Here is a 130,291-nt window from a genome sequence, read left to right on the forward strand (position 1 = left end):
TGGTACACTAAGGACATGTTCTCCACTAATGGAGCAGCAGGGATTATCCGTGATATGAATCTTGATTTGTTGCATAGTGAAAGCAGATGCACTCGCATGCGCGCACACGCAAACACAAACACACATTGTTTTAAGTGCAGGGCTGAGTGGAATTCAGTGTGAGAACAAACATAATGCCCCTTGACACAAAGCTCCAGAGCAGCTTTTCTTTAATACAACAAGACAATATTTCAGGCCTAGTGGGGTTTCAGAGAGACTATCTGGTGAAGATTCACCAGGGTAAAACACTGTCTACTTCTATTAAATAAAATATAGTGCAGGTTCTGTTTGCTCCCATGCTGCATTCCCGGCAAAGGACTCCACGCGGGCGACTTTATTTAGAGGACAGACTGAAATATGATCCCTCAGTTAAGATAACAAGATGACGGTAACTATTCTGATTTTATTTTGTCTGCAATGTCAGAAAGAAGTATGCGTACACGCAGATGTGAAATGTTCCAGACACTATTAAAAGATGCTGTCACTAAATATTCCCACTTAATAGTTTAACATGTACTTACAGAGCCAGAGAAAGATTCTTCCAGGCTCCCAAGAAAAAGTCTGGAAATAAAGAAAACATATCTCACAATCCTGAGTCTGCTATAAAAAAAAAAAACTGTTTATGAGACTCTGGCTAGGAAAATGTGTCACAGCTTACCGCACATTATTCATACTTGTTGGTTTATTGATCTTAAAAGGAATGCCATACTCTGTGAGTCCTTTTTAGCCAAAAATGACATTTGGGTCTTTGGAAGCCTAGCTCTACTGTGCATCGTTATATGTTTGAAGATGTTACCCCCATTTTCAGCTATAAACAATTCATTAAAACAACACGTGAATGTTTTCATCAAATTCTGGCATGGCATGTGTAATGTGAAAGGAGCCGCTTTACAACCTGTAATCTTAGTTCTCCCCAGTTTAACTACTTTCAGGAAACCAGCTGTTCCCAGATGTAAAGCAGAGAGCTAAACAGAAAGCAAAAGAGCAAGAGATTGAAGACATCAGGCATCAGGTCCTGAGTGTATTCATTCCAACATTAACAATGATTATGACTCATCCCTTTGCCCCATTGTCACTGAAGTAAATACTTAACACATTTTTCACAAGCCACAAATATTGTGAAATATAATGTTTCAGACAGACAATTCAGGAGAACGTATGTGTGTTGTCTCTCGCAAGACCAGGCAACACAGCTAAGCTAACATCAACTTATCTTTGAGAACACCTCCGAAAACTCATTTTTGTAAAGTTAAATATGGCTGTTTACTGTGTAAATATGTATTGTTAGCCAAATAAAATATAAATGCACATATACCTACCAACACGACCTTCACTACAATTTCAAATGAGGCTGCCCCCACTTAGAAGCCCAGAGTTGTATACCATTTCCATTTGTGCAGCTAGCTAGTGAAGATAGCATAGCGAGCTATACCCCCAGTAATATTAGCTGGTGAAAACTAAAACAGATTTACAAAAAAGGGTGAGTCAGGACTCCAAGTTAATGGTTATGCTGCATAGGCAGCTGCTAACACAATAGCCATAACATCAATCATTAATTTAGCTAATGTTAGCAAATGTATATAGCTGTTGTTGTGTAGCCCTACGTAGCAATTATGCTAACTTTTTGACCCTTTTTCACCCTTGCTGTGGTGCACTTTGGTTTAACATGTGACAGATACATGTTTCAGTGATATTATCATAACAAACAAGAAAAATCACCGTGGGCTCTGCTTTAAATGCTACTTGTGGCCACAATGGCCGCTGTTCACCAACATTTACATTAGCTGTTTCTCAATACCAAGTATTCCAAGTTTGGACCTTTGGGTAAGTAGTTCAGACTTGGGAGGTTGACTCGGGAGTCCACACTCCGGAGGATGGGAAGACACAGTATGGCCTTTAATGTTGAATGCATTCTGGGATACCTGACTGTCCAAAGTCCACACTAGTCACCTCCAATGCATCCTCAATAAAATGAGCAGAGCAACTTACATCCGGGCATTTGGACCGTACTTGGCGAGATGCGGACTATTGAATTGGAACAGTACTCGGTCTGCCAGAACACAAGTACAGAGAAGAAGGCAGACTGAGAAACGGCTATAGTCTCACTTCAAAGCTGAAGTAGGTAACCGTTGTAAAGCTACGGCTTCATATTTGCTGAAACTGTCACCCTCTCATGACAGCACTACATGAGACAGACAATCTGCACACAAAAAATCATGCGAACTCAGATCAAACTGTCAAACTACGCACACAGAGCTGATCAAATATGAATCAAGACTATGTTAATGTACAGATAACATATTTTAGTGTACTGTTTTGCTGTAAAATGTGAATGTTTGTCGGAAACTGTCTGCGGGTGGGCGGTGCTTGGTTTTGGCTTGATTTCGTTTGGTTGGCTTGGTTTTTGGTTGCTGGTTTGAGTCCCTGTGTGGACCATGAATGGACCATGAATGGAGTGTGGACTGGTGACTGGAGAGGTGCCAGTTCATCTGGCTGCTCAGGGCGCCGGTCACTGGCAGCCCCCTCGCTCTAACATCTCTCCATTAATTGCATGTATATAGGTCCTGTCTGAGCATGTGTGTGTATTTCAGGCCTGTGTGTGTAACATGAAAAAATAATAGAGTGAAAATTGAATTTCCCCATTCGCGGGACTAATAAAGGAATTCTTCTTCTTCATCATCTGCCAGGCATCTATAGCTACAAATGCGTTTCGCAGTCCATTCCAATACTGACCTGAGGATTAACATTTCCAAAAGGAACATTCAGTAATGTAAGGGAAGTGGTTATTTTCACATGTAGGACCTACTTCAGACAGACTTCATACTAATAATGAGCACATTTCAATGCAAATGGAGTAGGCCAATAAAGGTATGCAACTAATTTTCTTTGTTGACTATTTGTCTTTTCTTTACCTTGTCATTTTGACGTCTCAGTGACCCTTTTTTTTTCATGTTATTATGTTATTTTAAAATAAAACTCTTACAATAATCATTTTTAATTGTAATCTTTTACAGTCTTTATTATGAGGAGCTGCGATTCTGCTTTTTGGCAAAATCATTTATCCTCGTCTACTTCAACTTCAGGCACCAATTTCCATCATTTATCTGAATGCCTTCAGATAAAGTAGTGTGTAGATGGTTGATTTGATATCTCTATCCTCCCTGTATGATTATTATTGCATTATGGAAGCGGAGTCAAACCAGGGCTTAAGGGATTAAGGATAGACTCACGACTCCAACCCAAGCAAAAAAGTTTACAGTTGCACAATGGTTAAATGATCTTTGAACTCTGACCCCTCTTATCCAGGATTAAAACAAAGTCAAGTGGTTCACACAAAATGGACCAAGAAAGGCAAAATATACTGTAACACCAAGAGCTTTTTTTTTTTTTTACAGGATTTAGTATCAACTAAGACCCAGATTTATGTTCGGTGCTTCGATATGGAGGCAGTGACAAAGAGAAGCAGACCTCTGACCTCCTTAGCCTGAGAAGCATTTTCAAGGAACTTACATTTTAATAAGTTGCGCTATTTAAAAAAAAGATGGACATTTGAGTTTAAATAGGTTTATATTGCACTTACTACTACCTGTCTGTAAAACATCTGTGCAGATTACTGTACTTTTAGCTGTACCGTAACAGCATTTCAGGTTCTAGCTTCTTCTAGTTCTAGTTTTCTCTGGCTTTTTGGTTTTGAATTATTGGTTAGAAAAAACATTGTGGAATTGAAATGTTTGAAATTACATTTTATATACCCAACAGTTGATTGATTAATTTAAAAAATAATTTATAATAAAAAATAATTGCTAGCTAGTGGACCAAGAATAGACCCCTGTGGCACCCCATTACTGTCAGCAACAGGGCTTGATAGACTTAGACTTGTCTTTATTGGTCCCTTTGGGATGAACTCCCGCAAGGAAAATTAATTTCCAGGAGTTTACAAAAGCACAAAGGAGATAGAGAAAATACAATAATAAGATATACAATAAACTCTTAGCTAAATATAGAAGGTAAACAATAGACAGTGAAAAAAATAAACTCTTAGTATATAAAGTAGAGATAAGAATACAGGTAAAATAAGTTCACGGAAAATAAAAATCAGATAAGTTGAATGTAGAGAAACATGTAAGATAAAATATATATGACTGTATATGACAGACATTAGCAACGTCGCTAGTGCTAATCATTCCTTATTGTTCATTGTTATAATGTTAAAGGGCTAGTAAGCCAATAAACTTATCTGAAAAGAGATGAAAATTAATCTTCACATCACAATGTGGGGATCGATGATGGTTCTACATCTACAGAATAATATCCACACACTAAACGTGACCACATTTCAGTATCAAATCCTTTCCCACTATGCACATTATAATACTTCCTGCTCACTTTCTATAAACTGGTAGACACAGCAGTCAGTGAGGATCAGATGACAGCTACGCTACTCCAGTTACTGAGGTTTTACATCCCACCTCGCCTTCAGTATAACACAACAGGTCATCTGATAGGGCCAGAGGATAGTAACGCAACGTAGTAACAATCCGGTCAACCAACAGTGAAAACAGAGTATCGCATGCACAGGTATCTTTAAGGTGAATGCATGGAAATCAGATGTAAATTCTTGGTTAATAGCTTCATCTCCATATTCTGGAAATATGAGTCCAGCTGGGTTTTACACCAGGTAACACCCACTTTATGTTAAATGATCTGACTTTAATATTCTTAGGGTTATAAAGATTAAAATAACAAATCAGTTAATACCAGGAAAAGCCTCAGAGTCGGTTACACTGCGCTGCCCGCTGATTTGGAGCTAAAGGAAGGATTAAATCTTTATGTCTTCAGGATGGAAAGCAAGAGTGGAAGCTCTGAGATCATCCCGGGCCATGTAGTTTGGCTTGTTTGACTCGGGGCTTCGCCTGCGGTGTTCTTTAAACAGACCAGACAGACGGGGTTGCCATCTGCTCTCCCGACCGGTTCTCAGCCACCTCCTCCTCTTCTAATGAAACAAAATACTGTCTCGGATTTTTCACATTCATCACAGCTGGCTGCAGCATTATACCCTGGTTTAAAGGGAGCCGTAAAACACGGTCAAAGATGGAACCGCGGTGCTATTGGAAAGGGAGGTCATGTGTTGAGAAATTGCAGGGCTGCACAAGTCTTTCACACGCTTGAAAAATCTCATTTACCATATGGCTTTATAGAGAAAGGATCCCATCAAATCTATACATTGGATGGGAATAGACATAGGCTTTTAATTCATTCATTCATTCATCTTCAACCGCTTATCCCGGGGTCGGGGTCGCGGGGGGCTGGAGCCGATCCCAGCTGACATCGGGCGTGAGGCGGGGTACACCCTGAACAGGACGCCAGTCTATCGCAGGGCACATAGAGACGAACAGAGACAGACAACCATTCACACCTACGGTGATTTAGAGTCATCAATGAACCTAACACGTGCATGTCTTTGGACTGTGGGAGGAAACCGGAGAACCCGAAGAAGACCCACACAGACACAGGGAGAACATGCAAACTTCACACAGAAAGGCCCAGGCCGGGATGCGGACCTGGAACCTTCTCGCTGTGAGGCGACAGTAATATCCACTATAGTGCCAAATCATAACAAAAGTTTTAATAGGGTTTCCAAAGCAAGGTTTAGGGGTCCCTGTATGATCTCATGTTGGTCTCTAGCAAAACCGAAAAAGAATACAATTAAATTCTTCTGGTATAGGTTTTACTGCCCCATCTCCAAATATACTGTGGAGAGTAAAGGTTAATCCTTTGAGAATAGCTCATCTCATCTCATCTTCATCCGCTTATCCGGGGTCAGGTCGTGGGGGCAGCAGCTTTAGCAGGGGACCTCAAACTTCCCTTTCCCGGGCCACATTAACCAGCTCTAACTGGGGGATCCCGAGGCGTTCCCAGGCCAGTGTGGAGATCTAATCTCTCCACCTGGTCCTGGGTCTTCCCCGAGGCCTCCTCCCAGCTGGACGTGCCTGGAACACCTCCCTAGAGAGGCACCCAGGGGGCATCCTTACTAGATGCCAGAACCACCTCCACTGGCTCCTTTCAACGCTAAGGAGCAGTGGCTCTACTCCGAGTTCCTCACGGATGCTGAACTTCTTACCCTATCTCTAAGGGAGACTCCAGCCCCCCTTCCGCTTGTACCCGCTTTGATAATATCTAAAATAAAATATGCTATTATCAGGCTGTTTGGGCATTAATGTTGAAATGGGCCGTATGCTCTTCACACAGCTACTCTGCTTTCATTCCAGCATCCAATGCCTGTATTCTGTTGTCAATGCCAAGTCTGCCATCTGGTGTTCACCCGCTTGAAACACACCAGAGGATTAATACAATAAAGGTGATGTCATTCTTTCAGAAAATAGAAACGCTGAAGGTATAAATGTGGTTGTCTTGAAATTTTAGAAATTCAATATATATTTAATTGAATCAGGATGCTTTAATTGATGGTGATTTTCAACAACAACTCTATTATGAAGACATTATTGTTGGTAACATCTGCCTCACTCTCCTATAGGCAATTTTAACAGCACAAATTTTGACTTGTCATAGAAGGAAAACATGTGTAATTAAACCGGCATGGCTGAGTGTCCCGGTAAGCCGCGACAGTGAGCCAGGACCCTGAACACTGAAGCAGCTGGATCAGATTCAGCCGTCACTAAACTGCGCTTTCCTACTGCCACGTGCCAAAAATGATTCTTAAAAATAAACTACAAGCAGAAAAAAAAGACAAAAAATGAAACATTTAATCCCCCCAAATCCATGTTTGTACAGTTTTGTTTGGTTTTACATCCAGCTTGAGTGTCAAAATGTTCCCCGAGCGGTGCCAACAGGATGACAATGAATCATTCATGTGTTAATTACAGCAGAACGGGAATAACATGAGCTGAAATATGCATGGAAGTCTCAGTGACAGATACAGGTGGGGAAAATACTCTTGCCGAGTGAGTAAGTAATGTGCTTTCTGTATTTGGGGGAGTAAACAGAATTTTTAGATGAATAAAGTTGTATTTACGACTCCCAAGAAGAAAAGCGTTGGCGGCTACGGCATTTGTCGGCCATCTCTCCCTGCCATCGTTCTGGTAAGGACTGTCTGATCTGTACGTTAGAATAAGCATCCTAGAAATCTTTAATATCTATTTTAACTACAACAAGTCCTGTATTATTCATTTTCATAACGCCAATCCTGTGGTTTTGGTGTAAAAAGATATACAGCAGATATAGATATATAATTTAGACTTCCATTTTTTCCACTGGAGGAAAGAAAGTCCCTCAACGCTTCTCTCTCTCACACACACACACACGGACAGACACACACACACACACACACACACACACACACACACACACACACACACACACACACACACACACACACACACACACACACACACACACACACACACACACACACACACACACACACACACACGTGTCACGGAGCAGCTAGACAGCTGAGCCATTTATCTGTGTCTCTGGGGAAACAATTACACCCCACCAGGCAGCCGAATCGGACAGGGGCTGGGAATTAATGATGGGCTCATGACTCAAGCTGAAGCAAAACTTGAGAGTGAAAGGATGGTGTCACCGAACAAGACCCCGCTGGGTTGTTGACACCACGGTAAATTACATTAATTGCTCCCTGACTCACTTCATTTCAGGTCTTGTGAAACAATAAGCATGGTATTCAAGTAGTAAGGATATTCAAACAGCACAGCAACATTGTATGTCAAAATAAAGTGCATTGACAACATATATCACACCACAGAGCCCTCATGTGCAAATATATATATTCCTTTATTTGCAGCATGTGTACAACTTATTATCAAGTATACAGCCGTCTTACAAGGATTAAGAGGCGAAATCAAACCAAAAAAATGACAATAAATAAATAAAAAGAGCTGTGGACACTGTGGCAGGTGCAGCACGCATGATTCAACTAAATAATTGAAATAACCTGCCACTTGATTTAGAATTAACAGCAGATAACACCGACGCCTGCAGCCACAAATACACTTTACAGCAACGCAGAGCTGCACAATATAGTGGACATACATGCACACGGCACCACGTTGCCTAGCAACATTGGCGTTCTCTCCTGAGTTAAAACCACCAAAGCGAGAGTGTGGTTGTGTCTCCAGTCTGAAGGACACTGTGCGACATGTTGAGCCGAATGAGTCACACCACAAACAGCGGAAAGTCCTCCCTCCTCACTGATGGTATGAAGTTCCTAAGTCAACCCAGAAGTCACCAATGCAGGATCCACCATGAGCATTTTTCAGCACGTAGCATGTTAGCTAGACCCAGCATGTTAGCTAGACCCAGCATGCACCGGCTGGTCTGCAAAAGTGGGCGTGTTTAATTTAGGTCACTTGTTCACGTGGTGGTGATTAAACGAGGAAGGTGCAACCTTTTTTTGCTGCAATAATTCTAATGTACAGTTAGACACCAGGCAAAAACTGAATTTTGAGACTTTTTGGGCTATTTTGTGTAGTGTAATTCCAGGGTATTTGCATTCCATGGTCTTTTTCGTCATGAATATTCATCAAATAAGCCCTCGAGACAATTGTCTTCGTTGACCATCTATTAATCCCGGAGATTCGCTAGCAGCCAGACATGGCTAACACTGAGTAGCTAGGGGCGGAGCACAAAACCATCCAAAACAGCTTTTTTAAACCACTTATACTGCTCAAAATAACACCAGACCTCCGCAGTGGCATGATACGAGTCCCTAAACATAAAACAAAGCACCAACAACATAGTTAGAGAACCCGGAGTTTATGAAAAAAAGATTGTTTTACAACGCTCAAAGCTTTAGCAGCCGACAACGTCCATAATCTACTTGCATGCATTGCCTCTCAGTATGGATGGAGTTGGCTGCTAAGGCTTGTAACGTTGTAAAACAGTCTTTTTTTAAATAACATTCCAGTTATTGCAATATTAGTGGTTAAAAAAGCAGTTTTGTCCGCCCTGAGCTACTCAGTGTTAGCCAAGTCTGGCTGTTAGCGACTGTTCAAGATTTCTCTGTTAATAGGTGATCTATGAAAAAAACTGTCCAGCTAGCTTATTTGATGAATATTCATGCAGAAAAAAAAACCCCGGGATGCAAATACGTCGGGATTGCACTTTAATACGTCTTTTTTTCAGACTATTGGAAAGAAAACGTTCAAAACTACACATTTAGGTGTTTATTTTGCTACACTTTGTCTATTTGTGTCTGAATTTTGCTCCAACCTCTCCCAGCAGGAGTGTTCATTAAATTACAAGCATGCCCCTGTCCCCTGTCCCCTGTCCCCTGTCCCCTGTCAAAGCAGCACATTTCTCGCACTTTATCAGTAGTCATTAACACAATCCTACCAGTAGATTTGTCTATGTTGACGCTGTAGTTAGACTTACTCTAAAACAGTTTACAACTTAGCTGATAATCCGCGGTGCACCTTCAGGTAGAGATCCCTTTCTGTTGCCGTCCATTTTTGCCCTGTCAAAGTTTTTTTGGGGGTGGGAGTTTTTCCTGATACCATATATATATATAAATAGTAAATAAGTAAATACATCTATCTATGGAGGGTCAAAGGACAGGATGTCATATGCTGTAGCTGTACAGATTGTAAAGCCCCTTGAGAGTTTGGACTTTAAATGACTTGGTTTCATTTAACGGCTATTCTACTTTGCAGAATAAGACTTTATATACTCAATATTTGACTTTCTTACTCACATTATACAAAAAATGGACCAACGACAGCATTAAAAAGCTGCTTACATGTTACACATTATATTTCTCACATAATTGCTCTGTTCTTTTACTTTTTAAGGATCTTTGTACGTCTTCCACCCCTGGTAGGGCTTCGGAATACGCCTCACTAATTTCATACTATAAGTTTTTAAGTCACTGTAAACTCATCGAGCAGCTACAAACGACACACACTGGGGGTCCCTTTAAGGGAGTAACAGGAGATTATTACAGGGATTGTTTTGTCTGGTAGCTCTTTAACACAGCAACAAAAGTATGTTCTGATCTTATTACAGGCTAATGTGCGTAAAGATGAAGTATTAAGAGCCCTACTCACAGTCACATGTACAGTTTGCAGTGTCCTCCAGTGACCTGAGAGTCACATCAGCACTGACTTTGATAGGAGAGAATCTCCATTAGGGTGTTATTTATACATGTTTCCCATCTCATAATAAGGAAGACAATTGATGCTTCTTATAATAGATATAATAGCCTGGTCGAAACATAACCATGTGCCTGGTCGCCAGTTATTTTAATGTTTAATATTTGTACCTATTGTTCAATTTTCCACACACACTGTTCTTTCCCTGGCTGTGAAAAAGCAGACCTCTTCTAGCTCTCCCCATCATGCTTCAGCATTAGGAGCTGCCACATCCCAGCCCCCACCTCCCCGCAACCCCTCTAGCTGCCTCTCCGCCCTCCCCGCCTCGCTCTCCCCCTCGTGGCCCGTTGCCATGGAAGCTGATTGGAAGGATCACTCTGGCTATACAGCACATTGCCACTCCATCCTTTGCCAGGAGAAAACAAGGCGATTCACAGTTCCAAAACCACCAGCACCCCCCCAAAAAAAGCCCTTCTCGAACAGCAGGAGAAGCTCAGGTGTTAGTTATCGATTCATATATTTGGTACCTTTGTTAAGCACATTTTGAATCTGCGGCTTTTCTGCCCCGACGTCAGAAAATGTATTCAAACACTTTTTTATGATGTGACGCGCTTTTTGCCCTTATTGTGAAGGACGTTTTACGCTATGCTCCAGTGGTTACATCCAACAGCAAACAGCGCCCTGACAGCTTCACTACTTTTGTAATTATCTTTTCAACTAATAAACAAAGAGAGGTGAATAACCAGCCGCGGCAGAGCTTAATGCAGTGCGATTATGTTCCGTCTGACATGTTTCAAACAACCGTACGCTGGACATTTATCACAATATAACAACTAGGTTTATTATGGATATTTCCCAAAGCCAGACGCCCGGCAATGCACCAATTATCAGTACAATTTGAACATTAATGCTTCCATTTTAGTTGGTCGCAAAGCTGTGAAACCAAAAGATCTCAGATGTTTTTTGTGAGTCCATATTGTTCCCCATTTCCTCTGTGCCGCAATCGGGAAAAAAAAAAAAGAGAAAAAGCCAACGTCTTCCTGACAGATGAATCACTTAAACACACACACACAAACACACTCTCTCTGTACAGACCAGACAAACTCAAGGTTGAGGCTTTTAGTAGCCTTATTTCTCATATTTTCCAACCAAACACGACTATAATGGGAAGATGGAACATTCAGGGTCTAGCATTGCTATAGCAACAATGTTAAGGGGCTCGTGGGTGGGGGTTGGTTGTTTAATCACATAAAAGAAATGTTGTTTACATTGATAGTATTCTTCCCAAGCACAATGCGTCGGCTAATTAACGAGGCAGTTTTTAGGGATTTAGATTGGGGTTTGTTTGAAACCAAAGCTCCAAAGATAAAAAAAATTAATCGATTAATTGTCAACTATTAAATTAATCGACTGAGTAGTTTTCAAGAGAAAAACAGTCCAAATTCTCTGATTACAGCTTCTTAAATGTGAACATTTTCTGTTTTTTCTTTCCTGTTCTGTGACAGAAAACTGCACATCTCTAAGTTGAGAACCAAAACATTTGAGGACGTCGTCGTGTTGCGCTTTGAAAAACACACTTTTATTTCATAATTTTCTAGAACAAACCACTAATCTGGTGATTGAGAAATGAATCAAGAGATTATTTGACTATGAAAATTACCATTAGTTACAAGCCTAGAGTCTAACAAAGCAAATTATTTCTGCAAAGACCAGAATCTTTAATTATTTATTCTATTTCTCTTTCTTTACAATGGGAGTGCCACATATTGGACTTATTTCAATACTGATACCAGTACTGGAAAACTGGTATACTGCCTACAATGCTGGCATCGGTATCAAGTCTATGCACTGATCCAATGCCACATTTAAAGTCGTTTTTGCATGTGTGTCAAATGAGATATAATAAAGCGAAGCCACTTTCATTCTCTTTATAATAATCTATATAATTCATTTATTTTTTATGCACAGGTATTAGATCGGCACTGTTGGTGGATATTACAATTTCCTGAACAAAACCCCCAGAGACTATTGTGCAATTAAAATGCAGGCACCGTTGTCATATCCTGGAAAACCTGTCAACTACATTGTACTGGAAAATGCCTTTCTTATGGCCAGGCTCCTCAGGCTCTCTGTGACACGGTGCACTCTTTACAGGCCTTTGGACCGTCCACTTGTTATACAGCTGCAGGAAACCGCAAAGAATCGTATGAAAAAAAAACTTCCTTTGGCCATGCACCCTTTCCTATACAAGGAGCAAACATATGTAAAGCACTGCCTGCTGAAATAAAAAGACCATCATTGTCAACATTTAAGTTAAACTGAAGGAAATGTGTGTGTGTATGTTTGTTTGGGGGGGAGGGGGTACAGAAGGTAAGTATGCATGCAGTGTGTATGTATATGTGTTAACACTGGAGATCAGACTTAGACAGCAGTAACCATTGTGTCATTAGAGAAGATTTCACCAATGTTTTTTTTTATAGGATACAAAAATGAACAGGAAGTGTAGAGGCCACAGCTTTGAATGACTAGAAAAATCCTTGGCAACAAAGTAATGTCTAAGACACCCACTATAGTTAGTGAAGTGTTAGCGCACGACGAGACACCAAACAGGAGAAAAACAAACCTAAAAGCTTGTTTCACACCAAGTTCATGTGAACCTCCTTCGGCAACATGCAATACCTTCACTGCAATTGTCTTCATGTAAGACAATGCCCCCTGTCACACTGCAAAACAGGTGAAGCAGTTCCTTGAAGATAAGAATATTGAAACAATGAAATGACCAGCCCAGAGTCCAGATCTAAACCCCATAGAGAATCTCTGGGAAATCCTTGAACACAAAGTAATGTCTAAGAAACCCACTTTAGTTAGTGAACTGATGTCAGAACGGACCAAGATCAAACCAGAGCAGTGTGAGCATTTCTCTTCTGACACTGTGGTTACTGTTCTTTAAGTTTGCTCGAATAGAAATGGAATAAAACAAGTTTTTTTTTATCATTTGTTCTCTAATTTTGATCTCCAGTGTATATGCATATAAACTATATGAGTGCTTTCTAGGGCTGGGCATTGGAAAATAGCAGTAGCAACAACTGTTCAATTGTTGTATAGTTCTCTATGTATTATGTATCCGTCCCTATCAAATAAACACAAAATTAACTTTATGGAGATGATCAAAATGGTTTTATGTAGGTTATACAGCATTGTTTGTTGATTGTCTCCACTATCAATTTAAATTTCAAATGAGCTTTATGGAACTTAAAAGAAGAAGGAGAACAAAGAAAAAAAGCTTTACATTGGCTTTATAAATACCCTGCAAAAGTAAAATGTGAGAAATGAAATATTGTTGGGGGATAACTCCTCCCCACCACCGCCCCACCCCTCCCCCTTGATGTCAGGTAGAGAAATTCACTCCACTCATTAGTCTTTGTTGTTATTGTAGGAAATATCGCCTATATATGTGTGCCAACAATTCTCCTGAAGACTGTGGAAAAGAGGCATTCCGTACTTTCCACCCCCCTCCCATCACACCCACCCCCGCATCCCCTACACCCCCCTTTCTCCCTGGGATCTCAAAAGGCTTGCTTCACCTCAGTCAAGCTCCAGTGCTCCAGCCGGCAGCAGCATCGAGCTAACAAGTCTTTGTGAGGGGAGAGAGAGAGAGAGAGAGAGAGAGAGAGAGATAGAGAGAGAGAAAAAGAGAGAGAGGTAAGGGGGTTCCTGGGTGCAGAACAGGAGGGAATCAGACAGTGAGAGACCTGACAGTGTGAGCATAGGATGAGGGTGCAGAGGGAGAACGTATAAGATAGTGACAGAGGCAGAGGTGTACAGTGTTGCAAAATAGTACCAGAGGAAAGAGAGAGAGAGAGAGAGAGAGAGAGAGAGAGAGAGAGAGAGAGAGAGAGAGAGAGAGAGAGAGACAGAGAGCGAGAGAGAGAGAGAGAGAAAGCAAGCATCATGGCAGCGCTCACTGCATCATCACGACACATGGGGATGTTTGGCTGCTGCCTGAGAACAGTGTGATGCAGAGGAGAGAGTCGAGGACTTCCTGGAAACCGAAGGCAAGCCGAGGAAACAGGTCAGTGACGGTCAGACACGCTCACAGAAAAGCCTTTCTGCACGCGGCAAGACACTGAAGAACGGAATTTGTCAATAAGAATTCCCCTGTAAGGGTTTGGGATGTGGACATGAGGAGTGGGAGGTTGCACACAGATGCAAACATGTGAGCATGCTTGCATCTGTGTGTGTGTGTGTGTGTGTCTGTGCTTGTGTGTGTGTGTGTGTGTGTGCAGATCTGATGCTCTACATGGCACCGGTTAAGAGAGCTCGACCAGGAACGTTTAGGTTAAAGAGGCATGGGAGGCAAAGGAAACCCCTCCTGGATCCAAGTAAAACTGCAACACCCTCTGTGACATCAAATGCATAGAGAGCTGTTACGTAGTATAATGTGTCCAGTGTCTCCTCTGCTACAATTCTTTCTGGTTAACCTTTATTTTGTTCCTCCTGAAAACCAATGAGCTCGAGTTTAGGACTGAATACCAGGGAGGCTAAGGAGAAAGGGAAGGAATAAAAAGGTAAGATAGCAAAAAAAGAGTGGAAATGAAGTAAAGGACGTTGCAAAAAGGGATAATTGTATTGCAGTAGGTAGTGAAAGAGAGGAGACAAAGCAAGAGGAAAAGCTTGGCCCAGCATTCAGCTCTGCTGCATATGATGTAATCCTCGACCATCCCAAGCAGACAGCTCAACAGTTGTTAAAAAATGTATATTTAAGCATCAGCAAGGTGATGAGGGCTAAAGACACACTTCCCGTTATCGGCCGTGCTTTTGAAGCGCAGGAGAGAACTCGCAATGTGCGCTAATCAGCTCGTTATCAGAAGTTTAAGTGTACTTTCAATTTTCCACCGAAGCAACCAATACAAAATATCAGTTCATCCGAAAAAATCTTAACGAGCGCAACACTTCGTTTGACATGAATCGTTCTCGACCTTTGAAGCGTCGCAAAGATTGCCACGGTAGCCTAACAGCACATAATGGTGTGGTGCGGAGTTATTACGTAAAGCATCCTAAAATAATCCAGATTTCCTACAAAATACATGTTTGACACTCCGTACGTAACAGTTCAAATAGAGTATTCCAAAATTTAAAGATGTAATCCGTAAGATTTTCATCTAGTTAATTGTCATTTAAGTTCGTATCCATCAAAGACTTAAAACAATGGTGAGTGATCGTGTGACCCACTAATGAACGCACTTGTAGTTCAGAATTGCAATTTGTGCGTCTGTGGCGACAAGTAATTCACTTCCTTTCAGCTGCCTGCTTTGCATTAATGCAATGCAAGCTCGATAAAAAGGGTTCCTGAGCATAAAAGGGTACTTTAGAATATTGTAAAAAGAAATCACAATGCCACCTGGTAGCACTTGAAGTATTCCTTTCTAGAAATCCTTTGTGTCACCACATTCTCTCTAAATAAGACACATTAGGTACGCTTTTGCTGTTGATAATATGTGGAAATGCTGATTAAAATGGCAGAGGACAGAATAAATCAAGTTTATATGTGGAGTAAATTCCACAGTTTATCATGTGCTAGATAGTTTAACTTAATCTTTATGGAGGCCACCCATCTACGTGATTTATTTGTCTTTTAATGTAGTGCTACGTAATTCCATTAAAAAAGCCCAGTATGCTCTGATTGGTCGGCTGGCCTGCTCTGCTGTAATGAGTCAGTCATTTCGTAAGCGTGTCGGAAAGTTACGCCCCTTACCCTTATGCGTAACTATGAGGGTACAGCTGTGCACTGTTACTGATGACACAATAGTAAACATGAAAATGCCATTTGAAGCGTTAAAGGCAGTTAAACAGAGGTGCTAGCTGAGGGAGACACAACTGCGGACAAAACTGTTTTCCGTAGAATATTGTTTTTTTGACATAGAGCACCATTTACATGCACAAAAAAAACTATATAACATACTAAAGGACAGGAAAATAGGGCCTCTTTAAACTGAGCTTTTATCCAATTCATATATGAAAAAAAAACCTTCAATAATAATTTTTGAAGGTGACATTGACATTCCTTTGGCCAACATGTTCGTAAATAGTTATCTATTTAAACATCCAGCAGTTAAGATGCAACATTAGTCAGCTGGAGAAGCTCTAGCTCTACGCCGATGACATGCAATTGTATATTACCAAGTGTTTGGTATTGTTTCTTTCCACCTGTTAAAGTTAAATATTTACATGTTTTGAGCTAAATTCACCCATGAACTTTAGCCTTTTTCTTTGTGTAGGTGCGGCCAGTGGGAGGAGCCACATGATGAGTGGGATCCTAAAGAGAAAGCTTGAGGAGGGCCCGTCCTCTTACCTGTCACTGCAGCGGTCTGATGATGAAGTTTCCTGTAGTGACAGCGGCAACAGCAGTGATAGCCTCAACCATCCCGTCCCCTCTGGGCTGCTGGACAGTAAGATCACATTACCACACTGCTTCGCTCAGCAGCGCCGTCCAGTATGTTCTGGTACAATGGGAAGCATTGTAAACACTTGAAGTCTTATGTGAACAGCAATTTAACAATGACCCCGAGATGGAGGTACTGTTTAAAATTGGGCAGAATCAAGTAAACTAGAAAGAGAAGGTGCAACCACTGTGTGTCAGAAAAGCAAAACATGGTTACCGCAGGGATGATTTGAGGATTTTTATCTAAACCTATAGACATTCTACACTATGACAATATGCACCAGCCATGTAATAAATCAAAAAGTCAGTCTTTCCACCTACAGATTTAGTCGCCCTACAGCAAATGTTCCATCAGGGCTGAGAGAGTAGAGAGTAAAGAGAAGAAAGAGTAAAAGAGTAGAAAATATCATCCTAATTTAACAGCAACAGGGATACCAATGAGAATACATTTTCACCTGCTTTCTTATTTTCATACATTATTCAACACCATTTTATTAGAATAAAAGTAATGACATGGCTTTCTGCCTTACTACTACTGAAGTGGAAACACCTTCTCACAACACCTGAGGTGTCCCCCAAGGATCTATTTTGGGACCACTTTAGTTGTCTTTCTCGTTATGTTCCAGTTCCACACTCATGACGTGCAGTTTTATAACATCGACAGACCAAGTGACACAGCATATATCTGTCAGAAATTAATACCTGTCCAATTTAATAGTATAAGTCACTCTGTACACTTCCATCTGTCTCCATCTCAGCCACTCTGCAGCAGCAATCAAAACGACTACGGGGCCGCAACGTTCACTTTGAAAGCGTGACGGTCTACTACTTCAATCGTCGGCAGGGTTTCACCAGTGTGCCCACACAGGGTGGCAGCACCTTGGGGATGTCACCACGTCACAGCGGGATGAAGCGCTTCACCCTCAGGGAGTTTGCCATGGAGCAGAAACAGAGTCACCAGAACATGCTGAGGGATCACCTCAAAGAAGAGAAACTCAATGCCATCAAACTCAAAGTCAGTGTGACAGTTGTATTATTTAATATCAAAATGGTTGTTACTAATGAGCCTATGTCTTAAAGTAAGTAAAAGCATTGATAGTATAACTTATGTAGCCAATCTTCAGCTGAACGTGTTCTTCACATATTTGTCCTGAGGGTCTAAATTTATGTGTAGGCGTATATTTATGGTTCGATCTTAATTGAACTAACTTTTTCTGTCCTCCAGCTGACTAAGAATGGCACAGTGTCATCCGTGGAGGCGGATACCCTGACGCTGGATGACATCTCCGAAGATGACCTGGATGTGGACAACACCGAGGTGGATGATTACTTCTTCCTCCAGCCTCTGACTACCAGGCGACGTCGCACCCTTCTCCGTGCCTCGGGGGTCCGACGCATCGACGTGGACGAGAAGCACGAGCTGCGTGCCCTTCGCATATCCCGAGAGGAGTGTGGGTGCCGCTGTCGGGGGATATGTGACCCAGAGACCTGTGCTTGCAGCCTGGCCGGCATTAAGTGCCAGGTAAATGGAACTGTGGTGAGGCCCATCTATAATACTAAAGTGTTGTTCATGTCTGTCTGTGAAGTAGAACTTCAAACTGACATTAAAAATAGTTTTTGCCGATCACTCAAATCAGTTTATATATAGCTTTGGAGTTAAAAAAAATAAATTAAGTTTTACTCATTGAGTGCTGCAGGGATGACGTAATCTTCTAGGCCGACATGGAGGTTAGCATTGCAATGGGTTCCCTGAACCAAAAGTCAATGTTATGTTTCAGTTGGATTATTGCATGATGTATGATTTTTGTAGGGAAAATGCAGCTGGTAATTTGGTAGCTGGTAAACTTGTAATTGGTCATTTGTTTGGTAAATTTTCTGTGTGGGCAAACATGGAGAGTAGTTTGAAATATCACTTAGTTACTACACTACTACAACCGTGACCCCTAACCCCTTACCCCACTATGTTCAAAATACATGAAACCAGAATAAGCCCCCTTTTTGCATGGATAACATTTTGGATATTGTAATGATATTGTTCGTCAAACTGAAAATGTCCCCGGTTCTCAGAAATCTGGTCACCTTAAACTTGACAGCGCTATTGATCCTGCTAAATTTAGCGGTTTAGGTAACAGATGTGTAATGTGCTAACGGTACATGTGTGATGCTATATGGGCTTGGAGAAATACGTCTCGTATCAACATGGGTAAGGTACCGTACAAGGGCGATAGCAAGCTTCACTCTGAATTTACAGCGTGTCTCATATTTTAACACAAATAGTTTAATTCCCAAAAAATGTAAAAATCCAGCCGCAGTTTCATTACAGTCTATATTTCCTTACGCACACAAAAAAATCTGATCTATGGAACATTCTATTTTACATTAAAGCGTTCAGGAATATGGAAAGAAGTGCAGTCCATTTCCCAAAGGGCCTTGTGGGTGTAGTGCCCTCCCCTTGACAGCTTCTGTGCACGCCACAGGTAATCTTCTTTTTGCCCTCAGGTGGACCGCATGTCCTTCCCTTGTGGCTGCACCAAAGACGGCTGCAGCAACAACACGGGACGCCTGGAGTTCAACCCAGTCCGGGTGCGCACCCACTTCCTGCACACCATCATGAAGCTGGAGCTGGAGAAGAGTCGCGAGGAGCAGCTGCAGCAGCAGCAGCAGCAGCAGCAGCAGCCGGAGCAGCAGCTTGTAACCAACGGCAACGGTTACCATGGCGACTCCTCCTTGGTCCAGCAGCAGCAGCAGCAGCAGCCGCCGAACCTGCAGTTTCCATTGATGAGTGCCACGCCGCACATTCCCATCATGCACCTCCAGAACACAGCAAACACAGATTCACATTTAGATGAAGAGGAAGAAGAGGAGGAAGAGGAGGATGAGGAGGAAGAAGATGAAGAGGACGATGAGGCTTATGAGGAAGATGAGGACGGCAGCAGCGTTTGCAGCGGGCTGTCGGATTGCAGCACGCACAGCTTAGACACAATCGACCCCGAGGAAGAAGAAGACGAAGAGGACGAGGAGGATGAAGAAGACGATAATGATGACTATGAGGAAGATGATGACGAGGAGGAAGATTGGGATTGCTCGTCGCGTGGAACGGGTCCTCCGCCCTACTCCGTTCCTCTTCCCTCTGTGCTGAGTTACTCTAATAACACGCTCATGAGCCTCGGTAACCCCTTCCACAACCCTCCCTCCATGCAGCATTATCAAATGGACAGCTCTGTAAATGACACTCCTGGTTTTCTCAGAGAAAACGTCACAGTCGCCCCCACACTACCCACAGTAGAGGCCGCATTAGAGTCAGAAATAAACCTAGAACTCCGCCGCCAAACCGAGCAGCAGAGCATTCCCTGCCATTTCCCCAAGCTCACAGAACCCCTGACGCTCCAAACTTCCTCACACGTAAACACCCGTGAGAGTAACGCCTCCGCCGGCGAACAGCCGCTCTCGACAGACCTCCAGAACAATCCAGACCCCCATGACTCACAGACTGAGGCTTCGGCTGGGGAGGACGTAATGGAGCCGAGAAAGGAGCAGGCAGGACTGCAAAAGCAAGGGAACGCCGATCTAATCAGAGACACGCCACGCTCGGAGAGTACCTGATGGTTCGAACGCGTTAGACAGGGATCAGTTAATATCTGGAAATCTTTATTCAAGAATTGTGACTTCAGTTTGATTTATTCTTGATAAGTGCACTTGCGAAGAGAGAATGAGTCACAGATTTTGACACTGACGGATCAGAGGTGATCATATTTTAACTCACTTTGTCTCTTTCTAAGATCGTTGGTTTAGTTAAAAGACTATTAAACTATAAAAAAAAGTGTTCCTGTATGTTACTTGTAACTATATGGAGTATAATTTATGCCCTCTTATAAAGTCGGATCACTACAGCATGTTTCCTGGTTGTGACTGGCATCTATGACGAATCAACATTTGGAGATGCTTGTATTGTTTTCTCTATTTCCCATTGTGCTGGCGTCTCATCGTTGCTGCTAATCGTTCTTAAATGCCTGTCTGTATAGCATGTGTTCAGTTTACCTAAGGTGTTTCAAGGCTTAACACAAACTGTAAAATGATACAAGGCAAGGCACCGGCATATATATGAATTACTGCCAACACATAAATCTGTTTTAATACATACTAAAGTGTTTTTGTTCCTTTTTGTGCTCACATTTTAGCCTCCTTTATTGGTTCAGACTCGAATGTCTCACTAACTATTGGATGGTTTGCTGTGACATTTTGTACAGACATTCATGTTCCCCACAGGACACATTTTGATAACTTTGGACATCTCTTTAAGCAGATATGAATATTTTCATATTACAAATGGATCTCTTGATAGTTGAGCCACTAGAGATGAATCCAATTAACGGTTATTACCCGTTCCCCTCAGTTCTAGTGTCTTGTCAGGTCATTGTTTTGGGTTTTACAGCCCACAACTTTGCGGTTTTGGTTCAGTTCTTACGCTCTTATAACTTAGTTTTTGGCTAGCAGCTAAAAACTGAAAACGGCAGGCAGTTGTTGTCCATTAAAAAAAACCCTGAACATGCAACTGTACACTACAGGTCCTTCGGCAAACGACAACGTTAGCACCTAACTGGTGAACGTAGCGGAGCACTTAGCAGCTAGAGAGCCAGATATTTCTCTCAGGAGTTGGTGCACACCAAAACAGAGCTTAAAAGGAGAACAACATCATTTTGGACTTACAGTTATCAGGCGGACAGAAACGCAACTCTAACAGAATACCACGGTTGCTCCGTGTTTGCTGGATGTGTAAAAAAGGCACCTTAGCTTATGTGTTAGCCGTATTAACTTTAACTATGATGCTATGTCAGTATTGTGTTTCCAAATACCCCCCAAAAATCAGTAGCACCTAGGGCCACCAGGTCCAAGTTATACTTTACGACCAAATGCCTACAGAACTAATTACATTCCCATCGACCGCAGCTGTTTGAAGTGCTAGCTAGCTAATGTGACACGCTAAATTGAGATAGTGAACATTAGCATAAGTGTGTTACCATTGCAATTGTGAGAATGTTGGCATTAGCATTTAGCTCAAGGCCTGGATACATTACAGGCCCAATAGTAGGTGAAGTGAAGTGAACAATCGTGTCTAATTTCTGCCAAAAAAGTACATCTACAAATCTAGACCAAACATTTATCCGTGCATGTTATTTATCATTTTACAGTCGTGTTAACAATGTGATAGTCCTGCCCTTTTTGTCTGATTTCAGATAAGTTAAGGCTTGTTAGAGTAATTAACTTTGTCTCTCAATACTGCCAAAGCTGGGGTCCAAACATACGTCATGTTTTTTTAAAGCCACAGTACATCTCCATGTAAAGTGTGAGTGTGAATAAAACCTTTTTACCATCCATCTCAGTTTGAATGTGGTCAGTGCGTTGTTTTGGTGGTTATAAATGAGTTGAAGTAAAGTTTATTTCCTGTAATCCTTCAAAATAAAACACCAACATATAATATGGTGATGATGAAACAATCATCTCTCGAGCAGACAAAACCCACAACCACTGAGTATTCTGTCTTTCCACCAGCAGATGGCATCTGGTGCTCAACAACCGGCTTCATGTCGCTCGCCTCTGACGTCCCCTGACAAGAGGGGGTTAACCCATCTTCTCTCTGACGTCAGTAAATTGTTGATGTTTCCACCCTCAAGACAATCAGAAAATGGTTTTGCTCTAAACATGTGTCCTCTGTCGGCAAACAAACATTATTCAAATCCCCCCCCCCTCACTAAAAACTCAATATTCACATAAGTCAGGATGCATTCTGACATCACACCTGTGGATTCCCAGTTATCTAAGTGCTGTCCCATTCCTATTTACACACTCAACCAGTGCTCCCAGTTTGAATTTGTTGCACCTTGCAGCCTCTGGAGAGCACTGCTGAGTCAACAACACTGTCTTTGGGTGAGGCAGAGAACACACAGGGGCAAGAGGGGCTTCCTGTTGTGTGTTCTCACCTTATTGGCCGGCCTATTCATGTACAGAAACATGTTCATGGCTCATGGCACGACCACAAAACTGCAACGGGCGCTGGGCAGAGAGTGGACGCGGCGATGCTCCAACGATGACGCGCACGTGTACTGTACACTGTGAGCCGCACAGTGGATTTCAGTGGGAACACAAGGTCATAACTTGGCCGCTCCCTTTTTCTTATATAATCAAAAGGTGCGTGTCCACTGTGTCGGGGGGGTTGGCTGCTTGCTTTTAGCCTGCAAGGTATTGTGGGTAAGCAAGCTCAGAGACGCTGCTGATCAATCACAGGCAGAGGAGCTGTAATGATAGGTTGCCAGGCAACAGGAAGAGAGAGAAGCAAAGCGTTTGTAGGGGGCTGCGGGGCGGGGGTAGTCTCAGTTTTTCACCTCCGTCTCCTTCACGTCTATCCCTACAACACCTTCTCCTTCACCCTGTACGCGTCTGTCTGGCTCTTGTGGTTGGCGGTACTTGATCCTGCATAATGTGGACACTAAACGCTGGGTGACTGCGACGTGTGACATGAAGTGTTGTCTTCAGCAAACACAAAATATTCTCAATACGGAGTATGTTGTTTGAAATGCACCTTTAAAAGGACACAGTTTGTTCCTTTAGCAAATTGTAATATTCACGTGCTGCTCACTCAGATGGTCACATACGGGCTTATGAAAGACAGGAGATGGGCCTGAAAGCTCCAGAAGAAACCGCAAGAAAGAAATCTAGCAAGCAGACCTTGAGTTAAGATTTTTATTTTGTAACCCCGACTGTTTCCGAGGTCATGAGTAAAAGTTGAAGCTCAACCTTCGCTTATGAGTTTTAAACCCATCTGTGGATGATTTATGTTTTAAAACGCACTGAAAGATTTGTCAATGTGTGTACTCACACCGCAGGGGAGACCGGACCCTTGTAGCCGTGACTATAGGGGACGTGTCACCAGTCAGACGCCGTTCGCTGGTATTAGCCCTATCTGACGGATCTGGTCTGCCGCAGCTTTCGGTCTTTTCGTGGTGGTTTTACTTGGTGATCGCCAACGAAGTGCAAGTAAAATGAATTTACACTCTTCAAAGAATCTACAAGTGAAATTTCATATCTGTACATGAGCATTAACACGTCAAATGAGCAAACGAAAGTGATGTTGAGGAGAGGAAGCAGTCAAAACATTTGGGCGACGCTCAGCCTGAGTGGCTCAGGTGGTGGTTTACATTAAAAATGTAAATTAAGAAGCTGTAAATTTGTAAATTGCGAATGTAAATTACATTTGGAGCTGTTAAAGCATGTCATTTTATTGTGAAGGACTGAAGTTTGGTCCCGGATGTTTTGACAACGTTAGTGTCAATGTGGACGACCAGCAGCTCTCAGTGTTTACTGCGAGGAGATTGCGGTGTCCGACTAGGGCCGAGAGGAGCACGCGGCTAATTTACCGGTGTTAGCGTCTTTTTGACGACTCACACAAAGATAAATGAGGCCGTTAAAATGATATTTGGTAACAAAGATAAGAAGTTAGACTTTAGTTTTACACCATCTAATTAACTAAAAACATTACACCATCCTTTATATTTGTAGGTGAAACAGAAAGTTTGATTGAATTTAGCTAAAAACTGACCGACTTGTGACACAGCTACGCTAGCTTACTTTATCAGCTACATTAGCACTAGCAACTTGCATGAAAGATATCTACATGGACACATAATCAACCTGATTTAAGTTTCATGAATTTAAGTACAAAGCAGGCGACACTATCACAAAAATAAATGACGTAATAATTACTTTCTCACCTCGAAATTATATTTTGCCTTACAAGTTCAACTGCTCCTCACATGGAACCCTTTTCCACTTTCTTCAGAGTCCTTGTTTGAGTGCTACACAGCCGATCAGGTGGTTCCTAACTTGTTTCTGAATGTGCAAATTAAAAGTGTTACAACCAACCCCGGTCTCCCCTACATCCTTACATGCCAGTAGATATTACAGACATGTTACGTAAGAGATAACGTAGAGCAAGACGGTCATTATTGCAAATGATACAACAAAGTATTCAACAAAGCTCAATAGACATTTTATATCGATATTTTGTTTCAAATGATTGATTTATTTAGTAAGTAGCCAAGTAATAAGAGGGATAATGTAGAGTGAGTCGGTCATTACTGCGAATTAAAGTACTTTAGGTTCATTCAAGACCTGCCTACATTACCCAGCCGCAGTGTAATTTGCAGTAATGACTGGCTGGCTCTAAATTTGGTCTAAAATTCCTTACGTATCAATCATTCATCAAGTTGTGGACCAATTAATACATTAATAAGCACTTAAAAGTCCACATTTTTTCCTATTATCACATTAAAATGATTAAAAAAACATTTAAATCTGCTTCTAAATGCTCAAATAGCGTTAGATTAAATAAAGTTTGGTACATTTCAGGGTGTTTTGCTCTTACAATTTCACATATTTTTGTTTTTTTTGTATATTTATACTTAAAATTTAAGTTTTTTTTCATTACACACACGAAAAAAACACACAAAATCCCCCATCCACCGAGTTCAGTTCAGCGCTGGGAATTTCAGCTGCCTGTTTTCAATAAATTATCCTTAGACAGGAATCAGAGCATCATCTCAGCAGCTAAGCGTCTGTTGAAAGTCGTTGAATATGCCGAGCATCTCACCTCCCAATAAAAATGCCTCCTGCGTGCGAAATATGCTTCCCAAAGTTTTATTTTGGAAATCTAGATTCTGCGTTTTGTTGCCACATCTTTGGTTATAACAAAAAAAAAAAGTCACTTGTCACATTTTGCAAATGTACACATAGTTAGGCGTAACATGTACTTGAACCACATGACTGATCCGGTTCGATCAGAGTTCATACTTCAGGTTCAGATCGCAGACCAAAGAGCGGATGTCTGTCCCAGAGAAAACCCTTTTGAAGCATCGAACAAAGAAAAAGCCGGGGAATGAAATGGAGAAAATAATCAAGCCTTTACAAAAAAATATGTCTTTTATTCTTTTGGCTTTGAAATGATATTACCATATGAGCGGACAGTAGTCACTTCTTGCATGCAGTTCACTAAAACACTACAAGCGCAATGAGAGATGGCTACTGATTGCTTCATGGTTTCTATCTACAGATATGGGGACCATACACGTGTTTCGTCATGTGTTACAGTGCAGAAAGGAACAAAAAAAAAAAACGAGTTCTAGAAAAGATGGAAATCAAATCCAAAGACTGGAAAAATGCACTCATATCTACAGTAAAAATGTTATTTATAATCGGTGGACCGTAAGCAACCTGCAGACCCCGGTTGCACACAAACACACTCGCTCACATGAAGAGATAAATGCTTACATTCTCCCTTTCTTACAAATATACACATTGACACACACACACACACTTACATGTATGACCGCCACACGTGGTATTACATAGCAGTGGGGATAAAAAGTGCTCTTACATCAAATGTAAGTGTGATGCATACTGTGGGCTATATTATTTACAAATCAAACCACTACATTAAAACCACTCAATTCTCAATCTTAACCAAGAACTACATGAATGTCATACAAACGTTAGTGATATTATAACCTTTAAATGTGATATATTGTCGTGTTCTAGCTTGACAGCGGTTAGAAAGACATTTTCTTTTTAGTATATTTCTTTACAAAGAGCTCAGGGAGGATTGAAAACAAATGTGTCGGCGGAGACTGCAATACAACAGCAGATGAATGAGAAGATATGAGCGTCACCTTAAAGGAATAGTTTAGACATTTTGGGATTTGGCTTTTTTCCATGTCTGCGTTTTAGCTAGCTGTGGCGCTACAGCCGGGATTAGCTTGTTTTTAGTCTGCGACTGGGAGCAGGGGGGGAAGTTTAGACAACATGAAACATGGCCAATGCTAGCTGACATGAATGAAACAACTTGAACTTGCCTAATTAAAAAACCATATCCCAGAACCACCTGAGAAGGCCTCATTGGAAACTGGTTGGGAAAAGGCTTTTAAAAAACATAACTGGCAGGTGACTGGGTGATCTGTCTATCAAAACCTCGCCGAAGTCAACGAGGAGAAGAGAAAAAAACACGTTTTCCATCGAGAAAAGCCTTCAGCGGTGATAAACTCTCAAGTTCTATGGCAGCATCTAAGCTTAACTCTTTGGGAGCGGCCATTGTTGTTTTGAACATGATGTTGCGTCTTGCGTCTTCGTCAGCGCACCCCCCCTCCCCCATTAGCCGGTGTACTTCTATCGCGAGAATTCAGCTTCTGTGCAAGGTAAGTAAGATAACCCAGGTGACTTGTTGTGATTCCTGTTAGCAACTTCTTCTGCTCTGTTTACTGGTGCATAACAGCCATGTGTAGCCTATAGCGCATCCTTCTGCCAAAAGTAAGCTAACCTCTTTGGGAGCGGCCATTGTTGTTTTGAACATGATGTCGCCTCTTGGTCGTCGTCATCACCATCTACCTAGCCTAGTTTTTTCCGCTCCGAACCAGTTGATGGAAACACAGCTAGCGAGGAAGCATGTGTCGTTTTTTTAATGTTTGCAATTTCACCTCTACATTTCCTGCTATAAGCCACAATGTCTATATATATATATATATATATTTATATTAGACTCCCTGAAAAAATTATATATTTCAGTTTGTGTATGGATTAAAGAAACAAGTTAGCTAGATAGAATCTGGTAGGCTAGTGGTTTCCCCGTGCTTCCAGTCTTTAAGCTAAGTTAAGCTAAGGTCTGTATCTGTACACAGTATCAGCAATCCTGCAGCACAACCTATGGATGATACATGTATTAGACCCCCTGAACAAAAATTATATTTCAGTTTGTACATGGATTAAAGAAACTAGTTAGCTAGTTAGATTCCCTTAGGCTAGTGTTTCCCCCTTAGCCTATAGTTTCCCCCTAGCCCCGTGAGCCCATCCTGATCTGCGAGCTCCATTGTATTTTACTCGCAGATCAGTCTGGTAACGTGCGATGGAGAAAATCTGGAGCCATTTGCCAAGCGAACGTCCAATCAGCGTTGGTTTTGAGGTCGGGTTTAAGAGTGACGGAACGAGAAGCGAATGTTCAATGTTAACAACATGGCGGCTTCCCGCGGATGAGATGAGCGCTGCTATGGAGCATGTCAGCTTTGCCTCGACGCTCTGTTAGTACGTCAATACTTCGTTGATCTGATAGGTTGGTTTGACCCGTCTATCACCAACATATGGTGATGGTTTATCCAATCAGCAACCAGCATTTTTGCTCCTTCCAAAAGATCTCTGAACAAGAGTTCCCAGATGGATCTGCAGAGCAAATGGGAATCAATTTATCTGGCAGAGTCAGGTTGTTTCCCCCTGCTTCCAGTCTTTATGCTAAGTTAAGCTAACGTGACAGATATGAGTGCGGTATGAATCTTCCCTTCTAAAAAAAAGTGACTATGAATATGTCCCAAAACGTCTCACGATTTCTTTAAATGTGTCCCATCCCTTGCATACATTCAGCTTCTCTCGATTCAGACACTTGTGTTCTCTATTGAAACGGGGAGATGGCAGTCCAGATAGACGCACAATACAGATTTCAACAATCACTGATGACACACCAGTGGATATACAATGTGTTTGTCCGTCGCACTGTAGTTTCAGATGGTCGTTGTCGATCCCAGCATTGACTTCGTCTGCCCTCGGTGATTTTACAACAGTGAAAGCAGTGGGAACATTCTCACAACAATAATAACGCACAAAAAAAAGTAGAAAACATTCTTTCTGATAAAAAAAAGAAACCTTGTAACCAAAGAATGACAAAAACTAAATGCAGAGTACTTGTTAAGTGATACGGCGATTGTTAAATTCAAGACACTGGATTTATAGTAGTAGCAGCAGCACTAGCTACAGACAACTCAACAGTACACTCAAGTGTGTCAGATAGTAACAACAACCAATAGGAAAATCACAAGCGTGTTGCAGAGAGGCTTTTTTTCTGTGATCCGCTCGATCTCTGGCAAAGTCTGCTGGATCATTTGTTTCCACATTACCCCTCTGAGAAGACCCCATATATTCACATATGACATAACCACACTCTTGTTTTAGGCCTGCCTGTCATAGCGTACCTCATCTCTTAACAATCAACACACAAGCGTAAATCTATCTACCCCCCCTTAGAAGCTGTAAACAAATTTCCCCCTTATGTCTCTGATGCATTATTATGTTTTGTTCCTCTTGAAAAAAGTCTATTTCTTTCGGTCTTTCCCTTTGTTGTCTTTTTCCCTGTTTTCTCTCTCGTATTTGTCCTTGTCTGATTTCGTGACACTGTTGTAGGAGGGCGGCGAGGCAGTGGAGGGGGTCATGTCCGTTTTTTCCGAGGTGGAGTTTTCGGTGAACTTGCAGATGACCATAACGTCCTTGTCAGGGTCGCGGATGCCCTCCTTCAGCTTCTCCTTGTAGAGGGCCGAGGCCTTCTTCATGGCCAGGCGGATCATGTAGCGGCGGAAGGCTCTCTGGATGATGACGGCCGCCATGTCCTCCTGTTTGCGCCGGAGGGTGGTGGTGATGGGCTCGTAAGACACCTTGGAGGGGTTGGAGGCCATGAATCGCTCCTCCATCTGCCCGCGCAACACGTCCATCTCGCCGCTTTCGCCCAACACTCGCTTGGTGAACGCGAACAGGATGTCGAGGCAGTGGATACGCTCGCCGCTTACCATCGGCAGGTCCATGGAGATGAGCTGGATCATATTGGGCTTGGCCATGCGCAGCGGCGGATCGAGAGCGTCCGCAAAGTCAGAGAGCTTGCTGTATTCCATGAACTGAGTGGCGCCGGGATCGAAGCGCTCCCACACCTCGTAGAACATCTCAAAGTCATCCTCGCTGAGCGGCTCGGCGCTCTCCTCCGTGGCCACGCTGAAGTTCTCCAGGATGACGGCGATGTACATGTTGACCACGATGAGGAAGCAGATGATGATGTAGCTGACGAAGAAGAAGATGCCCACCGATGGGTTGCCGCAGTTGCCTCTGTAGTTGTTGCCCGGGTGCTCCATCTGGCTGTCGCAGTCGGGCTCCCTCTTGTTCAGTATGGGCGCCAGAAGGCCGTCCCACCCGCCTGAGGTGGTGATCTGAAACAAACAGATCATGCTGTTCCCGAAGGTCTCGAAATTGAACATGTCGTCGATTCCAGCCTCCCGCTTAACATAGGCAAAGTTGGACATGCCAAAGATGGCGTAGATGAACATGACGAGGAAAAGCAGGAGGCCGATGTTGAATAAGGCGGGGAGTGACATCATCAAGGCAAAGAGTAGCGTCCGGATGCCTTTGGCACCTTTGATAAGGCGGAGGATGCGGCCTATCCTGGCCAGACGGATCACTCGGAACAACGTCGGGGACACAAAGTACTTCTCGATAACTTCAGATAAAAACATTCCTGCAAAAGAAAATTTAAAAAATTAACATTTAGCGCGCCATTTTACCCAGAACCCCCTGGGAAAGCTGAGGCACCTTTAACATCTCCTTACCTACAATGGACAGGATCACCACCACAAAGTCAAATATATTCCAACCAATGGTGAAGTAATAGTGACGCAGAGAGATCATCTTAAGCACACACTCCCCGGTGAAGAGCATGATGAAGACCAGGTTGATCCAGTAGAGGATTTTGTCCATGTCTGGCGTCTGGTCGTCCGTCTCCACCATCATGGTCACCATGTTAAGGCAGATGAGGATCATGATCACGATGTCGAAGGCCTGCTTTGTGATGCAGTCGAACACGCAGCCTTGAAACGCATTCTGAAGGCAGAGGACAAGGAAGGACAGGGGACAGCAGTCATTGCACACTCTTAGTTTATTAGTAAGAACCGAGGTCTGAATAGAATAGAATTGAATGGTCTTTGGTGTCATTGTAAACGACAATACAATCCCTTAAAAGCGCAGAAATAATTTAACATTAAAAGCATCAAATAGAAAAGACTTGACCTTTAAAAGTCACACACACACGCACACAGACGCACACACACGCGCACACACGCGCACACACACACACACACACACACACACACACACACACACACACACACACACACACAAGTAGCTTAAGGAGACAAAAGAAAAAACAGTAGATTGCAGAGACCCTGAGCATCATGTACAATCATAGGTAAAGGTATTTGCGGTGTTAAGCCTAAAGAGTCTTACTGTTGGCCTGGGGATAGGTTTCTGGGGTTTCTTGGAGCCCAGCTTCTTCATGGCATTGTAGTATTTCTTCTGCTCTTCGGTCATGAAGATGTCCTGACCTCCAAAGTAAAGGGAGGACAACGCAGCTTGGTTATAACCACATAGAAGAATATCTTTTTACAGGTTTCAAAGCAATGTAAACTTAAGAGCAATACACCAGATTTCGGACATATTATAGACGTAAAACAATCGTTAGTTGCAGCTCTTAGCATGACACGGAGCCTGATGTCATATATGATTTACAACCCTAAATCCGATCAAGTTGGGACATTGTATAACATGTAAATAACAACAGAATACAATGATGTGCGAATCCCGTTCAACCTTTAATCAACCGGATACACTCCAAAGACAGGATATTTAATGTTCAAGCTGATGAACTTTATTGTTTTCTTGGTAATATTCACTCATTTTGAATTTGATGCCTGGTATAAAAGGACCATCCCTGAAAGGCTCATTCTCACAAGGATGGGGTGAGGTTCACCACTTTGTGAACTACTGTGTGAGCACAAATGGGTGGTGTTGTGGAAATGGATCCTTCAATAAAGATCAACAAACAGGATCGGCTTTTTCTCCGTGGTTTATTTTGCCAAAGCATTTTCCTCTGCAGACAAAAATACGTTCACCCCTGCATCCTCACAAAGTTAGAGACTAGCAGGAATGACGATGAGCCAAAACTCGCACAGTCTTTTAGGGAGAGGGACAGGACGCGAATAGCCTTGGTGGGGTGACGTCTTTAGACCAAACAAAAACATGCCTCAGACATTTTGAACCTCTCTCATCACAAGGTCTCTAACACAGGGTGCAGATGCACAAATACGCCATTATATCATCATGAGTTAGTTATTTGCATTATCCATTAAGAAGTTGAGACAGAGGAGACACTGAACTGTGTCTGACCTGACAAAACTATGATTATTCATTACACATATCCCAAATTCCCGCAACAGTGGCTTGTAGTAAAAGAGCGCAAAATATGACAAAAGGGGACCCCAGATTGTTGAGCGACTGAAGTCGTACATCGAATTCCCCCGACAAAGCTTCAACAATTGGTGTCCTCAGTTCCCAAATGCTTAGTGGAGGGGGAAAGTAGAGGTGATGTGACACAGAGGTAATCATGCCTCTGTCCCAGCTTTTTTTGGAACCTGTTACAGGCATCCAATTAAAAATCAGTGAATTTTTGCATTAAGAAAAAAAAAAAAGTTTATCAGTTTGAGCCTTAAATATCTTGTCTTTGAAGTGTATTCAATTGAATATAAGATGAAAAGGATTCTGCATTTCTGTTTTTATTTACGTTTCACACAACGTTCCAACTTCATCGGAACTGGGTTTGTACAAAGAGGGCAGAGGTCCAAATTATGAACTGGTACCTGGTACCACTGGCTACTGAGGAAGGCAGATTCAGAGTACAGGGATTAGATAGATAGATAGATAACTTTATTTATCCCCGAAGGGAAATAAGGTCATCGTAGCAGCGGTACAGAGCAATCAGAAGTACTAAAAATAAGATAAAATATGAACAACAATAAAATAAAATAAAATCAAAGTACAGTATCTCCGATAAACACTATATTACAATATGCTATGTGGATTTTAGGATGCAAGAGAGAGAAAGGTGCATTTCAGTGATAGGTCACTTTGAGTAGTGTGAGGAGTAATCTTTATTTTTATTTTGTCATCCTTGTGTTATTGAAGAGTCCGATGTTAAAGGGGACATATTATGCTCATTTTCATACTTGCTTATTTTGGGTTTTGACAAGAATTTGTTTACATGCTTTAATGTTCATAAACCAGTATATGTCTCACCCTGTCAGTCTGAATATACCTGTATTCGCCCTCTGTCTGAAACGCTTTTTCACTTGTTCTGGGGATATTCTTAGAAAATGTGTGGTGCTGAAGATAGAGGAAACTGTATTCTTCATAATAGGACACTTCTGTTGCGTAACATTTTGTATTAAGGGAACTGTGGGGAACAGAAAACAGGTGTGCTTCTCCTGCACTGAAGTTGAGTTTGGTTCTCTGACTCAATAAAACACATAAAGCTTGTCTGAGAACAAAACCAGCAAAATCATCACATCACATTATTGTTATTCTTTGATTACATGATCATACAGTACATCCCTATATTCACTCTGCATTGGAGAAATGTATCATGATTAAAAACTCTTGAAATTTAGGTTCAATGTATTTAGTTTTATGTGTAGCGAATAGTCTTTGGTTGCATCTGCACTACATACATACATACATACGTACTATTGTTCAACATACTTTTGTATAAATAAACAGTAGTATGTATCTTTTTAGATGCACGGAGCTGTTCCGAGTCACTTCCTGAGAGCCGTTACCATGGTAACCCATACAAACTGCAGCTCTACCAACAAGCGGTAAGCAGCAAGTCCAACAGTGGCAGGTGACACAATCACATTAAATAATTTTAATATGTAGAAATGTAAATTGAAGTGTTATCGGGTCACTATCTGTTGCAGCTGCAGGGGATTTATCGAATAATCAATCAGTTGTTAATTATTCAATTAATCGGCAACTATGATTATCGCTCACTTGATAATCAATGAATCAGTTGGAGTCGTTTTTTACAGAAAAAAACAAGTTAAAAAATTCCCTGATTCCAGCATCTTTAATGTAAAATGACAAAACAAGACATTTTCGGACGTCATCTTGGCTCTCTGATCCACATTTCTCACCATTTTCTGACACAATATAAACCAAACAACTTAGCGATTCATTGAGAAAATAAGTGACGGATTTATCGACGATGAAAACCGTCTGCATTGCATTATGGGATGCTTACACTGGCGTGGTGGCCAGTGTGGAATACTGTAATATTTGACCTGGAACAGATTTGGGACACATTAAAATAAATCTCACACACTGTTTAAGCGTAACAGTATGGGGGATTCAGAAGCTCTGCATCAAGATTAGATCTAAACGAAGTTCGAGGCTCTTCTAAATTATTTCCAAAAATATCCAAATTCCAGCCAACACACTCATTATGCTCTCACTAATCAAAGCAAGTCCTCACGCTATGATGCATGCGGCACGCCTCGCACTCTCAGTGCTGCTCGCTGAGTGCATGATGCGTGTCTGGAGGGAGGACTGGTGTCAACGCTGAACAACCATCTGTGCGACGCCGCGGCTGTGGGGCTGCCCAACCTCACCAAACTGATACGCGGTGTCTCAGTCAAGTCAGAGCTGCCAGCATGCAGCAAACACAGTGCAACCCCCTCCTACTTGCAAGTGCTTGGTTGAATGGAGAGTGCGTTTGTGTGTGTTTCTCAGTGACTCATGCGCCCTCAGTAACCCTTGGCAGCGGCAGGTCCTCACCGTGCTGCAGATAATCATTATTCCGTAGCTCTGCTCTTTCTTTGACACAGCTGTGGGGCTGCTTTGGCTAAATCGGGGTTTCTTTGTATCCAGGCTATGCATGCGGTTGACAGTGTGGCACAGGACTTTACCTATTGGTGTTCCCTTGCAAGTGGAATAACAACGCAGCGCAGAACCAAAGCTGCGAGTGTCAACATTAATAAGAGCTAAAGGGGTGGACCAACCACCCGGGATTGTCTCGGATTTCATCTTTACTTTGAAATATTATTACATCGACACCAACCAAATAAAATGTGACTGTTATTTTCCCTTTTCCGATGTTTCACCATCATACACAGCTTTGGTAGACAGGTACGCTCTACTCCTGACTGTTGGATAACCAGTATTTTGTAAACTGCATATTAACTAAATACTGGTTATGGAGGAGATGATATAGAAAGGCAATACTTAGCATTTTGCACGTGATTCCCATTCCAAACATCTGCGTTTCTGATAGCTACTAAATGCAACTTATCTTTTTCTTCTGCTGGTTGAAGTTGTCGATGATGACACCAATGAACAGGTTGAGGGTGAAGAAGGAGCCGAAGATGATGAAGATGACAAAGTAGAGGTACATGTACAAGTTCACTTCATATTCAGGCTGGTCTTCCACCTAGACACACGAGACAGGACGAATGAAAAATGTAAGTGGCTTTAATAAGTTGTGTGTCATCCCCGTTGACTTACAACTGACAAATCCCTCCGTTAAGCACCAAGGGACTTACGTCTCGAGAGTCCACGGCTGCGTACATGATGTCCATCCAACCCTTAAATGTTGCCTAAGAGCAGATGAAAGAAGAGTCAATGTGTCAGTCTGGATGGTGGGGGTGGGGGATCATCTCAAACAACCATCCTCACAACCTTCATCATCAGTTGAGCTTTTTTGCTCAGCTTTCATTTAGAGTAGTGAGAGGTTTCTTTTGCTAGCTCATCATGGCATGACCGAGATGTTATTCGCTTCAGGAACGCCCTTGTTGTTGGCGAGTTTGGGTCAACGTTTAGGTGTCGCTATTACATTATTACCGTAACTTTGTCTGCTCGGGGATGGAACAGAATCACCTCACATAATACATAACACTCATTACATCACAAGGTGTATTCTACGCTCATAAAAGGCACTTTTATACTTTTATCCTTATATAACAGTGAGCATGCAAGAAAAGATTCCATATCCCCCATGGAGAGAAGACACTTAGCCCACAGAGTATGTATATACTGTATATTTATATGTGTGTGTGTGTGTGTGTGTGTGTGTGTGTGAGAGTGTGAGAGTGCAATTCAAAATATTCTCTGGTACACAGCGTCTCAAATGTGATGATTTGCAGTCATTCCTGTCATATATGACAGTAAATTGAATACGTTTTTCGTATTGTCGTTCGAGTTCGACAATTAAGCAAACCGATTTTTTTCACTTTATTTATATTTTATGCAAGATCGGTGTTTGATATGGATGTTCATGAATATAGTTTTGTGCTGATCATTGACTAACTGAGGATTTTTCGCTATTCTTTAACATTTCATAGACTAAACGCTTAATCCAGAAAATAAACAGTGGATTCATCGACAATAACCATTAGTGGTCTAATGTGTAGATCTTTAGCTGTTGTAATAGTATTTCTTTGCTCTTTTTTCTTATTATTTTAATCGTATCTATATATTACGCAACATCAGTATTTCATATAGCTGTTTATGAATATAGATTTTGCATTGATGATCTGATGTTTTGCTGTCTGTGGAAGACTATTAGGGCCACATGTGAAAAACATATTTGCGTCCTGAGTTTAACGTCTTATAAAGTCAGAATTCTCACTTTAATCTCAGAAAATACTTTACTTTTTTCTTCTTTTTTGTGCCTCTAATCGTCTTCTGTAACCCTCTGCCGTGTTAAATTGTACATTTAAACACCATTCACAAAGTGGCATCAGTGATTAGGTGCGGTCGGCTGCATGCTAAACTGGCAGCAGGTCATAAATACTTGTACATGTGCATATTTTGACATTTTCGTCTTCGTAATGCCGCCTGTGCCATGGAAACTCACCACTTGCAACAGAGCCAGATAGCCGGCCCCAACATTGTCAAAGTTGATTTTGACGTTCTTCCAGCGAGCGCTGTCGTTGACCAAGTTCAGGCAGTCGCTCTTGTTGTTGACGACGTCGATGGGGAGGATCTCATCCGTGGTGGTGTTGACGCAGTAATAGTACTTCCCCGCAAACAGGTTGACGCCCATGATGCTGAAGATGAGCCAGAAGATGAGGCAGACCAACAGCACGTTCATGATGGAGGGGATGGCCCCCAGCAGCGCGTTCACCACAACCTGGAGAGGTGGAAGCACACGCATGGACTCAGCGCTCTAATGACGGTCAAACGGAGGTCTCTGCTTGCCAAAATAGAGGCTGTATGATTTGTGATAAGTGGCCATTACAATCATCTAATCACTTAACTGTTCTTAAATAAGACACCTGATTTGATTGAGCCGTAAAGCTACGGTTTTCAGAACAACAGCCAAGGCTGATCTACAAATACATGGTGTACTTATATCATTCAAAGCTGTATTTAATATGTAACGTCTGCACACATGCCATACGTATCTACAAAGATCATTTATCAACATGACAGTTGGAAAAAGGTGAAAGGTGAAAAAGTTAACATTTGAAAGGCAAAATAGCAAAACAGAAAAAAACCTTAGAGAGGCGGGATGAAGTCACAACATTTTGTTTGACTGTAAATGAAAAAAAAGACACAACAAAGAAAAAAATTACAGGTCAAAGGCACCACACGAGCAGAAAAACAGCTGTATACAATAATCCATTGACACAATGTGAAGAAAGGCATGCAGATAGAAGTACAGTGTTGAACCGCAAGGAAAAGATAACTCTACAGAAGTCAGAGTAAAGACGTTAGCAGGTAATAAGCAAGCAGTGTTACAGTCAGCCCCCCCCTAACAAGCTAAACCCATTTAACAAACATCAAACCCAGAAGAAACTAAAAATTGAAATATAAATTATGTTGTTTTTTTCAGCAGTCCTGGGCAGAACACAATAATTAGGGGTTACGTGTCCCTGTTATTCCAAGATGTCCGTACCCTCATGCCCTCAAACCGAGACAGTGCCCTCAGAGGCCGGAGGGCTCGCAGCGTCCTCAGAGATTTGATGGCAGTGAGCTCAGAGTAGCCCAGAGCATTGGCTACGAGGCTGACCAGGGACACCTGAGAGACCACGAGGACAGAGACGTGCAGGGTAAAAGGTGAGAAATCAGAATGAATGATGAGTCTGCACATAATTAAAAAGATGATAAAGAATTTAAAGTCTTGAATACATGAATAACAGAAGTATCTCCAAAAAAACTTTCTCAAAGAACTTAAGATAAAGCGATGTGACAATGAACGCGTCAGTGTATTCATATCTATGATAACCATTAAAGGAATAGTTTGACATTTTGGGCACTTGCTTTCTTGCTTAGAGTTAGAGGAAATAGAAGATAGCACTCTGGTTTAGGGAACTAACTTCTTGTTTACCTCTTGAAAAAATGTCTTACACTCTTAAGGACAGGCAGGAGGCATTGCAAAATGTATGCGGCCGTTTCATCAATTATACGATGGACAATGATTTGGGGCACCTGATGGACGGGCCTGGAACCTGCATGTCCCAGTTTCCTCTTCTCCTACTTTCTGGACTATATGTTACTGTATCTTCTGTGGACTGTGATTATGTGCCTACATTGGGGAAGCCCCCAGACCGCCATGTTTTCGTTTCATCTTGTTGGTACGGTTGTATGGAGCAGGTGTGTATACTGTTGAAAATGTGTTTGTACACTTCTGTACCATTTACACACTACTCTGCTCTTATTTGTTCTTGTATTGGTCTTTTATAAAAATGAAATTCCAATAAAGATATTGTTGAAAAAAAGAAGATAGCACTCATGTCTGTACACTACTAATGAAGGAAAGTAACTTAGCATAGTAAAAGGTATAAAAACATGGGGAAACAGCTAGCAGAGTCCCGTCCAAAGCTTAAAACGACACCACCAACACCTCTGAAGCTCACTAATCCTTTTTGGAAGAAAACAGGTTTTTGGTCTTCATAGATCATTTCCTTGTAAATTTTCCTATGAAGCTGCAGTCAGCCAGTCTGGATGTTCGAGGGCACTTAGCCAGATTTTGAAAGTTTACCACTCTCACGCCCCTTCCCCTCCCCCACTACCACCAAGCTCCATCTTGTGCTCGTCAGTGCGTGTGCAATTGCTAAGGTCATTTAGCGTATGTGTAGCTCGGCGTACATAACCTGTCATACTCCTTTGATGACACTTGTCTCTTTGGAATATAATTATTATTACACAGAATAGGGCTTAGCTAATTGCATCCTAGCACCATCTCCATAATTAGCACAGATATATAGTGTTGTTATAAATCTTCTAATTTAACTCGCAGCAAGAAAGTGTTTCCTCAAAATATCAAACTATTTCTTAAAGTCTTAATTAATTAATTACATTTTATGTTTTAAGTTTGTTATGGACAACGTGCAACATCCTAAACAAGTAGATACAACACAATACAGTGCACAATAAAATACAAACACTCTATAGGTAGACACAAAAGGGTCTCAAAAGGTATAACGTTCTACACAAAAACACACACAGAAAAGTACACAATATAAAATGCACTTAAATGAGAACCGACTTGTGTTGACTTAATGGCAGATTGAAAGCTTTATTTGAATATACATACGTCTACAATGAGGAAGTCGAGCCAGCACCAGGCATTGGTGAAATACTTGACGAAGCCGTATGCCACCCACTTCAACAGCATTTCCAGGATGAATATGTAAGTGAAGACCTTGTCCGCGAACTCCAGCACTGTTTTGATGGTCCGCCGCTGCTCGATGTAAATGTCCTCAAATGCCTGCACACAATGGAATAGATAGTAAAGATTGTTGTTGGAAACATGAGGTGTGAATTAGGTTTTCTTGCTGCGATGTGATGGTGCTAACTGCTTTTCCGCTCAATGTTTTTAATCGCAAAAGATGTCAGAAAAATCATTTTGAGTCACAAAGGGAGGAAAATGTTCACACGCACAAAAACACCCACTCACCAGTGCTCCACTGCTGAGCAAGATCATGAATATGATGAAGGATTCAAACCAGTTGTGCTCCACTATGATAAAGCAGGTTTTCCTGAGTGTCCACCAGCTCTTAAAATAGTTGTCCTCCTCGTTAATCTGGCAGCACTGGAACCTGCTCACACAACCTGGCGGCATGGGGAAGAAATGTGGGGAGAGAGGCGTAAGAAATAACCACAGGAATGAGTATGGAGTTGATTAAAGGTGCATGATTAAACCAAAATAAACCTCATCTTCTTCCCTCAGATAGGGATAGGGACTTGCAGTTTCAGAATTGCACTGGAGTTGTGTCAGAATAAATGTCATGTTACATTGCAAACCCAGACAAATCCCGCAGACTGCTTTTCTTTCTGTCCTACTGAGCATTTGTATCCGCTGTCACTCAGCAGCAAGTATAAACACACTGGTGCGAATGCGATGTACTCTGCGTCTTGAAATGTGCTATGGAAAGTATTTCAACTCCCACCTTTCTCGCTCTGTCCCACTTTCCCCCTACCCCTCATCCTCACATCCCTCTCACCCTCTGTGAAGCAGGCTTCTGGTTCCAGTGACTCCTCTGGCTCCAGCTCTACTGAATCCACCCCATCTCCTGGTGGGGGGATATCGACTGTGCTCCCCTCTGATGAGCTCAGAGGCCGGGGCTCTGTGTCGAGCTTCTGTATGGACGAGGAAGGAGATGAGAGTACAAAGTCACAAAGCGGTGCCAAGGAGGTTACGTGGTTACAGGAGCCGACCTTCTGAGCTGGTTATCATTGTGATTCTCCGTTCACATGTACTCCAGTGCCACAACTATTTACCTTGGTGTGGAGACTAGGTACTGTAGCTCAGAGTTGGGCTCTTTAAAGTCATAAAATCATCATCACATGCAGCATCGATCAAATGTACCTACAGGCTTTGATATTAGTTTTATCTGATAGCTCAAATCGGATTATGTGGCAACACATAGCATGGGGAGGTTGGCATTACGGGAATGCACTGTGGGTACGTTTGATGTGACCTCAGTTCGAGGAAGAGTGCATGCAGTATTCCAGTGCATTATCAATCCAAGCCTGAAATAGTACCAAGCAGAACGTGTGCTGATGTATTTTCATGTCCACTGAAAAATGACCCCTTATCAATTTGTCTAGAATTCATCCCATTTCTTCTATGAATAATAATTTCCCCACCCTCAACGCTAGAATCCACCCGCAGAGGGACTGCTGAACATTTTCCTGAGTGACATGAAAACACGTTATTTCCATTCCTTCAAAAGCAGTGTACAAGCTTCTTCTGTTTGTGTTGAAGTAGACGGATAACCACATTAGCTTACCAGCAAAAACCAGTACTGTGCACTGTTTATAAGACAGCATGTGGTCTGGCGCTTTTTAAAACGTGTTGGATTAGCACCCATGCGTACCCAGAAAACATACAGGACTAAGTGTGGTAGTCAACGATTTTCCTCCTTCTTCTCAGCAAATATGCAACACATGTAAGTGTTACTGCTGTTGTAAAGTTCATTTTTAATCTCTTCCTTGCTAACTCTGAATTTTTTGAGCCCTGGCAACACTCCCCTAAAAATCCTGAAATGCAGGGATATTTATCTGTGCATGAATGTACATTACAACATCATCTGTATATAGTGAAACTTTTTGGTGTTGTGAGGCTTCCTGTCTGTTTTTCTTTGGGCAAACATGGTGTTATGTGGCCTCATGTCTGATCTCTCTGGCATGTGAAGTACTGGAACATGTCATCCTAGACAGTGCAGCAGCTCTGATTGCCGTGGGACCCAGCTAATACGGCATGGGAATGATGGAAGCATGCTGCTCACAAGTGCATCGTTTTCTGGAGGGGTGTTTCTCTTTCTCTTCTTCATCAAGAGATCCATTTTATCTCTTCTGGGCATTTTTCATGAGGCATTTAGACTGGACGCGATGGCTGCGATTAAATTGCAAGGAACACCAGTATTGCGTCGCATGATCATATTTGCATCATCGCTTCAATTGTGTCATCTGTGAGTTTGGAGTGTTGATGCAAACCCGCCTATATAACAACAATTTCTCCCACCATTTTCTCTGAGGCAGCTAGCTAGCAGCCTTGACCTTGCCTCGGAACAGTCGAATTGCTCGTTGGTGGTTGCTCATTGGTGGGTTGCGCTTTGACAAAACAACTCCTGAGGTGGTCTCCAAGACTGCAGCTAAACCCTATTATACGGTTGTGTTGTGCTATAAATTCAAAGTTATGCTAGTGCCAACTAGGGAGAATCTCAACACTGATTGGCTGTCACGATACAGCATCACGCAGATTCACCTGAAAAGTTCAATATTTTTAACTTGCGTGATGAGGCGTTGGATGCAACATCGCATGTATCGCGTTGTATCGCGTCAGATTCACGTCACTTAAAATTGCGTGTAATCACGTCTGTATATGGACTTTGTACGTAATCCATTGGGTCCAGTCTGAAGGCAGCTTTATTCTTAACCTGACATGCTTTTTTTTTGGTAGATTTTGTTGGGGAGTTTTACTATATTTGTACCAGTTGGGGGACGAGATAGATGCAGTGGAACGAAAGTTGATAACACAGGCATGGAAGCACAAAGAACAGGGCTGAGTAAGTCACAATAATGTGAACATGTACCATCTCTGGTAGGGTTCACTGTAATTTGGGATGGAGTTTCTTCAATTTTATATTTGTGGAGGATAAGAACTTTGTCATCAACTACCACGTGTTATCGTTTTTGCCACCCTGCAAAAATCAGCGTTGATTCATTTGCGTTTCAAAATGATCTTATTGTAAATAATTCTCTAAAGAATCTTTCATCATTCCACTATTATTTGAGGGTGACAGAAAACAAGGATGTACAAGTATTTCATGAGTGTATGCACGGGCTATGAACCAGACAAATTAATTTTGTCAAACTACAGCAAAATTAATTCCTCCATTCCATCCCTGAGCTCATTCTCTTCCTCCTCTCTTCCTTTATTCTCAAGCTAACGAGTGCTGGATGCCAATCAAGTCCCAAAACCAAGTCAAAACCAAGCAATGAAATAAAAGCAAAGATCATGTTGGATGGGTTTGTCTATCAATCGGAAAATAAGGTGGTGTTGGTCATTCCTAATGGTTTGTATCTGCAATACAGCCTGATGCTTGGAGATAAATTATGAAGGGGATGGGGGTAGGGGTAGGGGGTTAAAGGGGAAAAGATTACAGCATTGAGTGTGCTGCTGTATTGGGATGGAGGGGAGGGGGGGTGTAAAGCAAAGAGGGTGGGGTGGGGGACGGAGGGCAGACCAGGCAAAGAACGAAAAACGGGCAATCCATTGAAGGTATGAGAAAAATATGTTGTTTGTCTGTAAATGGCATAGGCAGTCCTCATGGTTATGGTACAATAAAGTGGTCTTACAATTCTCCTCTCACTGAAAACCTTGAGAGCGTCTGTGACACAGCTGCAATAACAAACGGGGGGGTTAAAGAAAGTAAGTCAAACACACCAAAAGCCAGCATACAACCTCAAGTCTGCTTTCACTGGTCAGCCACAGGAACACGTTAGCCGCCACACAAAGCATACACCAGTGGGTTCTTATACGGACGCTTTACACTCATCTCACGCAACAACCTCACACCAAATGTTCACTGTGTAACTCGAAATGCATAAATAAATATTTCCAATCTCGGATTTGATCAGACTTTAAGACACAGTGGTTAAGAAATGTTGAAATATTTTTTTTAATTGGTGCTTCATTATCACTTTATAAAGCCATGGTTACAGGGTGTTAAGGGTGGCATGAGAGACAACTGCCTGGTCCATATATGGAAACATCGGGTGCCATGGCTAGAAATAGTCTCCTGGGTTGTTTTAAATCGCAGGGAGTTGGCACCACACATCACCAGGGTGCACAGTCCCAATACTCTGTCAGCCTGGCAACACTTGACAGCAATCCTGGCATTTGCTCTGTCGATTTAGGCAATGAATAACAAAATAAGCAAGAAATCCTATTGCTGATCATGTATTTAGTTTTGTTCAAATTGTAGTTTACCACATGCACACATTCTCATGTTCCTTCACCTAGAGCGTGAAGCAATATATTAAGCAGTCTCTCTAGCGTTGTGTAGAATAGTGAACTGTATTTGCTGGCAAGTCAACTACAGAAATATCTAGAGAGTGAACCTGCTACATCGGTCAAAAGCGAGTTTGAGTCATTTATTGGTCACAGCTTTTTGGCAACAGAAGTAAAAACTTAGCATGATTCATGTACAAGTGACTCAGCAGGTAAACTTGCTTAACTTTTGGAACATTTTCTGTAAAAGGCCATCTCATTGCAGATCTTGAAATTCATACATATCAAGAGATTTGACTCAGGAGATTGTGTGACTGAGGGATTTACTACAAACAGACGTGAGCTTCCGATCAAAAGTATTTTATCTTACCTCTTTGCTGCCCTCCACATCTGACGAGTCGCTGCTGAAATCTTCTGTGTTTAAGTTCTCAAAGTCCGACTCGCCCACAGCGATGGGCACTGTGACTGTCAAGCAGGGGTTGTGAATAAATGACATGTAGTCACATTCCTCCACTGGGTACTTCCCTGTAGTGTCCCCACCAACCCCCACCCCGACTAGCAGCCCTCCTCCTGGCCGTCCATTGCCCTCCATCACGTACACCCCACTGGGGTCTTTGGTGATCTCCACTGAAGTGTGGTTGGAGATGCAGTTGCCCTTGCCATTGCTGTGCATTTCATCCAGTGATTTGCTCTCCTCGGCCAGACCGGAGCCCTTACCGCCCCCGCTAAAGCAGAGGCTCTGGAGCACTGTGGATTTGACAAACGCGATGCCTCGCTGGATCCGGCCCACAGCTATCTGCAGGTTGTTCATCTCACTGTCCTCGTCAGTTGCTGCCAGGTTGTCAGCACTGAATGAGCTCAGGAGGAGAGCCAAGAACAGGTTTAAAACCTGGGGAAAAGCAGACATCAGGCAGGGAAAGTGAATTCCACTTTGTTAAGGAATATTTCATTTCCCTAGACAGTTTGTGTAGTTAATGGTCAGTCCCTCTTTGTTATAGTGGAGAGCTATAATTACAGGACTTTCTTTAGATTACTGCTGTGGTCAGTTATCTGCCCTAAACTCTCTGAGAAACACGCCAAGGCCATTGTTTCTCTTAGCGTCTGCAATCTCACTCTCTGGCAGGTTGCAGACACAGCTGTAGAGTTAGATGATGGCGCTCACCATCACAACAAATTCCTCCCTAACACAATTGACCTTTTTACTTGCACCAATACAACAAAATATTCAAAAGCATCAAATGTATAGCAAACTGCTGCTATAATCTTGTTTTTTATCCGGATTATATGAAGGAAATAAAGAGGAAGAACCCCATACCACCAGGTTTCCAATGACCATGACCATCATGAAGACTATCAGGCACATGCTCTGTCCAGCAACCTCCATGCAGTCCCACATGGTCTCGATCCACTCTCCGCACAGCACCCGGAATACGATGAGGAAGGAGTGGAAGAAGTCGTGCATGTGCCAGCGGGGCAGCTGACAGTCATCGGAAATCTTACACACGCACTCCTTGTAGCTCTTCCCAAACAGCTGCATGCCCACCACGGCGAAGATGAAGACGATGATGGCCAGCACCAGAGTCAAGTTCCCCAGAGCGCCCACTGAGTTCCCGATGATCTTGATCAGCATGTTCAAAGTGGGCCACGATTTGGCCAGTTTGAAGACCCTCAGCTGTTTTAAAAAAAGAAAATTGAAGGCCCCGTGTGATTTTTCTAGATCGTTTATAGATAATTAACACTCAAGAGAGGATATATGTTTTGGATTCGGATGTAAAGAGGGATACAATTCTAAAAAATACACATTTCCTAAAAGGTCAAAGTATTGCTTGAAAGTGATAATCCGTAAGAATTGAGATAGCTTGTTTCTAGTGACCTCTTTGGCAGTAAGATGTAACTGCAGGTGAACCTGTTTTTCAGAGGCCTACATTCACATTCACTATGTGTGATGACTTTTTTTTCATATTTTTGCTCTTTTGTAAACGTTATTATAACATTCACCTCTCTACTTCCAGTCCATCCCTCTTAAAATCCACACACACGTTCCTATTACACTTTTGCTCCTACTACAAGCCTGACTCAGAAGTTGGAAGTTCCACATTTCCGATTATAAGTGAACGCAGAGTATCCAGCCGTGACAAGTTCCACCGGCAGACCAACCGCTGTCGGTAACGTCATACATACGTCAACATGGCGGCATATTTGCATTTAGGGAGGGAATGTTGCCACAGACACGCAGATTGGCATACTCAGCAAAAAAAGCAAACACAAGCGCTTTCATTAGTGGGTCATATGATCAATCACCATTGTTTTAACTCGCTCTCTGAAAGATAGTAGCTTAAAAGACAGTTCACTAGATGGAAATCTTACGGATTATAGCTTTAAAAGCAGCAAAGTTGGAGGATATTGTAAACTTGTCTCTTCCATCACATATTTATTGTATTAATTCTATGTGAGTATGTGTTTAATCTCAATGTGTCAAAGCAACAGTCATCAGGTGGACAAAAAAAACAAAACAAAAGAACCCCCGCTGTTCCCCGAAGGCCACAACAACTCTCAGTGGGCCCTTTCATGTTCTGCACAAAAGCTCTCATTACATCATTACCTCATTAATATCATGCATGTTACTGAGGGAGCCAATGTGTCCTGAACCTAGAAGTGCAGGTACATCTTAACTTTTCTCATCTAAGGGGCCAATTAAATCCTGTAACACAGCTTTTGTAACACGATATCACTGCGCCGGTGCTCTTACCAGTCTGAAGGAGCGGAGCACAGACAGGCCTTCTACCTTAGACAAGCCGAGCTCCATCAGACTCAGACTAACAATGATGCCATCGAAGATGTTCCAACCCTCCTGGAAGTAGTAGTAGGGATCCAGAGCGATGATCTTAAAGCACATCTCTGCTGTGAAGATGCCCGTGAACACCTAATAGGGTTAAAAAAAAAAATCAAATATTACACCTGAATCTGCATCATATATTATACAGTTAGAAAGCATGTCATGCGATACTTGCCAGGTTTCCAACTGAGAGTACGTTATTGAATTCTGTAGTCATGGGGTAATGCTCCATGGCCATGAAAAGGGTGTTGAGGACGATGCAAATTGTGATGGCCAGATCCACAAACGGGTCCATGACCACGGTGCTGACGACGTCCTTGATTTTCAGCCACGTGGGGCAGCAATCCCAGATCAGAGAGGTGTTGGCGAATCTATACCAGCACGGGGGGCATTTCTGTCTGGACTCTTCAAGCTCTGAAAAATGACAAACGACAACAGTTTATTATAATTGAATGCAATTACATGTATTTGTATAAGAGTGATCCTTTCTGCTGTTCTTCTAGTTTTCTCAAAAAACTTTTTTTTTTAGCCAGCATGAAGACAATATGAGGAGAAAGCCAAAAATATATGGCCAGATCCTGACCTTCCATGGTGTTGGTGAGGATGCTGGCCACACTCATGGCCCTCTGCCTGCCCCCTGGTTCATCCAAATAATCCATGGAGGGCTGGAGGAAACCGGACCGGCGTTTCTTGAGCTCTGTATCTGTAGTTGTCCCCTGGAAAAACATTGATAATAATAAAAAAAACAGATTCAGGCAAAGATATTTGAGCAATTTTAAGTAGAAAAGATATGTATAGAAAACAAGTCAAACAGGAGTTGAGCTTAATGGAACAAGGGAAAATCTATATGCTCCTGGTTTTGTCTTATAACTTGTTTTGACTCGTTTGCCTGATTAGACATGCTGTCTCATTTATAAAACTGTGCGTAGAATCCTTTCCCAAAACATTGTGTTTGCACATGAATGTGCTGCGCAAGTTATAAAACGGTTCGGTGCACATCTGCACCCAATCTTTCCTTTACAAATACAGATAAATCACCACCTATGATGAATTGTGCGCGGATGATCTCTGCCCAGTGTCATTCCACTTTTCCTCCCACTATCCACCTTAAATGACATATGCTAAATAGCTCATGAATATGGACGCTATCTTAATGAGGACGTTAGATTGACTGACGTGAGGAAAATGACACAGGAGAAGGCGGAAAAAGCAAGGTGCTCTGAGAAGGAAAGTTGCTTTATGGAGGCTGAGCACAAAAGGTGTTGTTTGGAAGCCTCAGTAGAGGCATTTCAAATAAATATAAACAAAGCGAGCAGGACGTTGCAAAATGTAATCGATCTGTGAATCCCATCAACCCGACCGTTATTATTTGTGAGAAAGTTTAGCTCGTATTTATATGATATTAAATATCGGAGGGCTATTTAAAAACAGGAATTATATGGCAGGCTTTAATGTGTTTATGGAATATATTTGAAGTAAGAAAAGAAATAAAGGACGATCAAAAGGACACACCTGCCGATGTATGCAGTTCTAAAATTTGATTAAACACGTTATTAAAAACATGATAAGTAATTCAAACTGCATCTTAACTGCATGCCAACAATGTAGGCCTTTATTAGTACAGCCTATCCACAGTGTGACAGCAGTGTAAAAGGCGTTTGTACGTTTGCCACCGCACATTTTTCCGCACGTTTCTGCCTGTCTTCGCAAGGTTTTTGTACGCAGCAGGCTTTATAAATGAGGCCCTGGTCTGACGTCTGAGTGGGCACGCACAAACTGCATTTGAGTGACATCTGTCTGACCCTCTGATTAGTTTGGTTGCATCTTTTAGGCTGTGGGACGTTAAACCTTTATCATTATCATTAATTCTTGAAGCTCCACCCAACTTCAACCTGCACAGAGGTCTAATGAATCAGAATAAGTGGAAAGAGCTTTGGCTGTGCGTGACCTTTAAATGAGCACATATATTATTAATTTATCAAGAACATGAGAACAAAGGGATGAGAATAAAAGGAACTAAGGGGTGTAAGATTGAAGTCGCTCAATGGGAAAATAAAGCGTGAAACAAACAGTCACGTCACCTCAGGTAGAAGAAGACCTACAGGGGAGGTTGTCACAGACGTTCCTCCGACCAGTGACACCACGCCGTTGCAGTCTACAGCGCAGTGCATCTTGCCGTTGGCGGGCAGCACGATCCGCGGCGCCCCGAGGCTTGTCTGGCTGACGGCGCTGCAGCGGCGCTCGAGGCGGCGCGGCAGGAACAGGGAGCCCCGGCGGCTGTCGCTCTCCTCGAAGGTGCTGTGCTCGTCGTCTGCGAAGTCGTTCTCTGAGCCCATGTCACGCGCCCGGCCGCGGAAGCTGAACAGGCTGGCGCGGCTGTTCCTCCGGGGTGAGAAGAGGGATCCCCGGATACTGAGGAGAGACTGATAGAGAGCGAGAGAGGGATAGAGAGAAAGATAAAGGGAAATGGAGTTAGAGGATGCTGTGGAAGACTTGGAGGAAAGAGGAGAGAAACCAAAATGACGGGTCCTGGGAGGTCCTGTGAAATGAAGGTATGTAGACGGATGAGGCAGGAAGGAATCAGGTTGTAACAACCGGGAAAACATTGACAAAATATAGGTCAATGTAGCTTAAGTTGTATTTTGATTTGGGCTTTTTTAAAAGGAATAGTTTCGCTTATTTGCCTTCCTTGCCTGGAGACGGATGAAAAGATTGATATCACACAAGCCGCAGCCTCCTTATTTTAGCATAAAAACTAGGAGCAAGGGGGGTCAGCTATTCTGTCTGGGTCTTAGGGCAACAAACTCTACTTTGAGTCCGGCTGGCTGATTCCCCCTGATCCCAGTCTTTATACCAACTAAGCTCCAACTTCATAGCAAAAACTGCATTTCAGAGGCTGTGGCTGGTTCAGATTTCAAACTGTTCTAAAGCTGGAGCGACCTCACTGTATAAAATGAGCTGCTATAAAGTGACCTCTAGGATGATTGCAGCCATATGAAAATTTACAACCACCAACTAGAGGCGTAGGGCGATTCAGAGGATGGATGGCTCTCCTAGGTATATTAACAATACGGGGGTTACTGAGTAGTTTACACAACAGAAGTGCTTTTTTACAGAAATCTTCAAATGTCAAAAGTTTCGGACACTAACACTATGAATTTTTCTATTGTGTTCCTCTAGGTCTTGGTGTCTTAGGGCGCACTCACACTGTCGTTCTGTACCGGGCCAAAACCGTTTTTTCAGCTAAAGCCTACTACCTTTAAGCAGTGTGAGTGCACCCGCTCCGCGCATAACAGCCGACAGCGGTCCGTCCACGGCCCGCTTGAAAGAGGTGGGCTTTAGCGGAGCCGTTTGCACATGTACGAGCACGAGCGTGCGCACGTGTACGAGCACGAGCACGAGGCCTACGGCGGTAGCGTTATGTCCGCCTGTTCGGACATAGTAAATAGAAGGACGGACCATGCGCGGAAATTTAACAACAACAACAATGGCGGTGAAAGGTTCACGTTGATGTGATGCGGAGGTGGAGTGTTTACTGCAGATTTGGTCGATGAAAAGATTCAAAAACAGTCGACAAGACGCACAAAAACTCCGAGGTCTGTGGAAAGATTTGGAAACAAAGCCACACACACGCGATCAATGCGTATGGACAGCAAGAAGTATTGGCCGAGGCCCTGGCAGTGTGAGTACAAACGGGGCTGGGGCGGGGGGACAAGTACCCTAAAGCCCGGGTCGCGGTGGTGGGGGACAGTGTGAGTGCGCCCTTAAAGTGATATTTTGGAGGGATCTTTGACAATAATGAATACTGGAAAGCTGTTTAATGAAGCGTATCAACCCAAAAAATTGCTGCAAATATCAAGGAGACATAGGTGGGCATGAGAATATTCTCATCATGTTCTACGCCCTTATGTACTTTCACAATATATTGTAGTTAATAAAGTAATTGATTAATTCATCTTTTATTTCTGATTTATGACTAGAACAACTTGAAAGTGCTGAGTCACATCTCAAATTCCACTTTCAGATGATATATACAACTTCTATGGGTATCTACTGTTGGCCTTATAACTGCAGGGGGCAGGGGGGTACGATGTTGAGCAGGTGATTGCATGATGTGGCATATTTGACATGTTGTGTATCATTTATCAGGTAACACTCTCTCCCGAAATATTTACCTGGTTGGGTGAGGAGCATCTCTTCTCATAGGAAAGCCTGTTGGCATCAATGGAGAAGCGGAAGCTGGTTCTCTTGATGCTGTCCTCAGACTCGGACTTGCGGAACTTGTCGCGGACCCCCCTCTCCTCCTCCTCCTCCCTCTGCTTCCTCTTCTTGCGCCTGTTGCGTCGCTCCTTGGCGCTCTTTGAGCTGAGCTTAGACGTCCCCGAGGAGGACTCGGAGGTGGGGCACCCTCTCCCGCTGTACTCTCCGTTCTCCGTGGCTGCTGCTGCCGCGGCAACCTGCCGGCCAATGGGAACACAAACACAGTTGTCATGGCGACCCAGTGTCTGTCTCAAAGGCTCTCGTGGACTGGAGCGGAGGAGAGCCTGGCAGCTGAGAGCAGCAGCAGCAACATGAAGAACCAAATAAGCCTCAGACACCTTCTAAAAATGGACGCCTGGATGTGTTTAATGCGTAGAAAACGTTTCCAAATTCCTGCATTTATAACACCCATCGAGAAAACAAAAAAACTGTGTGGATGCCGGGTTAAGTAATAGCCGTTTTGTTTTATCAACAAGTAGGAAATTCTACTCTTAGAAGCCAAGCAACAATGATCAAATCACTGTTAGCACAAACAACACCAGAGGCGGAGGACTTCAGAAATGTGCCATGTTACCTTATCCATATATCCCGTAGTTAGGCACTCAAATAATACAGTATACCACTAGTGCTTCCGATTTTATCTTTGTTCTAATGGAGAGAGATTCCTCTGTGTGCCACAAAATGTACAGCACCATAAGGACAGGCTAGGGATTTAGTAGTGTCTGTCATGGTAACGACTGCATCTCAACAACAACATTGTGAACGCACTCAAGCCTCATTAGACGGTCCTTAAACGGTCTTGGAATTGTCTAAATTGGATATGCTTGGAAAGCGGAGTCTCTTGTAGATTCCACGAGTCCGGTTTCATTCATTTGTGATGTTGTTAGTCCTCAAAGTAGCCATTTTATTGTAGTGAGAGCATTTTTGAAGCTTGAGCTCACTGTATAAAGCGAGTTGCAGTGACCTCTAGGTTAATCACAGCCTCATGAAACCTTATAACCGCAAACTAGAGACCTAGGGCGTTCAGAGGATAGATGGCTTTCCTAGGTGTATTTACAATAAGGGGGGGGTTCCTAAACAGTTTCCAGTACAGGAGTGCTCGCCATCAAATCACCAAATCCCAGTATGGATTTTTCCACGGTGTTCCTCAAGGTCTGGGTGTCTTAATGTGGTATTTTAGAAGGATTTTGACCATTTTTATCCATTAACGAGTTGTAAAAAAAATGGTTAAATTCAATACCAAATCCATGAAAGAAATGGTGTCAACCCAAAAATTGCTGCAACAATTTGTGAGCATGAGGATGGCCTTCATATATTTAAATCTTAATGTACTAAACCAACTACAACACCTTGACACAGTGCGGAGCTTGAAGAGGATTTATACCACTTCCATGTGGTAACTAATGTTGACCCGCCCTCGACACTCTTAAAAAGGGCTTACACTGTGAGTATTTTAGCATTTACTAGATATCTACAAGGCATTTTTAGATGACAGAAGACATGATTGATTTTTACCGCAAGTATTTTCAAGTACTGGTTACTTAAGTGGTATTTGAGAGGATGGAGGATTTGTCCTTTGTTCGTGGCGGTTGTGACAATAATTTCTTATAGGTGTGCCTTCGGCTGTATTTAGAGTAAGTGCTCTGTACTTATAGAGTACAAACAGGAGCACAGTGTAACCTTCATAATCACGCCCATCCCCTTGTTACCCTGTACTTATAGGAGGGAGAGAGAGAGAGAGAGAGAGAGAGAGAGAGAGAGAGAGGGGTAAATCCCTGGAGGGTGGATGCAGCTTGCCTGCCGAAGGTAAACTACACTTTAGATATCTAGTCTATACTAAAATACCATTAGTATAAGTCATTTCTCATAGCTGATAATAATCACGATTGTTATTCCCTTGTACCTACTTTGAAGTACCAGTAGGAACCGGCAAGTACTTCTATGAACTGATTCAAACGACAATATTCCACAGTAAGTGCTGGGTAATTACACCATTAGTCACAGGCTGTATTATAAAGTGTTACCCAGCTGTTTACTTTTAGCTAATTGTTTCAATTGCTCATCCAATGCGTTCAGCCGCGCGTTACTTATGCAGCCCGGACAGAAATAGACTGTCTGGCTTTGTCGTCACACAATAACTGGATGATTCAATATTCATTATCCAGCGTTCCACTCTCGCTCTATGTTCAGCTGGTCATTTCTCGAGCCCTGAGGGAGCAGCAGAGCGGTGTCACTCATCCAGGATCAGCGGATCCCTGGGTCGCCCAGGTCCACATTGGTTTTGGCAGCTGGCACAAGACTTTAAACCCAAGAAACAACAGTCTTCCCACTTTCATACTACTCCCCGCCAGAGTTCCTAAATCCTCCCTGTTACTCAAGCATTTTAAAACGTGAATTTCTCATTGGGGCTTTTTTCATGATGACTTATTAGGGCCAAGTATGAAAAAAAAAAAAATATATAAATATGTATATTTATTACGGACCGTAAAGTTGCAGATTCATGAGAATCGCAGTAGTAAATCTATGAGAAAGAAGTCACAGATTCATGAGATTCAAAGTTGAAAAAATTGTGTTTTCATTTATACTCTATTTTTCTCATAAATCTGACTTTTTTTCTCGTAGATTTGCTAGTTTTTAATTTGGTAAATATGCGACTTTTTTCTTGTAGATTTGCTAGTTTTTAATCTCCTAAATCTGCAATTTTTTTCTTGTAGATTTGCTAGTTTTTAATCTCGTAAATCTGTGACTTTTTTCTCGTAGAATTGCTTATTTTAATCTTGTTAATCTGTGACTTTTTTCTCGTAGATTTGCTAGTTTTTAATCTCCTTAATCTGCAATTTCTTTCTTGTAGAATTGCTCCTTTTAATCTCGTCAATCTGTGACTTTTTTCTCATAGATTTGTTACTTTTTAGTCTCGTAAATCTGGGACTTTTTTCTTGTAGATTGGCTACTTTCTCATCTCTTATCTCATCTTCAGCCTCTTATCCGGGGTCGGGTCGCGGGGGCAGCAGCTTTAGCAGGGGACCCCAAACTTCCCTTTCCTGGGCCACATTAACCAGCTCTAACTGGGGGATCCTGAGGCGTTCCCAGGCCAGTGTGGAGATCTAATCTCTCCACCTGGTCCTGGGTCTTCCCTGAGGCCTCCTCCCAGCTGGACTTGCCTGGAACACCTCCCTAGGGAGGCGCCCATTTGCAACTTTTTTCCTTGAAATATTACCCCGACCCCCCAGGTTTGTAATTTTCTTTTTCTTCATACTTGGCCCTAATACTCCGTTGTAGTTTTTCCACTAACAAATAATTGCAAAATAAAATGTTTGATAAAATGACTCAGATAAAACACAAAGAGAGATCTCCATTCTAAGTTGAATTTGAACAGAAAAGGATGAATGTCCTGCCTGTGCCTCCTCCTGCTGTCTCTTCAGCTGCTCCAGCATGGCCTGGAACTCCTCCTCCTTCTGCTGAGCCTCCTCGATGGTCGCCTGGTTCTGCTCTTCATAAGCCATGGCCACCACGGCCAAGATCAGGTTGACCAGGTAAAAGGAGCCCAGGAAGATCACCAGCACGAAGAAGATCATGTAGGGTTTTCCTGCTGCGCGCAAAGTCTGATGGACAACAGACAGAATGTCTTAAAAAAACGTTCTATGCATGAGAGTAAAAGGACGACATAGATGGATTTGTTGTTGTCTGAAGTAACACAATATTCTTTATAGTGTTCAGTTGGAGATAGAAAGATAATACCATATATATACCCATGGGACGGGTCAATTCTACTTTAATGATCAGAAATGAGTTCTACCAACCTGTTGATAGAGGTTTTCCCAGTAGTCCTGGGTCATGAGTCGGAACAGGGAGAGGAACGCCCAGCTGAAGGAGTCGAAGCTGGTGTAGTCGTAGTCTGGATTACGACCAGCTTTGATACATGAAAAGCCCTCTGGACAAAGCCTGTCAGGACACACAGGTGTTATAAACAACGCATGCATTAGAGGTGCCATGCTCAGTATTTTAAACCCCCAACATAGCCTCCTCGCACTCCTGCCATCAGGCAAACGCTAAAGGAGTATGAAGTCCCAGACTACAAGGTTGGCAAACAGGCCATTCACAGGGAATGCACACTGCACTTTCCCAGCAGCCTAACAATGAAGTTTGGATCCATTACTTGGAATATTTTGTGTTATTCTATTTGTAGAGCTGGAATATTTATTCATCAAGTCACACGACTGTCTTTTATTCTTTCATTTAACCGTGCATTGGAGGATGACCAGATAAGAATTTCCTTGTGCGGTGTAACATCTGATTTACTGTACGGTGTACGGTGTACGACGATAAATGAATCTGGAATCTCGAACATAGAAATATTCCTAGAATTACCATAAAAAATTTTATTCTTTACTGCCAAATGTACCTCTGTTTTTTGAGGTTTTTTTGCATGACTAACATATAATGGCAATACATTTTTCTTGTAGATTAGCTAGTTTTTAATCTCCTAAATCTGCAATTTTTTTCTCGTAGAATTGCTCCTTTTTATCTCGTAAATCTGTGACTTTTTTCTCATAGATTTGTTACTTTTTAATCTCCTAAATCTGTGACTTTTTCCTCATAGATTTGTTACTTTTTAATCTCCTAAATCTGTGACTTTTTTCTCATAGATTTGTTACTTTTTAATCTCCTAAATCTGTGATTTTTTTCTCGTAAAATGCTCTTTTTAATCTCGTAAATCTGCAACTTTTTTCTCGTAGATTTGCTACTTTTTCATCTCTCATCTCATCTCATTTTCAACCTCTTATCCAGGGTCGGGTCGTGGGGGCGGCAGCTCTAGCAGGGGACCCCAAACTTCCCTTTCCCAGGCCACATTAACCAGCTCTAACTGGGGGATCCCAAGGTGTTCCCAGGCCTAGGCGTTCCCTTATTCTTAATCTTATTCTTTACTGCCAAATGTACCTCTGTTTTTTGAGGTTTTTTTTGCATGACTAACAGATAATGGCAGATTATTCTCACTTTTTTAAAAGTATAATTCAGCAAAGTTTTGACGGTTTGCATGAAAGTTTAATCGATACATTAAAAAAAAGAATATATAGCATTAAAATAAGACTTACGTGCAATACTAAAGTTAGAAGTTGAATTTATAGTTGATGTTGAATGTTCAAATACAGCACTTGTGGTTCCTCTTGACCCAAGGCTCCAGTATATATGAACATTTAACATTATGTGACACACACATCTATTATGAAAATTCCTGTTGAATGAGACTTGACTCCTGGGACAAAACTGGAGACAAACACTGGAATAATTGATCGAATAAATAAATACTGGGACTTCCTACTTGTTAAAGAAGCTGTTAATTTTGCCTTGACTAGATATGAACCTTCCTTGAACAGTGGTTTAATAGTTTCTAAGGAACAGAAGTCGTTTCCATAATATTTGGACATTTATTTTGACAAATCTTGGAACTGGAGTGACTCTAAATGGATTACATGTCAACTTAAAGCAATGCTTACCTTTCTAACATTTCTCACAGCGCTTTCCTCCAAAGTCCCACCCTCTTCCCCCTGCCTGACCTCTGACACTCGCCACGTGCGGTGAGAGAGAAATGCTGCGCTCCAGTGCCACGAGAAGTCCGAAGTCTCGGACCTCCAACTAGGCAAAGTGCACTGGAATGCCTGTCAAAGTGGAACCTCCTACAACAGAATTCGAGGGAGATCGACCTACCCTGAATTCGCTGGTAGGAGGTTCCACTTTGACAGGCATTTCAGTGCACGTTTCCTAGTTGGAGGTCCGAAACTTCGGGCTTCCCATGGCACTGGATGAGCAGCGCAAGTGAAACGGAGCAACAGATGACAGGCAGGAAGCTCTTTATTCGGGCCGAATAAAATGATTGGTCAGACAATTCTCATATATCAGAAATATATGAGAATTTAATATTTTTGAGTTTCATCACCTGGTGGATTTCTTTTACATTTTAGTGTGCCATCCGCTTATTAGGAGCATTTTACGATTACAAAAGAAAAGTGTAAAATTGCGAGAAAGGTAAGAACTGCTTTAAATCGTCAACAATAACAAAGGAAGGAGTTTCAACATTTGCCATAACACTTTGAATTGAAATGCAGCCATAGTTAACCAGCAGTTTAGATTCTAATAACGTCTCAACACAGTGGCGAGTGTCGACACTAATTGTGTATGCTCAGCTTTGTGATGCATCTAATTGGCCATATAAATAAAACATGTCAAGCCTTACCCAGCGCCACTGCCATTCCCACAGAGCAGAGCATCCCTACGGCCAGGGAGGTAATAATAATTACCTAGAGGAGAGAGGAGACAGAGGGACGGTCAGCCAGAGCAACATCACAGGAGTGAAGAATACAAGGAAACAGAAAAGATCGATGGGGGAGCGGGAACACCCTGCACCCACATGCACCCTGTGGGGTTCTCTTCATTTTTTGTGTGTGGAGTACATTGGCTCGGAGACAGAGAGGAAGGTGGTGATTTGTCTGTTTTCACACCAAACTGCATTAGTCATCCTTTTCGTGTGTGTGAGTGCACATAAGCACGTGTGACTTTTGAAGCAGTCACGTCCACTCCGTCCTCATCTACCGAATATATCACAAAATCACAATCGCATCAGACTTTTTTTTTAAGGGGCAAACGTCACTGCCGCAATACAGACGTCAGGCTTTACTGTATAACGTCTATGCAATTTTAATCAGCTCTGTCTGTCTCTTCTCATTCTCCTCGATGCTCTGGCATCAGCTTGTCACGTAGCTGGTGCACGTCTCCTCGATAGCCTGCTGGCGGTCAGTGACTCACCCTCCTCTAGCACTTTAGGCGGCTCATGCCACACAGATGGGCTATGGGAGAATGATGAAGGGTAGTGGGGGGAGGGGGTTGAAAGTAGAGGGTTTTATTGTCGTGGCGATTATCCGCCACATTTGTTGTATTCTCCCAGCAGCCCTTGTTAGAGAGCGCGGCCCCTGCTCCCAGCCATTTACTGTCACTTCTTATCATGGCAGCAGGCCAGTGTGCCTGACCTCCACCACGAACCGCTTCCACCACCACCCTGACCCACCTCTGCATATGAAGTAGCCAGTATCTGACTTGGGCCGTCTGTGGCGGAAACTAGCTTGACCCCAGTTAACGCCTATACGCGCCTGGCAGACATGTAACAGCGCTTTCACGCGGCGGCCTCACTCTGGCTTACTCTCATCGCTGATGTACTCCGTCCAGTTGAAGGAGTTCTCCGTGGCGTTCTGCGCTAACATGGTGTTGATTTCTGACAGGGTGTTGTTGAAAAGCACTGAGTCGCCGGCCGTGATGTTGCTGCTGTTGGTGGCGTTGCTTAGGAGTGGCACGCGCACGCACTTCTGCCTCAGGTTGCCCATGAAGAGCTGCAGGCCGATGAGGGCGAAGACGCTGAGGCAGAACACCGTGAGGATCATGACGTCCGATAGCTTTTTTACCGACTGGATCAGTGCGCCGACGATGGTCTTCAAGCCTAAATGGGAGAGGGGGGTAAGGGGGCGGGAGGGGGACATTGCACAATGATTACTGACTGCTAATTACAGCCTCAAGCTTGTATAGAGAAGAAGCTGCTAATAAGAGCTCACAGTAGCAAGCAGCCAGGGGGATCTGCAGTAGAGGTTCCTGTATGAACTGTTTGCTGTCATACAGGAGCCAGGCTGACACAGATCACTGCTCATCATGGATAAACCAATAAAGAAGGATGTGTTTCTCATGGCCATTGTAGAGCTCTGCAGGGATGACGTACTTTAGTAGGCCCGACCTGGATGTTAGCATCGCCCGGGTTTCCCTCGTTATGAAGTCCATTGGATCTCTGATTATTGCAAGTTTTGCGGCGGACAAAAGATAGTTACACGTTTGGTTCCTTCACAAAATTGAACACAACTGTTAACTAAAGTAAAAAGCTTAAGTAAATCTACTGCCCACTAGCTTCTGACTGATTTCACGGCGTGACGATGTTTGTAGTCTCATTTAACCACTTAGCTACCGCCCTTTCAAAGATGCGTACAAGCTTCAAATATCACATGCTGTACTAGCTTGTGTTAACCACAGACCTTATTTAAGGCGTCTTATAAAACCCTATACAAAAAACACGAGGGAACCGTAAGTGCAAAAATGCAAATTCACTTCCGGGTTCGAGGACTCATTCCTGCAGCACTCTACAGTGGTATGGTATTGGGCTCTGGGGAACTGATTATGTGTCATTGTATTCTACACTGTATATCTGTGATGTTGTTTTTTTTAATGCGGTCGCAAAGACCAGCGCACAGTAATGCGCACTAGGTCGATAAAGCAGATCTGAGGGCACATGTTTTTTTTCCATATAGACACAGCGTTATGCAAAACAAAGGTTGAGTGAAATGGTAAATATATTGGAGTGTAATTGTGGTGATGAGTCACATTAGTGGTCTCATACATAAAAGGCTCTGGTGCATAATTCTCATGAAACCACAACTATCAATCTTCATGCTGTGGTTTTAGTGCTGATTAAAGATACAGTGTGTTAATTAGTGCAGTTTTAAAAAAGGGGGGCTACTTGGCTAGCTGTCTCCAGTCCCTAAAGCATGGGTGTCAAACTGATCCAGTAAAGGGCCGTGACACCCATGCTCCAAAGTAAGCTAAGCTAATCACCCGCTGGCTCTAGAGTTTTATCAATAATCTCATGTAACTCTCGACGATAAAGCCAGTTGGCCTATTTCCCAAAAGGTCAAACCTGACCTGGTCTGCGGATGTCTAGTCTCAACATTTAAGACCCATTTTTCACCAAAACTCCCACCTTTGCTGCATGTGCAATGTGTTTTGCGTATAAATAGCTTATTGTATAAATACCGTATTTATAAGTGAAAAGCACAATGCATTTCCGGTTCAGGAAAATACCACCATGTGCTTGCGCCACTTGTACTAGCCTTTGCCCTGCGTGCCACATAAATAGAGCTCAACATGTTTAAAGTGGCTACCAATGTAATGGTGACAGCTAGAATATGTCATGTACGTTGTGGAATTGGATGATCTTCTTCATACAAGGGAGCAAACACATGACCTTGATGTTAGTATGTGACGTGAACAGTGTTAATGTTTAAAATGCCATCACCAGCTTATCACCATATCACAATTTCTCCAAAAACACACGCAACATTGAACAGGACATGCACAGGAAAAACAAGGAAAGGAGGAATCCTACACACACAAGTGCTTGCCACCAGAAAATCGGCTTTTGCAATGTCTCATGCAGAAAGGTACAAAGAAAATAAATAGTACACAAAATCTACTCGTAAGTCTCCCAAGGCAAGAATAGATTTCAACCAAAAAGAATTCTGCCTTAAAGGATGTATCTAAAAGCTAAGAATTCTGTCAATCTGTGCAGATTGGAGCCAGATTCCAGCTTTTACTGGCCTTGGGACGAAGGCAGCATGAGGGACGGCGAAAGGTGTCATCAGGCTTAGCTACAGTGAGATGAGCTGAGAAGGGGGCGGGTGCTTGGATGTTAGCGAAATGCCAGTTAGCTGTTAGCATTTCATTAACACTATGGGCCCTGATGGCTCTCTCACCTGGGATGACTGATATAGTTTTCAAGGCTCGCAGAACCCTGAAGGTTCGCAGTGCTGAGACATTGCCCAGGTCCACAAACTCTGTGACATATCTGTAAGGGAAGGAAGGGGAGGGGGAGGAGGAAGAGGGATGGGGAGGAAGTTGGGATTTCGGGAAAAGGTGTGGGACACGCGCGCACGCACACACGAGAATCAGGCACCCACACACATGGCGTGACAAGACAAAAGGAGGGGGACGGGAAGGGGAGGGGGAGAGGAGGGAACGGCAAACGGTCACGCACAGAGGACAAATGGCAGGAGTGCTGGCAGCAGGCGCGGGCAGCCTTACCTGGGATTACCGAGATCGTTTTCAAAGCTCGCAAAACTCTGAACGTGCGCAGAGCTGAAACATTGCCTAGGTTTACAAACTCTGTTATATACCTGCAGGATCAAATGCACAGTTACCAAACAGCAATACACAGTCACAAACCAATCACACGTGCACTACATCCGGGACATGAATAAAACAGTTACTATACGATGAAGCTACTAGCTATCGTTCACACTGTAACTTAAAGCAATTCTTACCGTTCTTTTTATGTGTCAGTTAGAGCTCCTCCCCTGACACGCGCGTTGGGAGAGAAACGCTGCATTCAAGTGCCATGGGAAGTCCGAAGTTTCAGACCTCCGACAAGGCAATTCAGGGGAGATCGACCTGAATTCGCTAGTAGGAGGTTCCACTTTGACAGGCATTCCAGTGCACTTTGCCGAATTGGAGGTCTGAAACTTCGGACTTCCCATGGAACTTGAACGCAGCATGAGCAGCCCAAGTTAAACAGAGCGACGGATGACAGGCAGGAAGCTCGGCAAATCATTTTATTCGGACCAAGAAAATGATTGTTCAGACTTTTATCAGAAATATATGAGAATTGGATATTTTGGAGTTTTAACACCTGATGGATTTCTTTTACATTTAAGTGTGTCATACGTTTATTAGGAGCATTTTAAGATTACAAAAGAAAAGTGTAAAAATGCCAGAAGGGTAAGAATTGCTTTAATGCTGAAAGCTTTATTTCATAGTTTCAAGACAAGTAGGTGAAGTCATTGAGGCGTGGGACAAAGATGGGCCAAAATACTCTCACTCTGGGGGCTCACATCTATTATAAGTAGTGTTCATTTTGTCAGCTATCTTTTGAAATTTAGTCTTAGTCCCGTGTCAAATATTTAACAAATTATTTCTCATAATCTGTCCACTGCATCTTAGATTATTATGGGTTTACATTTGCACTACAATTAGTCCGCTTACTTATACATTTTATTCTTTTAGGTGTCTTTTAAATTGTATTTCTATATCACTGCTTTGATGTATCTGTGTGTAATACTGCTTTTACACTGCAATTTCCCAGCTAGGGATCAATAAAGTATTTTTATTCTATTCCATTCTAGATGTCATTTTTAGTTTTCATCATTAATCGGTCAAACTCATTGTATTTTTTGTTAATTAAGTTTTAGTGGAAAAGAACACTATAATACCATAATGTGTGAACTCCTGTGTAAATTGTTTTGTCGTCGACTATGGGAAAGGAGCCTTTAGCCTAGTTTATGCAGTGGCTGCTGAGGAGGAATTGTTTTGGGAAATCTGGAGATAACTACCTGTGTTTTTCTAAATATGTAACCATGACAACGGTTTCTCTCTCACCTGACTGTAAAAAGACTTGGTTCATGAAGACCTCAGAAAACGCTGAGAGACACTGATGAAGGGCACTCTCTGTTCTCTTCTTGTTCAAGGATAAATGTCATTTTATTATGACTTGAAATTGATTCCGGACTTTTTAGTTGACGTAATGTCTGGGCATCTGAGGCAATCTAATATCTTGGTAAAAACTATTATAGTATAGTGCTCAATTCACATTCTAGTCTTTTTTCAGTCACCAGATTGTATTATATATATTATAAAGCAAGTCATGTAATCAAAAACACGAAAAATAGCTAAAATAAAATAACATGGGTTTAAATACAGGACTAAAGTTACAGTGCCATGGAAGAAATTTAAAATGATTTGATTTACTAAAAGGCAGCGTCAAAAATGAACATTTCCAGCCTTGATTTAAAAGAACTGAGAGTTGCAGCGGACCTGCAGTTTTCTGGGAGTTTGTTCCAGGTGTGTGGTGCATAAAAACTAAACACTGCTTCACCATGTTTAGTTGGGACTCTGGGGACAGAGAGCAGAACTGTCCCAGACGACCTGAGGTCTGGATGGCTCATAAGGCAACAAGTTATGACAAAGAGCCCAAAGAAGGAGAGCGCAAAGATCTACCTGGCTATTGAAAGTGCGAATGAACTGGCTCTGCAGAAAGCCTAAACAGAGATTACGCGGTTAATCAAGGAAGAGCTCATCAGATTACAAAATTCCTACCAGCCGACGAGCAAAGGCCGGTACAAAGTGTTGTAGAGGAGGAACGAGAGCTCGCTGGGGGAGTTTCCATCTCTCAACAGTCCCCCGTCATTTCTACACTGTCTTCAAAGTGGTTGAAGAATATTTTAGTCTATCTTTTTAATACCTTTCAGATGGGTATCCATTCAGTCCACTCTTCATAAAACAACAGTGGTACTTAAACATTTTTTCCAAGACAGGAAGTCAGTGTAAAGACCTCTCAATTAGCTGAAGCTGTCAATTATTGTTTTAGGAAGTCTGCTGAATATAAATGATATTATGATGAATTAGTGATTATTAGATACATGGACAGATGTCCGTCCTCCACAGAGCTGGGTCTGTTTGACGTTCCTGTCTGTTATAGTGAAGGTTTACGTTGCCACCGTACTCTACAGGGGAATTGTTGGGTCTATGTAAATCATAAATAAGTCATAGAGTGTGGTCTTTACCTACTCTGTAAAGTGTCCTGAGATAACTTTTGTTGTGATTTGGCACTATGAATAAAACTAATTTGAATTGAATTGAATAACATTTCAGTCAATGTAGATTAGCCCAAACCAATCGTTTTGTTATTTCAATCAAACTTATCTTGCGTAAGATTTTATCTAATTATTATCGGATGAAACACTCGTGATGAAGAACGCAGCTTTGCAGTTACCCCGACCAACAGATTTCGTCACAGTTTTCATTAACAAAACGAACGCTAATTATAACAGAGCAGAGTTGAGAATTCTGGCCATGATTTCAAAAACTAAATTGCGGATCATAACGCCCCTCTTCTCTGTTCTCCCGCTCACATTCAGTGCGCTGCTGTGCTGATTAGCATTAAAAGCATTTGGCCTCTTAATCCACGCCGGATCCCGTTAAGCTCATCCTAACAGGACTTGTCGGAATACTTACGCCATGAGGATAACACTGAAATCCAGCCAGTTCCACGGGTCCCGCAGGAAAGTGAACTTCCCCACACAGAAGCCCCTGGCCAGGATCTTTATGAGGGACTCGAAGGTGTAGATCCCTGTGAATGTGTACCTGGGAAAGTGAGAGTGAGGAAGTGTGGAGGAGGAAAAGGCACGCAGAGAGAAAAAAATGACGTCGGTGGTTAACAGCTTTGTACCGCAGAGGTAAAGTGACAGGCTCGACCATTTTCTTGATGGGATTCTTGATTATTCCTTTAATTTAGATGCAGTGTGTACTGATCTGGTCCTCTTTTATCAAATATGGCTTCAATCTTCTGAAGCCTTTGTTTTTTCACTCCGGTAGAGTCACTTTATGTTTCAGCTAGCCATGCTCTATTTTGTTATTGTCAGGATACGTTTGGTTACTTAGAAATTCCATCAATTTATGTCTCAGTAGTACTATACGTGTTCTACGACACCTATCATGGAAAAGGAAGTATTATAGAGGTGTGTTCACATTATTACATTCCTTCTAAATAGTTTTCAGATATTTAAAATGTATATTTTTTTGTGTGCTTTTATCACAAGACAAATATACTGTATGTGCATGGATCTATAATATTTTTTTGTCATAGTTCCAGATGCTTTGGGAGATTCAGGCAGGAAATATTACATTGCTATTGTTGCTTTAGTGTCATACAGGCGTTATTGTAATAATGTATTCTGGACTTGTAAATAGCATTCAGGATAACATTTAATCATTCATTCATCTTCAACCGCTTATCCCGGGGTCGGGGTCGCGGGGGGGCTGGAGCCGATAACATTCAAATCATAAATATGACTGAGAAAGCTCTGATATATCTGACTCGGCACTTATAATACAGAATCTTTTTTTGTAGATGATTTAGGGCAGGGGTAGCCAACCCTGCTCCCGGAGAGCTACTGCTCCTGCATGTTTTAGGTTTCTCCCTGCTCCAACACACCTGATTATAATGATCTGCTCGTTATCAAGCAGGTGAAGCTTGCCAAAGGTTTGATAATATTTAGAATCAGGTGTGTTGGAGCAGGGAGAAACCTAAACCATGCAGGGCAGTAGCTCTCCGGGAGCAGGGTTGGCTACCCCTGATTTAGGGCATGGGTGTCAATAATTCCAACCAAGAAAGAACACACCTGACTCGACTTACTCAGTCACCTGAACTGTCTTCACACACTTGATTTGTTGGACCAGGTGTGTTTTTGATTGGTTGGAATGAAAACCTGCAGCCACAGTTTTGTAAATTCTCCTGTCACTAGGTCTTGGCATCCGTCATATGTTTCAGTCTCCTTTTGAGCCTTTGTTTGTTTAAAGAGGCCGTAACACACATTATATATTACTGTTTTAATGACGCTCACATGTCATTCATGAGAATCTTGGGTCACCAATCTTTTATCTATATTTAGCCTCTCTTATTTTATTTGAGTGTTTGAAATCTGAGTGTGACATATGTACTTTATGTTGCCCTCAAAAATACCATAATGAAATTGAAATAGTAGTTTCCACGATATAGCTAACATCCCATAATCCGTTTTTACACCAAATTTCCATCATGGAAAGTAATACTATAATGTCTCTTTCACTTTAACCGTGGATGTGCAGACAACAACCACTTGATTACTTATGATGCTGAGGAAGAAGTCTAAACATGAAGTGTAAAAGGAGGGTCTTTTTTCTATGGGCATCATCGTGACATCTCCAGAAAGTGTAGGCTGTGCGGATTTCGGTGGGTGCGTAACATGTCTTTGTGCTCAGATTTGACTGAGTCATTTCATTTTTTAAAATTTTTGAATGATATTGAAAGGGTAAATGAATGCGTATTTCAATGTAAAACCATAAAACGCCTTGTTTTACGCAGCGAAATAGGAGAAAATGCGGACTTACTCTACATTCTTGGCCCATTCCGGCGGATTACTGAGGGTCATGAAAGCACAGTTGGTCAGGATGGTGAACATGATCAACATACTGAACATCGTAGAGGCAAAGTCAAGGAACACAATGACACAATGAACCAACTGACAGCAAAACAGTCAAAACTCACATTTCCCCATTCATAACTGCTACAGTAAGAATAAAATGTTTCCGTTCATTCATGCTACCCAGCAGCAGTAAAGCTGCATAGCGAACCAATCATGCCATTTAGTCTTCCTCATCATCCCTCCTTTGTCTGATAAACACTTTAATCCAAATCAAGCTATGTCTGTAAAAAAAACTCTGAAAGGATATGAGTGTACTAAAACTCTAATAGCTATCCTCCTTAGAGGGTTGAAGGGGCTTAAGATGTACAAGGCAGGAGTGGCGTTGAAACGGAAGATTGCCTTCCCACGATTCAATACTATGAAGGTCTGAAAGAGAGAGAGAACAAAATTTGTTAAAATCTGCATCACATAAAGCCTTGTCTCATCCCTGCTCACCTTATTTGTCATATGTGAGATATGCATCAACCAGAGGACACAATGAAATTACATTAACCTGCATGTGTGTGCGACAAAGAGTATGAAACTGCCCTTCTTGCTGTCACTGAGCGACATCACACGGCTAGGGCAGCCTCTTTCGTCTCTGCGCTCATCCTTTTGGACCTTTCTGCAGCATTTGACACGATTAACCACCAAATCCTTGTTTCCACCCTTTAGCAATTAGGTGTCTCAGGCTCTGCGCCCTCCCTGTTCACATCCTACCCCAAAAAACACACATACCGGGTCACTTGGAGAGGCTATGTGTCAGAACCCTGTCAACTTACTACTGGGATCCCTCAAGGTTCAGTCCTAGGTCCCCTACTCTTCTCTCTGTAAACCAACTCCCTTAGTTCTGTTATAATCTCACATGGTTTGTCCTATCACAGCTATGCAGAGGACACACACCTTACTCTCTTTTCCTCAGTCCGAAACACACTGACATTTCTCAGTGGATGTCCGTACACCACTTAAAACTGAGTTGCTTTTTTCTTCTGGGAAAAGGCCCAAGACCTTACTATCACTGTGACAACTCTGTGGTAGCCCCCACTCAGACTGCAAGGAACCTGGGTGTGACACTTGACAACAAACTCTCCCTTACCGCCAACTTTGCCTCAACAACCCGATCGTGCAGATACATGTTGCACAACATGAGGAGGATACGGCCTCTTTTAACCCAGAAGGCAGCACAGGTTCTGGTCCAGGCTCTTGTCATCTCACACCTCAACTACTGAAACTCCCTCCTGGTTGGTCTCTTGTCATCTCACACCTCAACTACTGAAACTCCCTCCTGGTTGGTCTGCCAGCCTACCTAAGTTCTCTCACACTGCACCGCTCCTCTGCTCCCATCGCCGGCTTCCTGTAGCTGCACGCATCCATTTCAAGGCACGAGCACATGCGTATCGTGCTACGATCAGATCAGGCCCAGCTTACATCCAGGACATGATTAAACCCTACACACGAGCCTGCGCATCGGCAAATCGGCTAGCTGCTTCTTCACTGAGAAGAAGACCTAGTCACTCGACTAAGTCTCCCAAATGGTGGAACAACCTCCCCATCAACATTCGGAGCAGAAAGTCTACACGTCATTCAACTGCAACTTTGCTAAGAAGATTTATTTAAAAAAAACAAAAAAACAAATTGCACTTATATGTAGCACTCTATAGTTTGGCTTATTTGAAGCTAAAGCACTTACTAAATACTAGCGCTTCTGGTTTCAACCCTAGTTGTTGAATGCACTTATCGGAAGTCACTTTGGACAAAAGCGTCAGCTCAAAGTAATATAATGTAACAGTACAGTATGTGTCCACTCATCATGTCACGTGTAATCATAAGAGCAGAGAGGACTATGCTGGCTGGTTTTGAGTCCACCTCAGGCAGCCTGTTGGCACCGCAGATCAACTGGCACAGCAGTTCAATTTGCATTTAGCACCTCTGTTGGCCCATGCTTTGAAGGCTTGGCTGAGCACATTACTGTTGAAATGTATGTTGTAAAACCAAAGGATACTGTTGCCAATTTGTTTGAATTCAATATAGTAAAGAATGAGTAATTCCCTGACGTTGTTGCCATAAATGTCCAGACCATTTAGTTTAATGAATTTGTTAAATTCAAAGTTGCACTATCAAAATGTAAAAATACTTTTTTCCTAATCGACGTGCTTGATATGATTCAATTTATTGACAAGAGTTAGATTAGAGGATGGATACCACTCTTGAGTATGCATGCTAAATACGACAGCTGGCAGCTCATTATCATACCTTAGCACAAAGAATGGAGACAGTGCGTGGTCAGCTGTTGACGTATTTCCCTACATTATGACATTAAACTGCAGTGTTGTCAGTCAAAAAATAAAAAGTTTCAAAAATAAAAGTATTCATAATAAAGAATGTCTCCTTTCATGGCGTAGAGAGCATTATTGTCATTGATGCATTAATGTGTAAGGAGCATTTTACTGTTAGAAAACCCCGATCTTATGCCGACATCTCTGTCTATAATCAGAACTTTTACATTAAATTAATATGAATGTCTGAGAAGAAAGTACTTGAAACAAGGCTTACATATTCTTACTTAAAGCCCCCCTCCAGCGCAAATAGCTTTTCATCTTGTTGGAGGTTTGAGCTTCACTGTGCAGAATGACGTATGCCTGAAGAAGCCTGTTTTCACATCCATCTGCTGAAGGTGGAAAGTTTCTCTGTGCTTATTGAAAATCCAACTCAAAAGGGTGGCCCCACGAGCATGATTTGTGACATCACAACTAGTTTGGAAGTTAAAGTGGTCCAATTTATACCATATACAAGTGCGACGTAAGCACTTGAAGCGGACAGTGCACAGACACTGAGAATGGGCTTGCAGTAAAGTAGGCCACGTTTAGAAATGAAAACATTAGAGATTTAAAAAATAGCAAATTCATAGATTCTGGAATTTTGAATGAGGTAGAAGGAATAGATGCCTTTTATAGAGGATTTAATGTGTTATTACACGTCTGGAGGGGATCTTTAATATATATTCAAAGAAACTAAGACTTCATTTGCAGACTAAAATGACTTTATGAGAGAGATATCTTTTATTATGCATAATATTTTAACAAACTGATTATATGGCTTGTAGAAAAATCCTTGTCTGAAAAGTAACTGTAGGTGTCAGATGCAGTCGAGTACAATATTTGCCTCTGAAATGTCTGATGAAGCATAAAACAAGACGAGTCATTCTATGAAACGTTCATGGTAGTGACCATACTTCCAAAAAAAAATGGATCTTCCCACGCTGAAGGATTTTATTCAGCACAAGTTTGTCTTACGTATGAGGAAATTGCCACATCTGCCTATGTGTTTGAGTGAGTCGTTTTTTTGAGAGCATCGGGTGATTAACTTCAAGCTTTTAGAGGCAGAAAATCATCAGTAAGTACAGACCTGCAATAAAAAATCACTGCTTGACTCACACCATAATTAAAAGCTAAATCAGTATACATAATGGTGCTTTCAGGCCAGAAAAGTCAAGAACATGCATGAAATGTATCCGTTCACGTTAGTTTGAATAGTTCCCTTTCATAAGATGGACTTGACATTAGACACAGACCTTCTGATTGCTGTAGTAGGTGTCCAGGTCCTCCAGAGGGGTGTACACCAGGCGGGGAGGGATGTCCCCGTAGATAAAGGGGAGAGATTTCCCCGCCTCCAGGTCACTGTTGGGTCTGGGCCCGTTTTCATCGTCGCTGTCAATGCGGCGCTCCACCCGTGGTCTCCGGGCCGCCTCCTCGGCGATGCGCCTCTCGATGGCGGCCAGCGACTCGGGGACGAAGGGGCGGAAGCTGTCAGGTCCGGGCGGTACAAGCAGCTGTGCCATCTTGTCATCCTGCTCCTTCAGAGGGCAGCGAGGGGCTCAGCTGGGGCAGGGAGCTGCAACGAGAAGATGTAGATGTTCAGAAGGTATATCCAGAATCCTCAAAAAAGCAGCAACAGAAAGAGCGTTGTGTACAAGACAAAGATGGTTTGTCGGCATTGTGAATGGAAACACATGCAACATGCTAACACATTCAACTGCAACACCCAGATGTGCCAATCACCAGGATGAGGAAAAAGCAACTTGGAGCCTAACTCCCTATCCCTGCTGCTTTCAAGCGCTTTCAGTTTCAATTTCCTAACATAAAAGATGCTTTTCAGTTTTAAAGTTTACTGAAACCTTTTACCTTGTGGGAAAGTGTTATTATGGGAACATTTTACCAAAGTTGGCAGTTGGATGAATCTCAGTCCCCAGGAAGAGATCTCTCTCGCTCTCTGGCACTAAACACTACCGTCTCTTCAAAGTAAAAGAAATGTATTCTTAAACATCTGAAAAAAAGTGAAGTTGACAATCGTTATCGATTTTTCTCCTTGCAACACCAAATGCCCCCTGGGAACCATCTACTACTACACCCAGGAGCCTGTCACGGTCCCGCAGGAAATAGTGGGAAGGCACACAAACAAAGTCTTCTTTAAAAACCCTGGTGAGCCATTAGAAAGGCTCAAAGGTGGGGCTTGTTCCTCCTGGGACACTGTACTGGCCCAGAAAACAGGAACCTCCCCTCTGGCAAGAATCTCAAAAGTGATGTCTCCCTGAGTCGTAACTTTTTCTTCCCTTCCCCAAATGGAAAAAGGAAGAGCAGAGACCTATTTTTCTTTCCATTTTAAAAAGCAGAGGTAGAGCCAGAGACCATTTGAAGCTGTTTTGACATTCAGCCCACTCCTGGGAAGCAAACGACTCAAGGGAAAATCTGGAACACAGTGTCACCCCACTAGTATAGTGATGCTTAGCCATCATCTTGTCACCATACCTAAACTAACTCACACACTCCAGCTGAAATGTTATTACCACTGGAACGTTTAAACACTATCACAAGCCGAACCCTGGCTTTTTATGCCGTTACACACACGATAAAACATTCAATTTACCACATTAGATAAGTGATATGGCTCTAACATCATCGCAGCATCCATTATTACTGGAGTGGAGGCTCATTAGAAACCCACAGTAGCCAGCAAACGTGTTTTCTAAGAACTGATCACGCATAAACTGTGAATGAATTGGAGCTTGTCCCATAGGGGGCATCTCATAAAACACATCTGCTTGTGTCCCAAAGACTGCCCCGGGACCCGGTGTTATGACGTGTGTCCTGACAGCTTGTCTAGCCTGAGCTGCTAGGTGGTAGAAGGGGGTTGTGAGTCCTGATCGACCCCCCGGGGGCCCTACATCTACACCCACCTCTGAGCTCAGCTATCAGTGTGGTTATCCCTGGAGTTAAACAGAACATGACATGAGTGAAAATATACTGGGACAGTGGACATTTCTGCACCTATGTACCCTCGCGATGAAAGGAATCAGACGCAATCTGGTTTCCAAGCGGGCCACGTGGATTCAAAACGTAAATACATTTTATATATTTAACACTGTTGCTACGAGATCAAAAGCCTCTGGAAAATGGAGAATAACTTCCGCAAGCCTTGTGTTCTAATGGCCGCAAAATATTCAAACATTCATGACCTTGTAAGTGACGCCTCTATCATGCTCTAAATGTTGTTGGCCGTTTTGGTACGGTGGCCTAGAAGTTAAAGGATAGCGTCAAATTTTCACCAAGCCGTTCTTAAAGGGGAACTACGTTGCACACTTCATGCAGACAACGCTCCCTGCAATCTAATATAATCAAATCAAATCAAATATAATATAATATGATGGCAAGCTAGTGTGGTTACACTTCCTCTGAGACAAACACAACAGGGTTCTCTAAGCCCTGGGGTAAAGACTGACAGGTGCATTTGGCAAAGGAGAGGGAGGTTGAAAGGATGAATAACGTGGTAAATAAATAACAAAAGGCTCTAGGTAAATAAGGGAAATAGGTTTTGATTGTTTATAAAATAAAATACTGACAACCAGGTACCAATATAGGTTCAAATGTGAACAGTAGGCTTCCCAACCCTATCTAAGACAGTCCAAAAATATTAGTAAACATGAACAAGTCAAAACCAACAGTGCGGAAACTCAAATTTGTCATGTAATTGAGTATAAAGTCTGAAAGTGCTCCATAGAGGATGAATTGGGAAAGATATTAAAGATGACACTAAAAGCACCCAGGGCAGCGTTCTGAGCATATGGGTACATTTTCTGCTTCAGGACGGAGAAAACAATAATAAATACAATTATATCGACATTAATCAAAATACTATAAGTGTTGTCTTTTCCTGGTTTTAAAGGCGGCATTACGTCAACTTTTCTGAACTGTGTTAGCTGTTATTTCATCTGCCTTTTACACTTCATTCGTCATTATTTCGATATCACTCATGATCGTTCATCAAAATCTCATTGTGGACATTTTGCTGAAGTATCAACAGTCAATTCAATTCAATTCAATTTTATTTGTAGTGCCAAATCACAACAACAGTTATCTCAGGACACTTTACAGAGTAGGTATAGACCACACTCTATGACTTATTATGATTTACATAGATCCAACAATTCCCCCGTAGAGTACGGTGGCAACGAAAACCTTCCCTATAACAGGAAGGAACATCGGACAGACATCTTTGAACCAACCCTACACTATTGCCACAATATAGATATTAATTTATTTGGTATAAAAAAAGAAAGAAGTGATATCAAATTGTCTCCATATCGCCCAGCCCTAGAAAAAAAAACGTATTTGGGTATAAAAAGGAAAAAAAATCAGTCTGCTCCATTCATTGTCTAAGGAGCGGCTCCAGACTGTATACTTAATGACATCACAAGTTGGAGACTTGTCGTGTCTGACTCTTTTTCAAAAATATTGAACTTTTCCAAGGACATGGACATATATTGCACTTCTTAATTTGGGCGGTGTGCCCCTTTAACGGCGTGTCCTACAAAGATAGTCAGGAACAATTACAGCATCCAAATACTGTAATAGGAACTTTAAAAAAGAGGATGTAAACCTGAACTTTAAAGCAGGCCCTACCTATCACAACATGCCCAGCAGCAAATCACTACGAGCAGATGTTCCCCTGTCCATGGTGCTGAAGGAGGGCGCACGGGTGGATACAAATAAAGTGTCCCTGGCGGTGCTGAGCCAGACATTTGCACTTTTCTCGCTCAGTCTACCTGAGTTACCCACATTTTATCTGAAGGACTACAACTTTCTGCTATCTTTGCTTATAGTAGAAGAAGAAGAAGAAGGAGAAGAAGACGAAGAAGAAGAAGGAGAGGAAGAAGAAGAAGGAGAAGAAGACGAAGACGAATAAGGAAACGAAGAAGAAGACGAAGAAGAAGACGAAGAAGAAGGAGACGAAGAAGACGAAGAAGGAGACGAAGAAGAAGGAGAAGGCTGGAAAATAACAATGTCTGCCTAAGAAAACACAGAAACCTACCTGCTAGCAAACCTCAGATATATTTGAAATGTGACATTTAACCACATAAAGACTCTCTATAGCGAGTTTACCGTGACCTTTAAAAGACTTTGAGGACATTTCTCATCTCCTGTCATAAGCAAATGGTCGCGCGCGTTTGTACGTTCTTGTTTTATTGATATTTTCTGAACAATAAATGGCTAAATACAAAAACTGACATCAACGGATATAGCTGAGTAGCTTATAAGACATTCAAAAATCCGACATAAAGAGACGAAGCGTGTCAGACGATACCTTAATTGTCTCGGTGTCAAAACGGGCCGAGGGGGCAACGGCAGCTGTCGCCATGTTGATATCTCAGGGTCTCCGGGGAGGAAAAACCGACACTTTTTTTTGTATTTGCCACAAACGAGAGCCTGTTTTATCAGCAGCGTCTCCCGCGCCCCTCCGTGTACGCCACCGGCAACACGACGACACCCAGGAGCGGGGGGAAAACCAACCCCGACAAGGCACGTACGCACCGGCGAGCCACCGACTGAGGTTGAGGCTTTCAGTCGCTTCAGCCACCCTGGAAACCAGCGGTGCCCAAACTGAGGTCTGGGGGCCACACGGGGGTCCTTGAACTATGGTCGACATGGCTACAAGTAAAAACCACTGTTGAGTGCTTTAATTGGACTGGTTTTATTCTGTACTCTTTATGCTTTTGCACGATCAAACACAGGGCCAGCAACAGGTGCCGTGATATGCTTTTGGGTCTAAATGGAAATATGAAAAATGTAAGTCTGTTTGGGCCCAATGACGTAGGTTTACAAGACCGTGACCCAGTGAATGGGTCTGGGCGTGTCTTTGCCAGATGTGTCAATGCTTTGTAATCAATCCCTTTTAGAGAGAAACCAGTTGCCAAATATAGAAACCTTTGTTTTGCCGTCGCATCTGTGCTTTACAAAGCCTATAGAAGCTGCGGAAATGTCAGTTTTCACATGTTACCAATAGGGAAACCTTATCACACACGATGGGCCGGAGGGTTGCTTATATTTGAAGCCTATGTTGTTTGTCAGGAAATGTTATTATCGTGTCATTTTGTCCGGGAAACGCGCGCATTTTGCTCAGCTGAGTTTGGATGAAGCCCATGAGCCTCTGTGAAGACCAAATCCCCGCGGAGGCTTTGTAAAAACGACATTTTAAAAGGGGGAAACCTTCAAAATAAAGCAGCTGTTGCACGGTGGTTTGGTCCTTTTACGCGCACTTAACGGAGACGATAGAAAACAATATAATACTTATATTTAATATTGGTTCGTGTTCGTATGGTAGGCTGTTGTCTCTGAACAGACTACGTGACAGTGAAAGTGAAGTGTCAAATCAACAAGGCTGAGATGTGGGTACTCACCACCATTACGGTGCCCCGCAGGTGGGGACCCTGAAGGTAGATCCCATATCCCGGAGAATAATCCCGTATTGGAGCGATTATCCCGCCAATTGCAGATTTTAAACGCGTATGCTCTTTGGTGAGATCCCGTCCGAAGGTTGACGGATTAACATATAATGAGCGCTCCTTTGATTTTTTTTTTTTTTTTTTTTGGTGTGGTGTTTTTTTTGTATCCGCCCTCGCTCGCCGTGGAGAAATCAATCCGCGCTTCCGGTTGGTTAGGCGTCGCAGGCAGGGGATGAGTGTCCTTATAGCTGCGAGTGACTGTCGCAAAATGGCTTGAATGCACCCTCACTAGAAAACACCTGACACTGTTAAAGTGACAAGTGAAGGAGGGCGACAGCGACCTGGTGTCAGTTATCATAAGACAAGTATGAATTACACAAAACATGTGATTTTTCTTTTTTTTTTTAGGGATTATTTTATATTTAATTGTACTCAGACTTCAGATGAGTTTTATTCTGGTAGCTGCTTTTCCTCTATCTCTCCCTTAAGTTTATCCCAACCACAAAATAACACTTCTTATTCATTTCATTTAAACGTGCCTAATTATTTGATAGACCCACATAGGTATATTACAGGTGTTTTATTAAATATAATGTACTTTACCAAGCCTTTTCAGCAGTGGTTATACGTGGAATAATGGAAATCATACTCAAAGCTGTTATTATACTATAATTTGTTCCTGTAGCACAAACAAATGTGAACTTTATAGACTTGTCAGTTTAGGATTTCACAGCTGGCGTGTGCCTGCTCACATGGAGACCACTTTGGGGTTCAGACATCAGTGTGCACTTCTCCCCTGCATTTGTCTTGTGATTCATGCCATCTACTGGACAGTATGTGGAATTACACCCGAACATGCTTTTACAATTGCAAAATTCAAGAACAAATTATTAATACTTGATTTACTCTGAAATACTGTTGTTTTCTAGTGTTCAGAATTTGATAGAATATGCACTGTTGCTACACCACTGCTGTACGAGCATGTTTATTTAAAATAACCAAGGTGCTTCCATAAAAACCTTTATTTTGTGATGATAACAGTGGGCACAATTCGAGAACAGTCACCACTGTGTCAGAAGAGCAGATTTCAACACTGTTTTCTTCTCTAGGATTCAAAAATGAACAGGAAGTGTAGAGGCCACAGCTTTGAAGGACTTCAGCACATCTGCGCCCACAGGACATCACTTGTTTCTCACACTGCTCTGGTTTGATGGTCTCTTCCACTGTAATGGGTTTCTTAGACATTACTTTTAGTGATAGACGATAGACTGATAATATTATCATATCGGCCGATGTGAGCTGCTGAGCTGGCCAATAATTTTTTCCCATCATTATTTACAGACAGGCGTCCACAGGCAGCTCCGTGTTGCCGGAGACGCCTTTTTTAAGTTCAATAAATGTTCCTTTTTTAATTTTTATTGAGACTCCTAACATTTGTTATCATCACTGTGTAATTTTTCAAGATTCAAGATTCAAGAAGCTTTATTTATCCCAAGGGAAATGATTGTGCAACAGTTTCAATACAAAGATGGGTAAGGGTCAGAGTAACAATAAGCTAACGTAAGTCAAATCAAAATAAAGCTAACGTAAAATAAATCAAACAATTAACTAGATGTGACAGAGTGCAACAGACATTATTATGATGTAAATTGAGGAAGCAAAAGTAGTAGTGGCTCCAACTCAGCTCAAGAAAATCATCCGTCCGTATCGGTCATCGGCCCTAATAACTTTGTTGCCAAGGGTTTTCCAGAGGTTCTCTATGGGGTTTAGATCTGGACTGGAAAACATACTAGTACAGCAGTGATATAACCACAGCGGATATTATAGTCACAACGATAAAGCACAGAGATGGACTACCTGTGACCTCCATGATGGGGAACACAGCCACCACTAAAACAACTATATTTAACATGAATTTCTCATCTCATCTCATCTTCAGCCTCTTATCCGGGGTCGGGTCGCGGGGGCAGCAGCTTTAGCAGGGGACCCCAAACTTCCCTTTCCCGGGCCACATTAACCAGCTCTAACTGGGGGATCCAGAGGCGTTCCCAGGCCAGTGTGGAGATATAATCTCTCCACCTGGTCCTGGGTCTTCCCCGAGGCCTCCTCCCAGCTAGACTTGCCTGGAACACCTCCCTAGGGAGGCGCCCATTTGCAACTTTTTTCCTTGAAATATTACCCCCCCAGATCTGTAATTTCTTTTCTTCATACTTTGCCCTAATACTCCGTTGTAGTTTGTCCACTAACAAATAATTGGAAAATAAAACGTTTGAAGTATGACTCCAATAAAACCGAGGCCTCCTCCCAGCTGGACGTGCCTGGAACACCTCCCTAGGGAGGCGCCCAGGGTTCATCCTTACTAGATGATCCTGAACCACCTCAACTGGCTCCTTTCAACGCAAAGGAGCAGCGGCTCTACTCCGAGTTCCTCACGGATGGCTGAACTTCTCACCCTAAACATGAATTTCTTGCATAATTAATTCAAGTAGGTACTGTAGGTTCAGTCCATTTGGGAAGTGAAAAAGAGGGTAAACTCCCTCCCTCACAGAGTCACAGTCAGCAGACGTGGACACACCCGTAAGCTCGCTGTAGCATGTCACTCTCACATGGTTGCACACAGTTTCACTTCACCATTAACTCCTTTAAAGCGGGCACTACCACAGAAGTGCTATTAGGTATGTTCCCAGGTGTTTCAGGGTGCATACAGATTAAGGCCAGTTCAATTCAAGGCTTTTAAAGACTTTTTTTTAATGCCACCTGGAATGAAATTTAAGACAAATGTCACAATAAACAAAAAATTTTAAAAAGCGCGCATCTGCTCTGCGCGTCAAGGCCGCAACGACATGACTGTTTTGTTGGTTCCACTGTCGTGATCTGCGAGATGTAACGGCAAGAGGCATTCAGTGAAATATATATATATTTTTAAATAAAATCAAATCATTTGAAGAATTACGACGTCAGACATTCCCCTTGAAACTTTGATTTTAGACGTGTTTCTAGATGAATGAATTCAATGCCTTTATAGACTTTTTAAGGATTTGTGTTTACACTGTATGTCTGCGGACAGATGTTGTGCCCCTGCAAGATACAGTCACGAAAGGTTACAAGTGTGTAGCTGAGATGAACAGGCAGAGTTTGAAAGTGGTTGCGATCCGAGCAAGGAGCTGGAAGTGTGTGTGTGTGGGGGGGGGTAAAAGTAGAGAAGGAGCCATTGCCCCACCGCTTTACACCCCTGGCCCGATGTGGCATTTCGGTTGGTGTGATCCCATGGTAAACCTCTTCATCATAATAAAGGTAAGAGTGACATTTCCACAGGGAGTGGGAGGACATGTCCCCCATTTTTACAGTTCCTGGTTGATTTCCTGATTAAAAATATCTCTAAACACTCGGCACAAATCCAGACAATGGATGGACAGAAGTTCAATGAGTTTATGGGAATTTTACAAATAATTTGAACTATAATGCTGTAAAATTGCAAACAAACCAACACCACGGTTTGGGGTTTCGAGTTACTTGCAATCATGTAGTCAACCCAAATCATACATTTAACCCCGTGTGTGTACAACCTTTGAGGACAGCGCTTGAAAATGTAAAAAGCAGCAGGATTCCAATCTAAGAACACATGGAAAGCTGCCGTGTATACAGCGTTTCCCTGGTTATATTCCACCAGCGTGAACAATGTTTTGAAAGCAGCCTCGTGGCAGCTCTCTGTGACTTTGCTGCGTCTTTCATTAGAAGCAAAGTGATGAATTTGGAAGCCTCGCTCAAACAGTGGGTCGCCAGAATAAGGTTGTAGCGCGTGGAAAGAATGCTCCCATTTGGCGCCCGGCGCTCCGTATGGCTGTTTCTGGCTGTGCACGTTAGATGCACGTGTTACAGTAAATGGACTTGTACTTATATAGCTCCTTTCTAGTCTTTTGACTACTCAAGGCGCTTTCACAGTGTTTGTCACATTCACCCGTTCGCACAGACATTCACACTGATGGCAGTGGACATCTACATACCATCTAATCTAACCATAGACACCACATTTACACACCCATGCACAGCACAAGGAGCAATTCGGGGTTCAGTGTCTTGCCCAATGACACTTCGACATAATCGAACCGCCGATCTCTTGAATGGAGGACGACCCACTCTTCCACTGAGCCACAGTAAAGCTGTAAACAGAAGAGTTGGCGTACTGTATGTTTAGAGGGAACAAACAGAACATAGATAGAGCAGTACACATTCTGTGCACGGCCATGTAAGAACTTCCTAAGTTTACATGAAGCCCACACGTGAATGTTCACACTGAAAACACGGGGAAATGAATTCATGTTGTTGCCGTTTTGATTTCCTTTGACAGGAAAAGAAAGCTCCGTCAGAGTCACGCCACTTGCTCGCTCACACATAGCAGGTCCAAGGGTGTGGAAATGGCGCCGCACGGCCCGAGTTAAATCTTCATCTGTCCTCGAGTGGATGCATTTGTCCGGGGCCTTTTCTCCCATTTCACAACACGATAAGTGATGACACAGAGCGACAGGCTGGATAGCGTGACTAACAGGCTTTCTGTTCATCTGTTAGTCATCAAAAGAAGTTCATTAACCTAAACGCCCGCACTGTGATCTGTTTTCTGTAACCAGCCACTGTAGAAGCCCATTCAGTCTCCACTGACAGACTTTTACAATGAGATTACAAGATTACAGTAGGTGTGAACATGTGTTCCTTGTGCATGATTTGATTAAAACTCCCACCTAAGTGCCTGCTACAGCTCTCTTAACAGTATGCAGATGAATGAAGAGCTTTGCATGATACTACTGTAATCTGCTCCATAGCTAACATTTATTGAGTTTCTGTCATTCATTAGTGTGTTACAAATAAGCTCTTCAAGAAAAGCTTCACTAATCACATAGGAATACAAACTCCAGGGAATCCTTCTCTGAATCAAAGCTGTGGGTAAATAGATGTCCTATAATTACTCTACCCTCTACAGTACAAGGAAGTGTTGTAACTAAACCAGGATGATACTCCGTATGAGCCTTGATGGCCTATATCTAATAGTATAATAGACTATACATGTTATTGTAGATATATTGTAGATGTAAAACTACTGAAGTCCTGTTTTTATGTCTTTCCTTTGAATGAGAATCTTTTTGGAAAATACTACAGATGCAAAGATGAGGCTGTTTCACTGCCAACTAATCGAAAGATATGTCTGAATACTCTTAAAAAGACTGTAGTTGCTCTGTGAGGCTGTTCTGCGAGGCCATAAATGCATGCTAACATGCTAACAGTGACTATGCTAACATGCTGATGTTTAGCAGGTTAAATAGTTACCATAAAGATCATCTTAGTTTACCATGATAGCATGCTAACATGCTCACAGTGACAATGCTAACATGCTAATGTTTAGCATGTAAAATATCTACCATAAACAACATCTTAGTTTAGCATAGTAGCATGCTAACATGCAAACAGTGACTATGCTAACACGCTGATGTTTAGCAGGTAAAATATTTACCATAAAGACCATCTTAGTTTACCATGATAGCATGCTAACATGCTCAGAGTGACAATGCTAACATGCTGATGTTTAGCAGGTAAAATATTTACCATAAACACCATCTTAGTTTAGCATAATAGCATACTAACATGCTCACATTGAGAATATTAACATGCTGATGTTTAGTAGGTCAAATATTTACCATAAACACCATCTTAGTTTAGCATAATAGCATGCTAACATGCTAACAGTGGCTATGCTAACATGCTGATGTTTAGCAGGTAACATATTTACTATAAACACCATCTTGGTTTACCATGATAGCATGCTAACATGCTCAGAGTGACAATGCTAACATGCTGATGTTTAGCAGGTAAAATATTTACCATAAACACCACCTTAGTTTAGCATAATAGCATGCTAACATGCTAACAGTGACTATGCTAACATGCTGATTTTTAGCAGGTAAAATATTTACAATAAACACCATCTTAGTTTAGCATAATAGCATGCTAACATGCACATGCTGATGTTTAGCAGGTAAAATATTTACCATAAACACCATCTTAGTTTAGCATAATAGCATGCTAACATGCACAGAGTGACAATGCTAACACGCTGATGTTTAGCAGGTAAAATATTTACTATAAACACCATCTTAGTTTAGCATGTTAGCATGCTAACGTTTGCACTTGAATGTAGCACTAAACAAAAAATACAGTTGAGGCAAATGGCAGAAGTCTTTTGTAGATATTTGGTCATAATTGTCCAAATTAAGATTTAAACATGATTGTGGCTAAAAAAAATAGCTCTCATTGTGTACGCTGGAAACTTTACTGAGAAGCTTATGAAACAAGCAGTCATTTTCTTTAAAAAAAAAAAAAAAAAGAAAACATAGAAAGGTTTAATAAATATATATATTATTTCCACACGCAAAGACGATACCGTCAACAACAATTTGTTTAAACAATTTATTCATGAAAAATGATCGGTGTGTGAGGCTTGCATGCACTTGTAGTTCTTTTACTTGCTGTCTGCGTTGTTGGGAAACTTCCGTAAGCTAGGGAATCCACCATATTAGCCATGGCACAGCCCCCTTACGGTACTACGGAGAGAAAGGTGGACAGGCGAGGATGAGAGGGTTAGGTTAAGGTGGGTATGTACAGGAATGCAGGAAGAGGTGCGGTTGAGGTGTGGTCCTGCTCCCGAAACTCTGCTAGATCGCTTCAATTATGGATTTAAATGAGCAGTGAAACCGAAACATTTTGCAATGTTCTCTCTCTGTATTAAATCTACTCCAAATAACTCACATATTTGTTGTTGATGTAATATAGAAATAAAAAGCTTCAAGATATTTTTACATTGTTGTATATTCCCAACAAAGCTACGTTGTATACTTAGGTGGTACACAGTTTGATTTGAAAACACTTTTGAGCCTTAGAGGTAAATTTAGCCAGAGGTTCCCAAGAAAAAAAAACACTTCCTCATCTAAATTACAGACGGGGTTGTTCGGCAATGACTCCCAGAACAACATCCGTGCTATTTAACGTGTACTTTTAAACATGTGATCGTTCTATTTAACGTTGTGAAATGGCGACCGTAAAAAAAGTTCAAGTTATACAACAGATGTATTTGATTAAGTTTAGGCAGCTAAAATACTTGCTTAGTTTTAGGAAAGGATCACAGAACGTCAGCTACATATGCAAGTCCATGGTAACCGTAGTAACGCAGTGACACAGTTATGTTGTCGTCAACATACGACGGTCACTAGAGGTCAGCACCTAACGACAAATATAAGTGTGGGTCAGAACAACATGCTTGCACAATCGACCTACACAACCGTTTTTTTGGTAAGGCATTTTTTAAATCTAATATTATTGAGACCACTTTCATTTGTATCGTGACCACCTGTGGGGGTCCCAACCCCCAGGTTGGGAAACACTGGTTATTTTTGTTATACACGCCTACCAACTTTCCTCAACTAACAAGACCTTAACAGCTCTGAGAAGACTGACAGGGACTTTTATCTGGGAGGTGGAGGGGGAATAGTGACAGAAGTGAGCAGGAGCAAGAGAGTGTGATTTTCCAGCGGAGCAAAAACACTCTTGTGCAAAACTGAAACTATTATGGTTGCCTTTACGTCGACCGGAGGAGATACTTTTATCTCTTCCTCTTTGAGACATTTTGTCTTTGCACGATGTTTAATCCAACGCTGCAGTTGGGCTGAAAGTACTAGTTTACCTCTGGTGGTCTGCATGATATACAAGGTGATGGACTATAGCAGGGGTGGGCAATTCCGGTCCTGGAGAGCCACTGTCCTGCATGTTTTAGGTTTCTCTCTGCTCCAAAACACCTGATTCTATTGATTTGCTGGTTATCAAGCAGCTGATGCTCGTCACAGGTGTGTTAGGGTAGGGAGAAACCTAAAACATGCAGGACAGTGGCCCTCCAGGACTGGATTTACCCACCCCTGGACTATAGTCTAGTTGATCCGGATTAGAGGCCTTTTTACAAACTGAGTGACGTCCTCTTTTTAAAACGGATGTGGTTAGGGAAGAGCTGGTTCACCAGGTTACAAGGTGTATGCATGTGCAGATACCACCACCACCCGCAAAGCATTCATACAGTACACACACAAACAAAGTGATGTCACATGACTGGGCAGGGCATGTAGGTGTGGTGTAGCTTGTCTGCTAAACTGGGATTAGAGGGGGACAGAACCTTCCTCAGCCTCCCTCCTCCTACCTCTCAATAATAACACAGAAGAGACAACTGAAGGAGAATGGGAATAACCCGCGGACACAGGTAAGTGTAAAAGGCTAAGAGTGTATTTATAATTAAGTGTTGTTTTTTTTAATGTGGCAGCGGGGAGAGATGCAGCCTTTTAAAAGCCCTAATCCCTCTTTCTGGAGAAGCAGTGTAAGCTTATTTGGAACTCAGCATTAGTGCCTGAACAACACGGATGAGGACGGACAGGGGCTGCATGTATGAGATACTCTACGTTTGTGGGTAAAGATGACTCTTTATGGTGTTACTGTATATGGACCTGATGTAGGCTGTAGAGCTGTCTCTTTCTCTCAGTGGACCATGATATAGGCCTGATGTAGGCTACTTTTAGAAGAGATTATATATTTATTTAGCCTACTTTAATAGCCTAGTTTCCTTTGGTAGAGCTAATAAAAATAAGGAAACGAACAATACATTTAAAGAAAACAGTCCTTAGGATACACTGAAAAATCTAACTTTTTGGTGGATTAAATGTGTTAAATTAATCTAAGTAATTTATACACGGTAAAATTCAAATTCAGTGGGAACTAGAATATTTTAAGTCAACATTAATATGAATTCACTGAACAGGAAGAGTACATTTTCACAATTTAAATGATTCATAGTCACTATAGATTAACTTTGAATTGCTAATTCAATTTTACTCTGAAAATCTTCCATCATGGATGAGTTATTTCAAGTAAATGTAACCCTTTCTTCCTCATATTTGTGATGACTGTGACGTATCTCTGGAACAGAAGGTCGTGGACACTCAGGGGTGGCACCGTTGGAAAGCCCGTACATGAAAACATATTCCAGAAATCAACTTTCATCTCTCTACGACCTCCTGTTACCCAGATACAGCCCAAAGAGCCTAACCGGAAACTCCCATGATGCATTGTGGGATATATTTTATTATAAAATTGCTTTTTTTTCACCAATAACGCATCAAAAACACCAAGTATGACATACCACTGTGTTGGTCTTGATATCAGCTATCAGAATCATACATATAATTATTAAACATCACCCAAGGCGACAGATAAGTCTGTGTGTTAGTTGGTATTCATACAACTAAATAAGTGATCGTGTCAGCGTTAAAATAAAAGTACTAAAATCTACTAAACATAAATTCCCTTTCTATGAAAAATGTGTCAGACTTCACTTAATTAATTTAGATAAATAGAACTTAAAAGTTGAACAGAGTTAAGTAACATTTACTCAATTTCTCCACAAATGTTTCAATTAAAGGCAAAGTTCATTACACTTGATATCGTTGAGTGACTTGTACGTGATATTCAGCAGGAAAATGAATTGAAAATGAGTGATATTGTTAAGTATTTTATAAAGTAAAGCCTACAAGTGATTGTTTTCAGTGTAAATGCATAAACAAGCAGGCTAAATGAGTCAGCTAGCTTAAAAAAATGATTGATTAATCCAGTTTTGTGCGTTTAAAAAGCCCGCTGTGTTTCATTTTTAAACAGAGCCGATGCAACAGGCCTGTATTTACACACTATGTTAAGTTTAATTGAATATAACTCAATTAATAAGACATTTAATAGTGCTTTTTTAAAACTTAAGTGTCATTTCTGTCGTCAGCATGCTCTTTCCGGGAACAGTGGCGCGCGCGTGTTGATTACCGGACACACACACACACAGCTGTTTTTGTCGGCACGCGCCGCTGAGCTCGCGGCTCTACGCGGAGGGCGTTGACTTGAATCAGAGTGTGTGAAGAGGCCGCTCCTGTGTGGGGGAGAGGGAGCCGCGGAGGGGTCAAAGGCGAGCCCGGAGAGGGGCTCGGCTCCCGGAGGGTCCGTCGCTTATCTCAGAGACCGCTGCTCCGGAGCGTTTAGAGGCGAAACACGGCGAAGTTACAAACATTAGTGGGTGTAATTTAGACTTTGGAGGCGTTTTTCTTCGTTGTTTTGGACGTGGACTGCCATGTTTCACTCCTGAGGAGGCTTTTTCAGGTACAACCGTTGAATTTGACACTTATTTGTGTGTGAAGTTTGTCATTTCACAGATTGGGGACATGAATGAATGCAGCTATACTTTGATAAATGTAAGGGTTTATTTGTAACAATGCTAAAAACCAAGACAGCACTCAGGTTTATTGTTATATCTTTGAATTAAGATGAATTTTAACCACAATGTCTGTCACATTTAGTTAATTGTTTACTTTGTTAGCTTTATTTTGATTTGATTTATGTTAGCTTAATGCTACTCTGACCCTTTCCCATCTTTGTATTGAAACTGTTGAAACACAATCATTTCCCTCGGGATGAATAAAGCTTCTTGAAACTTGAATTTTGGTAATAAAAACGTTTTTTCCTCTTTTATGATAGTAAACTGAACATATTTGAAGTTTGACCTGTGAAAAAAAGAAACTAAATATGTAAAAAAAGGAAATACTTTTGCCTTTTGCACTATTTTCTGATCTCTCACAGACCAAATGATTGATTAAGAACAGACAAATGATGACGAGAAAGCAACCGTAGTTGTAAACAATGTATACATGTTTAGGTTTATCTATGGGAATTAGAGTCAGGCCTTCACGTCTCATTCTTGAAATGTTCTCGAGCGACTGTAAGACATTTCACACTGGCACCAGTAACAGTAACAGTCCCTGACACTGTGGTGATCACTCCCTCAGACATCATTTGGGCCTGTGAGGTCACATGATCAATCAGTTGTTGAAATGCTGACATCTTTTTCACCTTTTCAGGACGTGCAGCTGATATTGGGAGCAGCTTCAGACCTGGAGAGGCTTTAGAGTCCCGCTGAACTCCGCTGAGATGGATGAGCCGGGAAATCCACTGGAGAGAGACCACTCTCTGTCCGTGGTTCTGCCAGGTGGGCTGGAGAAGAACGCCACAGTGCACGGAAGGTAGACCACAATCTTACATATAAAGTTTATTCTCATAGTTAAACTTAAAAAGGACCATAAATTGGATGTTAATGCCCATTTTCTTTTGTTGTTGCCCTGAGTCTGCCTTGGTCCGATGCAGACTGCATCATGGGAAATGTAGGATCCAGCGGTCTTGGAGCTTGACCCGTACTCTGGGCTAAAATCAGGATTATATCTGCTTCATCTCCATTGATTTTAATCTGTCTCTGGCAAATCAAAGTGCCCCTTTTTAACCTTGTTTTGGTCCCTGTCTTAAAATAAGTTTTTTACATACAGGAAGATTAAAAAAACAAAAAAACTACCAATGTTTGTTCTATTTCCTCTTTGGAAAGTTCCAGATCTATGATAAACGTGCACCTGCGGGCTGAAGCCTAATTTGAGCGAAGTGTGAATTTCACAACATAGCAAGATCATAAGATTTACGGCCATTTCCTCTTTTTTTTTTTTTAATTTATTCTTCTTAATAGCAAACCAGTGATGGACTTACTGGTGACCCTTTGTGCAAGCTACCATCTGAATCCGTCAGACTACTCTGTGGAGGTTCTCTCGCCCAACAAGAACAACATCAGCTTCAAACCAAACTCTCCTATCGGCTCTCTGGAAGCGGAGAAGATTGTGCTCAAGCCCAAAGGGATGGAGGAAAAGATCAGGAGGCCGTACATGCCTGAGGTAACAGGAAAAAAAGAAATAAATAAAGATGGAAAGAAAGTTTCTATTCAGTTAATAGTAAAGTGACACAAACGTAATTTAGTAACTCATAGAAAATCGATATTTATGTCGGTGTATTTAAAGTAGAAAATGTTGTTTTTGCTCTTCGCAGGCATCTGTACGTCTTTTGATCAACTACAATAAGTCCCATAAGGCTGTGGTGCGGGTGAATCCCAGAGTGCCCCTTGAGCTGCTGCTGCCGGTGGTGTGTGACAAGTGCGAGTTCAGCGTAGAAACAACAGTCTTACTGAGAGACTGTCGGTCCGAAGAGCCGCTGGAGCTGACCAAGACCTTAAATGACCACGGGCTCAGGGAAGTGTTCGCCAAAGACACGGCTGCAAAGGAACCCGATGACCTCCAGCACCAACCCAAGACGCCTGAAACAGGTATGTGAGAGGACACGCTGATGTGAAAGCTTCGGTTCCCATACACAAGACATTATATAGTGCCTCTCTGAGTATTTAAAGTTGCAGTCGGCGTCGCTTTTTTTGATTATATTCACTGAAACCGACACTATGCTCCGATAGAACAACATAAATCATCCGGTTTTAGAAAAAAAACCCCACCAAGCTTTTACGTGCACCTAGACCGCACCCGTATCATCCTGTCCACTTAGCGCTGTGTGATAGCTGACTGTCAGACGCAGTTTGTGCAGACACGCCACAGATCCCCCCCTTGGGCACGTTACAATATCACGGGCACACACCTCAAGCTGGGCATACGCTAAATGATGTTAGCAATTGCGATCTAGCCAGCCTACCTGAGTGGAGTGTGTACTCCTTGCTGTTTATCGATGAGAGATGTGATGGGTCTCTTCACAGGAATCTGGTGCACGTGCACTGATGAGCACTCAATGGGGGGGAGAGGAGGAGTCCTGTGGTAGAGGGGGAGGGGCGTGAGAGTCGTAAACATTTGAAATTTGATTGATTCAACTCGATCTGCCAGACTTGCCGACTGCTGCTTTAATCTTCAGGAGTGTTACTTTTATGCTACTATGGGATCTTTTCTCCGCACGTTCTTGCTATAAAGTCTTTGTGTACCCGTATCGGCACCACAAAGTTTGTTTTTGAGTTTAATTTTGTAGTTTTGGTGCTCTGACAGAGTCCTGTGTTTTAAAGATGTCTAATTTCTATAATATACCTTTTAATAATAGCCTTTTTTTTCTGTCTGAAATAGCTGTCACGCCAACGGAGTTAATCTCACCACCTCTACAAGGTAACCCACGCATACAGTCTTAAGTATTGTGAATTCTTTCTGCTACATACCCGCTGCTGATCACAATCTTTTGTTTTTAGAGAAGAAACAGAAGGACAACGCAGGATTTCTCAGCTTGTTCAGAAGAAGGAAGAAAAAAGCTGAAATGGTACGTTATGTTAAATATGTTGAACACTCGAATGTAGCTTTTCTCAAATCTTCTCTGCCTGTGACTAAATATTTCCCTCTTCGTAGGAAGGGGCAGGGAGTTCCCCGAGTTCTCCCTGTCGAAACAAACACGTAGAAGGCAGCATGAATGCGCAGGGTGTCGGCTCTTCTAACACCCTGCTGACAGATATGCCCAAGAAGAGACGAGCCCCTCAGCCGCCCCTGGGTGCGTCACAGAGCGTCCCAAACAACCTCAGCATCTGTCATGTAGAGGGATCACAGGTGGGTTGTTGTTGTTGTTCTTCTTCTTCTTGGTCCTTTTTAGGGTCTACTCACATTTACCTTTCGTAACGTGCCCAAGCACGATTCAAGGCTAAAGTCTAGTTCGTCTGACCAGTATGAGCGCAACTGTACCGCTTCCTGGCCGCGGCCCGGTTGATAGAGGTGGGCTTCAGCACGGCACGAGCATATAAAAAAAAAACTAAGCCGGAAGCAATCGAGCCGCAGGGGAGCGGGGAAGGTCTATCACGCTAAAGCACAGCGCGGACCAGCTCACGGTCAGTGTGAGTAGGCCCTTAGGGCGCACTTACACTGTCCATCCGTGCACTGTGCCCCGTGCTTTAGGGTACTTGTCCCCCCCCTCTCTCTCCCCCCGCGCCCCAGGCCAATTTGTTTTAAATATCAGCGCATTTTCCGTTCTTCTTTTTTTCTATGTCCGTACAGGCGCACATAAAATGACATCAGAACTGCCGTAGGCCTCATGCTCGTGCTCGTACACGTGTGCACGCTCGTGCTCGTACATGTGCAAACGTGCTTTACAAAAGCCCACCTCTCCCAAACGGGCCGTGGCCGTTAACCGTACCGCGCCTAAGAGCGGTACGGTTAACGACTCACGCTGGTCAAACGAACTAGACTTTAGCCGTGAAACGTGCCTGGGCACGGTACGGATGGACAGTGTGAGTGCGCCCTTAGTCAGCAGGATATCCAACCCAGCTGCCGGTAAAAATGTTAGCATTTTTGCAAACCACCCTTTATGCTCAGAGTAAGTTGTGTAGTGTAGTACACACACTGGACTTAGACCCAGGAGGACGCAGTTCATATCCTGCTCATTCCCTATCCGTGTCCTGTCCCATGTGAAAGGGAAACTTGATTACAAACCATGATCTTTTCCTAAACTTAAGTATGTAAGTTTGGATAAACCTAGGTAGGCTTGTAGTTTTTGTTTGAATTCACAAGGTTTAAAAAATGTGACGCAGCTGTTCAGAAATGTTCAGATTCAACGTATCCGTGGTTTGCAGAAACATACAATGCCGACATTTTATTCCGCCGACAGGGTTGGAATATCTCTAAATATCATTTAACTATAAAATAAATGTCATCATCTCTCTACAGAGGTCTGCAGAATCCACCATAAGGAGTACCAAGAGGAGGGCCCCACCCCCACCCTGTGCAAACGCACACCAGGAGCTGCAGGCAGACACAGGGGTTAAAGGTAAGACCTTCAGTGATGATTGACGACCTTTCAGCGTTAGTGATTGAGATTTAAAAGAAGGGCTATTGGATCCTGTGCTGGACCCATTTTAATCATGATGATTGAGATCTTAGCCTGCCAACACAACAACATGGGTGCTAATCACGGCTACTTAGAGGCAATAACACCACGCAGAGGTAATATTGACTGTCCAAATTCAGCCTGGTCCCACTGGTGAGCTTTTTGTTTTTATTTTGCCATCTAGTGGTGACTGTGGACGCAGCATCATTGAAACAGCAGAAGACACGGAATACGCTGTTAGAATAATCCCAATTGACCTTTTACAGTATTTCAGCAGAAATCAAATGGGTTTAGAGAGGGGTGAATTCTTAGATCCGCCAAATCCTCACGGCCGCAGCGGCTGCCGCGCAAGGTCAAGAGAGATTGAAGTTAAATCAAGATTAAAATGTCAAAGCGAATACCATCAAACAAGAAGATTTAGCAGTTAGAACCCAACGCAAATGCAGCTTTTATCAGTGGGAACAATTTAACCCAGTTCAGGGCAATTATAGTGACCCGGAGGGCCTCGTTCATAGAACATTCTGGCTTCAGTCTGTTCCAAGATAAATCCCTCCTATTGTCCAAGCTTTCATTCCGCCGTATTAGTCTGATATGCTTTGCCCAGCCGGGTTCATGTTCTCTCTTTCTACTGATCTGCTCTCACCAGCTTGAACGGACAACGACCATTCTGTTAGGCGTAGGTAATTATGTGAGAAACAAATTTATTGTACGTTCCGGCGGCATGGGTTCAAAAGAGGAAAAGCCAAAGTGAAAGAAAAAGTAAAGCGTAAACTTTCAGCGTCGTAATTACCGGACCAAATTGCCCTCAGCAGTGTCAGTGTCTCGGTTCACTCCCTTGTTTGTCTTTAAGCCGTGGCAGCGCAACGCACTGCTGAGCTGGTCTCAATCCCAGGCTGAAAAAACAACTCCCAGCCAAGAGTCGACGATCACATTCTTGATCCTGTCCTCCTACACTTACATAATCACGGTCTGTGAAAGTTCAACACGTCTTTTTTAAATCGTTGTTTCCATACTGACCAAACTGTAAACGTCTCAGAGTTTGTTGGGAAGCTTTTAGACTAAGAATCGCTGCCCTAAAGCCTTTTTCTCCTCCCTGCTTACAGACTCCTGAAGTGGGTGATTGAGGGCTGCTGCTGCTGCTGTCTCCCTTTCCTCTCCTCCTTCCACCTTCTTCCTCCTCTCCGTCCTCCTCCTGCGCGGGCCTCTTCTTCCTCCTTCCCGTCTTAGTGGCTTTATGGATGTCTGTCGCTGTCGCCTGCTGCACTTCAATGCTACTTATTTATCCTGTTTTTCCTTTTATTTCATTGTCTGTTTATCTTCCTGTTTATTTGTGTGGAAATTCTGTTGTTTTTGACCTTTTTTTGGTGCGTTTTCGAAACAAATTGCTGTGCCTTTACTTCACAAAACAGAAGCCAGATGGACATTAATATTTTGTAAACTAAACAACTCTTTGGGAACATCTATAAGTGATTCTTTTTCCCCCCACACCCTTTTGTAAAACTCATGTTTCTATGTTACACGCTCATTTCTTTCTCTTCTATACAGTTCAACCTATTGTAAAGTCACGTTTTAAATATATTTATGTGTCATTATGATTATTTGATCTTGATTCTTCTGATGATTCATTTAGAAATGTTTTAGACTTTTATACGCAGGGTTCATTCATTACAAGTTAGTATTTCTCTTGTTGCAATAAAATTGGGGACAATTCATTCAACTTTAACACTTGATTTCATTTAAGAAATGTGTTCACATGTATACAACCTTTAACTAAAAGTGATTAAGGTCATTAAAAGTCACTGTTCGTAACTTGATCAATATTTCCTATCTGTTTAAGATATTTGAATAATACACCTACTGTGCATAACTTGCATTGGAAATATATTAATTTCTTTAAAGGGGCGTTTCTTTACATTCACTCTGTGGTTTCACAATGTTGAGACTTAATTAAGACCCTTAATTTGAATAATTCAGCCTATCCTGTTTCCCCAGGGACTGTAGACTCCCTGAACGCTGTGGAGGAGCTGGGAGAGAGCCATGAGTCCGACTCTGTAAACCTATCACTACCCTCGTCTTCATCACCACATCCACGCTCACCCTCATCCTTTTCACGCCCATCCTCGTCCTTTTCACGCCCCTCATTCACTCATCTCCATGAAGTGGCTGATCCATACCTGCCTTCGTTTCGAGGGAAAGACTTATCTGACGCCCGCTGTGCTCTTGCCAAAGTCCTGACCTCCTCTATTTCCAAAGTAACACTGGTCAATCGTTTGAGAGCCTCCGCCACCTTCCAAAAATCCTCATTTACGCCTATGACCCAGAGGTCTTCAGATAGCGGGGCTTTCTGCGCAGAACTTGAATCCGTTCTCCAGTCCGACCTCCCCACTGAGCGTGAGTGGGAGGATCCCGCACAGAGGAAGGGAATGACCACGTTCAAAGTGGTTCCCTCAACGAAACCTGTTCAAGAACTCAGCCCGGGCAAGAAACCGCTAGAAGATAACCCTGATTGTGAAGCTCCTCCTGAGGTTGGGAGAAATCCAATTGAAACTGTAGAGGATCCATGTGCTCCGGAAAGATCGGAGACTGAAACGCCTTTGCACAGTCCAGAACCCTCTTCTCAGGAGGTTCAGGATTCAGACAGGCCAGCCTCTCTTTCACCTCCACAAGATTTGGACAACCAGGATAGTCCAGACCCACCTCTTTCACCTCCACAAGATTTGGACAACCAGGATAGTCCAGCCCCACCTCTTTCACCTCCACAAGAATTGTACGACCACGATAGTCCAGACCCACCTCTTTCACCTCCACAAGATTTGGACGACCACGATAGTCCAGACTCGTCTCTTTTACCTCCACAAGATTTGGACAACCACAATAGTCCAGCCCCACCTCTTTCACCTCCACAAGAATTGTACGACCACAATAGTCCAGCCCCACCTCTTTCACCTCCACAAGATTTGGACAACCACGATAGTCCAGACCCACCTCTTTCACCTCCACAAGATTTGGACAATCACGATAGTCCAGACCCACCTCTTTCACATCCACAAGATTTGGACAACCACGATAGTCCAGCCCCACCTCTTTCACCTCCACAAGATTTGGACAATCACGATAGTCCAGACCCACCTCTTTCACCTCCACAAGATTTGGACAACCACGATAGTCCAGCCCCACCTCTTTCACCTCCACAAGATTTGGACAATCACGATAGTCCAGACCCACCTCTTTCACATCCACAAGATTTGGACAACCACGATAGTCCAGCCCCACCTCTTTCACCTCCACAAGATTTGGACAACCACGATAGTCCAGCCCCACCTCTTTCACCTCCACAAGATTTGGACAACCACGATAGTCCAGACTCAACGCTTTTACCTCCGCATGGCTTAGACAACCAGGATAATCCAGACTCGTCTCTTTCTGAGGTTGGGGACACTGATAAAAAGCAGAAGGAAGAGGACAAACCCGAAGTCACATCCGAGGCGACACCAACATCACCGTCAGACTGCAGTGACGGAGAACTTACCGGTGCCGGTAAGATCAACTCAGAGGATCACACCGAGCGTCCAAGCCCCACTGGGTCTCTAGGTCCAGACGTGGACCCTTCTGGTTCATACACTGATGATAAGGAAATTGAGGAGGAAGCGGTACAAGAAGAGGGAGATGAGGACTGTTTCCCTCCCCCTCCTCCACCTGTCTTCTTCAACGAGGTCACGGAGGGAGAGAGGGAACATACCGCAGCTTCCTTTCGCCCATCTTCTCAGCCGCCATGTCCTGCATCCAATGGGCAAACGAATGAATTCAGCGAGGGCAATGAAAATAAGGCCATGTCCGATCATTCCGCAGCTGCACCAACACCTCAGAGTGCAGCCCCATCTAGGTTCGCACAGGCAGTAGCGTTGGCCGTTCAGAGGTCCCTTCAGAGACGAGGGAACGGTTTAGACCCCGAGGCCCCAAGTGGTCCGAGCAGTTCCCTACCCTCACCACCCAGGTCCACATACCAATATGGTGAGTGTTATTTTAAACCCCGCAGCTCTAGAGTTTAGTTGTAGCTCTGCAGAACAGTCCACTAAAAAGCCTCCAGAGAGAATGACATCGTCTAAACTTTTTTTGTTTATGGAGAGCGTACGCCTGGAAATTCTATATTCTCTTCACAAACAAAATAATCTGCCTAGCTAAGAGAAGTTTGGGTTATGGTTTTAGCTTTCTTAGCATTGGAAATTGACATGGATGCACTGAAGGCGTAAAGACAAGAACATTTAGATGTCTGTGCAAAGATCGTGTGTGTTGGGGACTTTTTTAAAATGCCTATAGAGGAAAGATGTAATATAAATATTTCCTTTTCTTTTCTCTGCTGCAGGTGCCTGACTGCCTGGCTTCCTCACACATCCTTGAAGAGAAGTTTTGTTTCGGGTGAGGAACGAGAGCGAGCAGACCGGACTCGGCACGTGACCTCCAAATAACTTCAACAAAAGGTCAACTGAATAATTTCTGAGGAGACAAACTGCACCACTTTTATAGCAAGCGACTGAAACTATTTTTTATCTTTTATTATTTAATTATTTTATTAGACACCTTGTTGTCTCATGTTCTGTTGGATTTTATGCTCACGGTTTGATCATCTAAGCCAAATGTACAGGACACGAATTGTTGAAACCAAAATGTCCTGTTTTTTTTTTCTCTTTTACTTCCTTTTTGAATTTCCACTGAAGATGTGCCAAGGCGGAGGCAGTGCCGACGTGAGAGATATTTAAGTTGTTGTTTGTGGAAAACAAAAGAAACGCCGCACTCCCAATTAAAAGGCTTATTGTGTGTTAGTGACGCAATTAGTTTCACATTTTACGTTGCACATTTTTACGCTTAAAGACATGGAACAATGCAGTACAACTCATGAACTCAGCCTCAGACTGGTTTGCCTTTTAGTCACCAGGTGGCAGAAGAGCATTATTTCTAGAAAAAAGAAAAAAAAGAATATCCTGACAGTATCCATCTGTGAGGTCTTTTTCATCATATGAGTTCTGGTGGATGTATCAAGTGGCACATGTTGTATCATTTTCAGAGAAATAACAGCAACTATTGTTTTCTAATTACTCAGGAGCACAAATGAACTTGTATGAAACATTATTCCTATCTATTTAATTGTCCTTAAACGTCATCTCTGTCATGACCATTTCAAGGGCTTTCCCAGAATAAAAAAAAACTACATGCGATGTTTAACGGGGGCATGAGTATTTCCTTTATTTCGGACAACAACACACAAAAAAAACATCGGTGTTGGAAGAAGTAGTTTTATGCCAAGCATCTCCACACCTTCCTGAATAAACTCAGTCCACTTTGCTCACATGCACACACTGTTATGTCTTTAACGGACCTATACCTCAGGGCGATACTGCATAGCTATACTTGGGTGCCAAAAGAATCCGCACTACTATATGTATTGATCCAGCCCTGGCCTTGGAGGAACAGCAAGGAGCTATGCGAGGTAGAGACCTAGCCAGAACCGCCTGTGGCTAAAGCTCCACGTTTGCCAGGCCTGGACTGAGTGGGCTTGCTTCAAGACTTTCTTTCTCTCTCTCTCTCTCTCTCTCTCTCTAACATTCCTCGCTCCACCTGAGGAGAGAGGGAGAGAAAGAGGAGGACGAGTTGCTGGTGGATGATGGGAGGTGACCGTTGACCCTGTCGTGTTTCCGCGGCGCTCCCCCCAGAGGGGGCGCCCGGCCCTCAAGGGCACAGCCGTGTCACACCGCCGTTGTCATGGAGAATGCCATTACCGCCCCTAAGGGAAAGAGTCATGTCTAATGTTTTTTTTTTCTCTCTTAAAGTCTGTGGAAAAAGAAACACACATGCTGGAGAGGAGCTCTTTTCCTGCCCAAAGCAATGATATCCAATGTAAGTGACAACTCTGGCATTATCCCTTTTTTTTCCTTCTTTTAGCAGTGAAAGGTTGAATTTCAACCGGAGCAGCCGATGTCCATGATTATGCAGACAAAAGAAACTGGATTTCTAATGCAGTGTAACATGAAATGCTCCTCCTGTCATGTACATTAACAATCCAGCGCGTGACGTAAGATGCTATCAGCACAGATGAACCTTTTGAACAAAACAAAAAAAACCAGACGTCGACACAAAAAGGTTTTGTTGGTTACTGTCTCAGGGGATGAGGTGGAGACAGACGTGAACAAACAGGCTGTTCTAAACACTGGGGGACACTTCAGCCACACGAGCACGTCGCGGTTCAAACTAATGGATGAGGAGGCCGCGGTATGACTGCAAGATCACTCAGTGGATCACTATTGTTGAACATACACAGCTGAACAAACGCGGGACGTTCGGCCAGTTTAAACTTGCGTGGTGCGTTTATTTTGGGCGAAGACCGTAAAAGATATATTATAGACTTGTATGAATATATAGTATTTTGTATGTCCATGAATGAACATCTTCATTATCAGCTCACATCACTTCCCCCGCATGCTATAACCTACAAAATGACCCTAATAAACATACATGAAAACAGCAAAAATGTTAAAACCAATTCCTTCAATTTATTAGAAAAGATAAAAAGAGGAAAAAAACAACCACTTCAATTGTTTCTTATGTCAAAAAGAGTGTTGTTGGGTTGATGATGCAAAGAAAGGAGCATTAATTGTAATAATTTGGGGGGATAAGGTATTTCTATATTAAGTAAATAGCATTTGCATAGAGTGGCAGTACCTAGAGTGGAATACGCCCGGTGGATATGTAAAAAATAAACAACTAATATAAAAAAAAATGATGTAAGAGTTTGCAATCTGTTTGTTTTCGAGCTGTAATATTTTAGGAGTATTGTTCAGCTTGTTGTGAGCAGTTTAGCAGTCAAGGTCATGGGAACACTACTCCAGGTGTGGTGCAAAATAAAAGACTGAATAGATTTTTAAGTACTCAGACATTATGTGACTGAGATCAAACTCCTTTGAGTTATGTTTTCCTCTTTTCTGTCTGTTTTTGTTCCCCTTCGTCTGCAGGTGTTTGATTGTTACCATGGAAACGGAGCCCTAGTTAGCCTGCGGGTTAGGGTGGCTAACTTTTTAGGGTTGCAATAAATCAGCCTTTATTTTTTGGGGCGACTGTGGCGCAGTGGGGGAGTGGGTCGTCCCCCATTCGAGAGATTGGCGGTTCGACCCCCACCTCCCCCGGTCCACATGTCGAAGTGTCCTTGGGCAAGACATTGAACCCCAAATTGCTCCCCGTGCTGCATGGGTGTGTGAATGTGGTGTGAATGGTTAGATTAGATTAGATGGTTTGTAGGTGTCCACTGCCGTCAGTGTGAATGTCTGTGTGAATGGGTGAATGTGACAAACTCTGTGAAAGGGCCTTGAGTAGTCAGAAGACTAGAAAGGTGCTATATGAGTACAAGTCCATTTACCATTTAACCATTTACCTGTCCATTTTACTGAAACTCGGATTAGGCTCATTTAAGGGCAGATTTAATATTGGCTTAGTGTTGACACCTCCTGGGTTCTTCCTATATCAAGAGGGCCCGCGGAGAAGTTCACAGAGAAGTATCGAAAAAGGACATAGATATATTTATTTAATTTTTTTTTAAAAGTTTGACAAATTTCACCAAATAATTCTTATTCTTTTATCATTCCACTTAGATGATAAGACATGGATACATACATATAAAAAATTTAATTCTGCACACAGAATAAACATAATATGACTTGGCCTGCATACTGTAGCTTGCTGTGAGCACGCGCACACACGCACACGCACACACACACACAACCACCAGCTCAGATCAATAGCACAATAGCTGGCCCACACAACCAGTGGTAATACACATTTATCATTTATTTATTCCTTCATCTCTTCATTCATCCCTATTTAGCCATCTATCAGATGCATCTGCCTTGCCATATGAAGATGCCCACGAGCTGGTAGAAGTCGGAATGTGATTATAAAACAGTGAGCAGGCCCCGGGCGTGCTTCACTGGATTCCACTGTGTCTGCATGTGTGTCAGGGAGCGCACATGTACATTGCAGACAACTAATATATGTGTGTTTACATGGCACCTCCATGCTTGGGTAGAAATAATCAATAGATGAATCACCCCAAAGCGGTGTAGCTCTCCCCAGGCAGTGTGGTGCAGCTTAATGCTATTCTTTTCCATTCACCTTGGGAATGGATCCATCAGGCCTCCCCCTAAAGTGAGGTACGCTTGCCCAAAACATCAGCATTGCTTGAGGGGCTGCTTGGAAAGTGATGCAGGGAGAGCACAGTTGACCTCTCACCTCCTCCATGTTTGCGCTCGCTTCCCTCCTCTTTGGCGGAGCGGCAAATCACAGAGTTCCTGCCTCATTGGCGTTGTCAGGCGCTTACAGTAGTGTTTATCTGCATTGTGCTGGTGGTTAACTGGTTCAAATGTTATGGAAATGATATTTACCTCTTCTTTGATCCTGTAAACTCCAAACAGGCAGGCAAGTTTGTTTTTTTTCCCCTCCTCCTCTGGTTGAGGGAAGAAAGGACTTAAAGAGGTGCTATAAATACAAACAAACAGGGAAAAATAGATGTCCAAAAACTTGAGCCGCACCGTGTTAAAATCAATCACATTTCAAGGCTCTCTACCGCAACCGAAGCCTTTTAAATCACAACCCACTGTTGCTTGTGCGTCAAAAGGACCCGGTGAAACATTTTTTTTTGACACGAACCACAAAGTCAAGCCGGGTTTGATTCACGGCGCTTGGCGGCACTATATAAAATCAACAACTAGGAACAAAAGCAGAGGCAGCGTTTGATGGGCGAACACAACGCAGAAGGCCCCCTTTTGCGCCGTGATAGATAGTGGACGAGCCCGATCCCTCTATCATTTTTCTTCATTCATCCCTTATCACTGGATCCTGAGAGAAAAGGGAGGGATAAAAACGCAGCTCTTTTCTGTGATGAATGGTCGACGTCTGTGATTCAAGGCGCTGACAAACTGACACAATCACGGCGGTTAATTTGTCACCGGGGCTGTAGCTTTGATCGAAGCAGCCGGCCCTGCCCTCCCCGTTCTACGCAATGATTCAAATGAGCACTCGGATGCAAAACAATGTGTTTTTCTCTCCTTCTGATCGGCCACCCTTATGTGTTTCTTTGACTTTGCTGCTACTCCAATCGCTCTAATATAATGATCACACCGTTTGGCCAAAATCTCACTATCTTGCAATGGTCTGGATGACAATGCAGTGCTGATGTATAACCAAGAGGGGGCACAGTAATCCCTGCTTCAGATCAGTGACATTAAGATACACAGTCTTTGAAGCTGGGTATTGAGACATAAGCCCAGGACAGTCAACAGTGAGTGTTACAAGTTGTTGCAGATTAGGCTTTTATTTTGACTTTTTTCCGGGGTTTAGAATGAAATGATCCACATCTTTAATTAACTTGTGTTACGGATACTTTTGTACACTTCAAGAAGCTTTATTTTAAGGTGCAAGGATGTGACCAAGAGCTATGTAAGATCGCACCGCACCCCAGATCTATTGAATAATAAACTCTATAAAATACACAGTGTGGTTTCACAAATGAACAAACTCGAACTGTTGCGATTTGTAGGTCAAAAATACAATGTAACGCGTGGTGCGTTGCATCAGCTCGTAATGCGCTTGTGCTGGAGTAGAAAACAAACCACCTCGCTGGAGTGTGCCAATATGAAAAGCTTCTGTTGTGTTGTGTGTGTGTCATCACAAGAGGAACAACTAAAGTAAAAATAATGTATTAATATGATATATAGGTGTAGGTGGAACAAACTACAGTGTGTTGTGTTTACAAAGTAACAACAAGATGAGTGGCCTGTAAAAATATGTGTGGGCTGTAATTACACATTAATAATGTGTGTGTGTGCGTGTGCGTGCATGCATGTGTGTGTGTGTGTGCGCAGGGGTGGTAATTACACATTAATAATGTGTGTGTGTGTGTGTGTGTGCGGCGGGTGGGGGGGCTGTAATTACACATTAATAATAGTGTGTGTGTGTGTGTGTGGGGGGGGGGGGCTGTAATTACACATTAAGAACACAGTGTGTGTGTGCGGGGGGTGGGGGGGGCTATAATTACACATTAATAACAGTGTTTGTGTGTGGGGGGGCTGTAGTTACACATTAAGAACGTGTGTGTGTGTGTGTGTGTGTAGGGGGCGCTGTAATTATACATTAATAACAGTGTGTCTGTGTGTGTAGGGGGGGTGTAATTACACATTAATAACAGTGTGTCTGTGTGTGTGTGTGTGTGTGTGCGGGGGGTTTGGGGGCTGTAATTACACATTAATAACAGTGTGTCTGTGTGTGTAGGGGGGTGTAATTACACATTAATAACAGTGTGTGTGTGGATGGGGGCTGTAATTACACATTAATAACAGTGTGTGTGTGTGATGGGGGCTGTAATTACACATTAATAACAGTGTGTGTGTGTGGGGGGGGCTGTAATTACACATTAATAACAGTGTGTGTGTGTGGGGGGGGGTGGGTGGGCTGTAATTACACATTAATAACAGTGTGTGGGTGTGTGTGTGTGCGGGGGCTGTAATTACACATTAATAACAGTGTGTGTGTGTGTGTGGGGGGGCTGTAATTACACATTAAGAACAGCGTGTGTGTGTGTGTGCGGGGGGGTGGGGGGTGGGCTGTAATTACACATTAATAACAGTGTGTGTGTGTGGGGCGGGTGGGCTGTAATTACACATTAATAACAGTGTGTGGGTGGGGGCGGGTGGGCTGTAATTACACATTAATAACAGTGTGTGTGGGGGGGGCGGGTGGGCTGTAATTACACATTAAGAACAGTGTGTGTGTGTGGGGGCAGGTGGGCTGTAATTACACATTAATAACAGTGTGTGTGTGGGGGCAGGTGGGCTGTAATTACACATTAATAACAGTGTGTGGGTGGGCTGTAATAACACGTTAAAAGTGTGTGTGGGCTGTAATTACACATTAATAACAGTGTGTGTGTGTGTGTGTGGGCTGTAATTACACATGAAGAATAATGTCTGTGGGATGTAATTACACGTTAATTACAGTGTGTGTGTGTGGTGGGGGGGATGTAATTACACATTAATAACAGTGTGTGGGATGTAATTGCACATTAATAACATATGTGGTTGTAATTACCCAGTAATAAGAACGTGTGTGGGCTGCATTAACACAGTAAGAACAAGGTATACGATTGTAATATAAAGTGTTGACTATTCCCCCCCTTTTTAGAACAAGGCAGTTATACGAAGTGAACCTGTACCCGGTAAATACGAGTATTTAAAAAAATACTGAGTGTCTAATTCATTCCCTTTCCCTTTTAAGTGTAAAGTAGCAGTAGGAAGGAGTGAGTATTTCTGTGGTACCTGATTCATACAACAGAACGACACTGTAAGTCACGGGCTGCATTGTGTAGCATTATAAGTGCTACTTTTTACAGTCTCATGTGCAAGCCTCTTGATGGAGCCGCAGCACTCAGCAGCATTCCTAAAAATACTAGTTTTTCTTTATTCCCCTCTTTCTTTTTTGTCTGTCATCATTAATAATTCATCTCTTCTCTGGGATGCTAAAACAACAACAAACAGAACAACAGCTCGGATAATGTATTCAGTCAAAAGCTCATTGTCTAGGGGAGGAGGAGAGGGGACAGCGAAAATGTGCACTGGAGTGAGACAAGAGAGCACCCCGACAGGGAGAGGCTCAATGTCACTCCGCAGCATGGCGGGAAGGAAGAAAAACAAACGCCGGAGGGGGAAAAAAAGAGAGAGAGAGAGAGGAAGATACAGTTTGTAAGTCATAAAAGCCCAATTAGAGGCATTAGGGTCCTCAAATGGAGGATTACAATGAATAATTTGTCACCGCAATTTTTCCCTGACTGATTGTGCCATTAATGTGGGTGACAAAAAGGATATATTTTTGAGAGGGGCTAGTCGAAAAGCTTTCAATGCGGGAAAAAACAAAACTATAATTCAAGGTTACATGAATACGGTGCCAAATCTGCACCCCGGCCGTCCATTGACTCAGCCGCCTTACTTTAAATCTCTCCACTCCCCCCCGTCACCCCTTCATTCGGAGCGGCTCGACCTTGAATGTCTCCGGTGTGAACCCGCGCCCTAGCTCTCACATTACGCCAGAATGGATCCTGACTCATTCAATTTAAACCTATCAAGAAAGTACAATACAAGGCAAATTAGCTGCCATTATTTCAACACTTTCATGAACCCCCCCAGTTTGGGGTTACGTGACAATTAGTTACATTTGTCTCCGCTGTCTTCTCGGTTGTCCTGTACATGGGCCTCTTTAACGGGATTTATATATTTATATAATTCATTCTTACAGAGGGATTAGCTAATGTAACGCTTATTATGGCACGTAGAGTATAATCCAACACAATTGAGTCATTACCTTCATGACAGCTCTTTCTTTAACTGCTACATTGATTGCGGTAGAATTTCTAAGGATTCAAACATGGACTGCGCCTAACTTTAAGAAACTGCTCTCCACTTTTATGAAGTACAAAGAGCACTGATTTAGCATTGCACTTTGGAAAAAACAACATAACAAATCGACACTGATCAGCCGCAGATGTCGTCTTTTTTAGTCCAAACATTCTCCTTCATTGTTAAAACCTGGCATCTACATTACCCACAATGCAACTTGGCCACTGACAGATTGGCGTGAGATTTGGATGTGTTGTGCTAGTAGCGGCTAACGTAGCCTCGTACCGCTAACGGCAAGTAGAAATTAGGAGATTTTTTGCTTCACATTTTCACACGTGCAGTCATTAGCCCCAACTGACGCAGACTTAAAGTCGTAATCCGTAAGATTTGAGATGCGTTGTTTCTAGCGGCCTCTTTGGCTTTTACACTTCTGCCCGTAAAAAGCCTGACTCTGAAGTTCGAAGTCGACGATTTCCGATAACAAGTGAACGCAGCGGTGACGAGCGCGACCTGGCAGACCAACAACATGGCGCTGTATTTACATGTAGTGAGAGGATTGAAATACTCTGCAAAGTACAAGCGCTTTCATCAGTGGGTCATATGATCAATCACAAGTGTTTTAACTCACTCTTTGATAGAAAGTAACTTAGACAATAAACTAGATGAAAATCTTACGGGTTATACCTTTAAGTGACATAACTGCTTCCTGTGTTTACCTCTCACCAGGCCTAAGCAGCGACTGCCCTAACCCGCCTGAACCCAGTTTTTATCCCTCCTCCTCCTCCCAAGATACTAAACCTTCCCTCTCAGAAGCATACATTTACAACATTCCTTCTTATCTTACGCATTGTTATGCTGCAGTACACACACACACTTTACATCCATCTCTGCTATGAGTTTAAGGTGGAAGTTCAGAGACTGATAATGATGCACTGCTGCTTTCAAATCTCATTTTGAAGAGTTTGTTGAAGAGAAAAAAACGTCGGGGTAGCGCTATTAACAGGTGTTCACACCACCCTCCAGCTTTGGCTCTTTATTAAGCCTAAAGGTAGCTTTAACCTCACTGCCACCACACTTAGGGTAAACAACCATGAACCCTACACAGCAGGAATCTTCTATTCAGAATCGGTTACGGCGTGCAGGAAATCGTGATTGTGCAGACAAGATACATGGACTTTGCCATTTTGTTTGTGGGTGCTTTTTGAATGCGGGCCGCCTATGCTATGAATTTAATGGATACTTCTAAAAACCAACCTGATGCAGATGTTTTATGTATATGAAGAAAAGAAAAAAAGCTGTAAACTGAAGGTCTTGTTTCACAAAGTGGGCCCGGATGTCTGCCAGAAATAATTAGGCACAAGTTAAATGGGTTTTCTGAATGCTACTTGAGCTGCATTCCCATTGTTAAAAATGGTCAGAATACCACATTAGACCTTGGGGAACAACATAGAACAATCAATGCTATGGTTTTTGGTATCAAACACTTTTGACATTTGGAGATTTCTGCAAGAATTGAATTTTCCGGTGACTGGTTGGCGAGCACGTCTGTTCTGGAAACTGCTCAGAAATCGCCTTATTGTCAAGACACCTAGGTGAGCCATCCACCCCCTGAGTGCCCTAGGTCTCACGTTTGTGGTTGTTAAGTTTCATGAGGCTGGGATAATCACACAACAGCTTATTTTATACAAGTTCTCACTAGCGATTTCATTGCTAATATGAATACAATCTGGCAAACTGAATCCATGAAAGTCTCACCTTTCCAGTCATACCTAGCCTGGATATTAGCAGACCACGTTCAGTCCAAGGTTGCACATTGGTTTTGAGAAGGCTGCTATCATTTTCAGAAAAAGAGGCGGGCTTGGTTAGAATGACTGCACACAATTGGACAGTCCTTCAACCAATCAGACCAACGATCTGGATGACTTGCGACGCTAACTGGTATATTAAAACTTTTACCAAAACCAGTCGGCAGTAAAGCAAATACACTCTTTCTTTGGAGAGAAAACTTGCCACTGAAATCTTTTAAAACTGCAGCGACATTTGCATCAACGGGTAGCGGTTGCTGCACTTCGGTGGCCGCCATTTTGAATGTAAATTGCAAAACACAAAGCTGCTGGCGACGCTTCTCTGTCGTCATAGGGTTTAAGCAGCCGATAGCGCGCAAGGTGAAAAAAGCCAGCTTGGTGATTGGATCCAGAAAAAACGGATATGAAACAGGAACATGCTCTTTTCCAGACCCTTGTGCAGAGCGAATTCAAATCGCCGGTAGATGGGAATGGGGAGGGTACCCAGTGTAAGTCATACCCAATTTATGGCAAACACACTATTTTAGAATAGGCTAAAATAGCACTTTTGCACTGCATGAGAAACACTGGGTTTTTTCCCGCCAAACTGTCTGGGGTAGTCATAAAGTTTGCATTGAAAGTAGAGACTTCTGGATACCCATAGTGTCAGGATCCCGGTCCTGTCAGGCCTTTTCCTCTTCCTTTTGTGTGAGTTTGTCTCCTTCTGTCTGTTTTCTCCTGCTTCTGTCTTTCCCTTTGTGTTTGTACGTCGTTGCTGGTAGGCGCGGTCCCGCCCAGCTGTGGCTCATCAACTCATCAGTGCTAGAGGAATAAAAGGCCGGATGTGGCTCATCTTCAGCGCCAGACCGTTGCATTGCATTTACGTGGTATCGTGTCTCCCTTGGTTGGCTACCGTTTATTTATGATCGTGTTCTCTTTCCGTGTCGCGTTGTTCCTTGTTAATTGTTTCTTTTGTTGTAGTTTGACGTAGAGTTCCTGTTTTTTACACAACCCGTTCGTGTTTGTCTCCTGAACCCCGCGTTGGTTCTTCCTCGTCTTCACCCGAACCCTGTACCTGTTTTCCCCTTTCCCTGGATCCTGTTTGTTTCTCGTTTTTCTTCATCAAACATTTGTTGAAACCTTTCTCGGTGTTCGTGTCTGCATTTGGGTCCTGCTCTACATAGAACCCATTTTCCTTCAGATATCTTGAGGTCAGAGGTCAAGAAACCCCAAGTTTGGCCGTGCCTGTTTTCCAACTTCGCTTTATTCAGCTCCTTCCCCGGCAAGCTAGCGTCACATAATACTCTAGTTTCATGTGATACCAAAACCTCCACTCTAGCTGCTTCTACAGCCTCTGGGAAAAAATGGCGTCCAAGCACCTTAAGAAGTGGAGGAGGTTAAGGAACTTCTTCCATAACCTTTTTTTCTCCACTCGCCTTCATCCACCTCATCTGTGTACTTGGTCAAAAATCAAATAAAATTGGGCTATTTAAAAAAAGGAAAGTTACCAACAGTGCTTACTATTTATCGCCCGCTGGTAGCCGGCAAGAAATTACAGGATTTCAGCCACTGAAGGAAAATCTTTATCATGTGCTCTTCATTTGTCAGTGTCAATGAAAAGAGATGTTTTTCCAGTCAATTGAGTGATATATGTTGGAACCATTGATTTGAGCATCTATAAAAATAGCCCCTGAATCTGTGTGTCTGTGCGAGATACAGCCTTACAAGACAGTCGGCTTTACTTTGTCCTCACAGTTTATTTCCAAGGCTATACCCAAAGTTCCGCATTGAGGAAAGCGCTTTGAACTTACTTTTAATTGTATGTTTTTTAGGATATTGTAAAGGAGGGAAAAAAAGTGCTGCATACCTGGCTCTATCCGTCTCAAATGTAATATGAATTCATGGTATGATACCTGGAGTTTATTAATTCAGGGCCACAGAGACAGCTGAATAATGAAATTTAATGAAAATTTTAGATGGACTAAAAGTCAGAGTGCTTCCGTCATTAATTTTAAAAGCACACATACCATCAGGCTTTGCACAGTAATGATAAATTCCTCCATCGAGCTTTATGCTATATAGAAACTGTGCCCAATACCGTGAAGAAAGTAGGGCCGGGCGATGTGACCAAAATCTCCTATCACGATAAAGCACATTTTCTGTAATAAATATTAATAATAACACCTTTTTTTTTGCTTAATATAGGCTATAAATAAAGCCGAACTGCAAAATACATTTTCCCAGTGCATTCTTGGACTATTTATTATTTCAAATTGCACTGTGACGGTAATAAGCGCTCTCATCCTGGGCGATGAGTGATGTGATTTCTGATTTACTGATACGGGAATCTTTTTTCTTTAACTGCTACATTTATCGTGGTAGAATTTCTAAGGGTTCAAACATGGACTGCGCCCAACTTTAAGGAACTGCTCTCCGCTTTTATGAAATACAAAGAGCACTGATTTAGCATTGCACTTTGAAAAAAACAACATAACAAATCGATGCTGAACAGCCACAGATGTCGTCTTTTTTAGTCCCAACATTCTTCTCCCTTGTTAAAACCTGGCATCTACATTACCCACAATGCAACTTGACCACTGACAGATTGGCATGAGATTTGGATGTGTTATGCTAGTAGCGGCTAACGTAGCATCGTACCGCTAATGGCAAAAACAAAATTAGGAGATTTTTTGCTTCACATTTTCAAACGTGCAGTCATTAAACCCAACTGACGCAGACTTAAAGTCGTGATCCGTAAGATTTGAGATGCGTTGTTTCTAGCGGCCTTGGCTTTTACACTTCTGCCCGTAAAAAGCCTGACACTGAAGTTTGAAGTCGACGATTTCCGATAACAAGTGATCAAAAGTATTAAAGTATTTGTTCTTATAAAACATAAATGTGTTTTGTTCGCATCTTTCTTTGACATTAGCTGACAGTGTATTTAGAACTGTAGTTTCACTTTCACCGCGCTGCTTCAGACTGTAATTAGCCGATCATTTATCGATTTCACGGAAACACTGCAGCCTGTGTCCGAATCACACACAGAGCGTGTGTGTTGTGCATCTGGTGTGTGTAGACGGGTCTGTGTGTGTGTGTTACAGTTGTTTTCTGGTTTCGACTCCTTTCAGATCCACACACCCCTCAACTTGTAAAGTGCATGATTTATGACACCGTGATATAAACGACAGAGCAAAATATGAAACGATGGAGGTTTTTCTATACGGTACATATCACAGCTCTAGCTAGTAGAAAGGACTTGGAATTCTGGATAACGTGAAAAATTGAAAGCGTTTACTTTAAAATTAGGGACTGTAGGAAAATGATTTGTGGCAGGAAGGATGACTTATTCTAATGGGCTGCTTCAAAAAAGCAAGGCCTTCTCTAGGTTTATTAGAACATTTGAATAGACCCTTTATTTGACTTTAAAACCCTGACGCATTGTGCTGCATAATGAGAACGCTTACTTCTGATGTTTTCAGTACATGCGTTTGATAATATGTTTGTACTTCTACCCAAGTTAGAGTTTGAATTCGATTTAAAATTGCAAATTGAGTATTTTTACCGCGTTGTATTTGTACTTTTACTTTAGTGAAGGATCTGAATAAACCATTTAAAAACCCCATTGGATTATCTGTAAAAAAGCATTAGCATAAAGCGGAACACTCTAGTTTAAGGAAAGATGGTGTTTTAGAGATGCATGATTTACTAAAGGTTTACATGAGGTGTATTATAATAGTTATTATGGCTTTGATTTATATAGCGCCTTTCTCAGTGCTCAAGGCGCTTTACAGAGTCCAGGTTCCATACATGCACACAGACATACATGGTGGTGGTAAACTACGCAGTAGTCACAGCTGCCCTGGGGCAGACCCACGAAAGCGTGGCAGCCAATCAGCGCCTACGACCTCTTCGTCCACCTCCTCAAACATACAGCAGTCATACACATTCACACGATGCAAGGTGGGTGAAGACACAAGTAGGGCAGGGCGAGGATGGAACCGCCGACCCTTCGGACATTGGCCAACTCGCTCTACCAACTTAGCCACAGCCCATAATAGTTGACAATATCCATAGAATAGTTCATACATAACCTTCTCCCCTTTTCTTTACCCCCTACACATTTTTGTACAGTCCCTTATTTAAGGGGACACTGCAGGTGAATTATTTTAACTTAAAGGTATCACCATGAAACTTCTCAAGTTGATTACTGACATTAAGACACATTTTTTTGTCTTGAAAGTTTTCTGAAATGGTTTGTTAAAAAAGGCAAGTTAGGCATTAACGTATACTTACTTTTGGATTTAATTTGAATTTAAGAGAAATCTATAGATACAAATAAGCAACGTGTAGTAAAAGAAACACCTAAATGTGCTTTTTTGCTGTTTACTTTCCACTAGTCTGATTAAAAAAATTAAAAAGATATGTTAAGGAAGCAAAACAGCCCCAAATCTCAAAATGTTCTTGCCTGCAGTGTCTCCCCTTGAACTTTCAAATCATCAGTGTATTAATTGTTACGATAAAAGAGGTAAAATCAGAATTCTGGATCCTGGCAGAGCAGTGCATTGCATCCAAACAATAGGAGCAAAGTCTGATAGTACTTTTTTTCCCCCCATAACAGAGGAGGGACGCTGTGTCTCCGTAGCCTTCAACTCGCTGAATTGAAAATGAATTAGGAAACTCCAAATGAGCGGATGAAGGTGGAGACGAGAGGGTAGCGATTCAGACGCTTCTCAATAAATCATAACGCACAGGCAGAAACAACACGTGAATTGTTCATTACCGCTGCTGCTATTGAGCCGCGGCACATTTCCTCTTACATTCTGTGTGGGTATTTAAGGTTTTGGCAGCTTTTCAAAGACATTCCTTCAAAGAGTACATTTTATAACCTCCCTGTGACCCCTTCTTTTTTTTTTATTCCAACAAAAATGACAAAAGACTCCGGTCTAGAGGCGGATCGTAACTGGATAACTTAGGCAACTTAGAACTAATGCAGCGCTTTATTTCACTGTCAACACGCTACAACTTAATTTCAGATCAGAACAATGGACGTGAACAAATCAATTAAGTTTTTGCTGTGAGCGGAACGATATTCTCTGAGGAATAGCCTTCAACGTTAAATCCTAAATGAATCTGTTTAAAGAGAAATCCACATTCTCTGCATAGAAGGCTTCTTCACAATTAATTGGGTTAACTTCTTTTCAGATGTGTAAAATAAAGTTCCGAGACAAGTCAAGACAGTAAACGTGAACCCAAAAACTTATACTTCAAGTGTTGATAATGTTCAGCCCGATGGCCTTCGCTTCCTTTTTTGTCTATCACCGCTTAATTTTTGCTATATGCTAGAGAGACATAAATAAAAAGTGTCCTTGTTACACCACGTCTCTAAGCACCGTCCTCCGCCTGCCTTTATCCGCTGTCTCTCCGAGTCCCTCTTTGTCTCTGTTGCTTGTAACGTATTGAGCCAGTACAATAGGTCCACTCTCAACCAAAAAGGATGCTGGCAGGAGAGTAAATCCACTCAGATCCCTGTGGTTTACTCATCCTACCTCGCGTCCCGTGGACTTGCCACTATACCTCGGGCCCAGCGTGGGCTGCACTCAGCCAGGCATGGTGCTATTGGACCAGCCATGGAAGCCCTATGTACTTTGACCCCAGAGGAGATTGGATCCTTGGTCCTGGAGTAACTTAGTGGCGCCGCAGTACGACTCCTGACAGTGGGATAATGTGTTGGTTGTAAGACTCCAGGCTGCAAAAAAAATCAGGAGTCGAATACAGGAAAGAAATGATGATCCTCTCACTTTTTTTCTTTTTTTACTTTTTCTGTAAAAGTTTCAGTGCAGTCGATTTTACAGTCATGCATTTCCAGATTTAGCCAGTTATCTAGCAACGCATAGAATCCTGAACTGCCGATATATATTCTATATTATTCTCATGATTAACAGGTATGAAAATATCAAAATGAACAAAGGACGTGTCTGCTAAAGGGTATTTTGTGTGCGTGTGTGCACCACAGGCTGATATATCTAATTCCTCTGTGCCACAGGGCTCTTTTGCGTCTTTAATCAGGCTGTCCTCATCCACTGTTTGTACATATAGCTACAAAAAGTAATGCACTTTAATTTGTGGGTAATCCACTGATTTATTGCAGTAGAACTGACGTCCGGAGCAAAGAAGGAAATCAGATGACGTAGTATAAGAGCACTGAACTCCACGTAGGAAGAAAGGTAGGTCAGGGTGGTGGACGGGTCCCAAAACATAGGACTTTTACCCGGGGGACGGGTGTCTGTGTGCTGGAAGTACTAAGCCAAACCTTGTTTTGATGCCTTACCCTAACCCTAACCTCTTCTTGCCTAAACTTAACTGTTCACGTAACGGTTATTTTGGTGCCTCAACCTAACTGTCATCTTTTCTTTCCTAAACGTGGAAAGAAATCCCAAATGTAACCGTTGCATTCTACTTCCGGTCGATGTGTGTGTCATATTTTACAAGATATCCTCCAAATTTTTGTCAATAACTTTTCGTAAAATAACTGTAATGGTGAAGCAGAGAAATGCAGGGGACGAGATCTTGAAGCAACAGCTGATTTCATTCAACAGAAAGAGGCGCGGGGAACAGAGAGGACTTTACACCGGAAAAAAACTAACGATGAACTGACAGGGAACAAAACGGGACCAGGGTACGTATAGACAAGACTAATGACAGACAAGACCCAGATGGAGAGGGGAATCAACACAGGTGGAACAAATAAGGGCAGGGCAGACGATCACAGACAGGAAGTGAAACAAGACGGGGCACAAGAGGAAAAACAAAACAAAACAAAACAGGAAACAAACCAAGAACATGACAAAAATAAGCTAGACAGGCAAAATTAGGATCCTAACAATATCCTCCCAACGTGTTGATGAGAATATGTTGCTTCATAACTATTTATTTTGAGCTGCTTCACAACACGGCCTGAATGCTCTCTAACGCACCACATATACGGTTGAGAAAGTTCCAAGCAAATGCAGTATGTCCTCCATTTGTTTTCCTAACATTTGCTAAAACCTACAGGGCCTAGCTGGGTTAGAAATCATTTAGCCTCTGTTAAAAACACCAAAAGTATATTTTTCCCAACACGTTTTCAAATATTTCATATTTAGCTAATCAATCCCTATGGACTCCCATGTTAAAATGCCCAACTTTAAAGCAGAAATAAACATGTTGACAGACTGGTACAAGGTCTCTGGGGTTGAATCTTACACAGACTCCTTGTGTCTCTCACTCCTTGAAATTATATTAAGGTTTAAAGTTATGCATAATTAAGGGCGTGGCTGCTTAAGTTAGGGTATTCCACGTGAACACCAAATAAGAACAGCTTAAGAAATGTTTTCTCTATTTTATTATTGTTTGTTTGTTTTGTTTCTATCAATGATTTAAAATGGGCGGGACTCAGTTTGACTGGAATGGACGACCTGTCAACATGGCCCTACAGGGAAGGCACAGACTTGTAAAATAGTCTTTTTTAATAAACTCCGGGTTTGCTAACTGTGTTGTTGGTGTTTTGTTTTATGTGTAGGGTCTGTAATCGTGCTATTGCAGAGGTTTGGTGTTATTTTGAGCAGTATAAGTGGTAAGGAAAGGCTGTTTTATATGCGTTTACCGCACTGCCCCAAGCTGATCAATGTTAGCCTCGTGGGGCTGTTAGCGTCTCCCCGGGATTTCTCCATACATGGTTGATCAATGAAAAAAACTGTCTTGAGGGCTAATTTGATGTATTTTTATGCCGAAAAAGACCATGGGGTCCATTTTCGCCGGACTTACACTTTAACATGTCTTGCTCAGTGTGTGACGTGCACTTGTAAATAAAAATGAACAATTCCTTGACTAAAGCGAGGGAATGTCGCCACAGACACTCAGATCGTATTTCTCCTCAAAGAGGCAAATACAAGCACCTTCATAAGTGGGTCACATCCTCAACAACCATTGTTTTAACTCACTCTTTGAAAGACAGGAGCCTAACAGACAATTAACTCGGTGGGAATCTAAAATAATAAATATATCTGGGGTAAGAAAAAAAGTAAGACACTCCTCTTTTAAAGATCCTCAAACATTTAGGGCCTCCCGTAATTCAGCCAAAGTAAACACAATACATAACCTTTCCTGCTTTTAGACTCCCTAATAATCTCCTAGTCTCTTAGATCTTTAGTTGTTTTCATGGGATTTGTCAATTATATAAGAAAAATATAGCAATAAATACAAAATTTGAATCCTTGATGAAGTGAAACTGCAAGATAAGTCACTTGTCATTTCTTTTTACATCTGAACTTTATTTGTTATATCAACTACAACCAATCCTGTGCATACGGTTGCTTATTCTAGCAGTCAGTCAAGCAATTAAGCCGTGTGTTGAAGGCATAGCTGCCAAACGTAACCCTGACGTTTAAAGCACACTCCGAGTCCAAACTCTGTTTAAACAAATCAAAAAAGAAACAAAAATGAGCCCATCATATCATCTCGGTGTACATTTGGCAGCAAAAAGGCATCCCTATATTTTTTGAGCAGGTATACTGTCGACTCTTTTTGAAGGTGTTTGTCTATGGAGTGTCAGAGCTGTCAAATGATGTTGTCACATAAACATGTCACCGCGACATCCGATATCCAGCCCCCGTCCACTCGCTGACAGAACGACGCTTCCTCTGTTAAATCCTCCCCTCGCCTGCACAGTGTGACTCTTCATAAACAAACAAACGGAGACAAAAGACGGCCGGATTCTTACATGTCGAAATCTAACTCTTTGAAAACCCAAAAAGGGAGGAAGTGCTTCCAGTGGGCAACTGTCTTCCACTTAACTACCCGTACCTTTTGAATTGCATTAGAATACATGAGGACTCCTAGACAGCCAGGTGCTCTCCCCTGATTCCTAATGTATGACTATTTCATATGGACAGGAGAGGGAGGAAGGGGGGGAGAGGGGGAGCTGTCTGTGGGGGTGATTGACACAGGCCCACATTAGGAGCAGCTTTTGGAAATAGGTCCGTGGAGACTTGGCGGATTGGGTCTGCTGAAGGGAACGGTGTCTCCGCGAGGAGCCGTGCCTTCTTAACCCCACTCATTGGTATGCCGATGTGCGGGTAGAGAGCCGTGCTCCAAACGGCACAGCCTTCCAGACTGCTTCCTCCTCCTCCTCCCCCGAACACACCTCTACGCAGACACAATCCCACTGAGGACCCGTGACGATATGCAGCGTGGAATACTGAATCAAAATAGACTCCAATTAATAATCACATAGTTCATTTTTAGGCTCCCTGAGTGCTCAACGCGGCCTATACTGGAGAGCTCATCCTTTCCGGAAGTTACAGCAGGGGGAAAGTAAAGTTTAAATTCATCCATGTGCTCACACACACACACACACAAACAACACACACACACAAGGCGTCAAACATGTCAACGTGGTGGAAATAAGAAAGCACAGGCCCTTGAGTCTGCCTCTCCTATCCCTCCCGCATGTGACAAAACAGGCAAAATAAAATGTTTAAATCCGGTTTTAGATCTCACCGCTGGTCTCTAGAATGAGAGGAATAACATGTCAGCGTCGAGACATACTCTGCTGTCAGGTAAGAAGACAGAATATCACTTTACCCTATTGTGACTTTGAACTATATGACGGTAAGCAGACAGATTGTTTTTGTCACAGAACTAAGTGACCTTGAACCCAGCCGTTCTCTTTTCAAACTCTTCCCCCCGTACATCTAAAAATATTCCCATCAGAAGCAAACTGATGGAATTTACAAGACCTAATGTCATTGCAAAGAAATATTACCACAAACATACGGTACATATTTTTGTCTTTATCATTCGAAGGGAGTTATCATTTAGCAAGCTTTGAGGTCCAAGGTGAGACAGGAATATTTGAGTATGCCTAATGAAAGGCAATATAAAAGGTGCCTCTTGTGTTGTTTGAAATCAGCTTGTTTTGTTTTTTGGGCTACGTTACATGTGCTGGCACTAATTATACAAGCTAGGTAGTCCTCGCAACATTCAAAAAAGAGAACTCGACCATTTTTGACATGTTCATTTAAAGTTACTAATCAGATGTAAATATGCAAAGCAGGTCCCGATGGGATTTCTTTGATATGCAAATTGAAAGTGCAAACAAAGGTGGGGGAGATGAAGGGAGTTTTTTTTTTTTTTTTTTACAAAATAAAAAGAAAATCTCAGAGATGGTATTGTCATGACATTATGTTGAAAAAGGAAAAAAGTGTGAGATAACACCTTTAATGGCGTTCTGTGAGACCAAAGCCAGAGTTGGTTGCATTGTTGCAAATGCGTGGACGTGATATAAAATAAGAAATACAGAGTTACATCGCAGCCAAATTTTTGACTCCTATTCATACATCAAAGGCAGTGTCTGATATGAATCTTGTCCTATTTGCCATTCGCCTACATCAGAACATGTAAACACGCATGACGGTGTCCCCCCCCCCCCCTCTTCCTATCATAACAGCAACTTACTGGCCAGTTATCTGTTTGATGGGATGTAAAGGGAAGGTCAGTGTTTCCATAATTCACTCCAGAACCATAAATCACATTATATGATCTCCTCTGCACATGGAGCTGGCAAGTGCTGTTCACTCTGACTGCGGAAAACGACCAACTCGCTGCTGTATAATATGGCACTTACGGGGCACAGGTGGAGCTTTTAAAGACGTTTTTTTTTCTCTCTCCCCTCTTTACCGTCTACATGTATGTCCGGATTAATCGTTCAAACCTTAAACGCAATCACCATTTGCCGCGCGTTAGCACAATATTAGCCGTCCGGGCGCTCTAGCTGTAGCCCACAAAAGTCCCCTTTGTGGTCAGCAATGGGAAGCAATGGAGGGAAACTGACTTTTATTGACACGAGGCTGTCAGAATGGAGACGGCGCCGCTGTTCATTTCCAATTTCAGCCCACAGATTGGAATCCGCCACTGGGCTCTCCAGTGTCTCAAGCACCATTTTCTGAACCTATGGTGTGGAAAACATGATTTAATTCCTGTTCAATGCTTTTCATCAGATTCTCCATCTCTCCAAATCGTCTTTGTGTGGCATCATATTGAAGGCGTAATTGTGCATCAATGTGGATGGTGGAGTGCAACATCCCCTAGTAAAGCCAGGGGTAAAATTACAGCTGGACAGTTGAACTACAACATATTATGGGACTGAAGTCGGGGCACATTTACCTCTTGAATCGCACAACAATGATTTCAATGTAAGAACCCAGCTCCTACCTTCATTACCCTGTAATGAGTGGTTACAACACTGTGGTAATGTTCCTTTTCAGTGAAAGTGACTCGGGGACGGCGGTCACAGCGGTGAAAACAACTGCAACTAATGAAAAGTGACTGTAAACCAATACCCGGCTATATGATCAATATTTTAATTACATCTTTGCGGAAAGTACCGTGATGCTGCTCCTTCACCAATAATCTGTTTATTCACGCAGAAGTGGAAGGTAAATAAGTTAGATTTACTGCAATACAGTTGGCTTATTTCCAGTTACACTAGCTTTCCCATTAGTATTCTCAACACCAGGTCCAACTCACTTGTTGCCACGGCCTTCTTTAATGGAAGTTGGAAGTAAGTCAAAGAGTCTTCACATGACATTTTTGTTATAAAGAGTGAGGTCATGTGTTAGTTTTGCAATTCAAGTAATCAGTTATTTAATTCCTTTTTAAAAAAATTAATGGATTTAGAACGAAAGGCACGTCACCTGTTTCAACAGCCAATCAGCTCAAAGCAAAATCCGCTGGTCAAGTCATTTACAAATGGTCAGCTGGTTGAAATGGCAGTTCCGGACGGGGGCTCGACGAGCGTGACAGAGAGAGATGGAGAGAGAGGGTCGAGCGAGCAAAACAATGAATAAGGAGAGGGAGTGCCGGCTGTAAACCAGAACAAAGCAGTCATTCAGGGAAATAAAACAGTATTTTTGTCGTTTTATCACAAGTATAAATGCAGCTGTAGCAAGTATCTCACTATCTCCGTCCTCCTTTATATTTTATAATGCTACAAATCATATCCAAATCTAAAAAGTCAGAGGTGAGAATGTTAGTACAGAGAGGCGTTGCTATGGACATGATACACCGTCTCACCTCGTCTGACTTGTGTGAACTGGCAGGTTCCAGAACGTTGTAGTCCGGCACATTGCAAGTAGTTTCAACATGTCGCAAATCTTTGGTCTTAACGGCTTTAAACTATCACAGTGTTTCCTTGCAAGAACCACTGATCTACCACCTGTGACGGACATAGTGAAATAGCCGAGTATGCCTCTGCACAGCTCGCTTTCAGATTGCCAGCAACCAAAAATCTCACATAACATGGAAGTACATAAGACCCACCGCGCATTCTTTGTGGACATCCGCTGGATTTAAATCAGCAAAATATCTCTGCATTTATTTTAGCTGAGCTGGGGTTGGCTCCAGCCTCACCCCCGCGCAACCCCCGATAGGGACAAGCGGTTGAAGGTGGATTGGATCGGACTATTTAAGATGTAAAGGCAGTATTGGGTCTGACAAAGGAGGGCGTATGTGCATCCTCCTGGCAATATGACCAGCATGCGCAAGCTATCGCAAAAGGGTTTTCGCAGTAGGTAACTCTGTAATGTAAGTATTTATGGGTTTTCTCTGGGTTCTCCGGTTTCCTCCCACAGTCCAAAAACATGCAGGTGTTCGGTTCATTGATGACTCTAAATCACCCGTAGGTGTGAATGGTTGTCAGTCTCTGTTCGTCTCTATGTGCCCTGTGATAGACTGGCGTCCTGTCCAGGGTGTACCCCGCCTCACGCCCGATGTTAGCTGGGATCGGCTCCAGCACCACCCGTGACCCCGACCCCGGGATAAGCGGTTGACGATGAATGAATGAATGAATGAATGAATTTAAAACAGCCTGTTACTAACTATACCAAAGTAATAACTTACATTACTTTCCATCATCCATTCAGGTAGTGCAAACCGCAGCACCGGGGTCAAGCTAGCTTCTTAGCCTTCGCTTGGAGCTTGGAGCCAAGCTTCATTCGGCCCACCTCGCTCCACCTCCGTGCCCATTTTTGGGTTAGCCAGGATCAGCCGGAGTAATGACACTGCCAAGATGGCGATGGCCAGAAGCCGGCCATCTTCAGCGTCACTTTTGCTTTTCAGAAAAACAAATTTCAAAGCTGTTCTATCGTATCGTAGCGGCTTGTGAAGTGCGGTCGAACGTTCAGGAAACAAGTTGGAACATTGTGTTGAGAAGTTTTATGTCAAAGGAGAGCAATTTGGAGATTCAACCAACTTAACAGCTTTTCACATACACTCGAGTGTGCAATCACAGTAATTATTTCACTGAATGATCCAACAAAAAGGGAGCCTGCCCTGAGCCTCTAGTCAATACTGACACATTCTTTAATATAGTTATTAAAAGGATACAAAACTGGAAATTAGGGGTGAAATGTTAATGCTCAAATCCTTGCTGAATTCACCTGTAAATTACTTTAAAAACCCTGACGCGCACATATTTGTTTCATAACCATTAACATGTTGACTTTGATGAACATTGCACTCACCTGACACGTTCATTATTCTGAAGATAGAAGCAAAATTGGGTTTAGCTATTATTATTTTTAACGGCTTCGCAGACATTAATATCTCAGTTGTAGAGTTGCGTGGTGGGGTTCAGCAAAAAAGCGCTTTAGGACAAAGCGATTTATGGCACGGAAAGAATGCACAGAAATATCCATTAGGCCATGTGTGTTTTCCTACTTGTTGACGGGCTATTGTGGCAAGGCCAGGGCTGGAAGTATGGAGGGGAAGAAAAAAAAAACAGAGAGAGGGATTTATTATCTTGTATTGAAGTTCACCCCAAAAGAGCTAGCATTTCACAGGAGCTGCACGCTGACCTTTCCGACAGCCAAAAATGTCATTGAAGGTTTAAGGCAAAGAAATCCAGTTGTATTTAACCAAGCCTTCAAAATCTTTGACATTTCTTCTGATGTTGCCACAGGATGGCACCCTGAAGACTAAGAGCTGGCCTTCTCATACAGAGCTATAGCTTTCTACACATACAGGCGCCGCATTGAAGCAGCCCTTGTGCAAACACCGGCCCTCGCTATGAAAAGGAAGGATTTAGAGATATGGCGTCGCCGCTGATAAAAGATATGATTTGAGTCTTTCTTAAAGCCTCTTTTTGACTTCTTTTCTCTCACATGAGTGGGTTATTAATTAGGAAAGACACACGCAGGTCACGAGGCAACAGCTGCGGATATTTTTAGAAAGATTATAGAGGTGGAATCAAGATATTGTTCAGCTGCCAGTTTACTTCCTTACACACACATATACACGCTTAAAGCTTATTTGTGCCTTTTTATGGTTATTTTTTTCATCTCTGTGTCTTTGCAGTTGGTTTCTCCTTCACACACACACACACACACACACACACACACACACACACACACACACACACACAAACACACACAAACACACACACACAGAATCAGTATGGTGTCAGTCTGCATCTTCCCTGCCACTCACTAAATTGGAGAGAGAGCTGCTCTGCGCTCAGGCAGAACTAAATTAGGAAGTGCTAAAGCTGGGGGCTGAAACAAGGGACAAGGATTGGGGGTGGGGAGGGACGGGGGGGCGGGTTGTGAAAGAGAACACAGAGGGGTGGTATGTACATTGAGGGGGGGGACACACTCACAACACCACTGGATACCACCGCGGTGGTCCCTCACTGATTCATATTCTCCTAATGCCAGTTGGCAACCTCTAGGACAGGCACACTCTCCCCCCACGCACACACAAACAATGCACGCACACAAACACACTCGGAGGCTCGCTCGCTACCCCCACGCCGCTCTAACTCACTCGCTCTTTTAGAAAGCGGACACAATGGTGGGGATGGGCTGGGCTTTAGATGAGGCGCCGTCTCAGATTGAAGTCTTTACACTTCCGTGGTCATCTCACTTGATTGACATGGCCTCCAGGAAAGAGGCAGAGCTACCGAAGCTCTAACCCTCTATCAGGGAAAAGCCAGGATATGGTATTTATTGAATCCCCAAAGTAAGTGAGTGTTTTGGAAATGTAAATACCTGTAATGTACGGATTTTAATTTACTCAATTCAGATTTAAATGTTTGTAATGTAGTCACGTGATTTGGCTACAAGCAGTAAGAAATCCTTATTCTACAATTGATATTATCAACTTGCAGCGTAGAAGGGATAGGGAAATGTTTTTTTATGGATGACAATGAACGATATAATCAGAATATCAGAATCAGAAGTCTGATAAACGTCCTCAAGAGACAAGCTGACAAGGAGTTAGACAGAAGTGAGCATACAAGACCCGTGTAGGTCCTCATCCAGACGGTTCTAATATCGACGCTTTGTCACATCCCTTGGCGTCTGATACCAACGCACAAGCATACTTAGGCGTCCATAGGTGATGTGCATGACTTTTAACTGTCAACCTCCCCACAGCAATATTAGACGTTTAGAGCGCAGGGAAAAGCAGGAGAGCACTGTCCCTGTGCTGTGTGTCCCCTGCATCAGTGGGTCTCAAACTTTTTCAACACTGTACCAACTTTGATACATTTTTTTTAACCCGGTATCCCCTGACCATGAAAAAACAGTTCTGGTGGAAAAAAAGCCTTCATCCAGAGGCAACCATCAGTATCTTGATTCACTAAAAGAATTTACTCTCTGTGATGAAAAAAGTATAATTGATCGATTGATTGATTAAACGACTTTGAAAAACACTTGCATTTTCACTACTGCTAAATTTTAACCACAGATCGTGTGTGTGCTTGTTGCGACACTTGACAGTTTAGGGCAGTTATAGGAATGCTGAACAGGAAATGGGGTTTATCAAACTTACATTTTAATTTTTTATTGTACTTCCTATAATTATTCTAGGAGACATGCATGACTAATATTTTATAAATTAACATATTAAAAAAAATCTTACCCCGTGCGGTAATCGAAAGTATCCCTAGGGGTACGTGTACCCGCATTTGAGAAGCACTGTCCAAAGTTACACACTTAAATAAATAATAAGAGAATTCTTATTTTAACCCATGATCTGTTCCTAACCCTTGCCAAGTGGTTTTGTTGTTGAAACCTAACCAAGTAATTGAATTGACGTTAACCATGTGTTCCACACGCTTAATTTGATGCTCAGGGCTACCCAGTGCGTTGAAAAGTGACGCCAGTAGATCATGACCATGGATATATTAAGAGAACTGGATAAAGGGTACGAGGCAAAGCCACATTTATTCCTATGTAAGCTGCTCAGCGGTAACCTGACTCTGCCAGATGGATTGATTCTCATGATTCTCATTTGCTCTGCATATCCATCTGGGAACTCTTGTTTTGGAGATCTTTTGGGATGGGGCGAAAATACTGGTTGCTGATTGGATAAACCATCCGTCTATCACCAACATACGGGTCAAACCAACCAATCAGATCAACCAAGCCTATCACATGCTAACAGAGCGTCAAGGCAAAGCTCAGAAAGTGAATAACAGGTTGGTAAAGGATATTTGCCGTTTGTGTAACGAGAATTTACGGATCAAAGGCACAATTTCAGGTATGCTCATCTCATCCGCGGAAGCCGCCATGCTGTTTACACTGAACAGTCGCTTCTCATTGTGTCACACTTAAATCCGCCTCAAAACCAACGCTAATCGGACGTTCACTTGGCAAACGGCTCCAAATTTTCTCCGCCCGCACATTCCCATACTGATCTGCGAGTAAAATACAATGGAGCTCGCGGGCTAGTTCTGGATTAGTGCTCTGGCTGACTATATTGGGGATTTAATGGTTTAATGATGTGGCTTTTCTGGACTTTCAAAATGTTATGGGACCGAATGGAATGCACAACACACCCAAAACTCCCACCAAACTGTCGTTGGTCGGTTTGCATTGTGGGTAACCTAGGTTCTGACATGGAAGAAGATTATGTGCAATGAAAAAGACATAAATCTCTGGCTCTACTTCGTTGATTTTGGTATATTTTAGTTTTTGTTTTTTTTTCATCACCAAGCTAATTTCCTGCCAACAAGCAAAGCAGCTATTGAATTCACTGAGTCTTTTCAGAATTTCATTGAATGCCTTTTTCCACTCCATGCAGGGAGAGACAACACAAACTAAAAATGCGACTTATTGCCGCTTTTTATGAAGACGTTACAGTGAAACGGTAATGGCATGCTTTTCGAGACGGCGGCTATCATTTCAAGGTGGATGAAAGTGGTTGCTGTTTGTCGGCATCCGAGGACGAGGACCGCGGAAACATTCTATGCAAGGCCAATTTGTTCAGGCTACCCGAAGGTCTGACTCATGTATTTAAGAATTACATGCCAGCCTTTTCACTTTTCTTCCCAAAAAGAAAGAAGTAAAGAAACATATTCACCTCTCTCTGTTATGAAAAGAAGGGCAGTATATGGGTGTTTAAAAAGGCTTTATAGAATTTAGAGAGTACTGTACACCACCAAAAAAAAAAAAACTTTTCATAGCCAAGGTTTAACTTCAGGTTTTTCCTTTATCAAAATGGATATGAGGTTTCACACTCACACACACACACACACACACACATAGACACACACACACCTGTGTCTTTGGCTCCCTGCCAGGATTTGTGACACGCAGGCACACTATAGTTTTGTCCATCTGGCTGCGCTTTCACGTTTTCTTAACATTTACACATGCATCTTTATTCCCACTCAGAATCTCAAACCTCTGTGATTGTATTCCGGGCCTGGCTGCGTGTGAGCTCTTACTTTGACTCTCAAACGGCACATGTAAATAGAGATGCATGTGTTTGGAAGATTGGTTAACAGTAAAAAAAAAAAAAAAAAAAGGAGATTTGTCTGATGTTTTATATTGACCGTTTTGTTTTGTGCCTGGCGTCCTTTCACAGAAACAAAACCTTTTGCTACAGCCAGTCATTTAGAGAAGGGGGGGGGGGGGGGGGGGGGGGGTAGATTTTCTATATGAATTAATTACAAATGCTTCGAAATGTCAAGTATAGATAAAGCTTAATACCCTGTCTCCTCCCTTCTGCAACAGAGAAGCTTTTAAATGGCTCTCTGCCAGCCCCTATCTGCCAAACGACACCAAGGTTACTGGGAGAAGCTGAAATATTCATAATATATGCAAAACCACCGCTGTCCATGGACAGTGTTCATTGGAATTCAAGAGCGAGCTTCAAACCTTTGACAACTGCTTAAGTAATTAGTTGCTGGGAGAGCGACACCCCCCCTCGCCTCCCCTCTCTCCCCCACTCCCTCCCTCCCTCCCTGCACAGAGCTGCTGAAACTGGCAAGTAAATATTAGAGCATTTTATCTTTTCAGTTTGATAGTATAATTGAATGTGTTAGGGGAAGGTTGCTGGATTTTGTGTAATCTAAATTCATCTAAAGATCGTTTGATATGAAATAATCCACTGTTTGGGTTCAGTAAACTGTACGACTAAAGGGACGTTTTACTCGGAGGATTTGAACTACAAAGCCCCCCCCCACCCCCCCTCCTTCTTTTAAAGCATTTTGAAGAATCGCACCAGATTGTACTGAAGGCAGCTTCTGTATTCTCATTTGAATGTGTAATGTAAGCGCAAAAGGCTGCACGTGAGACGGCGATATAATCAACTTTAATCAAAAATCGCACATTTTGCATGTCGGAAAAGTCTCGCTGTGTGCTCGGATGTTACCTCATACCCAGTTCAGGTTTGGAACGAGTGGCCTCATGCCTAATTACACCATATTTGGCTTACAGATTGTGGCCAATGTATTATTAATGGCAGACAAGAAAGAACAACATGTTTTGTGGCTGGAACAATAGAAGAATTCAATGTTGGACACGGGCCTGTATCTTCACTGTCCACCTCTGCGACTGCTAGTCACCGGTCAGTTTGTCAAGGCTGGGAGCTGCAGCACAATGAGAATCGTGCCCCCCGAATTGGAGCGGCGCCAAAGCCCATTCAAAGCAGCTCCTCGTGCCTAACGCGTTACCCCGGCCTATTAATCTGAAGAGACTGTGTTTTTGTGTTTACTAAGCATGATTCGCTTCTAATTAATGTGAAATAATTATACTTCAAAAGGAGCAGGGGAGGCAGGATAACTGTTCAAAGACGACGAGAGCACCTCTTGTCACGGGGAGAATTGCTTAGCACAACAATGCGGGACAGCACAATTACTCAAATGGATCGCAGAGATATTAAAGTATTTTTAGAATACAAGTGTAAAGTGACTCACAGTTACACATATACTGCACCACACATTAATTGCCATTTCTCAATGATTTGATTTCATAGGCCTACCATGAAGTTGGTAGGCAGATACCCCGCTCATTATTAAAGTGGAATTGCGGCGCAGAATCATCCCATAGCCTTTTTTTTCAGCATTTACATACATCAAATTAAGTGTTTTTTCCGTGTAACAACTATTAACAGAGAAATCAGGGAGAGACGCTAACAGCCGGACGTGGCTAACACTGATTAGCTCGGGGCAGTACGGTGATTCAAACGTCTTTTTTAACCACTAATACTGCTCAAAATAACAGCAAACCTCTGCAGCAGCATGAGAAGAGTCTCGACAGAAAACAAAGCACCAACAACGTAGTTAGAGAACCCAGAGTTTTTTAAAAGAGTGTTTTAAAGACTTACCAACTGGCCCCTGTACCAGCTCCTCTCATAGTAAAGTCCATTCAAGTTGATTACCAAAGTCAATCCAAAAGGAAGGAGCCCATTGGTGCTTTGTTTTCTGTGTAGGGACTCTTCTCATGCTGCTGCAGAGGTTTGTTGTTATTTTGAGCAGTATTAGTGGTTAAAAAAGATGTTTTAATGCCTTCACCGTACTGCCCCGAGCTAATCACTGTTAGCCACATCCGTTGTCAGCGATTTTCTAGGATTTCTCCGTTAATTATTGTTACACGGAAAAAAACGTCTCCATGGTTTATTTAATGTAAATAAGTGCCGAAAAAGACCATTGGATGATTTTGCGCCGGAATTACACTTATTTGCACATACAGTTTTCCCACTAGCCGTTTATGTTTATTGATGTATTGATATAAGAAAGAAATACTGGATTAAGCAATGGAAAATACAACTTATTTAGTCAGTGGCATCACAAATGAAAGAAATTCAGTGAAATAGGAGCTGACTAAGTGGTTGTAATATGAACATGTAAGCCTGACTCCAAGGCTTGTTTCAGGAGCCATGGCTGGTGTGAACAATTGGACCACCCCTTTTTACGAGCACAAGTGTCCTTGTCCTTGGTAAGGCGAAGGTCGATGTGTTCCCCCCTCTCTCTCCCGCTGTGGCGCTTCCACCGGCCATTCATTTGGGCCTGTGATGGCTCTAATAACATCTCCATCACATTAAAACCGAACCAGGCTGAGGAGATGTTAATACTCCCCTGCACTCGCTGCAGGAAAATTGGTCATGTATTACAACAAGTGCTTTTTAAGGGCCTCTGTGGCCAAGTCTATGGAAACGGCAGATATTCATGGCTGCCTACATGTGAAGCTCTTAACACGGCGGATTTTCAAGTTGTGACAGTTCAAGGGAAGCGCCGCTGTTAACATATTCAGAATGGTCCTGTAGCAAGGCCGTTCTTCCAATTCCTCTTTGCATCTCCGCTGCTCGGCTGACAAGGTTGCCTGTTTTTTTTTTTAAAGATGAAGATTAGAGAGGAATGCTGCAAACACTCAAACTCAAAAGCAGGCTCTGCTAAAAGGATAATATTGAATTTAAAACACCGTGTGAATACGTGCAAAAACAGAACAAACAATAAGGACATTGACTGACGGTATTTATTTCACAAAAAACACCTTTTTGTAGGTTGTTTGAATTTATCAAGCTACTGCCATTTATACTCTCTCATATGCACATTTACGTCCCTCAAAAACTGTAGCCTAAATGAATCTAAAAAAACAAAGCATGATTTAAACCTTTTAAAAGGGAACAAAAGTCCTCACTGATTCTAAATAAACGATATGTAACTGTTAATGATGAATGAATAGGAAACTTTTAATAGGGAGGAAAATCAAGTCAAAATTGCACTGGTCCAATTTCAGAGCGCACTCACCCAAAGTATAGCAAGAAGCTTATCGTAACCCATATTAGCGTTTGTTGTTAAAAGTGGAATTCCAGTACAAACTCTTCCCATGGTCTTTTTTCGGCACTTACACGCATCAAATAACCCATTGAGACACTTTTTTTTTTCCGTGTATCTACTATTTAAGGAGAAATCCCAGATAGTCACTTACTGCCCGACGTGGCTAACACTGATTAGCTTGGGGCAGTACGGTGAAGACATTTAAATGTCTTTTTTAACCACTAATACTGCTCAAAATAACACCAAACCTCTGCAGCAGCATGAGAAGAGTCCCTACACAGAAAACAAAGCACCAATGGGCTCCTTCCTTTTGGATTGACTTTGGAAATCCTCTTGAATGGACTTTACTATGAGAGGAGCTGGTACAGGGGCCAGAAGTTAAGTCTTTTAAAACACTCTTAATAAACTCCAGGTGTAGGGACTCCCATGTGTTTTTCACCTATCTTTCCTTTAAAAGACAGACAGTCCCTCTTTCTAATCAGGAGGGTCCATCCTGGGATAGGTCGCTCCTACCTTCCCCGATAGGAGTTAATGTCGTTGTCTTTTTCCTTATTTGCAGTTGTGTTTCCATATTTGCCATTGTGTTTTTCCTATTTGTGGTTGTGTTTTCCTATTTGCAGTAGTGTCCTCCATTTGCTGTTGTGTTTTTCCTATTTGCAGTTGTGTTTCCATATTTGCCATTGTGTTTTTCCTAATTGTGGTTGTGTTTTCCTATTTGCAGTAGTGTCCTCCATTTGCTGTTGTGTTTTTACTATTTGCAGTTGTGTTTCCATATTTGCCATTGTGTTTTTCCTAATTGTGGTTGTGTTTTCCTATTTGCAGTAGTGTCCTCCATTTGCTGTTGTGTTTTTCCTATTTGCAGTTGTTTTTCCATATTTGCCATTGTGTTTTTCCTAATTGTGGTTGTATTTTCACATTTGCAGTAGTGTCCTCCATTTGCTGTTGTGTTTTTCCTATTTGCAGTTGGGTTTCTATATTTGCCATTGTGTTTTTCCTAATTGTGGTTGTGTTTCCTATTTGCAGTAGTGTCCTCCATTTGCTGTTGTGTTTTTCCTATTTGCAGTTGTGTTTCGATATTTGCCATTGTGTTTTTCCTAATTGTGGTTGTGTTTTCCTATTTGCAGTAGTGTCCTCCATTTGCTGTTGTGTTTTCCCTATTTGCGGTTGGGTTTTATGATTTCTTTTAATGTTTTTCTCTTTGTTGTGTTGATTTGCACTTCAGGGCCACAGCGGTTGAGTTATGATGAAGTGTCGGCCAGTTTGCATGTTTTTTCTAAAACAAATTTAAAAATGAAAGTTAATGCCCGGAGGAGGCAGGTGAATCTGAAGTGTTTATAATAAAAATGAGTGACAAAGAACCAGGCCAAAATATGGTCTTTTTAAAAATAGAAACTGCATGCAATAACATAAACTACCTGCACTTCTGACACAGCCCCTAACTTCAGCTTGTCAGTTTCCCATCCGTCCAGTCATGAAGGTTGCAATAACGGATCATGGGCACCTTTTTTTCTACGATTTCTTATACTTTACCCATTTTAATCCAGTGTCATGGCAATGTAGGTGTTCAGATGAAGGGTGTTTGACTTGTCTTAGTGGAAGTCCCCCTGGAACGGAGAATCGGAAATCTGCAGAAATCCCCTGAATGCTGAAATCTTAAATCAGCAAAAATGTGGATCTATTCAAAGCCTATTATCTGTTAACATCAGAGTAATGTGTTTGTTTACATGCCTTAAAAAGATAAAGACAGATAGATCCAGGCTGTGGTCCTCGGCTAGCTGTCACTCTCCGGTCACCATGGTGAAGGAGGGATTGATGACACCCATTGGCTAGTGAAGATGTATACATCATGTTGGTCCAGGGCTGCCGCATCCAGATGGACCTGGGCAATCCATTGTCTGTCAGGGACACAGCTGTCTGCGAAGTGCCGTCCTCCCCTCTCCTCCTTTCTTGCGGTGCTATTGAGTGTTTTATCCGCTCGATAGGATGATGTTGTCTTTTCAAGAAGCAAGATGAAGATGTGCATACATGGTTTTTTTGACATCGCGTCAGAGCAGCAAAGCTCACAATGATTTGTTATTCGCCTTTGTCTAAGAAGAGGAAACAGGATTTTCAGTGTAGCATTTTGAAGTGTTGGGACTTGAGAATCCAAAGGGAGTTTTCTGAAAAGGTGAAGGACACGATAAAAGAAGTGGTTTTTACTGCTGTTTACTTCCGAAGTCAGTGAAACTGGTGAAGTGCTGGAGTATTTACTTTTGTCTTACAAGGACGAGGTACAGCTGAAGTATCAGTTATCAGTTTTTCCAATACGTTTCTGCACATAGTGGCCAAAACAGTAAGAATTGTGTTTTTATTCCAACATCCTTACTCCACGTATGAATAGAAAATACCAGTTAGTGTTTATTTAAAGTTAGTGTGTGGCTCACAGTTCAAGCATCTGTGCTTTTTACAGGATGGTTGTGTCCTTGAATGGAAATAATTGTATTTTTCAACCTGGGTGTGCACTTGACACATCGATTTGAGTGATTCAGGAAGTGAGATTCAAGTAAAATAACCTAGATTCTCTTTCTTTCCCACATTGAAGGAAATTAGGATTTGGGTCCCACAGCAAGAGGGTTCTTGGTTCGAATCCCGGCACTGGCCCTCCTGTGTGGAGTTTGCATGTTCTCCCCATGTCTGCGTGGGTTCTCTCCGGGTTCCTCCCACAGTCCAAAGACATTCATGTGTTAGGTTAATTGATGACTCTAAATTGCCTGTAGGTGTGAATGTGAGTGTGAATGGTTGACTGTCTCTGTTCGTCTCTAAGTGCCCTGTGATAGACTGGTGTCCTGTCCAGGGTGTACCCCGCCTCGCACCCAATGTCAGCTGGGATCGGCTCCAGCCCCCCGCGACCCCAATGGGGAAAAGCAGTTGACGATGCATGAATGAATGAATCAACCTGGGTGTGCACTTGACTTATCGATTGGAGTCATTCAGGAAGTGAGATTCAAGTAAAATAACCTAGATTCTCTTTCTTTCCCACATTGAAGGAAATTAGGATTTGGTTTCCAACCATGCTGCATCAGTAAAACATATTCCACTTGCATAAAAGACCAGGGTAAAACAGCTATAAGAAAGACATCCAAGGACGTGGTAATAAAACTCTGATGCTGAAACAGATAGACTATAAAAAGTGCTCCCACAATAGTCACTTATCAATAAATAAGTAAAAGTAAAGCTCTGTTGCTTTCCATCTCGTCACAACGCTGGTTTTGTTTTCGCCCTCTGGGTCTGTGTCACCACGATAGCCTCACAACGGTAAAAGATACATTCACAAAACTTTACAGGGTTGTAGTTGAGATTAAAATGAAGAATTTGAAGATGGGTGCGGTCCAGGGCGCTGAAAGAAGGGGTAGGAAATAGGGAATGGGCCTTTGGCGTGTTTGTTGTGATCCCGTCGCAATCCGTTTAGGATTAAAGTGCTCCTCTAAACCTCCTTCCAGGTGACAGATGGTGCATGCTGTAGCACAAGAGATAGGTTATTATTTTGTTGGCTTGCCTTACACTGCATGAAAACCTGCGAATGCCCGATAATTCCTGCAAACGCCCGTGATCGCCGTCAGTTATCAGCAGTTTACGGCAATTTTCTCCCCGATTATTGTTGAAAATCGACACACCGGGTGAGGATATGCAGATATTGCTATACTTTCAAACGTGTAAACTGTCAGGCACCGTTACAGATTTAAAAAAAACGTTAGCAATTGTTAATCATTCAAAGCTACCATGAACAGCGGATAAAATACAAAAATTGTAGATACATGTCATCACTGAGTATAAAGGTGTAGTATAGTCCAGTTTCCAACCACATAATTAAAGTAAATAATGCTTCAATTTTCCAACTAAATATTGCCTCTTCAATTGTTCAAAGAAATAATGCCTCTTTCAAATGGAAACCATAGTCTAGAGCAGGGATGTCAAAGTCAAATACATCAGAGGGCCAAATAAAAACAAATTTGCTACAAGCCGAGGGCCGGACTGGTTCAATGTTTATTAAAACATATTAAAATTATGCATATAACATATTGAACCAAGACCTAACACAGTGTACCGTATTATATTTAATAATTCAATTAATAATCCAATATTTTTGTACGGCTCTGTCAGTAATTTCAAGTGAAAACGTTTTCCAACAGGCTCACAGACGAAAACAAACTTCCTTCAAAGAGAAAACACATGTCCTGTACATTAAATGAATAGAGCAAGATTCTCTTATGACTTTAGTTATTTCAAGGAAAACATTTTCAACAGGCAAACAGCAAAAAAGAAAATGTCCTTCAAAAATAAAATGTGTTCCTTAATATCAAGATAAAGACACACAGCTTTGCCTTTTACCTCCGTGAACATGTGCTCTGCCTCCCACCGAGCTTGAAACATCCTGTTCTCATCGTCCACCTTCCGTTTAGCCATTATTGGGGAGGGGGGGTGCTGGATGTTGACATCTGCCTACTTGCGGCGCTGCAGTGAGTTCACGGGCTACCATTGCATTGTGGGTAATGTAGTTTTGGTGCGTGAAAAACACCAGCAGGCGGCTGTGGCGTGCGGGACGGTTCTAATACTAATCAAATATCATCCCGGGGGCCAAGATCTTTCATTCGCGGGCCGGATCTGGCACGCGGGCCTTGACTTTGACACCCATGGTCTAGAGCAATCCCTGGCAGTTATCTATGCTGACTAAACACAGATACACAGTCATTTACAGCGATGATAACTGCCGCGGATCTCACTTTTTAATGAAGTGTCAGGACAGGCTGTTTGTACATAGACTGCAGGCGTGGATGCTGTCTTACACCTATTATCTGCCATACAGTCTGCATGGGTGGGACTGGTTATCCTGATAAAAGATCACTGTGAACTTGTGATCAACACCTTGAACTGTAGTCGAGCTATCAATAAAAACACCAAGGTATTTGTATGAGGAGACCTATGAGATAGTTTTGTACTTCATGATCGTCAACTAATCTAGGGTCTAAACACCATTTCCACTGACTTTCTACCATTCAACACCAGGGGGTTGTCATCACACCGTGCTACAAATCTTTGAAATTTCTAAATATCCAAAGTCCTTTTTTCATTAAACCTAAGATGGAAGTATCATCGGGGAAGTTAATTATGTAGTTATTGGGGTTGTGGCTTCTAGTCTCATTAGTAAAGAAAAAGGCGGACAAAGTAACAAGCCCCTGGGGGTTAAGTAACATTAACACTGACCTGTTATTTACGGTTGGTAAAAAAAAAAAGAGTGGTACCACCTAATATTATTCAGCTCCTTAACTGATAGATGTGGCTGCGCAGTATTCATTTCTGAACTCAAATCTACAAATAAAAGATGAGCGTAAGAAGAAGAATCCTCTAAGTGCTTCGATAAAAGATGCACCATGGCGGTGACAGCACTGTCTGTACCTCTATTAACCTTTCAAAGCAACTGGTCGATAGTTGTTATTTCTCTTACAGCGTAAGGAACGGGAATACTAAAGGAACAGTATGCAAGTCCAGAGACTTTTTGTAGATCTCTCCATCTCTTCACTGCAGGAGCCCAGAGATACCGTCAGGTTCAGAGGCCTTTGGGGAAAGTCTTTGTTCTACATGCTGGTCGATGTGTATCAATAAATCATTTATGTGTGAGTCTGTCTGATAGGAAACACAGGAAGTAGCCCCCTGGGTTAGCTAATGTTGCTAAATTCAAAGAGTTGTACTTATATTGAAACTTTCCGGTCAACCGCTAACAAAATTAGCTGCACACTGGTTTGTTTACGTGCGTGAGGCTATGGATCACTGTTGATCTAGCATGTGTTCATGCAGAGAGAGAGAGATGTATACTGCTCTCATGTCTGAAGCTACAGCCAGCAGGCGGTTAGCTTAGCTTAGCTTAGCTTAAAGACTGGGAGCAGAAGCGGAGCCCTGTTCGTTCCTATAAAAGTTGCTCAGTGGTGCCCTGATGATCGTCGGCACTGCATCCGTGTTGTGTGGCAAGCGGAGAGTATATTTAGAGAGTCATTTATTCCCTTTTCAGGCTAACCTAAAAGGGGAGTAAATGATTTATCTTGTGGCTCCTCTGGATTTTTTACAATGTGATAGGACCGAATTATTTAAATTCTGATATTAAGGCAAGTCATTTCCTGGGGT

At 42.4% G+C, this 130,291-nt stretch overlaps 3 protein-coding genes across 4 annotated transcripts; 2 read left to right on the forward strand and 1 right to left on the reverse strand.

The window, feature by feature from the left end:
- Positions 1-16,470: 16,470 nt before the first annotated feature.
- On the forward strand, positions 16,471-20,214 carry LOC310964765 (uncharacterized protein; the record flags this gene model as incomplete). Its single annotated transcript, XM_083938023.1, has 4 exons — positions 16,471-16,618; positions 17,370-17,626; positions 17,837-18,148; positions 19,111-20,214. 4 exons carry the CDS (start codon positions 16,471-16,473, stop codon positions 20,212-20,214), a joined length of 1,821 nt encoding a protein of 606 aa, XP_083794149.1.
- An 8,576-nt stretch (positions 20,215-28,790) lies between these two features.
- On the reverse strand, positions 28,791-74,068 carry LOC310964782 (sodium channel protein type 2 subunit alpha-like; the record flags this gene model as incomplete). The annotated part of the gene is made up of 27 exons (XM_083938041.1): positions 73,995-74,068; positions 68,835-69,154; positions 65,543-65,650; positions 65,190-65,320; positions 63,276-63,404; positions 59,963-60,054; positions 57,595-57,888; positions 56,635-56,698; positions 54,203-54,344; positions 53,798-54,004; positions 50,318-50,599; positions 48,224-48,565; positions 46,726-46,858; positions 46,318-46,556; positions 46,056-46,229; positions 44,622-44,978; positions 43,677-44,195; positions 39,792-39,927; positions 39,245-39,399; positions 38,882-39,055; positions 37,241-37,363; positions 36,197-36,472; positions 34,884-34,937; positions 34,634-34,771; positions 30,739-30,843; positions 30,066-30,336; positions 28,791-29,974 (listed from the first exon to the last, which is right to left on the reverse strand). The coding sequence occupies exons 2-27, from the start codon at positions 69,099-69,101 to the stop codon at positions 28,791-28,793; spliced, it is 6,096 nt and encodes a 2,031-aa protein (XP_083794167.1). The 5' UTR covers positions 69,102-69,154; positions 73,995-74,068.
- An 8,201-nt stretch (positions 74,069-82,269) lies between these two features.
- On the forward strand, positions 82,270-93,980 carry LOC310964958 (uncharacterized protein). 2 transcript variants are annotated; one of them, XM_083938298.1, is made up of 10 exons: positions 82,270-82,329; positions 85,016-85,177; positions 85,666-85,867; positions 86,019-86,292; positions 87,083-87,121; positions 87,202-87,269; positions 87,356-87,550; positions 88,661-88,760; positions 90,813-92,831; positions 93,184-93,980. In XM_083938298.1, the coding sequence occupies exons 2-10, from the start codon at positions 85,086-85,088 to the stop codon at positions 93,189-93,191; spliced, it is 2,997 nt and encodes a 998-aa protein (XP_083794424.1). In that variant the 5' UTR covers positions 82,270-82,329; positions 85,016-85,085; the 3' UTR covers positions 93,192-93,980. The 2 variants fall into 2 exon arrangements, with proteins under 2 accessions (XP_083794424.1, XP_083794423.1); XM_083938297.1 differs by lacking the exon at positions 82,270-82,329 and adding an exon at positions 84,085-84,260.
- Positions 93,981-130,291: the final 36,311 nt, after the last annotated feature.

This window comes from Echiichthys vipera (assembly GCF_963691815.1).
Source record: "Echiichthys vipera genome assembly, chromosome: 23".
Taxonomy (NCBI): domain Eukaryota; kingdom Metazoa; phylum Chordata; class Actinopteri; order Perciformes; family Trachinidae; genus Echiichthys; species Echiichthys vipera.

What these genes read in the sequence shown, in the direction of transcription:
- LOC310964958 (XM_083938298.1), top strand. Translation starts at nt 85,086, where the DNA reads ATGGATGAGCCGGGAAATCCACTGGAGAGAGACCACTCTCTGTCCGTG. An exon ending in GGAGGCCGTACATGCCTGAG is followed by an intron (nt 85,868 to 86,018) that starts GTAACAGGAAAA and finishes TGCTCTTCGCAG; the next exon opens with GCATCTGTACGTCTTTTGAT. An exon ending in GTCATGTAGAGGGATCACAG is followed by an intron (nt 87,551 to 88,660) that starts GTGGGTTGTTGT and finishes ATCTCTCTACAG; the next exon opens with AGGTCTGCAGAATCCACCAT.